At 44.0% G+C, this 122,016-nt stretch overlaps 6 protein-coding genes across 11 annotated transcripts; 3 read left to right on the top strand and 3 right to left on the bottom strand.

Annotated features, from left to right (window-relative positions):
• Positions 1-12,934: 12,934 nt before the first annotated feature.
• On the bottom strand, positions 12,935-19,775 carry dact2 (dishevelled-binding antagonist of beta-catenin 2). The gene is made up of 5 exons (XM_034552186.1): positions 19,745-19,775; positions 17,253-17,638; positions 15,705-15,837; positions 15,277-15,558; positions 12,935-15,123 (listed from the first exon to the last, which is right to left on the bottom strand). Exons 2-5 carry the CDS (start codon positions 17,523-17,525, stop codon positions 13,268-13,270), a joined length of 2,544 nt encoding a protein of 847 aa, XP_034408077.1. The 5' UTR covers positions 17,526-17,638; positions 19,745-19,775; the 3' UTR covers positions 12,935-13,267.
• A 26,157-nt stretch (positions 19,776-45,932) lies between these two features.
• smoc2 (SPARC related modular calcium binding 2) lies at positions 45,933-66,846 on the bottom strand. Its single transcript, XM_034552243.1, has 13 exons — positions 66,442-66,846; positions 61,059-61,221; positions 58,882-58,988; positions 58,584-58,683; positions 57,712-57,756; positions 55,634-55,681; positions 54,540-54,614; positions 52,755-52,941; positions 51,809-51,891; positions 47,632-47,731; positions 47,219-47,466; positions 46,660-46,697; positions 45,933-46,458 (listed from the first exon to the last, which is right to left on the bottom strand). The coding sequence occupies exons 1-13, from the start codon at positions 66,514-66,516 to the stop codon at positions 46,435-46,437; spliced, it is 1,293 nt and encodes a 430-aa protein (XP_034408134.1). The 5' UTR covers positions 66,517-66,846; the 3' UTR covers positions 45,933-46,434.
• Positions 66,847-68,309: 1,463 nt separating this feature from the next.
• On the top strand, positions 68,310-72,797 carry eif3s6ip (eukaryotic translation initiation factor 3, subunit 6 interacting protein). 2 transcript variants are annotated; one of them, XM_034551453.1, is made up of 15 exons: positions 68,310-68,464; positions 68,751-68,811; positions 68,895-69,105; positions 69,183-69,262; positions 69,464-69,525; positions 69,634-69,703; positions 69,804-69,877; positions 70,146-70,317; positions 70,552-70,706; positions 70,849-71,019; positions 71,149-71,282; positions 71,501-71,668; positions 71,793-71,982; positions 72,213-72,293; positions 72,575-72,796. In XM_034551453.1, the coding sequence occupies exons 1-15, from the start codon at positions 68,441-68,443 to the stop codon at positions 72,668-72,670; spliced, it is 1,749 nt and encodes a 582-aa protein (XP_034407344.1). In that variant the 5' UTR covers positions 68,310-68,440; the 3' UTR covers positions 72,671-72,796. The 2 variants fall into 2 exon arrangements, with proteins under 2 accessions (XP_034407344.1, XP_034407343.1); XM_034551452.1 differs by having other exon boundaries at positions 68,325-68,470; positions 72,575-72,797.
• A 35-nt stretch (positions 72,798-72,832) lies between these two features.
• On the bottom strand, positions 72,833-113,481 carry cdh23 (cadherin-related 23). Of its 4 annotated transcripts, XM_034551447.1 has the most exons (43): positions 113,295-113,481; positions 113,101-113,161; positions 112,489-112,637; positions 111,988-112,123; positions 111,005-111,393; positions 110,606-110,707; positions 110,455-110,457; positions 110,146-110,295; positions 109,052-109,180; positions 108,525-108,653; positions 108,142-108,369; positions 95,649-95,870; positions 95,440-95,559; positions 94,092-94,272; positions 93,866-93,999; positions 93,361-93,570; positions 92,817-92,924; positions 89,983-90,085; positions 89,567-89,692; positions 89,050-89,253; positions 88,350-88,808; positions 88,104-88,220; positions 87,794-88,018; positions 87,405-87,574; positions 81,669-81,806; positions 81,333-81,452; positions 80,646-80,823; positions 80,342-80,553; positions 79,411-79,605; positions 79,214-79,327; positions 78,953-79,082; positions 78,383-78,646; positions 78,140-78,301; positions 77,353-77,609; positions 77,156-77,253; positions 76,928-77,048; positions 76,756-76,835; positions 76,545-76,585; positions 76,346-76,406; positions 75,890-76,019; positions 75,551-75,670; positions 75,135-75,245; positions 72,861-74,631 (listed from the first exon to the last, which is right to left on the bottom strand). In XM_034551447.1, the coding sequence occupies exons 1-43, from the start codon at positions 113,295-113,297 to the stop codon at positions 74,290-74,292; spliced, it is 6,732 nt and encodes a 2,243-aa protein (XP_034407338.1). In that variant the 5' UTR covers positions 113,298-113,481; the 3' UTR covers positions 72,861-74,289. The 4 variants fall into 4 exon arrangements, with proteins under 4 accessions (XP_034407342.1, XP_034407341.1, XP_034407338.1 ...); XM_034551449.1 differs by lacking the exons at positions 111,988-112,123; positions 112,489-112,637; positions 113,101-113,161; positions 113,295-113,481 and adding an exon at positions 111,517-111,738; XM_034551450.1 differs by lacking the exons at positions 111,005-111,393; positions 111,988-112,123; positions 112,489-112,637; positions 113,101-113,161; positions 113,295-113,481 and having other exon boundaries at positions 72,860-74,631; positions 110,455-110,510; positions 110,606-110,708.
• On the top strand, positions 96,453-107,162 carry vsir (V-set immunoregulatory receptor). The gene is made up of 7 exons (XM_034551454.1): positions 96,453-96,698; positions 101,586-101,999; positions 102,205-102,255; positions 102,347-102,457; positions 102,694-102,721; positions 103,328-103,503; positions 105,145-107,162. The coding sequence occupies exons 1-7, from the start codon at positions 96,620-96,622 to the stop codon at positions 105,180-105,182; spliced, it is 897 nt and encodes a 298-aa protein (XP_034407345.1). The 5' UTR covers positions 96,453-96,619; the 3' UTR covers positions 105,183-107,162.
• A 695-nt stretch (positions 113,482-114,176) lies between the features above and the next one.
• LOC117743708 (uncharacterized protein C10orf105-like) lies at positions 114,177-116,506 on the top strand. Of its 2 annotated transcripts, none has more exons than XM_034551458.1 (2): positions 114,177-114,561; positions 115,840-116,506. In XM_034551458.1, exon 2 carries the CDS (start codon positions 115,853-115,855, stop codon positions 116,348-116,350), a length of 498 nt encoding a protein of 165 aa, XP_034407349.1. In that variant the 5' UTR covers positions 114,177-114,561; positions 115,840-115,852; the 3' UTR covers positions 116,351-116,506. The 2 variants fall into 2 exon arrangements, with proteins under 2 accessions (XP_034407349.1, XP_034407347.1); XM_034551456.1 differs by having other exon boundaries at positions 114,177-114,567.
• Positions 116,507-122,016: the final 5,510 nt, after the last annotated feature.

Below are 122,016 nucleotides of genomic sequence, written 5' to 3'. Positions count from 1 at the left end.
CAATTGTCATGCAGATATTTGTGTGTCTAAGTGTCTTTGTCTGGATCTGTGTCTTTGAAGGATTTTAAATGATTAGTATTATTTGACGTGGCAACCAATTAAAGGTCTATAATTCTTTATTTGCCAACATTTAGCATCCTCGGGCTCTTCTTCAGGGGTATGCTGGGCTTATTTGCCAATTGACATTTGGTGAAAGGGTGTTAACTGAAAAAAAGCACCTCACACCATGAGGTAGAAGCCTCACGCCAAAACCCATTTCAGACATGTTTTGTTTGTGTGTAAAGAGGACTTCGTTTCACCACTCCCGTCTCAGAGCACAACACCCTCTCTCTGAGATGTGTGTTGCAGCCCGTAACATTTTCTTAAAACCTTTATATGTAAGTGAATGGATCAATTTGCCTATATCAATTTGCCTATATCCTTCCACTTTGTTGTTATAATGGATGTAATTGCATGTTGATGTTTGGGACCTGTTATTTTATCATTATCATTAGAACAGAACCGGCTGATTACATTACTTACCCTGTAATTACTTTAGGGAGACTACGGGTGAAATTGGGCAGGTCAGGTTGCTTAAGTGTTGAACATGCTTACAAAGTATAAGAAATAGGTAATATATTTCAATAATACAATTCAATAAAAGATCAATAAAAGCTGATTTGAGGCATCGTCATTTTCTGAGCTCAGGTTTTCAATATTCTGCTTCAGAAATGACACTTTTTGGTGAAGTCCAATTCTGCTATCTGCCTATTTTCTACATATGATGTGGCAAACTTGCATGATAAATCTACTGTATGATGGAAAATATCCATTTCCTTTATTAGTTCATTTTGATGATAATATATTGAAACAAGGTCCTCCAATTCTTGCAAACTTACACTGACAGCAAATCATGTTAAATCAGAATTCAGCCAGTTCAGTGGCGTTATGATGTGGCCTGAGGCTAATAAAGTTCAATCTCCTCTTGCGTCACACTATGAAGACTCCACATTACTCAATTTATAATGACTAGGCACTTCTGAGAGTAAAGTGACTCCAATTTGAAGGGCTTGCTTTTCAGTCCACTTTGAACAGTGAAGTATAAAGAAGGCAAGAGCAGAAAGGCTGAACAACATGATGGGAACGACAGGCCCTGGACAGTGGTGAAGTAATGGGTCTGAATCTAAGCCCCTCATTAGACAACAGACTCATCCAGGGATGAACTCTGCAGGGGGCCGCAATGTCAGATTTGCTATGAGGAAATGGCAGAGCACTAGGAATGTGTAGTGAAGTAAAAGTCAGCTGACTTTCCTTGAACTACATTTTTTTTCTCTCCAGTTCAGACTCTTCTCTTTATTTTCCTCATCTGACTTAGCTTCTATTCTATCTAATTTGCATTGACATTTAGTTTCAATTCTGCATACCAATAAATACTCTGAGAATAGTAATGCATTGTGGAGGTTTCCACATATTATTTTCCTTCAGATGGAAAATGCCCTGCATTTCATGAGTTTCATTGAAACCTTTAAGTTTCTGCTGTCGAATACCACACAAAACAACACCCAGATACGTTTTCACTAATCTTATCTGTGATTGTGATGCCTTCAATTGTGTCTTGGATACATAATTCAATTTCAAATAAGAGTCAATACAGCCACGCTAGCTAAACGATTTGTGAGACTGTACTTAGGCCCAGTGGTGCCTGTAGCTAAAAGCTAACATCAGCATGATAAAATACTTACAAAGAATATACTAACATTTACATTACATTACATTACATGTCATTTAGCTGACGCTTTTATCCAAAGCGACTCAGAACAACAAGAATCAAGCAAGTACAATTTCTTCAATAACGTTAAACTACAGAGTACTATCCGTACGTGCCATTTAAGTGCTACTAAAGTGCTAAACAACAAAGTGCTATCGGTAAGGGACATTTAAGTGCTACTAGAGTGCTACTACGGCTCTACCTTCCCTATTCAAGGTATAGTCGAAAAAGATGTGTTTTTAGTTTGTGACGGAAGATGTAGAGACTTTCTGCTGTCCTGATGTCAATGGGAAGCTCGTTCCACCAATGAGGAGCCAGCACAGCAAACAGTCGTGATTTTGTTGAGTGTTTAGCTCGAAGTGAAGGAGCTACAAGCCGATTGGCAGAAGCCGAGCAAAGTAAACGAGCTGGGGTGTACGGTTTGACCATGTCCTGGATGTGGACCGGACCGGATCTGTTCGCAGCACGGTACGCAAGTACCAATGTTTTGAAGCGGATGCGGGCGGCCACCGGTAACCAGTGAAGGTCGCGGAGGAGCGGTGTAGTGTGGGTAAAAAAAAAAGAAAACATGCTGATGTTTAGCAGGTATAATGTTTATCGTTGATGCAAACAACACATCCCATAGGACATGAATGTCTAAACAACCAACAGGCATTGCCGTCCTTTGAACTACACTGCTAGCTTGGTTAGAATTGCTCCAAAATGTTAATTTGGGTTGGTCTTCCCAGCTCAAGCTCGTTCAGGTGTTAAAATGTTGATTGTGTAAACAGATGAAAATTCATGCCAGTGGAAAATATACCAGTGTAATACCAGTAATCTAAATTCAAATGACTTTTCCCACCCGGCTTTTACCTGAGAGAAGAATATTTTACTAAAATGGTAAAAATCATTATAAATCTTTGTATTTGAGAATTTATTGTGTTTTATTTACACAATAAAAGAGAAATTAATATCTTATCTATGATAATAATTTCTATATTGACTCGTTTTTCACCTAAATGCCATAAAGGTCTTTTCATCAACAAATGAGCAGACTTGGCCTTTAATTCCGCTAAAAACTACCAAACTTCACTTCTTCAATTGAGTTGACGTTATAGGTAAGTGATTAATGACAATTGTTCCCCCGCCACCACTCCAGCAAACTCAATAGTACATTAAAAATTTACAGTCGCCCATTACTGGTGAATATGTGTGCTTGGTAAGAAGGAACAATGTTTGGGAAGTTGATTTCACACCTGGAAAAGCCCCTTGAATCTCCAGTCCAGATAGCTGTTGGCTATATTAGCTGATGTCAGGCTAAAACAGGTCAGATTACTGTCCTCTCACAGATCCTTTTGTAAATACAGCCCGGTTTCCTGGTTTACAAATCCACTTATGGCATAGAGAGATGTCCTAACCTCTGTGTAAGAATGTGCCAACTGTTGAGTACCTACTGATGTGAGGAGGAGGAAGGGTAACAATGGAGAGCATTAGCATTCTAGCCAGTATGATGGAGAAGTGACATAACAGCCCAGTCCTTGCACACTATTGCCATCTAAGATTATCTTCCCTTCTCTGCCTATGTATGTTGTTCCTCCATGTAGGAACCAAAGACTTCACTGCTGCCATTGTGGAGACCAGCATCCTGTGCCTCACTGCAGGATTGCCCAAGACGCTTTGTAAACACAGGAAATACAAAGCCCCTAAATACATCCCTACTGTGTTTGGAGGACTGCCATGACAACACACAGTGGATCTCCTGGAGAGCCAGGGTGTTTGTTAGGTGGATACACACTGAGATATGCCCAAGCAGTGCCCTTCTGTGCAAGGGCGTGCAGCTTTAGCTTATGCACTGTCTGTCACACCACCAAAATAAGAAGCCTCTCGCTGCAGGAACACAGAATCCATGTGAGACATGAATCCACTCTTGGCTCGCACAGCATGCTTAATTCTGAAGGAATGTCAGGATAAAAATCTCAACTAAATGTAAATACCCTAATGTGCTCCACAGACCTTTACACTGTAGTCTTGAGATAAGGCTTGGAGGACTGCTCTGTGGTTTTTGCATGACCATGGAGGATCTCCAGACAGTTTAAGATTACCCCCTAACTCTCCAGAAACAACTGTCAAGACTAATCTGCTCTGCAAGCGCAGGTCATCTGGACGCCAGATCCACACAGAGCCAACATCAAAGCAGGGCCCTTTTCTGTCTCTACCTCATCCTTCTCTCTCTTTCCATCTCTTTTTATTTTGGCTTTAATAGCTTCAATGACCAGAGAGGAGGAAATCCACATCCATACTGTATGCCCATTCTGCAGCGGATGTCTTCGCTATCATCGATCTCACTGTGGGAGGATATGCTTTTGGTGCAGATTGTAAAGAGCAGTGAAAGAGCTTGGGCATTGATCCAACTAAAGCACTCCCAGCACCGATCAATAGAATAGATCCGCTGTGGAGCCATGGGTGTGATGGTGTCAAACTCTACCAAATGAGGGCCGACGGCTGCTGGAGAGCAGCCTGACAGGAGCCTCTGAGGCCTGTGTCACCCAGTCTGTCATCTTTTGTCTTGTTTATTTAATGATTATGGCATTTGTTAAGTGGCGCCATGAGGTTTTGTGACTGCATAATCCTCACTGAGACCATATTGTGCAGAGTTCCCACGGAAAGTACTTGTAATTGTTGGTTTGTACTGAGAACACTACCTTAGTATAAAGAGAACCACCAACCTATACTGATAAAAACTAGCACCTAGAAAAATAGAGCTGCTTTTAGTGGCAGTTTACTTAATATGTTCGAAATGCTGCTTTGATCAAAACTATTTTAATGGAAATGTAAGAGTTTCTATTAAAAACCCTGTCTTGTAGCCGCTGATTCTATCTATTAACCTGTGAAGATAGCCAAGGCCTATCATTGCCAAGTGAGCATATGCTTAACTAAAGTAAGATAAAAGTTTCAACAGTGCTTTGAAGTCAAAACTTGATCTCATCAGTATACGGGTAAAAACACACTCATATCTATTTTGCAAAAGAATCATCTTGTGATTTATGTGAACCTCATCTGTTTCTATTTTAATGTAAGACATGTGACAAAGAGAGAAAAAGGGGGGTCTCAGTTGCAGTCCGTTTCTGAGATCTCGAAATCCTCCGTCCTTCATGTGCAAATCCCTCAACAGACTGGGCTAGAGTGACACCCTGGGTTGTCCAGTTCAAAGGAACTCCGGGGTCAAAGCTGCCAGGTCATCCTCCCTCAAAGTGACGGAGTTTACCCCCAAACTAGCCCCCTTCTCTCTAAAAACACATGTGGCCCCAGATAGACTGTCATCCTTCCTTACCCTGCCGGCCTGTGGTGATTTACTGCCTCGGTACACGCCACATATAAACATGTCATCCACAGGCCATCATCCAGGCTTTCACAGAGCTGTGGTCCAGATTTTGAAGATTTATCTATTTCTCTGCTGGCTGTTAACATGATGAAATATTAGCCATGACCAGCTTGATTTCTTCAGAAGTCCCTTCATCTTTGCCACTGGAGCAAGATACTAATCTCGGTGTATCTTGGAGCACATTCACTGTCAGGTGTTAATGTTTATCTTAAGAGCCATAAAGGAAAGTTCAGTTGCCACCCTTTTAACATATTTATGCCAGGAAGCTATGGTGCTAACAGCCAGCAGCAGATAAAGGAAGGCATGCCATATGTTGCCTTTAGGAACCACTGTGAAAACACACTGTCCACCCTGTCTAAATCAACATAATGAAGAGAATAGTATAGCATTGCTCTTGACTGATAACTCTGATCTTTTTAGGTTTTATTGCAACACCAACAAATCAAAAGACAACACAACATGTTGCATTTTTAATGTTTAACCCAGATACTCCTCACATAAATCCTTTCTTAATAACTCTTACACCTACTCACAACCAGATACATTTCTTGTCTGTAAGCCTTCCCCTTCAACTTTCCCTAATATCCCAGTACAAAGGGTTAAAGCCTGCCCTCCCCCATCCGTTGCTTTTGTGTCATGTTTCAAAGACCCATTCATCAGTATAACATACACAAATGAAAATACCATGCATCATTTCAAACATTTGCCCTCTCAAGCTTGGCATTATTAAGTTTCATAGACATAGATCTCTAAACATTTTGGTGTAAAATCCCAAGTCCTTGCCAATATTCATTTATATGTGTCAAAGCATGCCTTATAAGCCATGCCTGCTTTTATACCAATTATGATGAACTAAACTGGTCCTGGTTAGTCTCACAGCGACAGCTGTTTAAACCTGTCTGTCGTCATTGTGATTCCTATGGGTACAGAGAATGATACTCCATGCAGGATCAGTCTGTTCCCCTCATGACCCCTAACCCCTGTGTAGAGATAAGGCCTCAGGGTGTCCCGCAATGTGCTTGTGGAGCCGGCTGAAATTACATTTGCCTGCGCTGCAGTTTCATGTTTGTTTGCTTTTTTTTTGCCTTGACATGCCAAAATAACAAAAAAACAACAGCTGTGAAACAGAGACTAAGATAACAAAACAGGATGGAAAGGAGATATACTGTGCTTCAATTCAAGGCAGGGTGTGTTGAGGAAAGAGCCTTATTATCTTCCACAATGTCTCACTGTTGGATCCTTTCCACAGCACCTGCGAGCTGGGACCTGTCTCAGATGGGGGAGCGCAAGCCAACCGCTAACTATACCTGGGAGACAAAGGCAAAAAAAACATACAGCAAACTACTGACCCCAAGGAAATGCTGCAGTTTGCCCCATAACAAGCTACGTCCCCCAGCTGAATACAATTTAATTGGACGGCCTACCATGCTTTGGAAAAAAGTGTGCATGTGATTTTTTTTTCAGCATTTCCACATTGATTATATATTTTGTCCACACATCACAATGAAGCAATTAAAGACGCTGTTTAAAAAAAACATGAAAGTGAAAGAGGAGGGAAAGGATCCATAAAACTGTGAGCCTGCCAAACTGTTTCGTGCTCATAAAATTAATAGAATATTGACCCTTTCACACGCCAGCTGAGCCCGTCTTTTAACTAGAGCACACGCAATAGAAATAAACTAGTAGGAGTCTTTGCCGAAAGTCTCAACCCCTTTTTATAGGGGTTAGACTAGAGTCCATTAGGCTTGGAGCGGTGGGAAGCCCCAGCCTTAAAGTGGTCATTGTGAACACACTCCCAACAGGTTTATGACATCTTGTAGAGGAGTGCAGTCACACATGAAGGGCAGACACATATTTTGGAGGTGATAAGTAGAGATAGCTAGAAAAGAAAGATAGAATGCTTGTGTGACTTTATGGGGGAAGACAATAGATACATGCTCTCAACTGAAGCAAATGCTGTTGATGCTGATGCTCAACTTTTAGGAGGCAAAAGGGAATCAAAATGCTGATTGGGTGGGGAGTTGTTAGTGGCCATATGGGAACAGCAAGTAGGGTGCTGCAGCAGGAGGGAGGTGCCTGTTGGGTCCCATGTTCTCCTGTCACTCTGATCTTATCAGGGGGCCCGACCAAGAGGAGGACCAGCTGTCACTCTCCACGCTCTTTTGATGTCCCCTTTCAGAGCTCACACCACTTCAGAGTCGAGGCTTGTTTTTGTTCATAATGAGGACTGGTGGCTTTGTTGGTGAGCCAGTTGACAAGCCCCACTGTAGAAAAAAAAAATCAAGATAAAGCAAGATAGTTACAGCTCTCAGTGAGGAAATGTGGGGCAGGGGCAGTTCGGTTTAGTAGTTTAGAGCCTGAGGCTTGACAAAAGAGAGGCAGTCCTCTGAGCCGACACAGGACATCCTGCTCATAAAACAACCAGGACGTCCTTACAGAGACACTGGGACTGATAAAAAGCGGAAACACCATGTATTCATCTGAAACTTCCTCACAAATGCTGTTCCTCGTGAGCTCCTTTGTAAATTGCACACTTTGGATAGAATCCCAATGAGCTTCAGCCCAAGCACGAAAGCTTGCTGTAAGAGACGGCAAGACTGTTTTTATACAATTTGAGGCTAAAGTAGCACCAACATGTTTCAGCCAATTATGAGTAAAATCCCACATTTTGAGGATTACCGGATTACTACTGTTGTTTTTTTCAGATCCCACTCATTTGTATAATCTTGTGGCTCAACTGTTTTAAGTTGTAAGAGCATTCTTTCCTCCTGTTTTCTGCTCTCCCTGCCGTCTTATTGGTGAGCACTCATAAACACCAGAGTAACTTTAAGATATGTATGCAATGCTTTAGGGAGGCAATATCTGTATGTCTGATGGATGGTCAGTTCAGTTCTGAAATATCTCAGCGTATTGGACAAATTGAGATGGTGTTTTGAACCGACATTCCCGCTCCCTAGAGGATACATCCTATCACTTAGGTGATCCATCGACATTGATCCTTTGATCCATATCAACTATTGAATGGATTGTGACAGACTTTGTACAAACATTAATTTCCCCCTCAGGATGGATTGTAATAACTGTAATAATATTGGTGATCCCCTGGAAATCAAAATTCCAACTTGGATAATACTTTGGTTTCAAACCAAATACCTGCAAAATTACTCACATGTGCGCCAGCTATGTTGTACTGCTAATAAGCCAATGTTAGCATGGTCACACACTGACATAAACTGGTCAACATAGAGAACATTATACCTACTGAACATCATCATTTTAGTGTCATTGTGAGCATGTTAGTATGCTAATTTGAGCATTTAGCTCAATTATACCGAGCCATATTAAATGATGTGGTGTTCAGAATGAGTAAGGATCAAGTTGCATCATTTATAATATGACATACAGCGTGTTGTTGTTAAACATGCAATGTTTTAAACGAATACCGCTTTCTTGTATTGGGTAACACAGGGTATGTTACAGTGCACTGTAGTCCAATTATCTGTCCCCAATTATTAGTTTGTTAATGCCAAAGAAAGTAACTGATGGTGGCCTCCCAAAGACTTCTTTGCATGCGCAGGGATTTCGCTCTGCCTCAGACAATTGCTTGGCAGGAGCGAACACAGTCACAATGCCCTGTGTCACTGTGAGTGCGCGCTTCCCATACACTGCGAACTTTTGAACCACCCCTTGACCACAGCTTGAAGAGGGGTGAGACAATGGTTAGTAAACACAGTAGAGTGAATGAAGGGATTAGGCATTAAATGACAGGATGTGCTTAAAGAGGGGCAGGTGGTGGTTGAGGAAGGGCCAGCTAAGCCTCGCAGGAGTAGACCATCGTGGGTCTCCCTGTGTCTCTTTCTCTCATTTTGCTCATCTTTCTCTCATCTCTGTCTCTATTGCTCTCAATCTTTCACACGTGTCGTCCGGTAGCTCATCTCTTCCTGCTCATTTCCTTCTCTTTCTATCGCATCTCGCTGCTCTCTATCTCTATTGTTCTCTTCTGCACAACCAGAGAAGCCTGCTCTTTAACTTAGGCCTCAGACAATTGACATTCATGAGTTTGGACATTCCGGTCCAGCTCCATTCATATGTACAGTAAGCAAAGGGACAAAAGCCAACTCACCCACTATAGAGCCCATCCCCCGTGCAAAGGGTTGCAGAGGAGCCGGGTGAATCTTAGTTGTTTCACTAGCCTAAGGTACTATATTGTTGGTGTAATTCAACACACTTTGCCATGTAGTTGACAGGCCACAAACATAGTGCCAATGACTGAATCTGTCTGTAACGTAACAAGCTACTTCTTGAGTAGATCTGATTTGGTGCAGATATTTAAGATGTCAAACTAAAGATAATCCTTCTTGCTTCAGAGGAACCTAGGAAAAAGCAGGACCTCCTCTGCATATGTTTCCAGGGGTGCATTGTGGGTAAGAGTGGAAAGCTTCTCTTATCGGGGTGGTAATGAGTTTCTGAGCTCCCACTTGTCAACATAGTAAATCCACATCTTACATCCGGGGCCCGACAGCATCCTCTCTCCAGTTTTCACATCAAGGAAGCAACACAGCCTCAAGAACAACCAGTGGGAAAATATTTATGACAGGGGTAAAGTTACACGGACAAGAAACTGTAAGACAACATCAAGATGAGCAGTGTTACCCTCAAAGTAAATAGAAACTAAAAGTCACCATCCAGTCAAGTTACAATTTAAATCCATGTCTGTACAAAATGTCATCACCTCATCCTTTTATCCTATAAAACACTTTAAATTAATTAATTTATGAGTAATGACCAAAAATAAGGTCAGTCAAAGGTCAGTACCTTTGACTGCTAGCTTATAACCAGTTCATCTTTGAGTCGAGATAGACGTTTGTGCAACATTTTAAGAAATTCACCCAAGGCGGTCCCAAGATATCAGTTTCAAGAGAATGGGACGGACGTGAGATACCAGTGACCTTGGCCATTGACCTCCAAAATCAAATCATCTCATGATTGACTCCAAGTAGACATTTGTGTGTAATTTGAAGAAATTCGCTCCAGGTGCTCCTAAGATATCGTGTTCACAAGGGTGGACCGGATGGACGGACAACCTGAAAACATAATGTCACAGCTGTCGCTGGTGCAGAGGCATAACATCAGAGTATTACATGCTGCTGAAGGCCGATCACGATGGAGAAACTCAGGCAGCTTGATGGGGTGTTATGTGTTTTGAGCAAGGAGACAGACTAAGAAGTGCTAGTACGTGTTGGGTTTTGGGATTACTTCATGCACACGCAAGAGGAGAGCCCCTCCTCCAACTGTGTACCAAGCCAAAGTTTAATTAACACCTGTCTGCGGCACACCCATTGTTATTTCAACTCCCTTTTCTGCTTTCTCTTTCGTTTGTTTGCAATGTTTTTCTTGTTTCACGGATGTCACATTGTCACAGAGTCGTTAAATCTACTTTGGTTTGTTGTCAGGGTACATTTTGATAATTCCTTTTCCAGATTACTTTAGATTTGGAGACCTGAAGGAAATGTTTGTCAATCAAAGAAGATGCGAGGCACTAGAGGAAAAGAGGAAAAAAGGAGCAGAGTCCAAAGCGGCTCAGAGGCATGCATTTGCTGCATTACATCACTGTTTACCTGTCCCGGTACTCAGAGTAGTTTGGCATGACACCTCCACCTAATTATATCTCACTGGACATTGACAAGCATGTATTGCTGCTGGCCGCTTTAGAGGGAACGTGTGAGGAAAGCTGGGTGTGAGTCAATAATCAGTTATTTTAAGTTTGCTGGTTGAACCACGGACTCTCAGTACCTTCATTGCATAGATACACCACATTTTAATTTTTCCTTCAAGACTATGGTGTAAAATGCATATAAAAGTATACAAAATAAATAAAATCGAACTGTATTCATGGAGCCAGATGAAAAAGACATCATGGCTCAGTCTTTGTTACGTTTGAAAGACCTCAGTTAAGATCTTTTATCAGCAGGTGTGGTGTCAGCTGAAATTGTATGATCTTGATTCGATGCGACTGCTTGTCCATGTGCTCTCCTGTATATGATGTCAAAGTGAAAGCACTTCTGTGTAATAAGATCCCTCGTGACATCTGTAGTCCTTTAGTAGGACTTGAAAGCCATCCATAGGGAGTGTTTTCAGTTACGCCTCTCTGCGCTCAACTTTATACCCTCTAAAGTATCATGACCAAATCTTTTTGCAGGTGTGCACTTGTACACCTGCTGTACACAGCTTGCTGCTTCCAATGCGACCCCCAGAGGTTTCATTCTCCAGCCGAATTAGCTTTAGTCATCATCCAATTACATTTTGTAGTTAAGGCATTGCTTCTGCAAAAAACATCCAATGTCTTTATTTAGCAAAAAAACAAACTTGAGCCGGGGCTTAGCAGTGGACAGGTGGACTCACCTGCTTATAACAAACTCAAACAATGAGTCTAAAGGAAGTAAATGACAGGCACGTTGAACACAAAAAGAGACAAGCCCCGAGACAGCGAGGGTACAAGCAGGCCCCTGACCTCTCTTTTGTGGGGAGATGTGCCCTCCAAGATGAGCCAGCTCTACAGCTGGACAGGTCAGCAAGCACACAAGATCAAGCCGACACGGTCCCGCCATACTCAACATGGAAGACAAGTCCAGCGCATTTCATGCTTCTTCTGAACCGGGTTGAAAACAGCAGCACTAATCCCACCGACAGCTCGCTGTCGCTCTCTCGGCAAGGACAGAGGTCAGCTGGATGTACAACATCCTAATGAGTTGATTCAATTGTAGCAACTCACCAAACTAAAAATTATCTCTTTGATGTGGGGCGTTTGTGACCTTTAGACCTGTCTTGTGATTGATGAATAGAGAAAAGAATGCTGCTGAATTAGTGAGCCTTTAGTGAGCTCTCAAAGAGTGATGCCTTTTCTTCTTCGATGACAAACTGAACATTTCTAGAGAAAGGAGAGAATGAATACATTAAGGAACCATACTGGTCTTCACTATGATTAAATCCACAGGGAGCAAAAGTTCAAAGTAAAATTTGATAAAATGTTGGTCGGCCCTCTAAGCTTCTTAGTTGGGAACTTTAAGGTCAGAGTGGCTTTCTAATGGGAGAACATTGTATTATGTATGACCACGGGGGAGAGTGTGCCGATTTGTGGAAGACCAGTCACTCCCCTGCTTACCTTCATGAGTGCCCTTTTGCTCACCTCGTCTTTGAAATAATTTTAATGGAAAGATACCGAGGCAGATTTTAGAAATTAGATTATTGGGCAACTCTGTGCAGCTGCCCACTGTTTAATCTCCTCATGACAGACCAGAAATGAAGAGCATCATTCCTTCTAAATCCTGTGCGCCCCCTGCCATACACACCAATTTAAAACCTCTGGTCTCTCCTCAAAAAACTTGAGCTTCTGCTGCCATCATCTAAATGTCTGTTTGTGAAAATGTAGGAGTGCGACTGTGTGTTTTAGTGCAAGTGTGTTAACTTACATTTAAATGACAGACTGATAAAGTCTCACACTCTAATTAAACACGACGGTCAGGGGTGATGAAGACGCAACTTATTAAGCCAACAGCTGGACAAGCCGTCTGATAAATTCTCACTAGAAGACGTTAAGAGATTAAAATGGTGAAGAAAAGTGCTAATAATACCAAAGCTAGTGCTTACCTCAGTAGGCTTATGGACAAAAATGCCATTAGCTGTCTAAAAAAGAAAAAAAAGTGAGGAATTCATAAACACTCAAACTATATCAAAAATATATTAAATCTGTTTATCCTAAGAAGAAACTATGAATGGTTTTACCCATGGGCAAAATTAAGAAATTTAGAGAAAACAAACAATTATTTGCAATAAGATATGTAAAAAGATTGGTTTTATTTCTTAGGTACATAGAATTATATAACAGAAATGTAAAATGCAGCCACATGATGACAAACCCTGATTACAGAATCAATATTTACAAATTAAGTGTAATTGTGTTTTATACAATTGCTTTTATACAGTGCAGTGTCTACAGTTTCATGTTCAATAATTGTAAATTATTTTAACATAATAATCAGCAAACAGTTAAATTGAAGCTTCTCAGTGATGATTCAGGGTGTTGAGGTCAAAGACCAGGTTTCCAAACCGTTTTGAAAGCATTTCCCAGAGTCCTCTGTGTCTGCCCAGGGGGAACTTTGCTACACTAGGGTCATGACCTTCAGGGAGGCCGGCTGGAACCGACGAATCTTCTTCTTCAGGGCTCGGGAAGCTTTGATGCGGCAGGCTGATGGCGCGGGGCGCGGGAGATGCTGGAGCCGCTGGAGCTGCTGGAGGGGTTGTCCAGCTGCGGTGGGCCCCAGAGCAGCCTCAGCCCACACCAGACCTCTCTCCTCCTGGCTGTCCACCTGGTCTTCCTCGTCCAGGGACAGGCTGCTGTCAGAGTCCGAGGACTGAACGCTCTGGCTCGACTCGCTATCTCCAAAGCGGTTGGTGGTTTTATCGCTCATCTCCCCCTCACTACTTTCAGCAATGGTGGAGTGAAACAGTGAGGCACATTCGGCAGAGTACTCTGACTCGCACCTGGGTGGGTAGTGGCTGGAGCTGTTGAAGGCTGCTGGAGGGTATCTGGCATTAAGATTGTGGAGGAAAGGGTTAGAGGACTGGAAGGAGCGAGGAGGTCCTATCCACTGTCCTGACTTGGCACTTATACTGCGGACCATCTGCATGCTCCCTGGTACCTGAACATGATGTTGAACACATGAGGCGTGGAACATCTCCACATCGGATGGCCATTTGGCAGCCCCCTGCCTCCTCTTTCTCTGCTCGACTGGCTGCTCGTACCCAAGACACTGCAGTCTGCGGCTTTTGCTGGACTTCACAACAGTAGGGATGGGATGTGGCTTAGGACGGACCTTGTGGGTGTACATGAAACCCGGGCTGCAGTGGCTGGAGTCGGAGCCTGAGCCCTGTCTGCGCTCCTCTGCGTGACTGGTGGTCAGTTTCTGGGTAGTTTGTCCTTTTCCTGATCTTCTCTGTTCCCCCTTGGTTCCACCACTGGCCTCTATGGTCCTTTCACCCGAGGAGTAGCCGTGTTGCTGCCTCATTGCTCTCGGCTTCTCATTGCTTTTTCTTCTCAGTTTCACGGCTTTGGTTTTACGGTCTGCCTGTCTCACCTTGACCCTCTGAGATCCAGCAGGCACAAATTCAGCATGGACAAACTCTGGGGAAGTTGTGTGACCGGCATAAACCTCAGAGCTCTGACTCTCCTCTGTGCTGGAGCTGTGGGCCATCCCCGATCTTTGTCTATAGACCTTTCTCTCTTGGGGCACGGACTCTGGATGGCCTCTCGCTACACAAGCATGGTCTCCTTGTGGTTTATCATTCTTTCTCAGAGATAAAGTGGTGACCTCATCTGCGTTGTAATCCCTCATGGCAGCAGGATAGGAGTATCGGTAGGAAACCTCCGGGGCTCTTACTGATTTATTGTGCTTTGCCTTATCAGCTGGCTCTTGGCTGAAGAATGTTGTACAGTGTATCTTCTGGTTGCTATCTAGTGGAGTGATGTCTGCGGCCGGGGCTGGAAGAGGCTGCAGCATTGACAAGTCTTTCTGAGACACTTCGGGAAACACAGTTAAAATCTCAGTGGGCCTCCTGTGATAGCCACCGCGTGTCAGCAGAGTCTCTGTGCCCATTTCACTCTGGATTTTGCTCAAGCTGCGCAGGAGGAGTTTGTCAATGTAACCAAGGTTCTTGGTCTCATAACCTATTTGTGCCCTTTGGAGGGTGTCAGAACCGCCCACTGCAAGGGGTCCTTGCCCCTCTATAAGTCCAGGTGTGGCTGGTTCTCCCCCGTGGGAAAAGATTGGGCTCTGGAGAGCGACAGCGTGCAGGGGGCTCGGGTAGCGGTACACTTCTGTCCCACTGCGGGACACCAGGTTGCTGTGAAATTTGGGGTCTACGGTGGAGGTCCTCAGGTTTGAGCACATTGATGGTTTCTTTGCATCCACAGATTTGTAGTAGCTTGGTCCTTGAGCAATCATCCTATCAAGATCCCCTAATGAACACAAAATACAGATGAACCTTTCAAATCACTGCCATTTTTATTATACAACCAAAAACATGTTGTATTGCTAAGTAACAGCAGTCGCATGGTTCTCATTAGGCCACGAGAGACTATCTTGAATTAAAGATTGAGAGATTTGGTTACCTGTTGACACAGGTCTTGGCCGAGCCTTTTCGGTGCTTAGTCGGATCCTGCTGCTGCCCAGATGGAGGCCGTTGGCCCGCGGAGGGTTGGTCTGGGTTGAGCTCTCATCGGCAGAGCGCCGGCGGATTACGTCTACTTGTGATGGCGGGCTGATGTGGGAATTAGCAGGACTCATGGGAGAGAGGAGAAGGCTCGTCTGGGAGGATGACAGACACTCGCTGTACACGGAGGTGCAGGAGTTGGACAACGAGCAAGAGCCGCCATCACTGAGCTCATAGAAACCTGGAGAGAGCAGGAACAATTATACACATGAGTGTTTTTCTTGGAATCCAGCAACATGTGATTGTAGCTTATAATAATAGCTTATGATAATTGAATACTGGCTAAACAACTGGAGGGTTTTTTGGTGCGATTGTTTGCCTACACACCTGAACTTGGCCGGCTGTCACTCTCCAGCTGATCTGTGGAGGCCTTGCTCACATCCAGCTTCAACTCACTGATCTGTTGGTCCAGCTGCTGCAAGTGACTCTTCAGGCCTACATCCTGTTTCCGAAGACGAGACTGTAAAACAGACAGAACATCACATTTTTAGCAAGGACAAGTCTTTTCTCAGGAAAAGAGATTATACACACACACACGCATGCATAGAGTTACACAAATTCTCTGTACAGGTGAAAATTACAAAGAAAAGTCACGATGGAGGTTGGCAGTGCATGCTTTAATTTCATTAAGACAAGGCCTGTTGTTCGGACAAAAGATGCTCTAATGTACAGCCATCAGAAAAACAAAGGCGACTCAGCTGTGGCTGATGATTAACCCCAGCAGGACAAGGAGGAGCATAAAAGAAGCAGTGGTGGGTAACTCATTTCTCCCCCACAGCGAGGGCCTGGCCATTGTGTAAACTAATAGAAGAGGAAAGCTTGGGGGTTGGGATGAAGGACTGTTTGCTTTGCAGCTCGGGCTCGGCATTTACTGTTACAGTGGTTCTGAAAATGAGGACGCCAGGTCACTGCTTGCAAAATGCACCGTTTAATTAAAGTCCTATTCTCATGTAAACGTCACGTTAGTTTGGTTGAGTTCTATTGAAACTGTGGCAAAAAAAGAAGAGTTCTTGGAAAGTGTTTCTGGACCATTAAGTCTACATGTAGATGTTGGTGTCTATTTAAATATGGGGTGTTGCTTGATTCTTGTTGTTCCGAGTTTGGGCTCATGGTTTAATGCACTTATTGTAAGTCGCTTTGGATAAAAGCCAGCTAAATGACATGTAATGTAATGAGTCTGCAGCATTTTGCGAGACTGTAAACCCTAATTTAAACCATCTGCTGTCGATGCACCATATACAGTGCATCGTTTCAAGCATTCGCCAATTCTACTAAAAGTCAAGCATGACACCTTAATCCCTGCCCTTCCTGTGAAGGCTTAGAACACTAGCCCACATGGAAAAAGCTGGTCATGGAAAAAACTCCACACAGCCAGTTGTCTGTAACACTCGAGGGCATCTCATGATCTGTCATTCACAGCAAATTAACCACTTTAAAAAAAAACACACCTCCATTTTTTTCTTATACTCCCTGGCATTAGGGTTTAATGATTGCGGTATGCACCCCCCCTGCAGTCTGCACACGCACTGTGTGCGCGCACGTAGACGACTCATCTTGGTGCTGCGGTGAACCTTGATTTATGACGCCTATCCTACTTCCTACCCCCAGCTGAGAGCATGAAAGTGTGTCTGCTAATAATTGAAGACGGAATGCACATGAGCGTCAGCTGACGGCAAGATTCAAACGAACGGTTGTATTCCCACGACAATAAAAAAGAAAAAGTAAACGAGGGTTTTAATCCCATCGTTATAAAGATGAACTATAATAAAAAAGGTCAAACAAATATTATGACTGACACCAAACTACCGCCTGCGCAGTGTGCCCCCGAGAGGTATTTTAATGATTGTATGGCTTCTGTGATGAATTGCTTCCTACCAGCTGTTGCTTCAGGGTTGTCAGGGTCGCCTCCAGCCGCTGTTCCTCGGCCCCCATCGTCCGGAGACTCTCCGGGTCTGCGAGGACAGCAGTGACCGGCTTCTCGCGGTCCATCCTCAACGCCCAGCTCACCATGTCGCTCTGTCGGTCCTTCAGCAGATGCAGCTCCTGCAGCCCGGCCAGTGCAGCCTGCAGCCTCTCCCCGACCCTGCTGCGGTCTACTCCGACCGCAGCGCCCATCATCCCCGCACAAGACCCCTTTCTGCTCAGCATGCTGGAGAGCGGCGTCCGGGCATATATCCTGAACTAAGACGCGGTGGTAGAAACGTCCTCGCTCAGACTTCGTTGGTGACTGTCTTCTTGTTGTTGCTGCTGCTGCTGTTGACCTGTTTGGTTTTTAAACTACCTGTTAAATCTTGAGCTCAGAGGAGCGACTGAGCTCCTCCCACAGACCAAACAGCCCTCCTCCCCATTGGCTGGCACTGAGTCCCAATGAACATCTGGTACTAATCCTCTCCATTCAAGTCCTCACTTGAGCTGCCCAGGCAAGTACTAATTAATCTGCATAATACCACATGGCATGATGAGCATAGTATTGTGCTATTTACAGTATTATTGTGTTATTATTCTCTCCAGTTTGTAACCAGCAATTTCAGGGAATACATAGGCTATATACATGTGCTCTCGGTATCACTCAACAAAACCAAAAACTATTCACCTGAAAAACATGCTTCTGAGCCATTATGAAGAAGGTATTCCACACCTTTTTTTTGTACAAGGATGAATTTGACTCTGAAGTCCAAAGTCTTTGCAAAACTCAAAGCTTGAAATCACATTTTAAATTTTTTTTGCATGGATGACCTATTACTCTTTATTTTGTTTAATAGAACATAGATTTAAAACTACTAATCTTGGTTTAACCAAACTCATTTCGTTGTAGATTTTCTATTTTCACTTGGGAATGGAGACTTGAGAAAGCTGAAAATGTAGAAGGTGGTGGCAGTATAGACTAGTTATAGATAAATGACGCCCCCTTGTGGTAATAAAGAATACTACACTTTAATGATCTGCACATGGACATGTATCCTAAGTTAACGGTTACATGTAATGTTTTAGGTGTACACAAAAGGGGAAGAAACAGCCAGTGTTACCTGAACAGCTCCCAAAACAAAGACTTAACACAATTACGTAAAATACGTTTCAAAACCTTTGGGATGAGATGATACGATAGTATTTCAATGTGGTATGAGCACAAATAATATACCCACATTCATTGAATGTCAGTATCTGACATAACAGATGATTTTAGAGAGAAAAGTGTGAATGACACCTGAATGTAATTGAGGAGACAATGAGGAAATATATACCCATAAAGACACCGATAATCATTGGAAATTTCTGATCGGATGTTGAAAATTAGGTTAATAGTGTCTGCTGGAGGAAGTGAATACTTTTTTTCACGGGATTCAGGAATACAGGGACACTGAACTGGCTTTATCTGAGGGGCACTTTTGCAAAATGACAGTAGTTATGTTAAGAAGCACAACAGTCAATGTTTTGGTTACCAAACTTCCTTTGTCTATTCTTCCCCCATGCAAGCTGAAAATGTAATTGCACTCAAAGTACAAAAGAAATTCCCATAGTGAGTCAATTTATTTGCATTGGGAATTATACTATTTTGGTGGGTCACAAGGCCTATACATTAAGATGTACGCCACTTACAGCTTTAGGATTCTGGCAGGACTTTAAAGTAAAAAGAATATATATAAATATATATACAGTATATACACACTACCGTTCAGAAGTTTGGGGTCACCCAGACAATTTCGTGTTTTCCATGAAAACTCAGACTTTTGTTTATCAAATGAGTTGCAAAATGAATAGAAAATATAGTCAAGACATTGACAAGGTTAGCAATAATGATTTTTATTTGAAATATTAATTTTGTCCTTCAAACTTTGCTTTCATCAAAGAATGCTCCATTTGCAGCAGTTTTATAGCTTCTCTCACCAGCATAACTGTTTTCAGCTGTGCTAACATAATTGCACAATGGATTTCAAGGGTTTTCTAATCATCCATTAGTCTTCTAAGAACACAATGTACCATTAGAATACTGGAGTGATAGTTGCTGGAAATGGGCCTCTATACACCTATGTAGATATTTCATAAAAAACCAGACATTTCCACCTAGAATAGTCATTTACCATATTAACAATGTATAGAGTTTATTTCTGATTAATTTAATGTTATCCTCATTGAAGAAAACAGTGACCCCAAACTTTTGAACGGTAGCATATATATATCAAATGAAATCTGATATCCAATTTATACTACATTCAAGGGGAATACCTGAAGGTGTAAATGACTGAGACCAAAGATATATTGTGCATATCTTTAGTGGTGCCAGTGTAATTTAACATACATTACAAAAGCAGGAAAGGTACTGTTAACATAAATGTACTAAGAGTCAAGAAACTCACACTTTTACTCACACAAACTATTGTGACCAGTAGGAAACCACTGCTGCAGGGAACGCGAAAGGGTTCTCACCTGCACTCAATCTTACTATACATGTTGTCATCAAGACAGGCCCCTCCCACTTCCTGCTCCTCCTCACACAGCTCCGCCCCCAGACCTGCTCCCCGCAACACCGACTGTAGCTGAGCTTGTATGCAAGTTTGCTCAATGTAATGAACGTCAGTGTCAACAGCTTTATCTCAGCTTCAAAGTGCCTCAAGTCCTTTGCAAAATGATTCATTGACTTGGCCGCGGGGCTGAGGTTCTGTAGTGATAAAGAGTCCGTGAAAAGTAGATTGTGAAGGTCTATTCATATAGTCATGAAGTAACTAACTACATGCATTTTTTAAACGGTGTCTGTGTTGTTCTCAAAACAACATGACTCCCAGGACAAGCACATTGCTCGTCTCATCTTCCCGCCTGAGCCGCGCCTCGTGCAGCTGAGATGAAGGAAGCTCTTGTTCTCGCTGCTAATAATCAGATAACAAATAAAGCGGGGAGTGCCGGAGCCCTCGTCACAGGTTAGGCAGCATGAGGTAAAGGCGGCTGCTCGCAGTGTCTCACAGGCGGGGAGGTTCTTTCATGCTGGTATCTGCAGCTATCTTGAAGCCAGAGTTCCAAGGAAATACCACAATGCCAGCAGGGGTGTACACCTGTGTGAGTATTTCTCACACGCACACGCGGCCTGATCAGAGATAAGGTTATTGAAGTATTTTAAATAGCTAAATCAACTGCTGGCCAATATGTGGGTTACACGCTATTTGAGTGGCATTTTATATCATACTATGAATTTAAAACCATTAACCCGAGACACTAGAGGGCAGTGTCACACTCCTTCTCAATCTTGTGAGATTAGCACAATCACTTTCCATATTGTTGGTGATAGTCTGTACATTTGTAAGGGGGACATTTGCAATTGAATAACCCTGGGAAGCAAGCTTCTTTATCCGTTAACCACGCAGCTAATCCACAGATTTGTTTCGGAGATATAGAATGAAATCACTTGTTTACCCAATCCCTGATTGCAAAATAACACATCCCCATCACTTTGATGGCAGGCCCTCTCATCAAGATGCTCACATTAGAGCGAGGATGCAGCGCATTGTGAAGCCCACTCCTCACAGGGATAGCGTCATATCCTTGTGATGCTGCTGGCATACAACGCTGCATTGTGATGCCTGGATGTCCCTCTGCCCCCATAAAGCAACCAAATGTTGATAACAAAACAAAAAGCACGGGCCGGCAATCCCTTTTATTGTGTCCACGCTACTACTTCTTCAGCTGCAGTGGAAAGAGCGTGATGAACCTGCTCTGGTCGATACGGACGGGAACAATGGACGTTTCCACAAACAAGATGCGTGAGATGGAAGTCAGAGGGTTAAACATGGGGTGTTGTCATATGTGGGCCTGAGCGAGTGTGTGTGTGTGTGTGTGTGTGTGTGTGTGTGTGTGTGTGAGAGGAAGCGCTGACCTGCTTGTCAGTTAAATAAACTAAACTGTAGGCATTATGAGCTTACGACTTCAAAGGAATCACATCTGATATCATACAGAAGACAATCGGATGCATGGTTGAAATGAAACAGGATTCCTGTGATGTGTTTGCTGATTTTTAGCTATATTTCCGTGGGTTTGTGTGTTGTCACATATTTCTGTGTGTGTGTGCGTGTTGTATTCTTGTTGCGTGTCAGGGGATTCCCATGCAGGCTCTCTTGATTGAAAATCGCTCTCGCAGGTATTCTGCCATCAACACGGGCAGACACAGGGAATTTCAGAGATCAAAGTGGCCTCTCGTGCCTGACAACAGAGCCTCTGTCGCTCTGCCCCCACTGATCACTGCAGCGCTACAACCAGCAACACAATTATCACACGCGGATGAATGAACCTCACGCTCTACTTTTTGACGACAACACATGTGGCCACTCACCAGTTCCTGAGTTAGTGAGGGAGATAATGAAATTAGATTTTAGGAGTGTTTTGCTTGCAATGGAATGCATCTGTTCATTATCTGCAGCTTCTTAAATAAATATATCCGTTTAGAAGAAACGCTTCCAGTGAATTCAACTCTGTGGTTTTGGGTGTTTTGAAACCGTAGACTTGCGTTTAATGCCCCAAATCATATCTAATCTAAAACACTCCGACTTCATGACAGGGATAGGCCGATTGGCAAGTCATGGGTCTTAAAGGACGGAAAACAGAGAGCAGAACATTCACATTTGTTGGTCGAAATTTATTACACTTGAAAGTCAGAGCTGTGTACAAGAACAAAGACGTGTCGCTGCTTATGACTGACTGATTTGTCACCAACAGATCCCTTTTACAAGGAATCTGAGATATGTTCTGCTCCATGATTGGTAGCGTCTCTACCGATACTGTCAAACCTGCCGGAGAGCACAATCCACCATGTCAGTTTCCAATTCATTGTCAGTGGAGCAGCTCCAGGATTTATCTCCTGATGAAATCCCAGATTAGAGGCTTGTGTCTGTGGGTTTTAGCTTTGATTGAGAGTTGCTCATGCCAAAGAAAGTTGAATGAACTATCTAATGTTGTTGGAATTTTCTTTACGGTTGCTTTACTTCATCCAATTGGGACATTTGATTGAATACCACAGTGGGACGTTCATTTGTTTATTAAAGAGGTCATAAAACTGGTTCCTTAAAGTATATTGTGAGACTCTTATAACGTACTCATGAGGATTTTCCCGTCCTGTAAGTTTTAATTTTAAAGTTACAAAGAGGATTTTCAACGATAGACTGTTATGTGGACACGTGGAGGCCTGTCCTCAACGGTGGACAGAGTCATCCATATCTCTCTCTGTCATCTTCCACCGTGTGCTGAACTACCTCCTCAGACTCCCATTGGATTTTCAGTACCCCGTGCACATGAGTGAGACCTTTATGCTGTATGCTCGCAAAATTATCTCCTCATCAAATTTTATTTGAGCTGAACACATTTTTGTTTATTCAGCAAGTGAGGGAGACTGGCTTTCATGCTGTACTCATGTAAATCATAAAGACATCAGTCTAAATTAAATGATTTAGCATTGCCTTACCTATGCATGCAGTGTGCTGCTTTCAGCCAAGATCCCATGGGGGGGGGGGGGGGTGTAAAGCTGTGGATAGTCTATACCTCTTGTGTGACAAGCTGGGGGAGCAAGCTGGAAAATGTTTTTCCCCCCTGAGTGTAGCCTCAAGGGGCACAGTGTGCCACGCACAATTGCCGTGAATGTAATGTAAGGATTTTTGTCATATTTATATGTTTACACCTGCTTCACCCACAAGTATTTTATAGAAGTTTGAGATAACTTATGTGTCTACAATACACGTGTCTGTTTGGGTCTTCAGAGGGAGAAAAACAGAATTAACTAGAAATTAGTCTGAAAAACATCATTTAAGTGTCAAAGTCCATACAAGAGCGACTTATCCTGGTGAGTCTCTAATGGCCTGTATCTTTTCAGAGGCGTGTCTGAGCTGTGTAATACTTGGACATCATACTGAGTCTTTCTGTGGAGCTCCGGACACCCACGCTACTCTGCAGCCTTGCTGGGAAGGGACTGAACTGAATTCTGCATCTGTAAAATACTTTTTGTTAAAGGATTGAGGGGAATCTACTGGCAGAAATAGAATATAATAATAAGAGGTCTGTTTTCTTTGGTGTATCATCAACTGATACTAAGAATCAATGTGTTTTCCTTTCCTTAGAATGAGCCTTTTATATCCACATACTGTTGTTCCACCATGTTCCTACAGTAGCCCAGAACGGACAAATCAAACACTGGCTAAAGAAAGGGACATTCGTGTTGCCATCGGACACGCTTGGCAGATGGAAGAAGTTTCAGTTGGTTTCAATCTGAAACCTCGCCGCTGGATGCCACTGAAACCTACACACTGGACTTTTGATGAGAGGAAGACTATTACTCCAGGGATTACCCAATATCGCAGCGTCTTGTGGTTTGCTAGTCTCTGCTCCCTGCCCAGAACAGACAGACCAATCACTTGGCTCTAGAGAGGCTCAGTTACCTGAAGGTCACTGTAGTTTTCTGATACATAAATACTACACACTGGTTCTTTAAGACAGAATAAAACCCGAATGAAAACCCAAATCATGTGTTAATAGTCTGCATCGACAGTCTCAAGAGTGGAACCGAACCTTTCAAGGCAAAAGGAATTTTAAATAAACAGTCCCTTGTCCACCCCCCGCTCACACACAAACTGATGCACACGTAGAGAGGAAGTCTGTTGTGCAACCCAGCATCTGAGAACACCATCAAGTGAAGGGAAGCTCTGCTGTCATGGACAACTACGACACAATGTCAGTTGTTTTGTCCTTTCCCCCTCCTGTTTGCACTGTTTACGTATGCTTATCAAGATGGTGGCAGAGACATAAAAGCCTGGTTTGGGCTGCAACAACGAAATCTTCTCTCCTCCTCTCGAAGGGCAGTGATTCTGACGGCGCAAGTTTCTTCTTGTAAGCAGGGACACCAGCAGACGTGGCTGGCCACTAAGCTATAGCAATGCAGTTGCAACACAGCCTCGGTAGAACCAAACTCTCTTGTCTAAACTTCCCTTCTCATGTCTGATCAGTATCTGATCCTTGCATCAAATCTTCATGGGATGAGATATTCAGTCTTGAGGTCTAGGTTCATAGGAACATTACCACAGGCTATACAGGCCCGGCGCAGGTGTGCACTTTTAAGAGGCCTCTTTATTTGCAGAATCACCTGAAGTTTTCCCACCTGTGTGGAGTGTGACAGACTTGCCCTCAGGGTGGTCTGTCCGCAAGGAATTGTTATTCATCAAATGTGCACACAACTGCCCCCCCGGCCCCTCTGCCCCTTTCTTTACTCAAAGTTGAGTAAAGCAAGACCTCACATCATTCCATTTCATTTTTTAGAAATAGAATGATGTGAGGTCTTGCTTTACTCAACTTTGCTACTGAACACTGATGACGACCCAATGTGCTGTGTGGTTCATGACCACAACACCCAACCCCCAACCCCCACCCCGCCCACCCCCCATCCGTCATCCCAGACCAAAACAACATGAAGCTCTCTCCTCGGTTGCACTAGACAAGATAATGCCAGACTCAGGTGATGCCGTGCCCTTCTGATGAGCACAATCCCCAGTGTGAGTAAATTACACTTGATAGGTTGAAGAACTGCGGGTCATGTCAGTTGTAAGCTAGTTCAATCAAAATAATACATCGGAGCACATTTAATTGTACTTGAGAGGAGATCAAATGTGTAACCCCGGGCTAACCTCTGAACACTTTCTCCTGAACCCTTCACCCCCTCCTCTGGTGTGCTAATCCTCCTGAGTCCCTCCATGGGAGCTCATGTGGCCCAGAGGAGATGGACCGGAGGAGAATGAGGCTGACAGTACCAACACAGCTGGCCTGTGGAGCAGAGAGATGCCTCACAGATGCGATGGTCCGCAATGAGGAGGAAAACCCACTTGCTCTTCCCCATGCTCGCCCCTTCTGTAAAACCTCATGCACGGTGAACATTGTGTGCTGGCCATTGATCTGATGGCTACGAGAGGCCTACGTTTCATTAGACACAGGACCACACAAGACTGTTGTTGGGTATTTATATAAACATTTGAAACAAAAGGCTACATCTATCAAAAGCACCAGATTTAAGTTTGATTTTGCACAAACAAAGACTCAGGGAGGCTTTCCCATAGAACAAAAGTCCAGTGAAAAATATACCTTTTTGGTTTCAGAGGTGTTTCACCACAACCTCTGCAACTTGCCTGTCATTAAAAAATACGAGCAGAGAGGGTCACTCAAGAGCATTTTCTTTCCCAAGACTTTTATTTGATTCCATTTTCAACACTCAAACCAAATCAACAAGTTTATCTACCTTTTTAAGGTACAATAAATCTGGCAAAAAGGGCTGGGCACAATAAGAGAAACAATTGCAATGAGTCTCTCCCTGAGGAGGAGCAATTATCTTTCCCCTCTATCAGGCAGAGAGTGAGGATTAGGAGTGTTTGTAAGATAATGTGTAGCAAATGTTTGCAAATTCCTCTGAGTGAAGCACTCCTCACATATTTGAAGAATGAGTGCCCTAAACTGTACTTGCAGTGCATGACCAGGACATGACACCTTATATAGAAGGAGCCAAAGGTCAAGCTTCGGAGCACATGGAGCCATTTACAAATTGTCAGAGTGGCTGTGGGAAAGTTGTATCTGTTGGCTACATCCCTGCTTGTTCTTTTTGCTTTGAAGGTTCAGCTTGCGTTATGTTTTAGGGAAGTTAGATAAAAGAAATCAAGGCCAATCTCGTGCAGCATGGACATGAGCGATATCATGTGCAGGGTTGGTAAGAAGACGCTGTTGCCTTTATTGGTCATATATTTCTCCTGACAAGGCCCACAAAGCCCTTATGTAAATCCTTCCAGTATCCCATATCAGTGCAGGTATTTGGGAAGGTACAGAGAGTGCCTCAGCGCTGAATTAATTGATGGCTGTGTTTGTATGGCAAATAGATTTTGATGGGGTGGCTGATAGCTCAGACGTGTTTCTGGACGTGACTGGGTAGTGAGTTTCCCAGCTGCTTGAGCCAAGAGTGCTTAGAAAGGGACATTTTGGGGTGAAATAAAAAAAATCCATTCCTGACATTTTCTTGTGGTGAAAAAGTTGTGAACTACAGGGGAGAAGCAGAGGCCAAGGCCCCATAATATAACCCTTCTCTCCAAGGCCAGGTCTGACGCAGGGAGCCTGACGCTCCACAGGCTGGACAGAGCAGGTCTGTGTGGTGAGCCAACCATAGAAACTCTGTCACCTCTCTGCGCTGCGTGAAAACCCCTGTAAACTGTCGCTAACAGCGTCCCACAACACAAGGTGACTGTTAATTTGTGAAGCTTCACCTGCGTTTTATTTTACACATAGAAATGTTTATAGACTATAACTGCTCTTGATTTAAGAAACTGTAAATAATGTTTCCATGTATGTCCTGCAAATTAACGCAGAGTGAAACAAAAAATATCATTACTCTAAATAGACCTGAGAAGAAGACTTAATACTAGAGATTGGGAACAAGGTGATGCAGATGATACTCAATTATATCTATCGATCAAACCAGAGGAGACCAACCAGCTCGCTAAAATTCAAGCATGTCTTAAAGACATAAAAACTTGGATGACCTGCAACTTCCTGATGTTTAAAAAGTTATTTTACTCGGCCCAGAACACCTCAGAGATCAATTATCTGGTGATGTGGTTTCTGTAGATGGCATTGCCCTGGCATCCAACACCACTGCAAATAATCTCTTTTTAATCTACGTAACATTTAAAAAAATCAGGCACATCTTGTCTCAAAAAGATGCAGAAAAACTGGTTGACACGTTTGTTACTTCTAGACTAGATTATTGCAATTCCTTATTATCAGGCTGCTCAAATAAATCTCTTAAGTCCCTCCAGTTGATCCAGAATGCTGCAGCTTGTGTACTCACAAAAACTAAGAAAAGAGATCACATTACTCCTGTATTAGCTGCTCTACACTGGCTCCCTGTAAAATCAAGAATCGCATTTAAAATTCTTCTCCTCACCTACAAAGCCTTGATTGGTGATGCACCATCATATCTTAAGGAGCTTGTAGTACCATATTTCCCCACTAGAGAGCTGCGCTCACTAAATGCGTGGCTACTCGTGGTTCCTAGCATCTTAAAAAGTAGGATGGGAACCAGAGCCTTCAGTTATCAAGCTCCTCTTTCAGTCCTGGGGGCAGACACAGTCATCTGATTTAAGAGACATCTGTCCTAAGACTTTTGTCTTTAACAGCGCGTATAGTTAGGGCTGGCTCAGGTTTGCCCTGGTCCAGCTGCTATAGGCTTATAGATTGCTGGGGTACGTTTTAGGATACTGAGCTCCTCTCTCCTCTTCTCGCTCTCCTTTACGTCTCTTCATTGCACATTAGCCTACTAACTCTACTTCTTCCCCGGAGTCTTTGTGCCTTCTCGCCTCATAGGGCCCATTGGACCTGGCTGTGTCTGAAGCTGGTCCTGGGACCTGACCCCTTGCCCCTGCTTCCTGCATCCAGCCCCTGGTCTGGACCTGGTCTCCTTCCCAATGGCCCTGCCTCCTTCTCTGTGCCTCCTGCCTCAAAGGCCTGACCTCATTGGTCTGGCCTCCTTCGCGTTGCCTCTTGCCTGGTGGGCCGGTCCCCTGCCGTGGCTGTGCTTTAGGTTTTGTGCTAGTTTGCAAATGTTAGCAGGCTAACAAATTGAACCTGCTAACATTGCAGATAAAGTAATACCTTATACACATCAGCATTATGAGCATGTTAGCATAATGACATTAGCATTTAGCTTAAAGCAACATATGGGCAACATTTGCCCATTTCCAAAAGCAATACAGCAATTTATATGCAATGTGTTCATTGTAATAAAACTGCACCATAAAAAGTTGTATGTGATAGAATCTATCCCGCATTCAGACAACATGGTGGAAATCCTGGGAGGTCCAGTTCAGGTCTGATCCCCCTGCCAGTTAAAACCGCCATTTACTGTTCCTATCAGTTCTCTGTGTGACGGGGATGTGCACAGTGAGGGTATCTCTTTGGGTATCTGGGTTTAAGTAAACTCACAGCTGTGGGTCAGGGCTCTGCACGAGGAGACAATGGCACAGCGAAAGAACGGTTTGGTCTGCGGGATGAGTCACCGATAGTGTCATCTCTGATATGAGGAGGAAAGTGCCAGGGTGCCGTGTCCTAATCATGGCTGCTCATCCATCACTCAACTGCAATATGATGCAAGAAAAGGTTGGCAAATATTCAGTGTAATCAAAATAATGGCTATTGATCACCATCTGTCTGTAATGCCATTCAAAATAAACACTGGATATTGCCACTGGCAGGAAAGTCCTGATCTTGTTACAACTTGTCAAAAATGATTTAACCTCCTTGCAAAATAAAAAGAAGGCTTGTTGATTGTGTTTCACTGGTCCTACTCCAAGTCTTCGACCCACCTCATACTTTGTGCCCTGTGGAACTGAATGGTTAAGTCACTGACTGGCTCTCAGAGACAAACGTTAGAGCATTTAAAAAATGTAAGTGAGTTTATGTGCATGGAAGAGATATCCACAACTACAATGGAGAGCCTGGAATATGGGCTTTGCATAGGGGAATAAGGGCTGGTGTTGCCTGTCAACAGACTTCACAAGGAAGGTCTCAGTAGGTTAAATGAAGAGTTAAATTTGGATGGACATGTCAGGATCTGTAGTGGATCTGTAGTGTTGTGTCGTGTTTCCTGTTTTATTTTGAAGTCCTTGTCTCTCGTGTCCTCTGTTTCTCTGCACTTCCTGTCCCTGTGATTGTCTGTCCTGTCCCTGATTGTTTCCTCCTGTGTCCAATCACCTGCACCAGCCCTCTGTATTTAAGTCCTGTTCACGTCATTCCCCTTTGTCGGTTCGTCTTGTCTAGATCATTGAAGATCATGTGTGTGAGCCTGTTTTGTTTGTTTTGAATCCTGTTGAGCAATAAAGTTGCCTTTTCCAGTGTTGACGGCGTTTGGGTCCAGTTACCTGCAGCTGCACATAACAGGACACATTTCAAAACTATTAATGATATGCAAAGAAAAATACCAGAATTGGAAGCTGGGTGGGGAGCCACACATAACTAAATCACATATACAAAGCCAATGAAAACTCTAGTCAAAATGAGGCATGACTGCTTTCTTGTGCCACCAATTATTAAATTATGCAAGTGATCCTTTCAATCAGCGATGGCTCGGAATTTGAGGAGGCACCGAAGGCCAAGTCGTGTCAAGCCTTCAACTCCTTTCGCCAGCTCGTCACTGTGCGTTCACCGCCGTTTGTGATTGATGAGCGTGGCTTGCACATGACCCGCACTGACCAACACTGAACACTACAGGGTTTTACTAAGCTTACATCATGGGAGGAAGAGCCTTGATGGTGCCCCATGTTTCTTGAACGTTGATAATTTCTCGATAGCAAAACAAGTATGCACCTTGATGATCTCGGGCCCAGCGTCCTGTCTGTAAGGACTCATTCAATTCACGTCTCGCACTGGATGGATTAAGAGGGGAGTTTGAACTGGAGCATGGAAAGATATACCTGGGTCGATACCTCTTTCACGGTTCTGATTCCAGACATTCATCAGTTGCTACTAGTGCTGGGTAAAAGATGAAAAAATGTAATCGATTAATCGCATGTTTTTCTGTGATTAACTGTGATTAATTGCATTATGCGCAAAATTCAAGAATTAATTAAAAACTAGTGTATTGCACGCTTTTATTTTAAAGTAATGTTATCAGAACAATATAACAGGTACTCTGGGAGCATCAACAAGTTAACATACAGAATATAAATCTGTTTAATTAAATTCTGAACAGGTCTATTCTGTTAAGCCTTTGAAAAAATAAAGCAATTACACAAACCCCGCCGCCATCTTTGTAGTTCGCTCCGTTTCATACAAATCGACGGAGCGTCTTGAGGCTCATACGCCGTCTTTCGTTGTGTTTCTAATGCTGCGTTCACACCACACGTTTGGTGAACGCAGCATAAGGACGCTCCTCAGACCGACATCTTCCTCTGCAGTAATCAGCCTGCAGTCCGCTGCTCTCCACTTGGCCGAGGCATGTGTTCATTGTTCCCGCGTTGGTTTATCCACAGTTCTCCCGCACGCTGCAGTAGTCTGACGAAGTTTCGCTCCACTGGTTGTTTCAATGCTGCGTAACGACTTTAAGACGCACTTCATGCGCTTAGTACTTCATGCCCGTAGTACTTCATGCTCGTAGTCCTCCGGTGAGAAGATAACTCCAGTTTGCAGTGGTTACAAATAGCTTTGCTTTTATTAACTACGCCGTCTGGTCGAGATTTAAAATGAAAATGTCCATTTAAAAGTGCATTTCTCCATCTTCTTGGTCAATGTGTGCAGCAGCATTCAAAAATAAATGCCGTTAACGCATGATGAAATTATTGTCGCCGTTAATGGATTGCTGCGTTAATAACGCGTTAATGTTCCCAGCCCTAGTTGCAACATAACCTACATTTCGATGTTTTCGTTAAGATAAGCCTTCGTTTTGCTGGGTTCAATCCCAGCATGGCAACATCACAACTCCATCTTCGGGCGCCAACTGTGAGCGTCACACCTGATTTTATTGACAACTGCGATGATTTCATTTCATACACTGTACAATCACAATATTGTCTCAAAGCCGGAGAAAACGGTGTGGTGCAGGATCTAAACAAAATACACTCACTCACACACAAGGATGGGGTTGTGGATGAAAATCCTGTTTGCTTACACTGCAAATGTTGGCTTTAATAATTTCCGTAGAAAGTGTCATGCAGTGTTTTTTCTGTTTTGGATCCTTCAGTTGGAATCGTGCTGACAAATCACTGGCAGAAGTTAGAGACGGAGACAGTGAGATAACAGAGAGGTACCGGGAGTGTGGGAAGGGAAGACAAAGTGAGAGAGAGCGGATTGTGCCGTTCTGTCTATCTGAGTGCATGTAGACCTTTTGTGCAGTAGGGGAAGTTTTGAGCTCTGAATTATCTACATTGTTTGAAATCCCCATCCCTCTTGTGTCTTGGCAGACGAGGCACAGGCCGGGGTGTCCATGAGGGTGACTGTAAATGAAACATTCCATGCTGAGTTCAGGACGGGGTTCTTCTTGACTCATCGTCCGTCACTGCATAAAGCTCGCTCTCTGCTAGTGAAACAGCCCATTCTTCTGTCCGTGGTGAGCCGCGCAGTAAATTCTCAGGGCGCTCATTGTTGAAAGCTCCATCACCTCCCTATCTCCTTCTACCTTCTTGTGAACATCTGCAGGGATGGGCCCGCAGTGCGCGACGCCCGGCCGTGGCTGAAGCGTTTGTGACCCAAGTTAATTATTTTTAGATACTATTAAAAAAAAGTAAACACCTGCATGAGTTTTGCCATTGTATCGGAACAAGTCTCGTTGTGCTCTGCTGAAACTGAAGACAAACTGGGACAAAAGTGGTTTGGATTCAGACGAGCAACTCCTTTTATTTATCTTACTAAATGTATTGCTGAGCATGCATGCTCATTTTCAGCAATTCCTTTCATCACATTTTATGTAATTACACATGGCAACTCCCCAGTAACAACAATACTGTTGGTAGCTCAGCAGATGTGCCTTGCTCAAGGGCACCGGAAAGAGGGAAGGGTGAGCGTTATCGAGAGATATTCGACTCCACGGCGAATCCAGAGGTGCCTCGGGCATTTAGGTGAAAGATAAACTTCTTTTGGAGGTTGTCTCGTGGTGTGCTACTCAGTCGGCCTCTTTATTTGCAGGTGTTTATTCGGCTAATTCTTCATAATGTATTTTGGAGAGGATTTAAAAGTTCTCCTTGGGGAGTGAACGGGCCCCGGTAGCCCTCACATCTGAAGAGCGGCCTGATGGGAAAGCAAACACAGTGATTACCAAGGCCCCTTTACAAGGAGCAGCCTGCAGTGAGAGTGGACTGCTTCACCTGAACAAGCATGTGTGTGTGTGTGTGTGTGTGTGTGTGCGTCTGCACATTCATGTTCATGTGGTGCATGTAGCTGACGGAATCTTAATACGTTTGTGCCTAGTTTCTTCATTTTGAAAATGAAAAGATAGTAAAGCCTATAAATTCCCCAATGACTTTGTGATGGCCTTCAGTTAGTAAACCTATACAGCAAAGTGCAACATAACTTGAAGTTAAATGTGTTAACAATGTGTTAAAAAATGTGTTAACGGTGCCCCATCCTGCACCATGTCGGTGCAAGATATGGGCATCTTTTAATGCATGTCTTCCCTCCTCTCTCGCCCCTTTTGTTTCGTCACCATAAAGTTATATATGTACGCATTATAAGAGACCCAGAGAGCCAAAAGAGTAAGTACACACTCGTATGCAGTTTATTTGCAAAAACATATATATATACATCCTGTCACTACATGTTTTTGTGGATATGATTAAACCAAAAGTAATGGAAATCCAGTATTTTATCTAGTTTTTGAGAAACTGTTCTATTGTGTGGATTAGTACATATTTGCAACATATGAATGTATATAAATATGTATAATCCTATTTACTTTACATTTACTATTTCATATTAATTATTTTAGTCTTTTTTAAATGATTCCCAGCACGGCAGCCTCGTGCTGTGGTGTGCCAGGACTCCTCAGGGAGTTGCATAGAGGGGCTTTCTCTGCAGCACACGGGCCCTCTTCACTCTGTGTTGACTTAGTAAATTACTTGGGATGTCAGGGCCCAACCACAGCTTATCCTCGGAGGGGAAGATTGGGGGAGGGACGCAATGTGGCTGTGAGAAAAAGAGGGAGTGTGAGAGAGGGAGAGAAATTATTGTCGAGGGCTGGAGCGCAAAACTGAAACACTGAAAGCTCCAGGTAGGAGTCAAAGTGTAGGTTTTGGAACCGAAGACCCGAGTCAAGGATAAAATAATAATGCGACACAGTGATGTCTTCTCCAGAGGAAAAGACGATTTGTATTGTCTTTACAACATATTAAAACAAATCTGTTGAAAGATTTGCTGCTACAAATAGAAAAACTGTTCTCTCTGACAACAGAACTTTGTGATGAAAAGCAAAAACAAAAAAAGCCAGGACCTGTGTGAGTGAGGGACTAAATAATTAAAAACATGCAAACCGGTAAACATTAATCCCTCCATTATATGTACGAGACAGAAACATCTAAATGCTAATGGAAACAGGCCCCTCACATTTTTTCTCTGTGTTGTAATGTGTCATTTTTAGAATGTGGCACCTCACAACAAAGGTTTTTTGTTTTTTTTCTTCCCCCTGTCGCTCGTGTGCAGCCGATCCAGGTGGATGGATGGAGGCCAGTCAGAGTCCTGCAGGGCTCGCGGCTGTATGGTATGCAGGCTGGGCTCAGGGCTGTCTTCAGTCAGCCGAGCAGACCGCACACCTGTGGCCCCTCAGCTTAGTCTTGTTTGCTTTGACACCTCGGATGCTGTCCCCTTCAACAACACGTCTTTCTCCTTGCCATCAACCTCATCAACCCCTTCCCCCAACCCCACTTTATTTTGTGTGGTTCTCCTTCTTAAATCTAGTAACTAAAAGTAGTAAAAAAAACACCATGTATCAGGTTTGTATTTAAAGTATGCAACCTCAAGTTAATGTGCAGCCACTCATTCTTTGACATTAGTTTTTTTTTCGTTTTTTCTCAGTACTCCAAATGTGTTGAATTATGGGGTGAAACCAGCTTTTTGTATTCATAATAGCCTGTTTCCATCAATGCTTGCACTCAGTGCTATTCTCAGTCCCCTTATACGTCATTGGCGTCTGACATTTCTTTCTTTACCTCATTTTTTTCCCATTTTCCCCTTTATCTGTCCTCAGATCACGCTAAGCCTTTGATAGGGATGGTGGTGGTGGAGGACCATGGGAGCGGTGGGGGTGGAGGGGATGTCTGATTGTGGGTCAGGGTGTCACTGGCTCCCCAGGACCTTCTCCTCTGAAAGGATGTGACTGGATCCCTGGCAAAGTGAAGAAAAAAAAGAGATCTCAAAGAATTGCTTTGTGTGCAATCATCAAGCCATGGTAGTTCCACAATAGCCTTGTCTAATTTGTCATAACATGCATTGTTGACATCCCTTGTTTTCACCACTTGGCCACGCCTCTGCCGGTCTTTGAATCTGACTGGTGGTGGCGGAGGTGGAAACCAGACATGAAAATGATCAACCTACTTCTTCATGTTTAAATCTCACCACAATTGAATAATATATCTAATATTTTTTAAAGAAATACTTTGGGATAAATGCCTCTTCGCTTTCTAGAATGGCGGGTCTTTGCTCTGATACAGACATTCAAAACTAATGTCTGACACTGGACATTCACATAACCTGGCTTCTAACGTTTTCCAGCCGGTGGAGAGGAGGAGATGGCGGGGGGCACACAAGAGCCTCTTTCAGGGCATTTCAGCGCGGATTACAGCGGCTGACTGCTCCCCGCGTTTGAACAATGTGACCACAAGGCCTTCATGATTTGTAGCTTTTGCTGGATTCGGCCGATCTAATAAATCATTAAAACACCTTATTCGCCACTAAAAAACAAGGGAGAAAGATTAGAGCAGCATGAGAACCATATGAAGAGATAGGAAGGAAGAATTAGGGGGCAGAGGTGGAGATATGTTCACTATCTTACTAATAAATATTGCATTCCGGATTCATGTGACAAGCTAGAATATAGATTTACGTTTTATGTAAGTAGAATTAGACTTCAGCCTAATAAAAGTGAAGCATTTATAAGGCAGTAGTCGTTTTAATGGAGGGCACCACACAGTAATTACAGATGCAAAGTACGCAGGATTGATGAAGGAAAGAATGATGAGATGTGTTAACTGTTGGCCTGTCCAGTTGCTTTCCCATCGCTTCTGGCTTGTTGTTGAGTGGTGTGATTTAGGGATCTAATAATCTACCTCTATGTTATTCTAGTGATGTGCAGTGAGCGACCGGAGGAGAGTTATGTGTCGGACTTGTTTAAAGCCGGAGCTCAGCAGTCAGACTCTTGAAGGGAAAGTACAAAGCCTTGCCTGGTGGTCTGCACACATGCCTGGGTGATCTGCCCAAAACAGCCTGGATAGTGTGGTGGCAGAGACACACCTGCTTTGTCAACACCATCTTCCTCACTACTGCGGCCAACTGAAAATCCAGCCTCTATAATTGCAAAGAATGTAAGGCACCACAGATTTGAAGTAGCCTCGGTTTAAAAAATCACTGAATTTGATCCAAGTGTGGAGATCATTTCCTGTTGTTTGCGACTTGAAGTTTAGGCATAACACTATTTGATACTGCAATATGAAATGTTACAATTAAATTCCTAATCGTGAAATACAATTTATTGTTGGAAATTAAGATAACAAATGTCTATTTTAATATATTAAAAATAAGAAAGCTAAAAGAATATACACAAACAGTAGACCTATTAGTAGTATGTACCATGTAAAAAGGCTAATGTTATGAGCGACAAAGCCATTATGATGGGAAAAGATAGTTGATCACAAAAAAATCGATAGCATTCATCATTTGGAAGCATGAAAGTATACAGTGTCATTGCAAAACGATAGAGACTCATCAAAGTCAGTGGGATTCATCCTCTGGGAACCATGTACAAAATGTAATGGCAATCCATCCAACAGTTGCAATAGAGATATTTCAGCCTGGCTCAAAGCGGTGGACCGACCAACATTTTTGCAAGTAAAAATCTTTTTCACCTCACCTGTGTTTTTTTTTTTTTTTTTCTGCTGCTGGTATCTTAGAAACCAGAAGCCCCTCCAGAACATCCACCTGGATAGCAAAATGACCCTGGCGTATCACCTTTGACCTCTGGAGACCGGAGTCCCACCACCTGAGCGATGTGTTGTCCCCTGGTGTTCACCTGATGTTTGGATAGACTACCCGCTTCTCAAAACAGAGGAGACGTGGCAGGGCAGGTCACCAAAGAGAGAGCAAAACAAAGAGTCAGATTTCACAGACCCTCTATCAATCAAACATCTTAGAAGCACAATCATGCTCACCTTCAGGAATCCCACTGGCTTCAAAGGGAAACATGTGAGGGACTTTTCCTCGCTTCTGAACATGGGATTGTTGTAGATCAGCGGCAGTGTTTATCGTCCTTTGTTGCTACTTGACACAACCCAAGGATGTTAGAAAGACATGCACTAATGTGGAATTAATTCAACGTGAAAATAATAGTGCAGAAAATGAATCCTTTGTCTTCCATTTCTACAAAGTAATACTTAAGACTGCTCAGCAAGCATGGGCAAGCTCTTGTACATTCCCAAACATAAATTATGGCAGGACAAATGAATTCACCTACTGTTCTTCGTGTTACCAAATGCTGCCATGTCTGCTTTGTATAAAGCACGCTGACTAAATGACTGGACTGAAATATACAGCCATTGTTCTGGTGTGAAGATTAACAGAGGTTTGCGTGTGTGGTAGATCTGTAACTTATTCAGCTTTTTTGTTCAGGGAGGCTTTGTGTGGAGTTTCACAGATCCGTGGCCTGTTTATGAATTGAATAAAACCTCCAGAGGTTTTTATTTATTTTATTGGGGAAGAGTCTTTCTTAAAATGTAAGGATAGATTCCTATTTTCAGGTGGTATAATCTCTCCACGCTATAGCTGAGGATGTTATACCAGTTTGCTTTGAAAAAAGCATATTTGGCCAAATTGTGGCTACGTTGGGAAGTCTGTTGTCCTCCTCACCACCTCAGCCACCCCATCTCTCTCACCCATCCACCCACCACCCGCCTCGTCTCAGCCGTGCACCTGTCTGTAGCAGGCAGCTGTGGGTGGGCGGGTCTTGGCTGTCAGTGTAACATTCCACAGGAGAAGTCACCCCGTTAATCCCTTGAGTTTAGGCCTGACAACCCCCTACCTTCTTCCCTACCTCCAATACCCGTGGTTGCTTCTCTCCCTCCTTCTCTCATCGTTGCCCCTTCCTCGCGGCTCTCCCTCTCAGCCCTGGTCAGGCTCAAATGGGATACTGCTATGTCAAAGGCAGACACTGTGAGAATGAGATTAAAGGACGAGTACCCCCCACATGCACCCCTACCCTCCAGCTCCCAGGCTCAGAGGTTTTAATCCCCCCAAATATTCAAGAATGAATGCAAATATTGTTATGTCCAGATCTGCAGCCTTGTTTTGGAGGGAAAAGGCTAGGTGGACACAGAAGAAGATTTGTGTTTGCTACGTTGTCTATTTACATTTTTCACACGATATTACTGTAACATCATTCTGACACGTTTTCAGAATGTTGCTTTCTAGTCTGTAATAGTGGGTTTTTGTAGGCGTGAAGGCCATGCACACACACACAACCCTGTCTTTTGTCTAGTGGAAATTTCACTCCCCTAATTGCCCATATCACTCTCTCAGTGTCACAGCTTTTTTTTCCTTCTCTCCGACTGTTTATTAACTGTGATTCAAACAAGAGTCTCTTTATCACCCCGAAGAAATTCTGATGCCGGGCCAGATCCCGAACTTGGCAGCCACCCCATTCAGCTGGAACACATAAATGAGAAAAGCTGCACAATTCGCCTTACGAGCACAGAAGATGGCATTCCCTTCGGTTTTCCATCAACACTGCAGATACTCTATCGTGAGCGTAACATTTTATCTTGCTTGTTTGGCTGTTTGGCAGGAACGACTAATGCCGTTTGAGTCCATCACAGGCAAAGAAGACTGATTTAAAACCCTGAAGAACACACGGTGACACAGTTGTTACAGACACTTTAAATATCCTGGAAAGTTCCTTACACAGTTGTATCCTTGATTTTACCTCTTGAGATCCATAAGTGACACATACTGAAAATCCGGGTGAGGTCATGTGACAGTGTCTGTCTAGCTGGTCAGCACATTTGACCAAACTAGTTCATTTCAAAAAGCTTGTTTTGTTTGTAAAAGGTAAGTTTCAACACATTAAACAATTATAATGCTTTGATATTTGATTTCCTCTTTTATTGAACCATCTTCCACTTTCAGTCCGAGAGGCAGACACAGTCACCTCATTTAAGAATAGACTTAAGACTTTCATGTTTGATAATTCTTATAGGAAGACGCCCTGACTTCCCTGAACGCATCGCTCTCTCTCTTCCGGTAAGCGTATTGCATAACTTCCGGTTGCCAGCTTAGCAGCTCGCGATGTTTTCCTCCTCTCCCCCTCCCGCTCGCTCAGAGTGTCTCATGTACTGCCTCCCTTAATGATAACGGTACATGCAACAAGTGTAGTTCATTTGCTAGGTTGGAGGCAGTTCTAAGTGGGTTAAATGCACGGCTCCGCACCATCGAAGCTCAGACAGATACGTTAGTTAGCTCGCCCCCTCACAGCCGGCGCGGAGCTACTAGCCGTAGGTTCCGCTAGCTGTTCCCCGGCAGCCCCCGAGTAGCCGGATGGCTCGTTGACTGTTCGAAGGAGTTTTAAGTCTAAACAGAAGCCCACTGAGCACCACCAACCTCTTCACTTTTCGAACCAGTTTTCCCCACTCAGTGACGCACCCGCACTCTGGTTATAGGTAGCTCCATAGTCAGAAACGTGAAGATAGCGAAGCCAGGGACCAAAGTCATATGCATCCCGGGGGCCAGAGCGGGCGACATTGAATCTTGTTTAAAACTGCTTGCTAAAGATGAGCATAGTTACAGTAAGATTATAATACACGCCGGTGGTAATGACTCCCGACTGCGGCGGTCGGAGGTCACTAAAATTAATGTGGAATCGGTGTATGCCAAGACACTGTCGGACACCATAGTTTTCTCTGGCCCTCTCCCCAATCTGATCAATGATGACATGTATAGCTGCTTGTCATCATTCAACCGCTGGTTGTCCAGGTGGTGCCCAGCAAACAATGTGGGCTACATAGATAACTGGCAGACTTTCTGAGGAAAGCCTGATCTGATGAGTCAAGACGGCATTCATCCCACTTGGGATGGAGCGCGTCTCATTTCTGCAAACATGGCGAAGTTGATTAGCGGACTTAATCCATGACCCAGAGTTCAGATCAGGAAGCAGAAGCAGAGTTGTAGTCTTCCACCCTTCTCTGCACTTCCATTTGAGCAGTTACCCACCCTTAACCTTAACTCTATAGAGACTGTCTGTCCCACGGCCACTTAAATTAATTAAATCAAAAGTAACCAGAAGAGGAGTCATACAAAATAACCTCATACAGGTTAACATCACTATTTCAAAAGTGCAACAAAACAAGAGAATTAAATGTGGACTCCTAAATATTAGATCTCTGTCATCTAAAGTTGTATTAGTAAATGATTTAATATCAGACAATCACATTGATTTATTGTGTCTTACTGAAACCTGGCTGAGCCATGAAGAATATGTCAGCCTAAATGAATCAACTCCTCCAAGTCATATTAATACTCACATTCCTGGAGGCACCGGCCGAGGAGGTGGAGTAGCAGCCATCTTTGACTCAAGCCTATTAATGAATCCTAAATCTAAACCAAACTACAACTCATTTGAAAGCCGTGTTCTTAGTCTTTCACATCCAACCTGGAAAACATTAGTCAATTATATTTGTTATACTGTACCGGCCACCAGGTCCATATTCAGAATTTATATCAGAATTATTTTCAGAGTTTCTATCAAGTTTAGTCCTTAAAACTGCAAGGTTATTATTGTAGGAGATTTTAATATTCATGTGGATGTTGATAATGATTGCCTTAGTGCTGCATTTATCTCATTATTGGACTCGATTGGCTTCTGTCAGAGAGTACAGAAACCCACTCACTGCTTTGGCCACACCCTCAACCTTGTTCTTGCATATGGCATTGACATTGAGCATTTGGAGGTCTTCCCACAGAACCCTCTTCTGTCAGACCATTACCTCATAAGTTTTGAGTTCATACTCCCGGATTGTACACCGTTAGTCAAAAGTTTCTACACCAGATGTCTAACTGACAGTGCTGTAGCTAAATTTAAAGAAGCAATTCTTTCTGCATTTGATTCAATACCACGTCTCAATGTGACGGAGGACTTCTGTGCTAACTTTAGTCCGTCCCAGATTTATCATATTGTCGATAGTGCTACAGGCTCCCTGAGTGACACTAGACTCGATAGCCCCACTGAAGAAAAAGACAGTGAGGCAAAGGAGGTTTGCTCCCTGGTATAACCCTCAGACCCGCAAACTAAAGCAAACTTCAAGAAAGCTCGAAAGCATATGGCGTTCCACCAATCTGGAAAAATCACGCTTAGTTTGGCGAGATAGTCCTAAAACATATAAAAAGGCTCTCCGTAATGACAGAGCAGCCTATTACTCATCAGTAATAGAGAAAAATAAGAACAACCCCATGTTTCTCTTTAGCACTATAGCCAGGCTGACAGCCTTGTATTCCAATAGACCTCAGTATTAATGACTTCATGAATTTCTTTAATAAAAAGATTTGAACTATTGGAGGCAAGATTGATGATCTCTTGCCCTCATCCAGTGCTGTTCTGTCATCAAGAGGAGTGGCCTTGGAAACGGCTGTATGCCCTGGTGTATATTTGGATGGCTTTTCTCCCATTAACCTAAACCAATTGTCCTCAACACTTTCTACTTCTAAACCGTACCTGTCTCTTGGACCTCATCCCAACGAGGCTGCTTAAAGACGTGTTGCCTTTAAATGGCACCTCTCTGTTGGATATTGTTAATGTGTCTTTGCTAACAGGGCATGTACCACATTCCTTCAAAGTAGCTGTAATTAAACCTCTCCTGAAAAAGGCCACTCTTAATCCAGAGGTGTTGGCTAACTACAGACCGATCTCTAAGCTTCCCTTCCTTTCTAAGATCCTTGAGAAAGTAGTCGCAAATCAGTTGTGTGACTTTCTATATCATAATAGTTTATTTGAGGAGTTTCAGTCAGGATTTAGAAAACACCACACCACAGAGACAGCACTGGTTAAAATTATAATTTACCTCCTAATTGCATCAGATTTATTAGACCTTAGTGCTGCGTTCGACACCATTGATCATGACATCCTATTACAGAGATTGGATCAGTCGATTGGCATTTCAGGTACCATACTAAGTTGGTTTAAATCCTATTTATCAGATCGATCTCAATTTGTATTTGTAAACAATGAAGCCTCAATGACCACCAACGTTAATCACGGAGTTCCACAAGGTTCTGTGCTTGGACCAATTTTATTTACCTTTTTATATATGCTTCCTTTGAGCAACATTATCAGGAAACACTCCATAAACTTTCATTGCTATGCAGATGATACTCAATTATATCTATCGATCAAACGAGAGGAGACCAACCAGCTCGCTAAAATTCAAGAATGTCTTAAAGACATAAAAACATGGATGACCTGCAACTTCCTGATGTTAAAGTCAGACAAAACTGAAGTTATTTTACTCGGCCCTGAACACCTCAGAGATCAATTATCTGGTGATGTGGTTTCTGTAGATGGCATTGCCCTGGCATCCAACACCACTGTAAAGAATCTCGGCGTTAAGCAAATCTCAAGGACTGCATTTTTTCATCTACGTAACATTTCAAAAATCAGGCACATCTTGTCCCAAAAAGACGTGTTTGTTACTTCCAGACTAGATTACTGCAACTCCTTATTATCAGGCTGCTTTAATAAGTCTCTTAAGTCCCTCCAGTTGATCCAGAATGCTGCAGCTTGTGTACTCACAAAAACTAAGAAAAAAGAGATCACATTACTCCATGCTCTGCACTGGCTCCCTGTAAAATCAAGAATCACATTTAAAATTATTCTCCTCACCTACAAAGCCTTGATTGGTGATGCACCATCATATCTTAAGGAGCTTGTAGTACCATATTTCCCCACTAGAGAGCTGCTCTCACTAAATGCAGGGCTACTCGTGGTTCGTGGAGTCCTAAAAAGTAGGATGGGAGCCAGAGCCTTGAGTTATCAAGCTCCTCTTTTATGGAACCAGCTTCCACTTTCAGTCCGGGAGGCAGACACACTCACCTCATTTAAGAACAGACTTAAGACTTTCCTCTTTAATAGTGCTTATAGTTAGGACTGAATCAGGTTTGCCCCGGTCGAGCTCCTAGATATGCTGCTATAGGCTTATAGGCTGCTGGGGGATGTTTTAGGATACACTGAGCACCTATCTTTTCTTCTCTCTCTACTTATGGATGAATTTACATCTCACCTTATTAACTCTGCTTCCTCCCTGGAGTCGTTGTGACTTCACATCTCATAGGGTCCATTGGACCTGGCGGTGTCTGATGCCTGGTGAGCCGGCCTCCCGCGTTGGCCCTGCTGGTGCGCCCCGCCCCCTCTTTACCTCCTTCTGTTTCATGGATTGGAGTTCCATTCATACATTGTCATATTCATGTAACATGTTTATGTAACTCTGTAATGCTGTTCATTCTGTACACGACATCTATTGCGTCTGTCCATCCGGGGAGAGGGATCCTCCTCTGTTGCTCTCCTGAAGGTTTCTTCCCTGTGAAAGGTTATTTTTGGGGAGTTTTTCCTGATCTGATGTGAGTTCCTGGGACAGGGATGTTGTATGTGTACAGATTGTAAAGCCCTCTGAGGCAAATTTGTAATTTGTGATATTGGGCTATACAAAATAAACTGAATTGAATTGAATAACATGTCCTAGATTACATCTAAACTGTCCTAAACCTATTTCTCAAACACATTTATATATAAAAATATTGTTGTGACAGGTATATCACATCTTATAATCTCAGAAAGACCAATGTGACCTATGTGTCACAAAAGTAATGAGCTGCTGAATTGATTTAGCTGATTCAATTATTTTTTAACTAGAAATAAAATTCTGTTGTTGAATTCAAAAGACATTTAAACAAATATAAATAATAATATTTGTGCATATCAAACGAAATGTAATGATCCTATTTTGGTTCTGATTATATGTATTTTTCAGTATGGATATGAATGCACAATACAGTGTTCAGGATGGTCTGAAGGTTCATCCTTCAGACCATCTTCTCCATGGAAGACAACATGTGGGTTGTGGGTTAAACCTAACCAGAAAAGTTATTATTTTGATGTGTTGTGAAAATACAAATATGCATATCTTCATAACTAATTAAACAAAAAGTTGATTGATTTTCAAGTGAGTAATACATATAAATGTAAATCCCATTGTGACATATATCTAACATTTACAATCTTTGGCTCTAAGGAGTAGTATTTAGAAAATATATTCAGAAATGTGTTCCATGTTGTCCATTTAGTCTGTTTTATATCCCCTATAATCTTCCTTAAAGGAAAAATGGGTTAGTGTTCTTAAGGGTTAAAAGATTGTAAAGCCCTCTGAGGCAAATTTGTAATTTGTGATATTGGGCTATACAAAATAAACTGAATTGAATTGAATTGAATTGAATTGAATTGAACTGTGCATGGGCGACTGTGGCTCAGTGGTGTGGGGGGGGGGGTCATCCTTCAATCAGAGGATCGGCGGTTCGATCACCGGCTCTGCAAACCCATGCAGATGTGTCCAAATTGCTCCTGTAGCTGTGCCTAAGGTGTATGAATGTTAGTTACTCCTGATGCACAGGTGGAACCTTAGCCCCTCCCATCGGTGTATAAATGGGTGAATGATGACAAGTAGTGTGAAAGCGCTTTGAGTGTTCGGAAGACTAGAAAAGCACTATACCATTTACCGGTAGCTGGATTGTGTCACCTTTAGCTGTTTGCAGTCTTTATGCTAAGCTAATCGTCAGATGGCTGGAGCCGTATATTTATTGTACTGACATGTCAGTGCTAACTGTCGACAGAAATGCAAAGATGGGTTTCTCTTAAAACATCAAACTATTGCTTACCCACAATAAATAAGGTAATTTAGATGCGGAATAGAGAAAAGGCTCCTTGTGTGAAGGCACCTACTCCCACGCAAACACTTAGCACCACATGTATTTTCTTTGCACGGTGTCCATTAAAAAGTCACACCTCCTCTAGCAATTAATTTTCTAGAGTGTAATGGCCGACGGTGTCCTGCCGCGCTGGCAGGACTGCTGGGGTGTTTGGGCCACACCAGGGGAAGCAGTAAGAGAGTGAGAGAGAGTCCCAGGGTGCAGGCCGTCCTCACACTGTATCACAGACCAGAGCCCCTCTGAGGGCCAGGGGGAAATGGCTGCTGGGCCAGAGGCTACGAAAGACCTGATGGCTTTTGACAGTAATTTCTTCATGAGTCCACAGCCCGCAAACCCTGCCAGTGGTCAGATCGGGTGCCTCCTCTTGCCCATTAAAGCACACAAACTGTGCCCACAAATCCCGGTCAATGGTATCTCTGTGCTCATGGAGTGTGTGCGTGTGCATGTGTAAGTGAGACAAGTGAGGACGCAGGACTGAAGAGCAATGGAGGCGGAGGCGGAGGCCTCTCCAATCGTGAGGCGGTCCCGGTTAATGCGGCAAAAGGTTTGGATGCTTTCCTTCAGCTACTCCATCAGTTCAGGCACGCGTCCAAGCCATCAGCAGAACGTATTCGGAAAACCATGCCTTGACAGCCAACCAAATCGTAAAAGGTGTTTACATGCATCACAGCCCAGGGGAAGAGAAATCACACATGACAAGGGTGAAGCATTGTGTCGGGCGCAGGTTGGAGCTTCAGCAACGGTCGAGGGGGTTGGCTAGAGGTTTACGTGGAGGTTGATGAGTTTGTTGGATATGGAGAGCATCAGTAAGGTGTAGCTTCTGCACTGCTACACCTGTAACCAGCACAGCCGCATGAACAGATTGCACGTTTGGGAAAAGCAAATGTTGTTCTGGGCACGGTGCTAACATCACTTCGGGGGGGGAATAATGTCGAAGGGACAATTAGGGACATTGCAAAGCTATTTTGTGAGTTTATAATTTGAAGACTTTGTTATAGCAAGCAAACACCAAATAATTTAGACACATAAACGGCTTAGACTTAAAAAACCTAAACATCCTTGCGGCAAACCTAAACATCCTTGCGGAAGCACTTGCTTCAGATTTAACTTTCCTTTGATGTGGATAAAGAAAGGGCTTAAGAAGGCCATAGGTTATCCATCTCTAATCCACCATTATAGAGCAGGCAGTCATAATCTCTGCTCTGTGTTCCCCTGGGGTGTTAAAACCAGACCAATCAGTCGCTCAGCACTATAGGGGACTTTCTGTGTGAAAAGCCACGGCTTACCACTTACTAGCCCCAACATAATCAGGCACGAACAATGTACAGTAGTGTAATGTGGCAAGGCTGCCCTGAGCCGAACGTCGTTCTTTAAGAAATAATCCGTTCAAACCTCACTGTTAAAGTGTACATTTACTGCGTGTATGTAAGTATACCTTATGCAAATACACATGTTCACATACACGCACTGGCTCATATAACGCCCTTTTAATAGGCGCTCATACTACACACAACCAAGATTGGTCCATTTATCTGTCTTCAGTCTAGGTGTAAAATCTGTGACGAGAACAGACACAAGTACCATTCGTTACCATTAAATGTGGCCTCAGGGAAATTGGCAAGTTGTCTGAAAATGGGATGATACACAACCTTTGCTATGTATGACTAATACTTGGCTCATAAAGACTGTGTCAACAAGGTGTTTTATGGAAGACACAGCAAGAAAACACTAAACGGCAAAGACATTAAAAGATTTATATAATGAGAAGAAAAACTAATTGGATTAAAGAGAAACAAAGGAATTTGCTGACGCAGTGAACCTTTGACACATTAAGACAGAACCACAGATAACCAAATGTATAAAAGAAGTCTTTATTTCTAATAAACATGGATACATGTGAGCATGTAGGATGTTTTTATGCCGCATGTTTAAAACATTCTTGTAAACTGCTGTACAATGCACAAGAATAAATGCTATAAGTCAGTACATGAGAGATGGTATGGTCTAAGTTATTGTAGCAAACTATCCATATATCCACTTTACCATCATCAACGTGAGGAGAAAAGTACAGTGGGGGAAGGGGCACAAAAAGCAACATCGAACATGAAAAGTATACTTTTTAGACACACAAAGGACACATACATTGTATGTGTTAAATAATTTGTGTTTGTCAGGACATAAAAGGCTAACTACATCATTCACAGATTCAGCAGTCTGTTTAAATACCTTATTTCTACAAAGTGAATTTACATTTTCTTTTAAAGTACAAAGTGCAAATACTATGGTTTCCGTTATTGCCGATTGTTGAGGGCAGATTCTCCAGGCAGGAGGGGAAATCTCAGATGCTGGCTTAGCCTTGCTTCCTTGAGGGATTCTGGAGAGAGCAAATGAAAGTGACATCAGTTCGACACATGCCCTTGATACTTTACAAATAGGCTGACAAGTTTGTATTAATGACTTTATATTGTCAGTATACTCAGTCACCACGAACAGAGATAACATATAACAGTCAAACTGTAGATGTGCCACCAGTTTTGAAGCCATTTCATCCGTATGCAAGGAGTGGTTTACTTACTAGTTTACTGGAAGATAACCCCTCTCCTGGTTTGGCCCCTGTGGTACAAAAAGATAGAAACCTCAACAACCATAATATGGGGAATACAGCAGTTCAGTTGAAGCGCCTAGCGGAATTCTTAGCAACTTTTGAAACAATTGGTCCTTGATTTCAAACACATGTAAACAAAAACAAGAACAGGCTTCCTGTTTCAATTTCGCAACCAACATGCATTTGATGGCTACATACACGTCTAGTGCTGCAATGACGCAAGAAGGACTGGCTACTGTTTAATCCATTACACATTGCTTTTGTATTTTTGGTTTTGAAAGGAAATACACAAGACTCCCTTCCAACTTGTATGAGGCGTACTAGAGCCTCATGTGCTCTGCTCCAGCATGTGTCCAAATCCCAAACCTCATTAATTAGTTTGATTGGACAGCGCACGGCCAACTATTAAAAATTATGGAGCTCTGATTCCAATTCACCCTCTGAGTGCCATGATCATTATATTTTATGCATCAATATGTGAGACTGGTTTGGTGCAAGAGAACACATTGCATTATGTTGTTCAGCTCACCTTCTTCTTTGGTCACCCCGAGGCAACCCATCAGCTCCTGCAGAGACAGCGCCTTGTCGTTGCTGATGTCGCAGTACTCCACAAACTTCTTCACGCACTTCTTTGGCTTGGATTTCTTGCGCAGGAAGCGTTTGAACGGCTTGATCTCCTTCTTTCCAATGTCTCCACTGGAGTTTTTGTCCAGCTGACTGAAATACCAGTGGACCACCCTCTCCTCCAGGGTGTGGCTGGGGTCGGGCTCGGCCATTCTAAACGACAGACATCAGTTCATGAGCGAATCATTTCCCCACCATCACTTCATTTAACTGTTAATATACATAATATCACTGCTGTGTCATCTTTTGGTATATGATTGAACCCACTGATATTCATCAATAATTGTAAGATGAGTAAATTCATTTAAAATGTCATACCTTCCGGCGGATGCTGGATCTGTGACGGCGTGCACCATGTCTGTCGACAGCGCGTCAAGAACACTTGTCAGGAACTCGGTTTTCTTTGCCCCAGGACAGCCTGGAAAATAAACCACAAATACCTGAATGAGTGTGTGTGAGCATGTATTAGGGTTCATATGGAAGTAAGTGTATGTGTTTTTTTATATATATATATATATATATATATATATATATATATATATATATATATATATATATACTGCCATCATAGGTGGCCTAATAAATGTTTGGGGAGGGACGTCATGTTGCAGGCTGCGTAGTTTTAACGTGAGCAGCCCATAAAGACAACAGAACAAGAATATAAACCCAAACATGACTCTCACAGTTGTCTTTTGCTCGTAAAGTGTCAGACCTCCCTTCATTTGGAGGAGGAAGAGGGGAACTCCCATTCATGCTGGAGGCCCCTGAATATTGTATGTATGGACAAGAGGCTCCATACAGCACCTGAGACTCACCTGAGACCAAATAAAGTCCTGACAGAACCACTGTTACTGAGGATTTTGCAGGGATGTCAGATTTAAAGGTATGCATCCAGAGCCACAACTCAACACTTGATCTTCAGTATGTGATGGAACTACCATTTAAAATGTCAACCAGAGAAGAGGCTGATTTAATTAGACAATAAACCTATTAGAAAAAGGGCAAAATCTATCATTAACTACCCAACTAAAACCAAGAGAGAAGCATTATAACATGGAGAATGAAAGGAAAAAAATTAAAATGGAGGGACAACTGGGGTGGAATGACCCTAATGATAGTAATTGTCTGTTTGGCCATATAGTTTTAGGAGTGAGGAGGACAAAGTTGCTCTGGAAGAGCTGAAGGCTACGCAGGCCTGAGAGATTTCTGGATTCCTCTCCCGACTCTTCCCTGCTTTCTCACAGTCCGGCTTCCCTCTCGCTATTCTGCCTGTGGAGAAGAAGAAATTCTACACACTGTGCTACACCTTTTATGACCCAGGCCTGCAGGGCCAGATTCTCCTGTGTTGGAGATAATAGGATGCTTTGCTCCTCTCTAACAGGTGGTGACCAGCATCGGCGTAAACACCCGGCACCCAGCCTCCACTCCACCTTTTCCCAAGTAGCAGCCTGTACCGGGCCAGGGGTTGACACATTCACATGTCCAAATAGTTTCCACAGCCTCCTTTACATGCTAAAACAGCACTCAAGTTTTAGTAGACCCTCCCTGGCCTTAGCCCAAAATATCTGACCCGCCTGTTAATAGCCAAACTGGTGCCTTGTGGAGCCTCTTGTGGTAATTTAGTCTAGACAGTCATACAATTGCACCCTCTGAAGGCAAAGTGTTTTTATCTGGCTTCTGGCTAAAGGGATATTGGTGGGATGCAGTTGGACTTGTTTGAGGCTTAGTGTTTTTCATGGCGAGCGCACGTCCTCGCCGTAATGCTGCAGGAATCTGAGCATGTCTGTGGTTCATTCAAATGAGAAGCCATCGGGTAAGGCCCCCGTCCCTTCCTCTGAGCAGCAGAGGTTTTCCTGGTGGGGGCGGGACAGATCAGCTTCTGTCTGTCTGGACAACATTCAGCTGAGGGCCAGGACACAAATGTTCCTGCTGTCATTCAAAGTAAATTGAGTCTGGCTTTTTTTCTGTTCAGTTTGTGGCTGCAGCAGTAAATGACTGCTGTCGTATTCTCTAATGATTAAAATCATGTGATGCCCAGTTTGACAGATGCAGGATGCAATCAAGTTGAGAAATTCTCAAATCGTAAAAGAATTTTCTTATTGAAAAGCTAAGATCTGCACCACTATTCATACACCTTCATATATCTGCTGGCAGTAAAACATTGGCCAGTAAGTGCATGTTTGCATGTGTGTGCCCATGTGCTACTGTCAATAAGACACTGCGTTCTATGGAGCCACATGGGGCAGAGCCCTGTCAGCACTCACAGCCGCAGCTCCCAATGGCTGCCCCGATGCTATCCCATGATACCGCTCTGGGGAGAAAGCTTGCCAAATACTTTGCTTTCCTCTCCTGCCCCTTTCAGGGCAAAGTTCTCCTTTCTCACATCTCGCCCCATAAACCTCTCAACACCAGCGCTTCAACAGCAAATGGGCTGCAGCAATGTGAAGGCAACGTTTATAATTATCCCTCGTTCATACAGTAACACAGTTTACAGCCGTTGACGCAATTTCTCATAAAGAAAACAAGATGCTGTGTATTTCATAATGGGAGACCTGGCTGATACGGCGCATGTTCTTTCTTTTGACACATATTGAAAGAAGTCTGTGTCCTCCTGTCTGTGTTTGCATGGCTGAATACGTATATTGTTTTCTGTCCTACCACTATGTGTTGAGGAGGTGTTTGGTTGGGGTTGAGCTCATTCTCATAGGATGGCTGTGGCGGTCCCCCCCCCCCCATCGCCACTTTCCGCAGTTACACACTGTTATTATTCCTGCTCAATAGCTTAGCAATAATGCACCCTCAGTGCCACTGGCAACGATGAGTAATGTGTTGGTCTCAGGAGCATTCATCTGTTACTGTCCATCCACTGTTTATGACACACGGTACAAGAGTCCTCCGCGGCAGAGCGGAGACGGAGCGCTGCTATGCTGCTAAATACAGCACCTGCGAGCAGAGAGCACAGCTCTGGCCCGGCACACTGTTACATAAACAGTTGTGGATGGGATGTGAACAGTGGCAGCTCTGTTCATTTGCTGGAGGATTATTAACATGTTTACCAAACAACCAAAAAACACAAACTTTACCAAGCACCATTCAGCTTTAAACTGTGATTTGGTTGTACGCAGCACCTGAAAGCCATACCTCTACTTTGCCTATGGTTGGTTTTAGGAGAGGGACAAGTCATGCATTGGAACTGTCTATGGTAAGTAGAATAGGTGAAGGTTAAAACTGGAAGCGGTTCAGAAAAATGAAGGACATCACTAATGGTTTGGAAAACAGTTACAACTTTTTTTCCCCGTTAAAGCGCTTAAGATAACTGCAATAAGGTAAACCTGTTAATAATTGGTTTAATCACTCGTGTTTGAGGTTAAATTGTAAAAGTGCCTATGATTCTGTATCTCGGCAATTAGGTCAGTAGGTGGAATGATGGATATAAAACAAGAAGTTGTATATCATACCATTTATATCCAGTTCCAAAAAAGTTAAAAAGCTATTTCCCTTAAAGGGCGCTAAAACGTTACACATCTAGAAACACATTTAAGACTCATTAACACATCAAAACATCTCCTAGTTCTATAGTTAGTAATAACAGATAACTTTGTTTCTTTGGGAAGGCTGGATTCCAGATTCCTAACTGTAAGAGCCATACCATCACCAACAAGTCCTTCAAATTAAACAACAAAATTGACCTCCAAAATGACAGGTTGGTGTTTTTTGATCTGAACCCCAATATTGGCAAGACAACATACCTTGTCAGTGCCTTCCGAAACCATCATTTGATATGATAGTACTATGGTTAAGGCTGGGTTAGGTATATGGAAAGGGTAAGGACAAGATGGTGGTTAAAATAAATACTTGGCTCAGGTTAGGGATTGATGTCATGTCAAAGTCTGTTTTGTTCACCCATCCAACCACCCCAACCCAACCTCCTCCTTTATCACCTGAATGTAAACATGTTTTTGAAGCATAATAATTATATCTGTTTTTAGTTTTTTGAGTTAAAGTGTTTTGAAGTGTCAAATTTGGATAAGCAAATAGTCACCCAACGCAGCAAACACAAGCTCACATGTACTTAAGCCCGCCCCATGACCACAAACCCCTCTCCCACTCACAATTTAGTTATCTATGCAGTTGTCAGTCTGTCTATCACTATCACTGGTATCCTATTATCTACTATCTCTACCTCTCCCGCCTGCTGTTTCTCCTCTGTGCTATCATCCCACTATCCTCCATCTCCCATGTCAGCTGAAGATTAATCCTCAACCCGATCTGTCTCTGTCTCCTTGCTTATTGACCATCGAGGGGTGGTTTCTGGCAATCCTCAACTCTTTATCAAGCATTTCCTTGACCAACAGTGCTAATGATGTCAACACACACACACACACACACACACACACTCGCACTGTTATCTCAACCTTGGAAGCGCGGCAACAGTTGCAGGCTGCTGAAGAACTTCACCATGTGGTCTGAACAGAGAGGAACAACAGAGACCTACCTTGGAGATGTCTGCTTCTATAATGGTCCTTAGGTTTAGTTGGGTGGGCCCTGGCATTCCCGTCACATTTTGGCTGTTCATACCTGTGACAAAGAATACGCAAAATGAGAAAAAAAGCCAATTCATTCAAGGTGAAATGGATAACAGGGGTTGTTGATACCAATACAACTATCCCAATTGTAAAATCAGAGAAGGATCCCATGTTTTCCAATTACCTGTGTACAGTTAAATCTCAGGGACTCAAATGATTGTTTTGTGGCAAACCATAGGCTGTGAGTCACATCTAACAAGAGGGGAAGGATTTGTGGCTGGTGTGAGGACATGGGGGGGAGGGAGAGTGAGAAAGAGAGATAGAGGGAGAGAGGCAGACAGGGAGCGTGGGACACAAGGAAGCTTTCACGGCCTCCCTTGGCGAACCGGCAGAGCCCCGATTGCTGCTGTGCGACTGGGCCAAAAGTTGATCTGGGACCAGGAGAGAGAAGGAGGGAAATCCACACTTCCATATGTGTACTAATGTGCTGTCTGGCACTCTGCCTGAAGCCTTATTAATCTGATCCCCAGACCTGCTGCTCAATAAGAGTGCACCAGTGCCCCACTCTGCCAGTTTGACTGACCCCTGACCTGCTGCTCAGCAGACCACTGAGTTACTCTGTGTCATCCTCAATGGAGATGTATATCTGTCCGCTTAGGTGGATTTTTGAGTCTCAAATAGAAAAGTTATTTTTAGTTGTTATATTTCTAAGAATTTCTTCTCAATAGATTATTGTGCCTGTACGGTTGTTAGACCTGCAGGGACAATAATCAATTGGCCACTCTGCTGTTTTAGGGTGGCAACTGATCACTTACCTGCTTTGTGTCACAACTGTCTTGTGCGATTGCCAAAAAAGAACCGAACAATAAATTCCAAGAATTAAGGTGAAAGTACCATAGGTGAGGTCTCTCCCACCTGGTGGAGGTCCCAGGTATGGGCCGTCCCGTGTCCACCAGCACACACCAGCAGTAACCGGTGGAAGGGTGGCATTGGACTGGCTTGTACAGTCCTCCTTGGGCACAGTCTGGTACAAATACGGCATCGTTCTTGTGCTGCCTCGCCTCCTCCTGGGCAGACTGCTGCTCCTGGTCACATGATGAGGCTGAAAAGAGGGTTCAGAGGTTATACAGGAACCGGTGGAGGCGTGGATTGGTCACATAAACACATGCCACCTACAAAGACAGCATTCACCTAGGTGGTCTAGGTTGTGGGACTCGGCAAATACACACCCCGGGCTAACACACACTTGACGTGAAAGAAGAGGGTTTGTTTAAAGTTTAAAATCACTCCTAATCAGATCTGGCACACATTTTGTATTTATACAACATGCAGTATGTTTTAATTAATTTATATTTAAAAGCTAAATGCACGCACTGCTCTCTCATTCCTCGCTAACACTTCCCTGAAGAAGAGGAGGAGGTTGAAGCACTGGAGAAGACAAAGGGGTGGAGGATGAGTGCTCAGAGACGGTGTATGTAGACTGTTATATCAGCCCCCCATGGCACTGTTTACGCACATTAACGGGCTAATGACTAAGTACAGCTCCCTATGCCCAAAGTTAAGTAAATATTTGGACACTCAACTGCCCTCTGTGGATGTGTGTGACAGACAGAGAAACAGACAAGACAAAAGCAGAACAGTGGTCATTCGGGCCTTCGCCTTCACACGCCCGCACACGCTGAAACACTACTGTAAAGAACCAGGGATCTGTATGTTTATATGCTTTAAATTTCAGGGGGGAAAAATGCAATGCTTTGTGATCCTTTCTTTTATCTATACACACAGAGAATTGAGCGGCTTCGATGGGGAAGAGGGGTTTTGCAGAGCCTCAGCAGGATCTAATCAGACTTGTTCCTGTGCAGCAGCCTCCTTCTCTGTCATGCAACTCTCCAATGGAGATTTGAGCATTAAACCAATGGATGAAAATAGAGCTCTTCTGGCCATGAGGGCTTTCAGCACCAATCTCTCCCTCTCTTCTCTACTCGCCTTAAGGCTCGGAAGCTACTGCGGGATTATGGATATCCCTTTTCTTTGTTTATTTTCATTAGAGATCTTCACCCACACAAAAGAGACCAAATGAAATGCCTCCCCGCTTTCTTAACTCTCTTCGCTCCAATTCCTCCTTATGGGCTCTCTTTGTTGGGGCGGGTGTGTTTTTTTTTCTTCTTCGCCCGAATACCCCAAAGAGCACATGGTAATCAAAACCATCAATGCTGCATTTCTCAGGCTTTTTTTATTGGCTGTAAATTATGATAATGTGATTCTCACTCAAATGTACACATGGACACAGGGTTCTCAACCCGAGGCAGGCCTCAGGATTGTATTGTTTGATGCAGAAAGCAACATATTTCCCCAAAGAGACAACTGATCTTTACAATAAAATAAACGTGCATGTGTGTAAGAGGAGCCCAGAACAGACCAGCCAGAAGAATAGGAGATTCTGTGTTTGCACCATGTGCTGATAATTACAGATATATACGCTGCAACGCAAAGAACCACAGAGAAGCAGATCCTCAAAGCCTGACGCACTCCAACAACAAGACATATTGGTTTCACAACCCACCATCTGTCCTCAAAAGACGGGAACAGCCTCAAACCATGATTGCTCACACAAGTAAAGAAAAACACAGAGCGTGCTTTTAGTTGAGGTTTGCAAACAGCCAATCGCAGTCATTAGAGATGAAGCGGTTTGAAACTCACATGGTGCTCTGGTTCTATTGTTCTGTCGGCTGCGAACCTGCTCCGTCCACAGAGTGGGGTACTGTGAAATGATGTCTGAAAGAAATCACCAAGACAGCTTTATTAGCTTCAATCGAAAACACGCACTCGTATATCATCTGTGCCAAACCCGGTGGTTCCAAAACTCACAGACCATAAAACGCACATCAAGGTTATCGTATCTCAAACTCCTGGAGTGGAGGTGGAAAGTGAATTGTATATGACAGCTGTGACCCGGAATATAGCAGCAAAATGGTAAGCTATAACTATGAGTCTCTCACTGTCTTACCAAATTCCATAAAACGTTAAATCATAAAACACTATTTCCTTTACAATGTAAAAAAGGGCAATAAAAGTGCTCAAAATACAACTTAGAAAAAATGTGGCTGTCTGCTTCCCATTCAGAGATGCATTCTCTTTATTGTTTAACAGTTGGATATTATACAATATCACATAAAAACACATTTAAAATATTATGCACTGATGGAAATAATTAAAATGATCAAAAGTAAAAGTAGTATTCAATATAGATTTACCCCATTCAGATGTTTATACTATTATGTGCCATTTTATTGGATTATTAGAAGCATGTTAACGTTGCAACTGGAGCTGACATTAACTACTTTATATGGGGTTAAGCAGCCACTAATTAGAGCTGTCCGATAATTTAGTTAACTAAACAGTACAATATTGACCTCCAAAATGTATTTGAAAAGTAAATTAGAATAAAAAGAATAACTAAAGTAAAGTACAATACCTCAACATGGTACTTTAGTATAGACTAAATGTACTTCTGAAAGAAGAAATAACACATTCATCTTATTCTACAAATGAAAAGGGAATTTATTCAGCAATGAAACACCATCTTGCTCAAATCAAAATTCAGGCACTTTGTTGTGAGATTACTTGATCTGGCATTACCACCTCATAGGTGCTTAAGAGCAAAAACACAACTCATGGTGAAATCGTTCTTTTAGTTTTCCTTCATATTTATGTGAAATATTATACATATTTAGAAACGTTTCACTATCCCATTTTCCTTAACAAACACTATCTACTAACATATGAAAGCTCACCTTCTTCATCGCCTGCAGGCTGTGGATCCACCACGAGGCCAGTCTCATCTGCATTTAGAATGGAGAATATTTGCAAGGAGACTACAATTACGAGAGTAAGCTAGATTATAGAACAACTTCACTATGTCAGATTTGCACGTTGCCCGGCTAAAGATGGTAAGAAGTAAGAGGTTAGGAGAGAGAGAGAGAGAGAGAGAGAGACAGAGACAGAGAGAGAGGTGTCTTACAGGAAGAGAGGAGGAAGAAACAGAAGTATAGTGGTCATTTATTCCCATGGCTTCACTTCATGTAACAGGGGAGGTCATAATGCGATGGAGAACAGACTGAGGTCAGTTAAAATGAACGAGGAGAAGACCAGTGGTCGCGGATGCTCTTCTCCATCCTTCCATTGCCTACATTTGAGTCTTGAGAGCTGCATCAAGGTGGGAGAGACACAAGAGGTGAAGAATGCAGTAGCCAAGTCTGAGACAAACCAGTTAACAGTGGGAAGAATCAAGCTCAGTGTTTGTTTGGACTGTGTTTGTTTGATTTGCGGTCGGGGAGGAGACGGGGATGGAGGTCTTGAGCCGCTTTGGGTAAAACCATGACTGTAGGTGTGGTTAACCTCAGTGGATAGGTCACTCATTCTGCTCAAAGAGCAGCTCTGGTAATGCATGAGTCCGGGCATCTCTAATGGGTGGCTCCACAAACAGGATTTAGCTTCAACTTCTTTTCTGTAACAATAAATTCTCCATTGCGAAATCATGATTTTACATTTAATGCACGTTTGTTATGGCAACCATTCATCTTCTCAAGCATGCTCGGTGGATAAAAATACATACAGTCAGTGTGACTGACTAAGGCAGACATGTTATTACTCTGCTCACTTACCGGATGGAAATGCCATTTCAAAAAGTGTATTTATGATTGGGATTTACGATAAACCACTAATGACCGATCTTTACTTTGCGGCCATTTACATGACTGTAACACCTCTTTTAGCATCTGCCAGGAAACCCCCGCGCTATTTGTGGTAATACGGCATTAGTTTAACTGCTGTTTGTCAGTTGTCAGCTGCACATGATTCCAGCATGTGAATGAATTTCTCAAGCACCAGAAATAGGTTTAGGGTAAAATATTTGGTGTTTAACATGACCAATATTCAGATAATAAAAGTGCAGAAATGGCTGCTGTGGATTGCTTAGGTAGTGATGGGCTTCTGCTGAATCACAATATTGATGCAATCCCTTCTATTTTCAGTGCTGGCACACCACAAATCTACAGTTTATTCTGCTTTTCACCACCCTGTTTATCCAACCAGTTCAGATTGAACCACAACCTCCCCTTCACCTCCTTTCCCCCTCTCACCATCCCGCCCCCTCAAATGTTGTATTACCACTTGATCTATGTGTAATGAGTTGGCCCGGCTCCTACAGACACTATACCCAAGACTCTTTACACACACACACACACACACACACACACACACACACACGATGAGATACACCGTGTCTGGAGTGGAGCCGAAGGGGAACTTAGTGGTTCTATATCTGGAAGAAGGTAGATGTTGATGAGAGACAAGAGAGAGAAAGTAAGGTGGATGATGAAGAGTGAACATTTCCTTGTATATTATGACACCGTTGCTGAAAAAGAAGCAAGACTGAGCGAGATCAAGTCAGAGAAGCGAATGATGAGTCTGTTTTCCGTCATTCTGGCTGCTCTGTGGCCGTTTGGCTGCCTGGTTAAGTGCAGCAGGCGTTTATAGGCACTGTAGCTGCTGGTGGTGTGCATTGAAGCTCCCCACAGCCGCTCTCCTTAGACTCGTTACTCAGTGACAGACTGCTGTTTTATCAGGCTTCAGGCTGCTCGCACTCTCTCAAATTGACAAAATATTAGAAAGGCAAGCCTTAACAGGAGACCCATCCTGCACATCTCCAACATAGAAGCAGGCAAACAGACAGACACAAATGAAAACACACTTGCATGTACATGCATGCTTTGATAGGTACACACATGGATAAACATAAACGCGTGCATGCACACATAAAGGAGTCAATGTGCCTCTGAGATTTGTTTTTCTTCTTGAATTAAAGTCTCACCTGCTTTACCTGGCTCTCTTGTAGTAGCTCTCTCTTGTTTTGAACCTGAAAAGCAATATCTTCAAATTAGAAAAGAGAAATTCACTACCACACACCATTTTCATGTTATACTTAATTATGAAAAATGTGTAAATCTTTAGCATACTCTAAGCATAACTTAGGCCTGATTCACCACCAGACGTGAATAAGGGGTCTTTTCCACCTTTTTATTATCAAATGATAATCTTTTATTTAAAGCATGTTGATGAAGATGTATTTTACAACATTTATGGACATCAGCCATGTTTAAGTAGCTGGCAGTTACAATACAACTGCTGCCGCTACTTCTGGATCTTTCTCACTGCTGAGACAGCAGCAACTTCTGCGGCAACCCCAGGAGACACACAGGGAGGACATGTGGCATTGGTTATTTGATTGTTTGGCAGACGCTAGCCTCTGAGAACACTGACATTCCTTACAGTTTAACTTTGTTGCCCAACTCTGCAGTAGGGATTTTCTACAAGGCTTATTTACACACGCAGCCCAAAGCCTTGAGCAACGCTCAGTCCTGCTGTGGTACTCAGACCCCGTGGCCGTCAGTCAAGTCCCTGACGACTTTCCCACAGGACTGAATATTGCACCCCCCACAAACAGAGAATGTCATGCTTTGCTGTGTTGAATTTGATTTATCGTCATTGCTTCACAAATTTACAGAAACCGCATTCTTGTACAAATCACCCTGTCTATTTTTATTTTTTGTTTATCGTATATCAGACTCATTACAAAACGAGATGCCTGCTCTAAGTACACTGAACTGCAAATAAAGTATGCAGAACTGTATGAATCATCCTTAGCTGCCCTTTTATAAGACACATTGATGGGGTTTTACCCACCTTGGCATCTAGGTTTTTTATTGGCCACTGCTGAGCCGCTGATGGGTCGACCATTTGGGGTGACACACCAACAGTATCCAGTGTAGCTGTGGCACTGAACCTGTAATCAAAGCAGCATGTAAACACAAAGTCAGCACAAGCTAAAAAAAACAGGTCTGGCTTCTGAAATGTGAAGGAACAGTGTTAAAAAACCTGTTGATTAAATTCATGCAGCAGAAAAGAGGAGTGAGGAGTTACTCCTTTCTACTCGGGCCTTCCTAGCCCTCATATTAAAAAGCAGTATCATTTATGTTGTTACCTCACTATATGTGCCATCAGGGTTGCATACAGGCACAAAGACCTGTGGGAAGAGCTTCTTCGCCTGCTGCTCCGTGTACTTCTTCTCTGCTACACATCTGGATGTATCTGAGGAGCACCACAAATCACCAGAATCACGACACATCACAGAGACCCCGTGGTCTAACCCACAGCTCCACGATTTTCTTTTGCTGCACAACTATGAAACCAACATGCTTAAAAAAATAAAAAGTTAGCAAAAGATGTTGAATCTCACAGATGATGAAGAATGAAAGAAAAAAGCAGAGAACGTGCAGCCACAGAGGGGAAACACTTCAAAACATCTCGGAAGCGACAGATACTTGTGTGGCTGGGAATAGAACCAACACCCCCGGTCTTATTAGGAGCAGGCCTGCACAGTGCCTGGTGGTAAAGCCATTACCGAACGAGGCAGCTCGTGCTGCTCCTAGAACATTCCAGTCACCCAAGAAAAGGGCTGATACACAGGAAAAACCTAACCCTTTCTAATGTCTCAGAGTCTGTCTCACTCTCCTCGAAAACCTTGATCGTCTCCTCAGTTCAGCCCAAGATGTCCTCTAACTATTTGTTGATATAAATGTGGGTCAGCAACTTTTCACCTACGTGCACCACACATCTTTTCACATCTCTCTGTCGGAGCGACGGCTCATCCTGTCATTCCAGAGCTGCTTCATCTCACCTGGCCGACGGCACCAGCTGTGCAAACTCTCAGGAAGTGTTGGGCAGCGATGGGTTTGATGGTAATTTGGTGTGACACGTTAGCTGCCGTGCAGCGCCTGACTGCCTGGCAGGTTCAAATCCCATAAAAGTAATGACTCGTGCTAAATTGAAAAACGTTCACCAGATTGTTCAGGAGGCTGCATGTTGCTGGCATGGCTGGCAGTAGATTGTCCATTAGACACATGCAGGGATTCTCTCAGTCTAGAGAGAGCGAGAGAGTGTGTGTGTCACTGTCACTGGTGAGGAGAGGGGGCAAGACGCTGGAAAGCAGCTCTAAAATTAGCTCCAGTGGAAAAACCCCAAACCGTCGTCCTTCTTCAGGGGGCTCCGACCAAAAAGCTGACTGGAAAAAATGACAGGACACTTGAATCATCAGAGCACAGAGATAGACATTTAAAAGTGGAGCCAGTCTCACCATCCTTAAACACAATCCCATCTCTGTGCTTTTAGGCCAGAGCGGCCCTCTGGTTTATTTTGGCTGCTGCCGCTGTGTCTTTCTAACTGGGCTGTCCAGAAGCAGAGGGGGGTCCGAACTCTCACAGACCCAATGTTATTGACGTATACAATTCAAATTTCATGAACTCTTGTCCCTTTCAGCTTCCTAGCTGGAATGCTCTATTCTGTGTCTCGGCGCTGTCCGCCACATCTATATGTCCGCTTAGAGACGTTGCCATAGAGAACCAGAACGGGCATAAGATCGTGGAATGCTTTTCCATCATATGAGACTTCTTTTTAAGCAAACCCTTTTTGCTCACACTCCCTGCATTAGTGATTTAATATTGTAATGTGTAAGAATGAGGCATTGTCCCCAGTATGTAGAGCCATGAACTAGCGGTATAGAGTTAGTAGGTTGGGTGGGGTAAGAGGGTTTGGGGCTGCAGCATCGGGGTGTATGGGTGCTTTACTTCCAATGACGACGAACAATGAGGGAGTCTGTGAGCCGCCTGACCCCATTGGCTCTCCTGCCCCTTTTGCTTTTCATCTCGGTCACATACATACAGCTTTACTTCTAATATGGTGAACATGAGACCATTAATTTTTGTCAAGAACTTCATTCAAAAGCCCTCGCCTCTGCATAATGATTTGATTTCAGAAAGCCAAAGCAATTTCTTATCACTTAGGAAGTTGTTGGTCCCATGATGCCGTTACATATATTTATGCTGTACCAGAGCAGAAGTAAATAAACAAAAATAATTTCCACAAAAAACTAATCAATTTAGGATTTTTACAGATTAACGTACATTTTCTTTTAAAATGGTGTGAAATTATGAAACCAGCCACTCGCCCCCACCCACTCTCACTGTGTCAACCCCACTCGCCCTCCCAGTACTCAAAGAATCAATTATGCTGAAATGAATTTAACCCACAAGTTTTTTACTGTGACCCCTTCTGCGTATTCAAGAGCACCAGGCGGCGCTGAAGCGTGACTCATGACCTGACCTTTGCATGGCCCTCGAATGACCTCCAGCTGGGGGTCGCGGCACTTGGCTCGGAGGAACTCGCAGCGAGATGTGAAGGTCCTGCCGTCGGAGGCGCACAGGGGCTTGCGAGGAGCTCCGCTGCACTCCATGTTGCACTCCTTATCCTGATCCACCCGCAGGAACTACAAAAGTGAGAAAGCAGGAGACAAGCGGAAAAACATTTTCAAAATGTTCAACATTTTTGGGGGGGGAATCAATTAGCTCTGCAACAAAACATTGTATTCTCCACACCAGCAGGTGGACTTCTGGAGGGATCTTTGAAGAAAAGGGGTTGGAGTCTGTGTTACAAGCTACGACACCCATTACCAAAGACATACAAATGGTTACTGTTTCGAAATGTTAATCAAGAGGTTCATAAGCAAATTGCTTTCATGAACAGACTGGAAAGCGCTGATAAACTGGAGAACACACAAGGATGAGTCAGTGTCACTACAAGCCTGTCAGGGTGCAGCCATGCTTTGTCTTTGTCTCCAGGGCTGGAGAAGACTTGACTGACTGTGCCAGCAGCTGCACGGGTATTCACCTGGAATCGCTCCTGAGGATGTTTTACTCAGCCATGAAAAGAGAAACAAGGACAGAGACTCCTGGCTGAACGCATCGGATCACCTGTGTCAATGCCACCATTGTGTCGGTCGCTGTGTGTATGAAACCCCCTCGCCAGGCCACACAATGGGAAGGCGGCGGTGGTGAGGGGGTGGAATCAAGCTGTGACTGCTTCAATGAATGAAAAGACAAGTGAATGATAGAGTGGCTGAATATACTGGATGTCAGGGCGCTTTGTGTTGCTACAGTGCGAGTGTTGGGTTTTCATAACGTTTGCATGATTCATTCAGTTCGGTGGAATAATGACTTGGGTTTAGTGGACAAAAACTAACTCCACATCCATGCCTATGCAGGTGCTGTTTTCAGTCGGTCATATACAAATACCTCTCCAAAATCTTTTTGTCTTGTCTTATAATGAAAGTATTTGCACATATGAAACGCTGTCATTCTTCTTTTAGTTTTACTCGTTTGTTTTGTGACATTATTGTTCAGTTTTCAGTGTATGCACAAATCTCCAAAATCTGTCTGAATGTCCTGTCCGTCAACTATTGACAGCAGACTCTTTCCCTCTTTCTAACAAACACACGCACACACAGACACACACACACACACACACACACTTATCAATCTGCAGCACAAAGCAGAATCTAAGCCCTCAATTAAAGGTAAGCCATAAAAATCCGTTACCAGTTATCAAAAGAAAGGGCATGGCAAGATAAAGAGCAAGAAGGGAAAAAACAAACCACAGGCACAAAGAGGGCAGGGCGATCACCAATAAAATTAATTTGTTGTGTCTGACATCTTACAAATGATGTGAGAGATGAGCTTTGGTGGCAACCCTCTGCATTCAGAGGAGAAGAGCTGTGGGGCTAAATGCACCTGGAAGAGGGTTGGCAGGGAGTCGCCCTGGGCGGTGGGGGTGGGTGGGGGAGGGGGGTACCGCCCACTCTGTCAACCCTACTCATAAATCTTCCCGGGGGGGATCAGAAAGAAGAGGCCCTTTCAAGCACATCGGAAGAAAAGCCGCGAAGGAGGGAAGATGAGTCTTTTGGGTTGAATTAAATTTAAAAGAAGAAAAAAAATAGAAACCATACAAGCTCTTTCTTCCCAGGCTTTTAAAAAGTATGTGTTGTCATGAGAAGAACTAAAAACAGATCGTGACACTACAGAGCTTACAAGAACAGCCTCTGTCCAAGTCTCAACACTCATCGTTCATCTTTCTAGACAGAAATATGGAGAGTAATCCCTCTTCCTCCTTGGGGAATAACAGAATATGACTAGTGTGGGCTGTTTTCCACTGGTTAAAGGGAGCTAATGAAGTATTATATTTATTCTGGGCAGAGCAATACTTACAGTGTCATCTCTAACAGTGAACTAAATATTTATCCCGATAATAAATATCCCTTTGGGTGTTTTGAACTCCCCAAAAGGTCCCAAGATAAGTCTGAGGGGTCACAAGCCAAAGAGGTCCATTTTATGTTTGCTCTGTTCGCTTGTTATTTAATTCCTGAAGAAACTGCCAACAAGAGGGCACCTGTTGCTTGATGGGGTCTTGAGAATAATTACTGTTATACTTTGTTATGAATTGCTAATATATAATATTTACAGAACAGTAATCTAGTTCTCTCTCTGCGGCTACTTATTTCATTGTCCATTTATGAACTGGGGGCCCCTCCTCGTTACTGCCCCCAAGTTTCTTGGATTGTTTGCATCATTGCATCTGACTGACCGTCTCCTGTCAGTACTCTCCCTCCTTCTCCCTTTGTCCTCCCTCACCAGTTAGGACATCCCTGTGCAGCGATGACCTCCTCTCACCCTCCACTCTGTTGCTCACAGCTCACCCCTTCACATAAAGTCCAGCAGGCGTGACGGGTTTTTGCAACCTCCCAAAGCCAGTAACTGCTCCAATAGTGTCTGAGTGCGTCCAGCCATGCTTGGTGGTGGACCGCCAGCCTTCGCCACAGCTCACGCTGGCCAGCCCACTGCTCACACTACACCGGCATTATAAGCATCAACCCTTGCAAGCCAGCAGACTGACAACCCAAACTGAGTCATTCAGCAGCCCAGCAGCCCGCTTGATGTCCACTATACAGCAATGCGCCAAAGTGCCTGCAAATTTTCGATAGAGCTCCAAGAACACGGTGTGGAAAAACACAGTTAGCCGTGAAATCAGCCACCCGTGAAATCCGCCACCCAGATTCACCATCAGACAACCAAGTGTTTATTTCAAAGTCACAGTTGCCCACGCTGAGGGAGGAGAACAAATAAGATGTGACAGCCATTGAGAGGAGGAAGCGTTAGACTGATGGTGTGTTGAGGACCTCTTCGTCCTGTGTACTCCTAATGGTAGTTAGCTGTCGGCTGCGGATCTCTGCGCGTTTGGCCTGTGGTGATGGATGGGCGAAGCCGAGGCAGAGTTCTGACATTCCCCTGATGTCTCATTCCAGGCCTTTCAAGCCGGCACCATCATCATGCACAGCCATGCGGTGGAGAGTGATGGATGGCCTCCACCTCATCTACATGCAGCACAAGCTTTGTCATAAAAACACACAGAACACACTTATTGTGATTCAAATAATTGTTTTGCTCAAGCTCTTTTCTTGTCTACTTCCAGCAGCATGGCTAACACTATCTGTTTTTCCTTTCTCTTTATTTTGCTCTTTCCTTTCATGATTTATGTTTTCTTTGCGTGATCTCTCTTGGAAGATGCTTTCTGCATCTGCTCAAATAATACAAGAGCAAGAGACAGACGAGAGAGGGCGAGACTGGCACAGTGTAAGGGAAACTTATTTTTTTATTCCGAGACCAACCAGCATACAAATCAAATCCAATTACCTCCCCCTGGCTCTGCAGTATTTTGGGATTGAATGGAGTACGCAGGAGGCAAGCCTCCAGCAGAGAACACATTGTAGGTTGATAAGGGCCTTCTGGGCTGGGAGGCCCCCATTTCCAGTGCCCCAAGAGGCCCCTCACACCACGGCCCCGCGAGGTCAATGGGGGCCCCAGCTGAGAGCCGTGGCAAACGTGTTAAATGGCTGGAGTTTCCTGCGTGGATGCTAGGATGCAAAGGGGATCATTAGTTTCCAGCATGGTGGAAAGGGAACAAAGTGACAGCCTTTAACCAGGCTACTAACTCAATCAAAGGAAAAGGCATTTAATTGCTGTGAAAGATGTAAAAAACAAAGAGAGGTGGTGTTAAAGGCCACTGAAGAAGACAAAAGAAATCTTTCTGAGCAGGTGCACAATTTTATGAAAGCATAGGGGGCAAAGGAGTCCATATGTTATACTAAAATTGGCAGCCAACGTTCTTTGCTCCCTCATCTTTTCACACATGATTTCATACTTGCATAAACCATGGAAAACGTCTGCCTCATGAATAAGCTGGGCAAATATCCCATATTCAGCTGCCTGTCCAACCTCAATTTGCACAAAATATCACATGGAGACTTGAAACCCAAATGAACCTCTGTCATTAACACAATGAGCCATGAGTCACATAAAAAGTCCTGCTAAATGACAAGTGATCCATGTGCTATTTCAATAAAGAATGTCTCATGAGACTCAGACAGTTTCCACTGAAACAGAAATAGAGACGTTTGCCATTCTCACATGTCCAGAGCACAGTGGATGCTGTGTCATATATAACACAAACACCAAGTTGCATCTGTGTAACCGTTTCATCAACCGCTGGGTAAATTTACTACCAAAGACATCTCAATAAAGAAACCTTTAAGAAACACATACTCTGTGTGTACATGTGTGTGCATCATGGTGAAAATAAGGGGGAGCATCTGCTTCGTGCAACACTTCCTCCCACATTCCAGGACTCCATAGTGCCGTCAGGGAGAAAGGATCTCCGAACCTTCACCTGTCGGTTAACAACTCATGGCCATTTCTTTCCAATTGGATATTAAGGCTTCTCTCACCCAGACCATAAATAACGGCGCATGGAGAGCAGCTGCCACGTCAATACTCTAAATCAAGGGGTGAAGGCTTTGACAGTGCACATTCCGCTCTGTATTGTCCCTCCTTCAGCGCGTGGTACCTGCACTTAACCGCGGACATGAAATCCCCATCATCTGTCTTTAAAGATGCAGTTTAAGGTCAAAGGACAGGATACACTACTCTGCTGCTGTTGTCAACAAAGCCATGTGCTTTGGAGCAGCAGACTGAGTAGCCTCTACACAACACAAGGAGGGAACAGGACCGAGAGGCAGACATGTAATGGCAATAAAAGCAAACGGCAATGCTGCTGCTAACAGACCAGTGAACTCCTCGCAGGCAAGCCAGCAGCTCTGCCATCTAAGACCCACTGTGAGGAGACCCCCTGAAACACAGGGACATGGAGTTCACACAACCCATGGAGAACACAGAGACCTCTTTTTCCCACATGCAATCTTCTATATGACGTTTTTAAAATCTATCTTAAATTCGGCCTGAATTTATACCAGATATGAAACATATTCACACAATAAAAGCCTCTTCATTTAGAGAGAGTATCTAAAAAACCTTGTGTAAGTTAGTTAGGCCATAATGATGCTAAAATTGATGTACAATGCATCACTATGTTCATTCATTGTTTTCAATATAAGTGTTTCTGATTATTAGAGGTGAATATAACAAGGAATACTGACTTTAAAAAGAGCTGCTTCATATGTGACAGACGTACAATAATTAATTTGCTGTGTGCCTTTTACTCAAATATGACACACTTCATCCTTCACTTTCAACCTTTCCTTTTTTGTAACGATATGATATGGATGAGACATATTCTGGAAGTTATAAATGTCTCTTCCTACCGTGAGAGCAGAGAACTTTTGAGCGCGCCCAGCGCACAGCAGACAGAGGAAAACCAGCAGCGGACAGACGCGCATCCTGACGCAGAGTGCAATAAACTCTCCAAATTACGCACGGTCCAAAAATCACTCTGTGTTGCCGGGATTTCACCAAAACACGACTTGGAAGAAGTCGAAAGCCGAAGTAGTCCTAGCGGGGGGAAAAGTCAGTGTTGGGGAAACGGGTTGTTGGTTTATTTCACTTCGTCTCCTTGGTATCGTCTGCCAAACCGTTGGCGTAGACACTCTCCTTATTTCTGGCAGTGCGATGAACCCCCCCCCGTGTCCCTGACCTTTTCCCCTCCCTCGTTGTTTCCTCTCCCCTTTTCCCCTCTTTCCAATACGACTTCTTTCTTCACACTCCCTCCCTCTACACTTGATTTGGTCGACTAGATCCCTTATCGGATGCAGGCAGTTCCCTAGCCGGTAGGTCGGTATACGTTTAGAGGGACTCCGTCTGCTGCTGGTAGCTGAGGCAAACACGCCAGGTATTCTTTTTCAAAAGGGTTCACCCTTTTTCTTTTTCTTCTCCTTTAAAGCCACAACAAGAACTCCGGTTTCCCCAGAGGACCTTGAGATGATATTCAATTGGCAAAGAAAGGAGGGGATAAGAAGGACTACTGTCTGATGGGAGGGTCAGCAAGAACAAGAAACACAGACTGTGCTCCAACTCTCCTACTGAAGGACTCCCCCCCACACACACACGCACGCACACATGCACTTCAATATACAATTTGGACAACAAAATGATCTCTTAGTTTAAAATACCATTCTCAAAATAAAGTTACACAAAGTTCTTTAAGACAACAGAATACGTTTAAATCTGGCAGCTACGATTTCGCAATATTCCCATTATAGTGGTATAAATCACATATTGTACTGAAAGTAGTGGATGACAAACTCTTCTTAGTTAATATTAAATGAGCGGGCTATAATCAACATTACGGCCTGATCTGGAAGGACGTGGTCTAACTAGCGGTTTATTCTTGATGCTCTCCTCGACTTCACTTGTATCAAGTTCGTGGCCATCTGAGCCTTCTTGATTATGGAGAGCGGGACCTCGCGACATTACCGCCACCTAACGGGGTTCACGTGTAGTTACAAGCGCTCACCATGTTGATCCGTTACGTCACCCATTTTCACTTTGACTTCATACTCGGCAAGCGGCACTTTATCACGAGTTAAATTTGTTTATGTTTTTAAATATGAGCTTCATATATCAAAGGATTACAATATATGTGTAGGATTTTTTTAAATACTAAAAGGTATAGTCAAACCAAACAACGACGTTGCTTCATAAATATCCTAAACAATACGTCTGTGGCGCTTGTTTGTTTGACAACAGTTGTTCCCCCATAACTTGGGTCATTTTGCGTCGTTAAGCACAGGTGTAACTAATAGCATCACTAATTAATACATTGCATCGCAATCATTGTTTGACGCAAATAGGAACGGAGCCCCGTGGATGTTATTAGTGGCAACCGCTGCGACAGGTTAACATGACGTCTGTCAATAATGATGCAGAGCGCCGTTCATTCAGGTTACAAGTATTCAGAGAGCAGAACATGGACTGTACAGACAGAAGAGAAACAACTCGTCAAGCAACTAAGTTACATCAACCAATTGATAAATATAATGAGACATAACGTCCGGCCTCGCGCGCCTTGCACTCGTTGCAGCTTTTTTGTGGTAGTTTGGAGAAACTGTATCTTGAGTTTTTCATTTGCACAGCATAAATTAACTAAGAAATGTTCATGAAAATAAATGTCATGTTCTCCAACAAGGGTTTTAGTAAAGGCACTCTATTTCCCACAATGCTCCATGCTGTCGTTGTTTCACGTGCATCACAGCTTCTTCTTTCCGTTTCCGGTCTTCTCTCCGTCGCTAGCTGCGTGGTTTAGCTGCGTTAGCTAACTCATCGTTTTTCCCTCCGGCGTGTGAGCTTGGGATAATAACTAGCATCATGTCATACCAGGAAGAGGAAGAAGTAAGTGTACGTTTGTTTTCCTTCAAGGTGCTTTGACGCTCTCGTGTTACTAACAATTGCACGCTTGGTAGTGTTAGCCGCTTAGCTAGCTAGCGTAAAGCCACCGGCATAACTGTAACGTGAGCTTTCGATGAGCCAGCATGACGGTGGCGAGTGTCGTAGCCTTGTTTCCACAGATAACGAACCATAACATCACCGTCCCTGTGATGTAGTTTGTGTGAGGTAGAAGATAACGGTTTAGATAAATGATGACATATTAACTCTGCGTCGATCACTCTTCTTTCAGTCCTCTGTTCCGGCACAGTATGACCCGTACGCCTACCCAAACGACTGCGACCTGCACACCGGTTAGTATACACCCCACTATTTATCTAAATGTAAATGAGATCACCTTTCAGAGTCTACTCCTTAACTTCCAATCTCCTCGCAGGTGACCCTAAAGCAGACCTGGCCTATGAGAGGCAGTATGAGCAGCAGACCTACACCGTCATCCCCGAGGTGATCAAGAACTTCCTGCAATATTTCCATAAAACCACCTCTGACTTGATCGACCAGAAGGTTTACGAGCTGCAGTCCAACGGAGTTTCCAGTGAGAGCATCGAACAGAAGATCTACGAGATCCAAGACGTCTATGAAAATAGGTAAAGTTGACTAAGTGTAAATTACCTCTTAACAGATACAGTGTATGTCTCACCTTTCCTATTGTGTTCCTTCTCAGCTGGAACAAGTTGACCGACCGTTTCTTCAAGAACTCTCCTTGGCCAGAGGCTGAGGCCATTGCAGCACTCGTTGGCGCTGGTGAGTTTATAATCAGTCTTCTGTACGTTTTGTTTTTTTGCCTTTGCACAGACGCCATCATTTAATATTTTTTTGATTTCTGTATTAGTTCTTAAACTGATGAAATAAATGCTCATGCCAATCGTTTTCCATTGATATGAGCTAATTTGCGTCCATGTCATTGTTTTATGCAGTTTTCTTTTATCCCGTTATCTCCCATAGATGCTGTGTTCATCATCCTCTATAAGGAACTGTACTACAGACACATTTACGCGAAAGTCAGCGTGAGTCACTGCTCAATATAAACACTTATCAATCTCGATTACTCTGCAAAATGTGTGGAAATGTCTTGAGTATTTTGTTCTAAATAGTTTTTAAATTTTTTTTATCAGGGTGGACCAACTTTGGACCAGAGGTTTGAGTCGTACTACAATTACTGCAATCTCTTCAATTACATTCTCAGTAAGTTACCAGAATACAATTTCAACTCACCTGTAGTAATCAGTGTAACATATCTCCTAATAAGTCAAGTCATATGAGAATATTTGTGATTTCTAAACAGATGCCGATGGCCCTGCCCCCTTGGAGCTGCCAAACCAGTGGCTCTGGGACATCATCGATGAGTTCATCTACCAGGTACAGTGCATTATATTCTGCATGAGTAAGTGTCTTATGAAATATACACCAGAGAGTGTATTTCTAGAGCTGTATTAATCTACAAGGAGTACCAGACGAGTGGCGTATTAAACGTAGCTTTCCCATACTTGTCTATGGTTATTATTTAGTGCATGTTGATGTGGCCCATGTGGTTTAATGTCTTTTATCTCCATCTAATCTAATAACGAGTAAACTAGGTTTAAATTCTGTTAACACTGATATATTTATTTCACTCTTTCCTCTCCAGTTCCAGTCCTTCAGTCAGTACCGCTGTAAGACGGCCAAAAAGTCAGAGGAGGAGATTGAATTCCTGAGGAACAACCCAAAGATCTGGAACGTCCACAGTGTCCTCAACGTACTCCACTCCCTGGTGGACAAGAGCAACATTAACCGCCAGCTTGAGATCTACACCAGTGGAGGTATAGAATGTTTTGGAGGGGAGGGGAGGGGGGGGGGAGGTAAAATATTGACCTGGACCATGTTCAAGTGACTAAAATAAGGTGCAGTTTAGGTTCTCAGGAAATTTATAGTCCTGTAAAACATTAGTTTGAGTAGTTTTCTGGGGATAAAGTAACCTCAACATGGAGACAGCAGTGTATTCAGTTTACGTGTAAGAAGAGGCAGCTAACATGTTATTTGTTGGTGTGTTGCAGGAGACCCAGAGAGTGTGGCTGGAGAATACGGGCGTCACTCCCTGTACAAGATGTTGGGTTACTTCAGCTTGGTGGGGCTCCTGAGGCTTCACTCTCTGCTCGGTGATTATTACCAGGCCATCAAAGTCCTGGAGAACATTGAGCTCAACAAGAAGGTAAACCACCAAATGTAGAGAGCTTCACCACCAATACTACTACTAATGATGAACACAATATGCCAAACTCTGTGTTTATGTTGTCTTTTCCTTGTTGACGTAGTCCACAGCCATGAATCTATTTTGTTTCTTTTCTTTTCAGAGTATGTATTCCCGTGTCCCTGAGTGCCAGATCACTACATATTACTATGTGGGTTTTGCCTACCTGATGATGAGGCGCTACCAGGATGCTATTAGAGTCTTTGCCAACATCCTGCTCTACATCCAGAGGACGAGAAACATGTTCCAGAGGTCGACGTATAAATATGAGATGGTCAGTGAGAGTAGTGCTTGCTAAATGCACAAACAATAAACATCTGGTGTTTTCATTCATGCCTTTTTTGAGATGATCAAATGGTATTATAGTTGAAACGGGTCTTAATACTTGTATATGTTTTTTTAGGTTAACAAACAAAATGAGCAGATGCATGGCCTGCTGGCCATCGCACTTACTATGTACCCGATGCGCATCGATGAGAGCATCCACACCCAGCTGAGGGAGAAGTACGGAGACAAGATGCTGCGAATGCAGAAAGGGTAAGAAGAAACTCATCACATTGTGTTGAAACAATTGTTTACGGGTTCAATGTTTCTCAGTGTTTTAATACTCAACTGTTGCGCAACGTCACTGTAATGTCCAGTGAAATGCATGTATCTCTTTGCTTGTGGGTCTGAGCACTGGGCTTTGAAATGTAGTATTTGTATTTAAACAAACAATGACTTAATTGACACAAATGTTCCCGTTTGCATCTCAGCGACCTGCAGGTGTTTGAGGAGCTTTATAGCTTCGCCTGTCCCAAGTTCCTGTCGCCTGTGGTGCCAAATTACGACAACCCCAACTACCACAAAGAGCCTTTCCAGCAGCAGCTGAAGGTCTTTGCAGAAGAGGTGCAGCAGCAGGCCCAGCTCTCCACCATTCGCAGGTAGAGCATAACAACTTTGACAGTGGTCAACATGTGAGCTTTTGTTGTTGTACCGGTATGGATCTTGCATCTTGGATGCAGTTTTTTTCATACATGTAATCTAAGTCACGGTGTATCTTTGCAGCTTCCTGAAGCTGTACACCACCATGCCAGTAGCCAAGCTTGCAGGATTCCTGGACATGACCGAGCAGGAGTTCCGTATTCAGCTGCTCGTCTTCAAACACAAAATGAAGAACCTGGTGTGGACCAGTGGCGTTTCAGCTCTGGACGGAGAGTTCCAGTCAGCTTCTGAGGTCGACTTTTACATCGATAAGGTGTGTTAAATTAAAGGGATGCCTTTGTTCGACATCATGAACAGTTTAAATAGTATGGCAGATAGACCCTGATGGAACCTATTAGTTGTTACAGCAGGTCAATATTGATGCGCACACTATATAAAAGAAATGTGAAAGTAATTTTTTTGCGGTGATATTGTTCACTGTTGGGACATCTTTTTAAAGCAGCGCTGTACTTTTAATGAGCTTTTTCTTTAACACTTCCACAGGACATGATCCACATCGCTGACACTAAAGTTGCTCGTCGCTATGGAGACTTTTTCATCAGACAGATCCACAAGTTTGAGGAGGTGAGTAGTGATCCATCATGCCTTTGGGAAGGAATGGAAAAAGTACACAAACCATTATTTAATTGCAGTATTAACTTATTTATTAGTGGCGTTTGTTTCCCTTTCATTTCCTTTTGTTGTTGGAGCCAAATTGAAAGTATTGTCACCAATACTGATGTAAAAAAAAAGTTCACAAACATACTCGGGACTGATTCTATAGATAGCCTTTTCCTGAACAGATTTGTTTTAAACATAGGACTTCCAGTTTTATCTTATGTAAAAATCCCTCTGTCTTTCTACAGTTGAACAAGACCATGAAAAAGGTGCCGGCCATCAGTACCGCGGCGGCAGTGTCGGCAACCACCACAGCAACAAGTGCAGTAGCTCGAGCAGTCTGACAGCAGCTGTAGAGATGACAGTGACCCAGTTCGCTGCCCCCTCAGTCTTTTGACAAATACTATTGATAACAACTTTTCTATGTAACCTGGCATCAATAAACTGATGGAGAGGTGGGCTAAACTCTTGCTTTGTCTATCTGTCAAGTGTTTTCTGTAACCACCAGATGGCAGTATTTACCAATCAGTAACTGCCTCAGGTAGTTTAGGGAAGTCCTACATAAAAAGATGCACAGGTGCAATATCTACATTTAGGTTTGTCTTGAATAGAAGTCAAGCCTTTGTTCAACCTGAATGAGAGGACGGTCATTAATTAAGGTTATCAATCTCAATGAATTTAATATTAATTCTGTTGCATTAGGTTCTCCAATGATCCACTGGCCGAGGTCACGGGCTGTTGCATATTTATTTTATTATCACAGATCACCCAACACAGATCTCAGGAATGGTGACAATGACAAAGAAAGAAAAATGTACAAAATGGATATTTATATATACATAAACACCACTCAAACAGCGTCTGTTGTCAAAGGAAACAAGAACGTCATGTCCACCATAGCACAATATACACACTCCAAACATCCAAAATGATTCCCTACCTAATTTGGTAAGCCAGCAATTTTCTTTAAAAATATTTTAATTCCATCACATTTTCTATAAAATAAAGCAAACATTGCTCATTTTGAGCATGACTCAAGTCCCTCGGGTGGCAGTGTAAAGTCTGTGCGCAATGCCATCTTTAGGTTTATAAAATCGGATAATTCACTTTTTTATTATTTAAGTCCTTGCCATGGTTTTCTTTTGACTGCCTTTTTATATTAAATTCATCCACAATTCAAAGTATTTTTAGTGGTCTTTGCGTGGCTCCAGTCTTGTACAATGTTTGATCCTCCTTTCACCATCATCGATTTTGGAATCTTTCAGTCATTAGTGAAGCGTCTCCTTGTACATGACCGACTCCACGCTAAAGATGAAGTGCAGGGTCAACATTCACTGCCGTCCAGCAGACTTGAGTGTTTTGTCTTTTTCCCCATGGATCCCCCAAAAAATACTTTTTTCAAACTACTCTAGTACTGAAACGATTGCAGAATGGTCAAGGCCCCTCTTGATTTTGGTGATAGGTGAAACTCCACTGTGAGCATCACTGGGGGGAAATATTTGAAGTGCTCTTGTCTGCATTAAATGTCCATCTATAATTTCCCAACAATAAAATGTACCTAATATCTGAAAGAGAAAAGTTGTACTGTCCTATCCTCACTCAAACACTGATAGCATTGTATTGCAAAAAGAAAAAAATTCAGCGCACGAAAACCGGAATTAGGTTGTTTTCTCAATGTCCCATCGATGTCCAGCCACTGGTCTGAGTGTTTCAAGCTTAATTTTTTTGGAATGTGTGTATTTGTGTGAGTATGCAGTCCAGGTTCAACTGCAAAAGGGTTACTGAGAATGAGGTGATGGTTCAACAAGCTTCTCCCACAGGGAGGCTTAGTCTCTCTTCTCCACTTAGCTCTTTAGATGAAAGTCGATGAAGAAACGTGCCTTGCTTAAGATGTTCCATTTCCTACGGGCATTTGAATGAACCTTTGCCGCGCTCACGCTCAGACCAGCGAGGCCTCGGCTAGTCATAACTCTGTGATCTCCAGGGGACTCTCCGACAGGGTGTCCCCGTTCTTGTGGCGGTGCATCGGGGTGGACTTGGCCGACTCAGTGCGGGAGTTGCGCTCAGAATAGAGGCACCCGTCAGCGTTCAGGGCCTCCAGAGAACGTGCGAGGGCCCGCTGGTCGTCCTCTGGCAGGCTGTTGAGGTCAGAGGTCAGGAGGGTACCTGTGCTGCCGTGGACTACGTGCACACCCTCGGGACCCTTCAACTCCACAGGAAGCTTGTGCTTAAAGCGCAGTGTGCCGCGACCTCCGCCCATGACCAGATGCTCGTCCTCATCATCGTCCTTATCACTCTGGATCAGCTGTCGAAGGAGGACACAAGAGGAGAGGGAGAGTTAAACCTACTGATTGCAAATGGATCAGGTTGACAACAAGCAAAATGTTTGAGAGGTAGACCAGTGGAAGGGAGAAGTTTCAGTGGAGAAATCAGTAGATCACTTGCATTAACAACTTGGAAAAGTAGTGAAACAATAGAACAGTGGAGAAAAAATACATTTCATTCCAGACCTGGGTTAAATAAACAATTCTTAGCAGTTAGTCTGAGAAGACTGCATGGGTGAGGTTTCCACATCAGAGCCATTCAGAAGTTTCGGTAAGTGGTCCATATCCGGTGACAGTCTCAACTTTCTGGCAATTTCTGTGTGGTAAGATGGACTTTTGAAGTACTTTATTTGACCCAAAGTCTGGCGGCAAGATAGCAAAGACAGCAGAAGTAGTGAGTAGGTGCTAAAGGTCAAAATGGGAAATGACAGGAATGCAAGATCACTCTCCGGCGGTGTTAGACCATCAGTTTGTCCTAGCCCACCTCAGTGACTGACGAGTGATCTCCCTGACTGGTGGACACTGTGACGAGTCGAGCTGCAAAGAGCTTTTTCAGCCTCAGGTAGTCGTCCAGGACCACATTGAGCAGGGAACCCTGACAGAACGGCAGTTGGGATCAAACACAGTCTATAACACCATCCTCCTTACACACCCTCACTGTCACAGAAGTCATAAATGAGAAGAATCCACAGCAGGACCATCGTTGAGTCCATGGCGTCTCTCTCTCTCTCTCTCTTTGTTTTGTTCTCAGGACATTCTGGAGGAAGTCCTAGATCCTCTCCTCTGACCTTGTCCCCTCAATGATTTTTGGGAAGGACCAGCACAAAAGAGGCTTTTTGAGATGTGGACGTCTTCATGTGACTGTGTCTAACTGGATAATCTGACATACAGGTGTTTTACCTTGATAGGCCCTTCCCTCATAATCTGGCCCAGTTTAGCAATGTTGTCGTACTCCTGAATGGCTGCCCTCAAGTAACGATCATCCTCAGGCTTCGCTTGAGGCTCTCGACCAAACGTGCCCTGTGGGAATTACACACACACACACACACACACGTGCTTAAAAACGGTTGTGAAAGCTATACAATGGGGTTACCTCAGATGACAATGCCTTGGTAAAAGGCACTTGTGTGATGTTGAGAATGATGACCTTACTCTCCACCTTCTCAGCATCACAATAAAATACAACTTCTTTAGCTCCTAAAACTATATAAATTAACTCAGACAGATGTTGGTACTGACATGAGTGCGTGCAGGGCTGTTCCACAGGTCAGTTATCTCACTCAGGTTCTCCGGCAGGTCGTCCTCGTGGTCAGCCTGAGCAGCGAGCTCCAGGTTGCGACAGAATGGGTCCAGCCACACTGGATTAGCTCTGCACAGGCAAACAGCATTGCAAACATTATCATGCAAGAGGAGGTATGACAAGCTACAAACACCACTCAACCTAAAGGAATACTGTGACATTTTGGGAAACATGCTTATTTGATTTCTTGCCGAGACTTAGATGAGAAGATGCTAAGTATGGCTTGGCTTAGCATAAATAATGTGAACAGTTAGTCTGGCGAAAGAAAAGTGTGTCCTTGATCTTTATAAATAACTCAGAACTACTGAAAAAAATACAGTGGGAACATTTTTTTTAGTTGTGTGATAACAACACAAAGTGATTCCTTTAAGCAATTCGAGAATCGTTGATCTCACCCCTCAAAAGAGTACTTGTTAGTGTTGGGCATGTCGAGGATATCCATTAGACCCTGGTTCCCTGGGTGGTAGAGGACAGATCATTTTAAGAAAAACAGTTGTAAACTAAACCGACATTTACAACTGTTAACAGCCATAACAGCCACATCCTGAAGTTAACAGCTGGTGGGACCGTCCCCTCAACGAAGCTTCTTCTTACCTGTTGATCCTGCAACAATGGCTTTCAGCTTCCTCTGGTGTCTGCAACACAGGAAGAAGCACGTGTCATGAGACGGTAAACATGTTGATGCCGCCGCTCAGGCTGACAGCATGGAAACAGGGTCCATGACTGAGCAGATCGCAAATGACTCAGTCTACGCGAGATTCCACATAAATCCAGGTCAATGCAAAATTGCTGAAAGGGTTCTTACACTCTGTGATAATGCCAGTTCATTGTGACAAACAGAATTCCTGCCAAGCACAGCAGCACAGCCAGGATAATGATGACTAGCTGCGAGAGGGGGAAAAAGAAAGTTAAAGGCACAAAGAGACAAAACATCTGCAACAGCCTGTGGGGTTTCTGGAGGTCCCAGCCTCGCAGACCTGTAGTGTGGTGATGTCGTCCGGCAGTTTGTCACTGACAGCAGGCTGAACATCCACGACGGTGTATTTCCTGAACAGGTTCCTCAGCTGCTCCTTGTTCTCATCTATCATCTGAATTACCCTGCAAAGTACAAAACACCAGGACACAGCAGGTAAACTCCTGCTGTTACTCATACAGGAAGTGTTAAACATCGCTACCTTGCAGCAGTGGAGTGGAAGATGGTGTACCTTGCAACATCAAGGATGGTGTTGCTCTGATTGTTGACCACGTGGATGAGCATGTCTGTCTGACCATAACTGACCCTGCCCTTCTTGTCCACGTGGAACTGCATAAAAAGGAGAGTGAGACAAAGGTTTTGAATATTTATACACACAGCACAAAAAAATAAAATCACATAAGTCCATTACCATAAAGAATGCCCCACCTGTATATCATCTAAGTTGACAATGGCTCCAGTAATGTTGGAAAGCAGGTTGACGAAATCTTCTTGGTTTTCGCGGACCAAATCAGGGATCTCATTGAAGACTATCTTGACCCTCTGGTCACCCCGGAGAATGTAGATGTTCACGTTGGTTGTTGTACTGTGACCAACCAAATCGCAAGCCAAAATCTCAAGCTGGAAGTAGCCAGGGCTGTAGGCGGTGAAGAGGTCATATGTTCGGATGATACCATCCGTCAAACCTGTGGAGATAATGGGATAGAAGGTTATTCTGAATAAAGAAACCAGCACTGATATACGGAACAGTCCCCATCTCAGAGATTGTGAACAGTATGTACGAGAAGATAAGAACTGGCTGCAGGAAGCAGATACACAACTACTAGTCAATTTTTGTTCAAGTCATTTTAATTCTATATTGGCATCAAACAAGATGTATTCAATTCTGATTCAAACACAGTTCATAATATTGATCATGAAATAAGATAAGTCTGGTCATATTGGATATTTTTCACTCACAAAACCACAATTACTTTATCCTACTAACAAGTATTCCCTGATATAACTTATTCCTCAAAGTATTGAGACCGTATTGTTGATTTTGGGCCTTTCATGGGATTTAGTGCCTTGTGTATATTTCAGATCCCCAAAATACAGACCTTGTTGTAAACTCAATGCATGTAATTAGAGGTTAGATCTTGGCAACATGTTGAACTAAACAGGCATGAAAAAAGTGTGTGTCAATATTTAAAACCGCCTGAATGAGGAAGCTCACCGATGATGAAGATGCTGCCAACGTCCTCACTGCCATTGCTCTGTGACTGGAAATAGCGGATTGTAACAATATGGTATTGAACCAAGCTGTTGTTGCCGATGTCGTTATCTATAGCCACGACCTTGATTAGCTCCGAGCCCACTTTGGCATTTGCTGCAACTCCTGAAAGCAGAGAGGGACAGTGATGGTGGCTCTACATAGATCAGCACACACATTCAGTACGAGTACCAGAAGGCAGGCTACCTGCAGTGTACTCCGCCTTAGTGAAGCGGGGTTTCTGGTCATTGATGTCTTCCAATACAATGCGGACTTCCAGCAGGCTGGGGTCACTGGCAGGGTCCAAGGCTTTGGCCCGTGCTGCCTTCTGACCCCTGGAAAGAGTCCAGCTCCTGTTGCTGGAAGCCTTGATGATAATTGAGTAGACCGGGATCTCCTCACGGTCCAGATCCTTAAGCAACTTCAGCTCTCCATCTAGACCCAAGCCGAAGTTTCCATCACTGTTTCCTCCTGCAGGAAGAGATGGAAAGTATTTGTGTTCAGTCACCTAAAGCCTGAAAGGAATCAGCTTGAAATAGAAAAGAAAGATGGATGGGTCAGTACACACGTCCTCATTATTCCTGGGCTTTTGAAGTAAGAGGTCTTTCATCTGAACACACAAGAGAAACTCCTTATGCGCTACTGTAGCTTGATCTGTATCAAGTAGGCAGGTCAACCTAAATAATTCCACTCATGGGGGAAATTTTTGTATTACAGTTTTAACATGAACAGCTAAATCAAACATGCTGCTGCTGTGTCTGTAGGACACCTCATTACCTGCAATGAAGTAGTAGACAATGGCATTGGAGCCCTCGTCCGCGTCCACCGCTCTGGTTACATTCCCCACCACAGTACCGGGTCGGGAGTGCTCTGGCACTGCCATCCTCTGGTAAGGCAAGCTGCCACGCTGAGGTGCACACACACACACACACACACACAGACCAAAAGGGAAACACGTTGGCAAACCGTTACATGGCAGCTCTATTACAGGTGCACATGTACAGACGTCAGGACGTACGCAGAGAGCTTCACACTCACCGGTGGTTTAAGGAAGACGGGTTCATTGTCGTCAATGTCCAACAACGCCACCTGCAGAGGCTGTGTGGTCTCGTAAGGCACTGGCTGGCCCATGTCGCGGGCCACGATGATTAGCTGATAAACGTTTGTGCTCAGTTAGAAACAAACACACCAAGAAACACACAAGTACATCAACTGCACACACACAGTTGACTCACGCTGTGGAGGGCCTGTTTTTCTCGGTCCAGTTTCACAGTAGTGGTGATGACTCCGGACATGGCGTCGATGTGAAAGTTCTCCCAGTCTCTGTTGCCCGCTCCAGTCTGCAGGAAGCCATAGCGGACCTCTCCATTCACCCCCTCGTCGGAGTCTGTCGCGTGCACCTCATACACCGGCAGGCCCGGGGGCTGCTCCTACAGGGAGGGCGAACACTGTCAGTATATGCGCGTGTGAACCTCTCAACTTGCATCTTAAAGGTTGACTGTTGCAGAACGGCTAACAGATGGTCTCTTGGAAACTTGGACAGTTTGATCCTCAGACATTTGACATGTCATAACAGAAGCAGCCGAGGTGTAGTTAGGAACATGAAACCTGGAATAAGTGATTTTATGGCCACCTGGGGGCAGCGGAAACCAGCTGTAAACAACACTGAAACCTGAACCCCTATTTGAGTTTAGTGTACACATCAAGTGTACCACCTGCATGGTGCACAAACATGGCCGCATAGATATGCGGCTATGTTTGTGTCCAATGCTCCTCTCAGCACCTAAAGGCTCCACAATGTTCACCAGCTGATCACTAACTCACTACAATATCTCATCCAATATGCCAGTAGGGCCCTGATACTGACTTTATAAAGCTGAGTGAATATTGGCCACATTAAATACATCAACTTCCAACTAATCAGTGAGCCACTGACTCATTTTCTTAGCACCGCCGCACCCCTTGGTGTTACATGTTTTGCAATGAGTCACACATAGTGAGGCAGATGTTGTGCATATTGGGAACTTTGTAAATTAGAGCAACAGTATCCGATCAGTACTGCGTATCAACAGTTTATGTATCAGGAGAAAATAATTTGACCAAGAAATCAGACTTAGAAAAGAAGAAGACAACAGTACATGCATTGGGACAAATGAATACAGATACCTCAGAGATATGAATGATGGTTCCATTGGCGGGCCTGACAAACAGCGGCCTGTTGTCATTGACATCTATGACTGTAATGATCAGGTCTGCAGTGCTCCACAGGGGAGGACGCCCCTGGTCTGTAGCCACCACAGTCAGGTTGAAATTTTCAGAGGACTGAAGCAGGCGGCGAGAACGCACCAGCCCTGTGTTTGGATCCAGGGAGAACGCATCTAAAAAGACCAAGTATAGATATATGAACAATTATACTTTCAATCAGAATATTTAGGAAAGTGACATGAGGCTTTTATTAGCATATCCATACCCGAATGGAGTCCCAGTATTCTGTAGAGTACCGCTCCATTTTCTCCTTCATCCAGGTCGTTGGCCTTCACTGTGATCACAGACGTTCCACTGGGCTCATTCTCAAACACGCTGGTGCTGAACACTCGCTCCGTAAAGCGGGGTCGATAATCGTTGACATCAAGGACGGTCACCAGAACCTGACAAGCACCGTCAGGCAGATGTTAAGAATATTGCCGATACAAGGTTGAATTCTGGGTCACGTAAAGCCCGACTCGTACATCGGCACATAAATATGTATATGTTTAATGGTCATCTAGAAACACTTTCAACGTATGTCTAGAGTGCACTGACAACATTATATTTTCCCAAATACAACAAAATAACCAAATTAAAGGATTCCTAAAAATCCCATTTTAATCAAAGAAAAATTGGCAGGTTTATAAGAATGTCAAAAATCTGCCTCAAAAACGGATTATTGTTGGGCCCTTTAAATCACTTCCTGAGTAAGTATTTGCTTGAATAAATGAATAATCCAAATATACTTGATTGTATTGCTGCAACACAACTTAAGATGACTGAAATTTGAACTATGCCATGTTCTATGTGTCATATTATGACACATACGATTCTCATATGTGTTAATATAGATGGTATGTGGTGTTTATACGTGCTAACTTTTTGTGTCATTAGAGCCAGTGGTATCTACCTGGATAGAGTTCTCTCGTCTGTTGTTGGAGCTGCCACCAGGGTTGTCACGGGCAACAGCGGTTAAAGTGTAGTGATCCTTTGTCTCCCTGTCCAGAGGAGAAAGGATGTAGATCTCTCCCTGACACAGGGGAGAGGGAATGATTAGGAAGGAAGTACAGGCTGACTGGGAGTGGTGGTTGAATCAAGACTCTCATCATCCATCTTTAGCACGCTTTGTTTACAACTTTTACTTGCAACAGGATGACGTTCAATGTGAACACACAGCTCTGAATGTGAGGAGGGCGTTGCTCTGGCGGCTGAGGAAGTGGATGTGCTAGCGTACAGGTTAACTCACAGTGGATGGTTTGATGCCAAACTTGCCCTCCCCGTCCACCAGGCTGTACTCAATGACAGCAAAGAGGCCAGAGTCAGCATCTGTAGCCTTAACACGAACTATGATGGTGCCCAGGTCCACGTTCTCGAACACGGGCTCCTACAAACGCAGGTAAGGACACAGACCACTGATATCTAGTTTGGAGTGGTGCAGTTTAAATATATCAACTCACAGCATAACAATATTTTACATTAAAAAAATCTAAACAATATATACGAAAATGAACTCGCAAAAGTAAGTGAATGCCACAGAAACAATAGGCATGGTCAACAATAATAAAACAAGCAGATATATACATTATATCATATATACATTATGTTTTGGTGAACTGAAGTTAATTTCATTTGGACTGTTCCAACACAGGTGTAAGTAATTGATCACACTGGCATTCATGTGGTCATCATCAATGTTATTACACCTGTGATTTTCCTGCAAAGATAGGCACAAAATGTGAGCTGTGATTAAACACCTCTTTTAAAATAACATATGTGAAGTTAAAGAAGTAGCCACTTAAAAATACTAAATACTAAATTGATATTGTTCGACACCATTGATCATGACATCCTATTACAGAGACTGGATCAGTCGATTGGCATTTCAGGTACCGCACTAAGTTGGTTTAAATCCTATTTATCAGATCGATCTCAATTTGTATTTGTAAACGATGAAGCCTCAATGACCACCAACGTTAATCACGGAGTTCCACAAGGTTCTGTGCTTGGACCAATTTTATTTACCTTATATATGCTTCCTTTGGGCAATATTATCAGGAAACACTGCATAAACTTTCATTGCTATGCAGACGATACTCAATTATATCTATCGATCAAACCAGAGGAGACCAACCAGCTTGCTAAAATTCAAGAATGTCTTCCATCCATCCATCCATTATCACCCGCTTATCCGGGGTCGGGTCGCGGTGGCAGCAGGTTCAGCAGGCCGACCCAGGCTTCCCTCTCACCCGCAGCACTTTCCAGCTCATTCTGGGGGATCCCGAGGCGTTCCAAGGCCAGCCGGGATATATAATCCCTCCAGCGTGTCCTCGGTCTTCCCCGGGGCCTCCTACCAGTTGGACGTGCCCGGAAAACCTCTAATGGGAGGCGTCCAGGAGGCATCCTAACTAGATGCCCGAACCACCTCAGCTGACTCCTTTCGACACGAAGGAGCAGCGACTCGACTCCAAGCTCCCCCCTGATGTCCGAGCTCCTTACCCTATCTCTAAGGCTGAGCCCGGCCACCCTACGGAGGAAGCTCATTTCGGCCGCTTGTATCCGAGATCTCGTTCTTTCGGTCACGACCCAGAGTTCGTGACCATAGGTGAGGGTTGGAACGTAGACCGACCAGTAAATGGAGAGCTTTGCCTTCCGGCTCAGCTCCCTCTTCACTAAGACGGACCGGTACAGCGCCTGTTTTACTGCTGCAGCCGCACCGATCCGCCTATCGATCTCCCGCTCCACCTTACCCTCACTCGTGAACAAGACCCCGAGATACTTGAACTCCTTCGCTTGGGGTAGGCAGTTTGCCCCCACCTGGAGGGAGCAATCCGCCGGTTTCTGGCAGAGCACCATGGCCTCAGATTTGGAGGTGCTAACTCTCATCCCTGCCGCTTCGCACTCGGCTGCAAAACGCCCCAGTGAATGCTGGAGGTCACGGTCCGAGGAGGCAAACAGGACCACATCATCCGCAAACAGCAGAGAGGCGATCCCGAGACTCCCGAACCGGATCCTCTCCGCCCCCTGGCTGCGCCTAGATATCCTGTCCATGAAGGTCACGAACAGGACCGGTGATAAAGGGCAGCCCTGGCGGAGGCCAACACCCACCGGGAACGTGTCTGACTTACTACCGAGGAGACGAACACAGCTCCTACTGCAGGCATACAGAGACCGGATGGCCCGTGCCAACGGGTCCGGCACCCCATACTCCCGCAGCACCCCCCACAAAAACCCCCGAGGGACCCGGTCGAAAGCCTTCTCCAGGTCTACAAAGCACATGTAAACTGGTTGGGCAAACTCCCAGGACCCCTCCAGTAATCTTGCGAGGGTAAAGAGCTGGTCCACTGTTCCACGACCGGGACGGAATCCGCACTGTTCGTCCTGAATCTGAGGTTCGACAAGCGGTCGGAGCCTCCTCTCCAGCACCCTGGCATAAGCTTTTCCCGGGAGGCTGAGCAGTGTGATACCACGATAGTTCGAGCACACTCTCCGGTCCCCCTTCTTGAAGATGGGAACCACCACCCCGGTCTGCCAGTCCATGGGCACTGTTCCCGACCCCCATGCGACACTGAAAAGGCGTGTCAACCAAGACAGCCCAACAATGTCCAGCGCTTTCAGCATCTCAGGGCGGATCTCATCCACCCCTGGCGCCTTGCCACCAAGGAGCTTTTTGACTACCTTAGCGACCTCTGCCAGGGATATGGGTGAATCCACCCCAAAGTCTTCCGGCGCTGCCCCCTCTCCGGGGGACATGTTGGCCGGGTTTAGGAGCTCCTCAAAGTGCTCTTTCCACCGCCCGACGATGTCCCCAGTCCGGGTCAGCAGTTCCCCCCCCCCTGCTGAGAACAGCCTGGGGTAGACCCTGCTTTCCCTTCCTGAGCCGTCGGATGGTTTGCCAGAACTTCCTTGAGGCCAACCGAAAGTCCTTCTCCATGGCCTCCCCGAACTCCTCCCATGCCCGAGTTTTAGCCTCCGCGACCATCGTCGCTGCAGCCCTTTTGGCCCGCCGGTACCCGTCAGCTGCTTCAGGAGACCCCTGGGCCAACCAGGCCCGAAAGGCCTCCTTCTTCAGTTTGACGGCTACCCTCACCCCCGGTGTCCACCACCGGGTTCTAGGGTTGCCGCCACGACAGGCACCGATGACCTTCCGGCCACAGCCCCGAGCAGCCGCGTCCACAATAGAGGCTTTGAACAAGGTCCACTCGGATTCCATGTCCCCAGCCTCCCTCGGGATTTGTGAGAAGTTCTTCCGGAGGTGGGAGTTGAAGACCTCCCGGACAGGATCCTCTGCCAGACGTTCCCAGTTCACCCTCACTACACGTTTGGGCTTGCCAGGTCTCTCTAGCCGAGTCCCCCGCCATCTGATCCAACTCACCACCAGGTGGTGATCAGTTGACAGCTCTGCTCCTCTCTTCACCCGAGTGTCCAAGACATACGGCCGCAGATCAGATGATATGATTACAAAGTCGATCATTGATCTCCGGCCTAAGGTGTTCTGGTACCAGGTACACTTATGAGCCACCTTATGTTCGAACATGGTGTTTGTTATGGACAAACTGTGGCTAGCACAGAAGTCCAACAACAAAACACCATTCGGGTTCAGATCGGGCAAGCCGTTCCTCCCAATCACGCCCCGCCAGGTTTCTCTGTCATTGCCCACGTGAGCGTTGAAGTCTCCCAGGAGAACTATGGAGTCGGCAGGCGGCGCCCTTTCCAGGACCCCTCCCACCGACTCCAAGAAGGCCGGATACTCCGAAATGCTGTTCGGTGCATAAGCACAAACAACAGTCAGAGCCTTACTCCCCGCAACCCGTAGGCGCAGGGAGGCGACCCTCTCGTTCCCCGGGGAAAACTCCAACACAGCGGCGCTCAGCCGGGGGCTCGTGAGTATCCCCACTCCCGCCCGGCGCCTCTCACCCTGGGCAACTCCAGAAAAGGACAAAGTCCAACCCTTCTCCAGGAGCTTGGTTCCAGAGCCCATGCTGTGCGTGGAGGTGAGCCCAACTATATCTAGCTGGTACCGCTCCACCTCCTGCACCAGCTCCGGCTCTTTCCCCGCTAGTGAGGTGACGTTCCACGTCCCTAGAGCTAGTCTATGCTGCCGGCGATCGGCCCGCCCACGTCTCCCGCCTGGCTCGCCGCCCGGTCTACATAGCACCCGACCCCGATAATTCTCCCTGCGGGTGGTGGGTCCACAGGGTGACAGCTGCTCCATGTTGTTCTTTCGGGCTGAGCCCGACCGGGCCCCATGGGCGAAAGCCCGGCCACCAGACGCTCGCCGACGAGCTCCCCTCCTGGGTCTGGCTCCGGGAGGGTGCCCCGGTTTCCCTTGTCCGGGCAAGGTGGCTACAATCCGTGGGCTGCTTATCATCAGGGTTTGTTGAACCGCTCTTAGTCTGGGCTCTCCCCCGAGACCTGTTTGCCTTGGGAGACCCTACCAGGGGCTGACGCCCCGGACAACATAGCTCCCAGGATCACTGAGCCACTCAAACTCCTCCACCACGTTAAGGTGGCGATTCATAGGAGGACAAGAATGTCTTAAAGACATAAAAACATGTATGACCTGCAACTTCCTGATGTTAAACTCAGACAAAACTGAAGTTATTTTACTGGGCCCTGAACACCTCAGAGATCAATTATCTGGTGATGTGGTTTCTGTAGATGGCATTTCCCTGGCATCCAACACCGCTGTAAAGAATCTCGGCGTTATCTTTGACCGAGACTTGTCCTTTAACTCCCACGGTAAGCAAATCTCAAGGATTGCATTTTTTCATCTACGTAACATTTCAAAAATCAGGCATATCTTGTCTCAAAAAGATGCAGAAAAGCTGGTTCACGCGTTTGTTACTTCCAGACTAGATTACTGCAACTCCTTATTATCAGGCTGCTCTAATAAGTCTCTTAAATCCCTCCAGTTGATCCAGAATGCTGCAACTCACAAAAACTAAGAAAAGAGATCACATTACTCCTGTATTAGCTGCTCTGCACTGGCTCCCTGTAAAATCAAGAATCACATTTAAAATTCTTCTCCTCACCTACAAAGCCTTGATTGGTGATGCACCATCATATCTTAAGGAGCTTGTAGTACCATATTGCCCCACTAGAGAACTGCGCTCACTAAATGCGGGGCTACTTGTGGTTCCTAGAGTCCTAAAAAGTAGGATGGGAGCAAGAGCCTTCAGTTATCAAGCTCCTCTTTTATGGAACCAGCTTCCACTTTCAGTCCGGGAGGCAGACACAGTCACCTCATTCAAGAATAGACTTAAGACTTTCCTGTTTGATAGTGCTTATAGTTAGGGCTGAATCAGGTTTGCCCTGGTCGAGCCCCTTGATATGCTGCTATAGGCTTATAGGCTGCTGGGGGATGTTTTAGGATACACTGAGCACCTATCTCATCTTCTCTTTCTCCTTATGGATGAATTTACATCTTTCCATTGCACCTTATTAACTCTGCTTCCTCCCCGGAGTCGTTGTGACTTCACGTCTCATAGGGTCCATTGGACCTGGAGGTGTCTGATGCCTGGTGAGCCGGCCTCCCGCGTTGGCCCTGCTGATGCCCCGCCCCCTCCTCTCTACCTCCTTCTGTTTCATGGATTGGAGTTCCATTCATACATTGTCATATTCATGTAATGTATTTATGTAACTTTGTAAATGCTGTTCATTCTGTACACATGACATCTATTGCTTCTGTCCATCCGGGGAGAGGGATCCTCCTCTGTTGCTCTCCTGAAGGTTTCTTCCCTTTTTTCCCTGTCAAAGGTTATTTTGGGGGAGTTTTTCCTGATTCAATGTGAGGTCCTGGGACAGGGATGTTGTATGTGTACAGATTGTAAAGCCCACTGAGGCAAATTTGTAATTTGTGATATTGGGCTATACAAAATAAACTGAATTGAATTGAATATATCCTTTTTAAATAATTTTTTTTTTTTAAAGCATTCTTCAATTTTGCTTTGGTGGATGCAATGTTTCTTATTCGGTTTAGTACCTGGTATGAGGGTTGTAGGAAGACTGGGTTGTTGTCATTCACGTCCACTATCCGCAGATAAACTGGCAGCTCAGCTATTCTGGGAGGAGAGCCATGGTCCTGCGCCCGAATCGTGAAATTCAGCCACTGCACCTGCTCGAAATCCACCGTCTGGTTGGCTACAATCTTACCTGCGACATTTGTCACACATGGTGGTTACAGTTAGGATTCATCCGGCCAATACTAATATTCTAAATGTACACGACAACAAGCCAGGAATGACATGATAAGTAAACATTTGGAAAAAAGATAATTTAACATAGATTGACCTTACATTTACAGGGTTGGTGAATTTCAACCTTTGCTAACTGCTGTTGATGTGTTAGCCTCCTTCAGCTTGCTGGTCTTACCAGTGGAAGGGTCCTCCAATCTAACGTATCCCCCCCGGGGCAGGTGGAGCAGCTGGTAGATGACCTGGCCGTTGGGACCCTTATCGGGGTCTACAGCTGATACTGATAGCAGTGTTGTGCCTGGCCGAGCTCCTTCTAAAATCTTCTCTGTGAAGTTGGACACTCCGAAGGGCCGGAAACGAGGGGCATTGTCATTTACGTCCAACACGTTTATGGTTAGTCTCGCTGTCGAGGAGAAGTCATAATGATGAGGGAAGATAACTTACTGAATGTATACAACTAAAGATAGGCTGTTAGAAAATGGACTTACCGTTGGGAACACTTCCTGACTTGTCAATAACTTCACTGGCGTTGTCATGGACGGACACAATGATCTCAAATGTAGCGACCAGCTCCCTGTTGAGCGGGTTGTGTACAAACACGGCACCTGAAAAACCACAGGAACATATCTAATTATTTCCCCAAATGTTTTCAGGATATTGGCTATTTATCATTATCCGTCAAAATTAAGCTTTGCAGATCAAGAAACTGAATTTGGTTGAGATCCATGTCTCACCTGTGTGTAGATCAATGCCAAAGGACTCCTGCATCCCATCCACTGGGTTGTTCCCATCATCCTTTGCCTCCACTGAGATGATGTAATACTCCAGCCGGGGATGCAGATCAGGGTCCTCGGCGGTCAGCGTGGCCACCACCACACCCGGTGGGGTGGACTCGTTGACATTTATCATGGTGACTGGCTCTATAAAACGGGGCCGTGAGTCGTTGACGTCATCCAGAATGACTGTCAGGGTGGCTGTGCCCGACATGGGGGGTGTGCCACGATCAGTCGCCATGACGACCAGGTGGTAGGACCCGCGCTCTTCTCTATCAAGGGTGGTGTTGCCCACCAGGACCGCGCCGGAGAGCGGGTCGACCACGAAGCGGTCCTGAGCGCCGCTAACCAGCCGATACATCAGCCAGCCATTAGAGCCAGAGTCAGCGTCGGTGGCGGACAGCTGAGTCACCACCACACCTGAAAGAGACACACGCACACACACACACACACACGCACACACATTTGTATTCTTGTGACCAGTCATTGCCTTTCCCAACATGTAAACCCTTAACCTTCACACAGGGGAGTGTAAGTACGTAATTGCTGGCGAAAACCTTAATTTGTCGATTCAATATACTATTCTAAAGCTGGTGAATGTGGAGGACATGCACGTCCTCCAAGCCCACTCAGACACACACAGACAAGTCAATCTACACACCGGAGGGGCTGTTCTCAGGGAGTCGCACGCTGAAGCTGGAAGGGCTGAAGACAGGAGGGTTGTCATTCTGGTCCAGGATGGTAACTGTGAGAGGGACACTGCTGTTTAATCTTCCTATGTCCTCCCCAACCAGGAACAGCTCAACCCGAGGCTCCTGAAACGCCTCGCGGTCCAACTTCGCCCCCTGACGCACACGTATCACACCTAGAGGGAGATGCAGAGACTTTATGCATTGCAGCTTTTGCATTTCTTTGTCTGTCTACTTCTTAAAAAACATTTTATCAGACTGGCTTTATGGTATGTCGTTGCTTTACTGCTTTATTTTTTATTGTTGATTTTACTAAATTATTATATTTTATTCATTTATTGTTGATTTTATAGTTTCATCTATTGTACTATTTTATCAGGGTTTAACTCGTACCGTAGTTGTCTTGCTTCATCTGTTTTTAAAGGTGCTATATAAATAAAGTTATTATTCATAATTATCAATACATAATCATTATTATTATAACGTTACCAGAATTGGCGTCCACAGTAAAGAGGTCCACCCTGGCTCCCAGCAGGCGGTACTTCACCACAGCATTGGGTCCAATGTCTTTATCCTCAGCCAGAACAGGCCCATTTAACACTGTTACAGTAGCACCTAAGAGACAAGGAGAGGGACAGTTGGAGAAGTAAAATGATCAGTCAGGTTGGAGTATGTACACTACATCAACAAGCCTGTCTGACTTCGATAATAGCCAAGAGGTGTTCAAATGTGACTATAAAGTTGTTAGCCCTTCTATCTCAACACAAAAAAGAAAATCATCACTGAATATGAGCTGTATGTAAACAAAGTCAGGAAGTGGGGGAGACAGTGTTACAGACAATGTTTTGGCATGATGCCCTGTGCTGCAGTTACAGATTTCCCCCACTCAAGGGCTAGAGTGCTACCTGCTTCAGAGTTCTCTGTGATCTCTGCCCTGTAGCTGGTCCTGGTGAATATCGGCCGGTTGTCGTTCTCATCCAGAATGGTGATCACTAAGAGGTCTGAATCCTGGTGGTGTGGGACAAACAAGGGAGAAAGAAACAATTACAAGAGCAGAGTGAGTCTGTGGTAAAGACGAGAACAAGAGGGAGGAGGAGAGAAACACAAGTTGATCAGCATTCAAAGAGGCACATTGCTAAAAAGCACTCCAACGTTGTCGTGTAGTCAGTATAGAAAGGTGTTGCAGTTGTTGTTCTAACTCAGAGCTGCAGGTGGTTGCAGCTCTGAGTTAGAACAGTTTCTCACCTCTGCCAAAGAGGCATAATTAGGGTCCGAGCGACTGACGAAGTCAGTCCGAGAGGACCCTATTGAAATTGTTAGGGTTCTTATTATTCCGGCTTTTTATTTTTGAACATTTTTGGGGTGCGTAGACATTTTTAAAACTAACCAAATTTGGCAGGCTTGTCAGGCTTGGTGAAAATAGCCATCTGATCAAGGAGTCAAATTTTTGAATTTCGTAGTTGCTCTCTAGCGCCCCATCAAATTTTGACCGGCGACGCCCCTCACCCACAATGTCCGATTGACTTGAAATTTTTCACACATGTTCACTTACACCAAAAAAGCCTCTCAGACCCCTAAGGCCCGCCTACTTAGATTTGCCGCCATTTTGAATTTTGTGAAAAACACCTAATTGACTTTCTTAACTACATGCTTGGTCCAAATCAACAAAACCTGATATCAATCAAATTTATTGAAGCCAGATGACCTAGAATATGTCAACCGTTTTCTTATATCTCATTGTGGTAAGGATCTGTGGCCCAATGAACATCTTAGGGGCGTGTCTTGTTTTTCAATGCTCATAGTGTCAACACTATTGGGACTAATCACTCGAAAACATTTTTCCTAAGTGCACATGGCATGCCTTAACTTGCAAAACAAATCTTGTGCGATTTGAACACTAGCGGGCGCTACAATAATTCGCCGAAGTTGCCCGTTTTAGGCACTTTTTGCCGTTATACATTTAACGTTATCTCCCACAAAAAAGATCAGATCGACTTCAATCTTCTTTCCAGGATGATCAGAAGGCCTTGAGCAAGATTATTCATGAAACGTCGTTTTCACCCACTCACTTGTCGTTAAAATAATTCCAATAAAATCCCACTTTCTGTTTTTTGTTATGCTAGAGACTGTTGCTTTAACTAAACCAATCTTTCCAAAAATAATCACGCATGATGCCAGTCAAGCCCTGAACACATTTCCAAGAAGAAACATTCAAAATTGTCATTGGAACACCTACTAAAAAAATAAAATGACAAGTTTTAGACACTAATATTTTCTAGCTATATGAGTTTCGATCAAATTTTTTCCAGCAAACCAGTGGTGCAGTGAGATAAAACACATGACTTGAGTGTGTGAGTCGTGTGTTCAAATCCAAGCTAGGTCAAATTTTTTCATCACTTTTTCTTTTTACCTTTAATTTACATTACGTGGTCTAGACTTCACGTAGAGACACATGATGCATGTATCTGTTCACATTCTCAAAGCGCCCCTACTGGCCAAAACAAATAAGCCTAAAAATCAGATTCACATGAAAATTACACAACATGGTCTACACTTCACGTAGAGACACATGGTGCATGTATCTGTTCACATTCTCAAAGCGCCCCTACTGGCCAAAACAAATAAGCCTAAAAATCAGATTCACATGAAAATTACACAACATGGTCTACACTTCACGTAGAGACACATGGTGCACATTCTCATTGCGCCACTTACTGGCTCAACTATACTTGCTCGAATCTGCCCCAAACTTGTCATGCTTGTTACAAGTCACGGCCTGAGGATATCGACAAGCTTATTTTCACTCGCAGTCGACGCGCCACCTACTGGTGAAAGAATATTGGGGTTACGCGACAAACAGTAAAACGTACGACCGGCGGCCCCGCGTTCTCGGCCGAGCGGGTCGGCGTCCCACCGGCGCCCCAGACTGCCGCGGGTGAGCGAGGACCCGTTCATTGCTGCTCGCAGCTTTAATTCGTTGTTGTTTTTCTAGTAAAACCTTACAACTGCAGATTGGGTGTTATTCATGTTCTTAAGTAATTAATGTGCAAGAGATTCTTATTATAAACCAGATACAGGACATGTGACTCATAAAGTCTAACCAAAAATTACAATAGTTCTTAAAAGCAGGACAGGCCTGCATAAAGAAACATGTCCTATCAGGATCTAATTTTCTGAAATTAGCATTACTTTTTAACATTACTTTTATTACAGTAGTGCAATGAGTGCTGTGTATTGCTCGACGAAATCAATGTCACGTGGAGTGTCTGCATCTTATTCACATTATGGTAAAATCTTTAGTGGAATTAAGGTCTTTAAATCAAAATTGTTACACCACCGAGCACCTTTTACATTACATTACATGTCATTTAGCTGACGCTTTTATCCAAAGCGACTTACAGTAAGTGCATTAAACCATGAGTCCAAACTCAGAACAACAAGAATCAAGCAAGCACAATTTTTTCAATAAAGTTAAACTACAAAGTGCTATCAGTAAGAGCCATTTAAGTGCTACCAAAGTGCTAATACGGCGCTACCTTCCCTATTCAAGGTATAGTCGAAAAAGTTCAGGATTGCCCTTTATATGTTTATTCCTCCGAAGCCGACTTTAAAAAATACAGGGTCTTTACGTCAGCGGCAGTGGTTTATTATGATCGTTTCAGTGGTCTCTCTGTGAAAATGGCAATGTGGAAACATGTGTAGACACTCGCAGTATGTGTGCACAGGCGAGTGGGATTACCCTGCGAGCGATGCGGGGGTTCTCAGGGTTGTCTTTGACGGTGATGGTGAGTGTGTACTCAGCCACTCGCTCTCTGTCCAGCGGTCTGTTCACCTGCACCACACCTGTCTGACGGACACAGAGAGGAAGAGGTAAGCAGCGAGTGTGTTCAGGCATTCTCTCTTGATACAACGGTGTAATGTATATTACATATTCCATCGCTCTGCTACCAGTATATGACTTTTTAACGGCCCTCCTCGAAAGGTCATGTATGTGTATACTCTGTGATATATACTTATATACTATATAAACATCTGCTGATTTGTAAATATGTCTGTAGCACCTGATGCGATCAAATCAGGGAGCAGCTAGTCACAAGACTCACACTGCTTCCCTTTCCCATCACCTGCTCCACTTTCACCACTTCAGTGAGTCAGATGTGTCAACTCAAAGAGTAACTTAATAGCGGACTGACACTTTAGTGTTTCGCTGCCACCTCTGGTCGAAAGAGTCCATCCCGTTTTACGTGTGACCACGTCCAGACCGCACATACTCCTTATCTCACCGTGTCGTTGATGTAGAAGGCTCCGTCCTGGTTGCCGGCGGTGATGTTGTACGTTAGCAGGGCGTTGCGTCCGCTGTCTGCATCTCGTGCTCGGACCCTGGCCACAGAGGTGTGTATGCTGGCGCCTTCACTCACGCTGGTGTTGTAAGGTAGGTTCAGGAGGACTGGGTCGTTGTCGTTGATGTCTCGGACGTTGACCCCCACCACCACCTGAAGAACACACGCCAAGACAAAAGTTAAACTTTTAACTCACTGTGCCACACACCTCCTCTGAAACCCATCAACAATGTTCACTAAGCAGCTTTTATGACATGTTTTTAAAACAGTTGCTTATATTTTAACCTGCCCCAAACATTTAATGTCACAGCATGTACTGACCGAAGGGTCTTTTACAGATGTATGTTGAACTGGCTCAATGACCGACATGTTGAGAGCTGGTCATCTGTGCTTCTCAGTAAAGCTATGAGCTTTGTGTGTGTGTGTGTTATTGTATCAAGAGGCCCACCGAGCTGTTGCGAGATGGGCTGCCCAGGTCTCTGGCTGTGACAGTGATGTTGTAGAAGCCTGTTGTTTCTCTGTCCAGCTCGACGTCCTTCCTCACCCGCAGCTCGCCCTCCACTGGAGAAACCATGAACTCATCTGACAGAGAGACAGGGACAAAAGGCTCAGAGACCCAAAGTGAGGATATTTAACAGCAGATGACTTTCTCGACAGAACAATCCGGTACTAACTCTGGAGATCTCCACTGGTGATACTGTACTCCACTTTGCCGTTAAGCCCAGAGTCTTCATCACTGGCTCTGAGAGTCCAGACCCGAGGTCCTGGCTGGCCCTCAGTCACTTCGAAGGGTCCCTCAAAGGCTCTGGGAAAAGTGGGTGTTACATCGTTCACATCAAGGACATTTACCAGCACCTAAAGGAAGGAGGGAGAGGGATTTTAAAATCCGTTATGAGATAGGTGGCTATGACATGTACACTGTGAATGGCAGAAATGATGAACATCAAAAAGTAGCCAACTTCACAGACTTGTGAATTTCCTTGTGCAGACTTCACTCGCATGGCTACCTCTACAGCTACTGTATATCCCCACATCGATACAATTGTTGAAGGTAACAGAAGGATTTCCACACTTAAAGCTACTACAAGGAACTTTCACTTTGTGTTCATTTTGAGGAAGGTGCTGTTGTTTAGTCCCTTTAGAAGACAATAACCAGCAATATGTCCCGGCTCTCCAGCAGCATGGTGTCGGCTCTCAGGTCTCTCACTGGAGTCTGAGCGGAAGCAGTTTCTGGTGAACTGAGTCAGACTGGTTGCACAGATGAAAAGCACTAAGAACGAGACAATCGTCTTGCTGTTGGTCTCGTTTAGTTATGTAGCTCAAAGAGGCATCGGTATTACATTGAGATTTCATAACCATGTAAAAGTTCCTCACAGTAACTTTAAGTTGGACATACATTATGAACTTTTGTGTCTTGATATTCAGAAGCAAATCTTCATCATACAGTTTTAATCTGCATGTGAAGTAGTCACAATGGGATGTAGAAACATCAACACAATTGATGTGAAAGTTTAAGAATGTTTTTGATTTAAGTTTCTGCATTTCATCTTTATCTATTTTATGTTTTTAAAATCCCAAAAATTCTAGGACTTCTCCTGCAAACTGTTTATGTACAGATTAGAACAAATGTATTAAGGTTGCAACTGAGAATTATTGTTTTCAAATCTTTCCCTTTTCCCTCAATAAATCCCTTGACTGCTTAGTTTATAAATGACTATTAAACGTTTCCAAAAACCAGGTTGATGTCTTTGAACAGCTCGTCTTGCCTGGGCAACAGTCCAAAGGTCGAAATGATTTAAAATTATATGAAACAGATAAAAACAGCAACTCTTCACATTGGAGGAGATGGACGCAGCAAATATTTAGCTTTTTTTGCTTCATATCTGAATAATTGGTGAACTATCAAAATTGAGAATTGGTTTTCTGTTGACCGACTACTTGATTAGTCAATTCATTGTTTCACTCTAAATTGTTTAATGTTAGTTGTCAGAGTCAAAGAGTGTGGTGCATTTGCATAATTACAGTTGTGCTGGATGTCAAGCGAAGAGCAGGCTGAGGACTCTGGTCCGTAGCAGTGACGACCAGCGCATAGTTTCCTTTGCTGATCTCGTAGTCCAGCTCCTTCACAGCTGTAATTCTCCCCTAAAAGCACGGACACATCATACGCAGGTTATTGTGTGTGTGTATTATGCAGAGGCAACGCAACAGTGAAACATGTTTCATAGTCTCACCGTGAAGCTGTTGATATGAAAGGTCTGGATCAGGTTTCCTTGAGTGATGGCGTATCGCAGGGTGCCGTTTAGACCCTCATCTGGGTCGATGGCTGTTACTGTGGCGATGGTGGCACCCACTGTGTCTGGTCCCTCGCTCAACACCGTGACATACTCCTCCTCGGGAAACTCTGGGGCGTTGTCGTTCTCATCCACGATGTGAACGTAGATGGTGGTTGAGGTCTGCGCGGCAAAGAGAGGGAAACTGTCAGCCATTCCAGTAAGGCTTAATGGAATAAACTCCACTGACAATGTGCGTTTCTCTTTGTCGTGGTTTGGTATTTTGAGAGGCCCCCAGAACCCTTCTTAAGATAAGATGGAAACCTTTGAGAGGTCTGCACCACAGGTTGCACCTTGTTTTGTCTCCTCCCCGATGACGTGGGATACACAGTGCAAGGCTGGCTGGAGGTTATTGGTTAATCTCACATGCCGTGCCAAAAGCTTCTCTGATCAGCTTGTGATCAACAACATATTCAAGTGAGGACAACTGGGGCTCATCAAGTCATTTATGTATTCCTCTGTAAGAAGATTGACGTGAAGTACAAGTTTCTACACCACTTTCCCAGCGTAAGGTCAGCAGGACCTGAAGTGAGTGTTAATTTGGATTTTGTAGTCCGGTCATTATGTGAAAAAATCCCATGGGGATGTATCCTCGTTTTAGAGAGCAACAGGCCATGCTATCCTCATGGGGGTGGGCAGAGAAAGAGAGAGAGAGAGAGAGAGCGAGAGAGAGAGAGAGACTGACAGCAGGGGGAGGAGTGTGTTGTCACGTTGCTCTCGCATACAAAGACTGGACTCCAGAAGGTGAACTGGGAGAGGAGACTGTCAAGCCCTCTGCGTTTAGAGAACGTTCAACAGTTAGTTGATGAGAACTTGACTCCAACACCAGCTGCTACTCTTGTCCTATTTTCTTTGCTGAACATCAGACAGCCATGGAGCCAGGACGACCCTCCGTGTGGAGAAAGAAGAGCCTGTTTTGGTTATGCTCCGTTCTGTGTTCGGCATCTGGAGGTAAGCACGAGGACAGCAGCCTCCTCCGGGACTGTCGCTGCTCGGCGCGTGTGAACTTGTTATAACAACTCAATTCAACGATGCGGAACGATACTTGTGTTTAAGCTCGCGACGAAAAGTCAATCGAAACGCACGAGAAACCAGAAGAAACAGCTAAAGTCACGTTGAGTGTAAAGTATACATGTAAAGCCAGCCATTGACTTTCAATAGCAACGTGATGCGTCTGAGGGGCTCGAGGTTCATCTGCAGTTGTTCCTTTTGGTCCCGTTGCTATGTGAAGAATAGAAGAATTAGTCACGTTCACATTGCTGGAGCGTGACGCTTTCCAGTCTCCATTCGCTGCTGCTGTTGTTGTTTGGAGACGGAACATCTGGCCGGAGCTGCTTAAAGCCCCACCCAAGGAACGCTGAGTGGGGCGTAAAGCCACTTTATAGCCGGCTCTTTTAGCCTTTAAAAAATAGCCGCAAATTGCACGGAACCGGGGACGTTTTTAGACCGACGAGTCTTAAAATGGCCAGCAATGCAAACAACTCTGCGCACATAAAGTTAACCAGGGGAACTTTCCTAAAGCTGCGTGCGCCTGCATGTGCGGGGACATGTTGGTGACCTCTACATTCAATAACTAAACCCCCAAATGTAAAGAAAAAAACAAGTTAAAGCCATTTTCATGTTATCGAGGGGTCTGTAATCAAATGCAGGATCTTTCCGCCTCGGGTCTTTGGCATTGCTTGACGTTTAGGAGGAGACGGGAGCAGCAGCTGTTGCCTCCGGGGCGCAGGGTGCTTCTCTTCAAACGCCCCGGAAACCTCGCACAGGTTATCGCGTTTCGTTCACGCGATAAGTCCGTCAAAGGCCACTTTGAGATGTTTTATGAACTTTTAGGCGGACCCATCCTGGACAAAAAAATATTATTTTATTTTCATTTATTATTCAAAACATGTTTAGAATTTAAAATGTTGTTTTTAAAGTATATCGTGTTTTGAAATATTTATGCAGGAGTTTAAAAGTCAGCGGCTCCAGTAAAAGACCTGCTTGGCCGGTCTAACTTCAGGATGGCACAATATCCTCCCTCCCAGCCCTGTTGTGTATTTTTTGTTTTGAAGTTTCCTTCCTCCTTCCTCCACTGCCAATAATGTGTTTCTCCTCCACAAAACTCGACTTGGGCTAAACAGAGCGATAATCAGGGCATCAGTCCTTTCCTCTCAGTCTAGATAAGCATTTAGCTCCCCATGGAGGACAATCTCTGACTTTCTGTGGCGTCACCTTTTTAATGGTCTGACAAACATTTTTAGCTGAGATCTTGGCATCGGATGTTTGATATGCAGCATGTATGACAAGTAAAGAGTGCCTTAAACGCCAGTGGCCTTCATTTCATCCAAGGATGTGTCTCCCACACTGATTCTCTCAACAGCCCCAGGACACAGCATTGACCTTCACTTATAGAGCATTCACTCTGCTTCTACACACAATAAACAGCAATTTATGTGTAGAGATCTGAACTATAATAGAAACACTTTTGAAAATATCCTTAAAGTATGTAAAGCATGAATTGACCCAAAGAGGAAGGACGCAGGAAACCTAGATAATAATAATGTCATACATTTTTTATTTCATCTGCATTGTTCTGCAGCTAAGTGAAGAAATGATGTTGTAATCGTGTTTATGAAGCTGTCGTTTCACCACCATTTAGTTACGTGGCTCAATGTATGAAGTACATTTAGAGGAAGAGGACGGTTGAGACTGGGACTGAGAGTATCCTTTATTTAAACAACACCTACACAAACAAGTTTATCCCTGATTGGCTCACAAGGGAAAAGACACAGTAAATTACTGTAATAAAATGTCATGGATCCCCGAGCATGACCTTCCTCACTGACCTTGAACCACATCCCTGTAGGACTTGGTTGGGTCTGAAGTGCCACATTTTAATACTTCCTGTTGCTGAAAAGATGCTTTATGCACCTTGTCGCTAGAAGCTTCAACTGAAACTCCAACACTTTCTTAGTGGGTGGGGGTGTGTGTGTGTGTGTGTGTGTGTGTGTGTTTGTGTTTGTGGAAGGACTAATCTGGGATCCTCCTGCTGGTTTCATTAACACCCTGTAATGGGCTGGATAATCATTACCATTACAGTAGGTGTGAAAGAGGGGGATTCTTGTGTGTGTGTGTGTGTGTGTGTGTGTGTGTGTGTGTGTGTGTGTGTGTGTGTGTGTGTGTGTGTGTGTGTGTGTGTGTGTGTGCGTGCGTGCAGCACTTGTACAAACACAGGTTGAGAACTTGCAAGTGAAAGGATACCAGATTTTCCAGTAGGGTATGTTCAATAGTCCGTGTTGTATTCACACCTCTTCAAAACACAAGAAGAATTAGATATCTTGCAGAAAAGTAGTTCAAATTGTTAAACTCTACGAAGGCATGTTTAATTAAATCACAATCGCTCGACTGTATGTCTGAATGTAAGAAAGCTGTCAGATGCAACATATCCTTAACAGGTGGCATTCAGGCTTAAAACAAAGGAGGGCCTGTTTCTGGGCCCTGAGGGGCTATCAGGATCAGAGAAGGAATCGTAGATCCATAATGGAGCCAAAACACAGATGTCTGGTGTAAAGTGAAAGAAGTCCCGTCTGTTCCAGACACGGGGCCGAGCTTGCTATCAGTTTTTACCTGGTTGCAGGCACATCAAATAGGGCTCAGAGAGTGCTGACACTGTGGTAACCCCACCCAATTGATACAGAATATGCCGGAAATCCATCTCCACTAGTGTAAATAAGGCTAGAGAAACCAGCAAAGAGGTCAGGGAGGCAGGCGGGGTGGGTGTGAAACAGGAGAGGAGAAGGGCTTCCCCTCCTATTGTCCTACCTTGCGGGCCGGAACAGCCGTGGGGGGGGGCAGTTTCACTTTAATCACCCTTGCTGGTTTTCCTATTGCTACCGAGTTCAGTCTTGCACACACAGGAACGTGGCATACCCTGCACTCTGTGGCATACACAGGATGCACACATGCCGAGTAGACAAACACGCACAGCTAATCAAATGGCAGCGACTGTATTTCCCATCCGGCAGCGTGTAAACCAACTACTATCATGCCGATATTGACATTCACACTAAAACTATTTATGTGCTTCCTCATTTATGTTCTGGCTGATCCAAAAAATGCTATTGCATGATCTATATGCTGCCTTCCCAGGAACATAGTGGTTGAGCAAAAAAACAAACATATTAAGTTAATTGTTGAATAAATGGTGAATCACACAAAACTGCTGCTCTCCACGGGTTTAAACGTTCAGTCCAAGCTGTGACGGCCAGATGGAACACACCTGCAGTGACACATTACTGATTGGGGTATGGGTAGAGATGCAACCTGTTTCGAATGATCAGCCCTTAAAGAGCCATACAGCAGCAGCTGTGGCCCTTCATGTTCAGCTTTAGGCAGTGAGGAGCCAGAGAGGAGGAGGAGGAGGAGTGGGAGCCATGTTCCCGTAGCAGGACAACTTAGGAAGGAAGTCCACTCCTCAAACCCTGGCACCCACCATTTATCCTCCAAAGAAACACACAGATTTGACTGCAATATGATACACACTTGCATGCGTACCTCTCTTCCACTGCAGTCCACCCCCTCCACATACTACACTCACTAACCCGTGGCCTTCCTGTCTTCTTCACAGCGCTGAGCACTCTTGGATGCTGAAACACAATCTGTTACAGACAACGGATGGTAGGGATCTATTTAGGCAGACAAAGCCAGAGTTGTCCTGTTGTATTACATGCTGGGTAGATGGAGAGCATTCATTATGCGTGCTGATGCCGCTGTGTAGTTTCTGCATTGTTTGTTTGCTTTTTTTGTAGGCATTAGAGAGTGGATCAGCCTGAGGATATGATTGTTTTGTTATGTTATGGCAATGAGATAATCATTCAGTCCACACATTAAATAGTCCCTCTATTGGTGCATTCTACCAATGTACTAAGCAGTACATTGGTAGATGTGGTTTGCTGTGTGAGTATGCATTATGTAAAGTTATATCCCATAGCTGTCTTTTTCATTTTGTCGAACAGCCATTTCACTGCAGTCACCGGGTAACGATACCACACGATAGTCAGTGTCCTGTATTTTGCAGAGATTGATCATAGCGACACAATGGTCAGATTTCTACACTTTCACTAGTTTGATGTCACGTAAGATCCTGTATACATTGCATTGTATCTCGCTCTGTAACTGTCTGAGAGGAACAGGCAATTAAACTCCCACAGGAGGTTAGTATAATTTGACTTTAGCCAGCAGACTATGTGCTATCTTTAACCACAGTACGGATAAATACAGAACAGGAAACAAACTGTGCTGACCCAAAACGCACAAAAACTAAAGACGCATATAGTGTGCAGAAAAAGGCCATGGTAAATCTTCTGGCTCGTCTGGCTATGAGTTGTTTTTACACTCCGGTTGTTTGTGCTTCGACCACAAACAACCGAAAATCCCACACTCATCTGGGATTTTCCAAGACAATATCCTGTTTGATGTGTCATGCAGTTTCTGATTATTACTCTATTGGATTTTGTACCCTCAGAAAGACTTGCTGCCACTGCCATCAAACTAAACATGTGACTTGTTTTATTTTTGACTAAATACACTCACCTCTTTCCTCTGGCTCATCTTTAGGGATTTTTGTTCCCTGGGGTTGAGCTTCTTAAACACTTTCTGTAATTTCTACTGCATACAAATCCCACCTCCTTTACTCTGATAGGCAGGCAATACTTTATCATCTCTAACCTACAGCCTTTGGCTTGCGGTGGTCCATAACCAGGAAGGAAGGCCTGTCTGAAGGTCTAACCCAGGAAACATAGGCTGATAAGTTATATTTGTTACTTACTCTCTACCATACTTGTTTACTCTCTCTAGGTAAAGGCGACATGTCCCACGCGCACTTCACTCTGGGTGTTTCGGCCCCCCACCTGTACTACACCTGTCCCGAGGGTGCAACCGTCAAACTGGTGTGTAGCCAGAGAGGTGCCACCTTGCACCCCACCGATGTCCTGAGGCGTAGCTGGCTTTTCACGCCCCACAGCGATCAGCGCTGCATGGGACGGACAGGCCCACGCCATACTACCGTTGGTCATTCACATGGCAACCACAGCTCGCCGTCAGGGTTGCAATTTGGATCGGCACAGCATAACTTCTGGGTGGTTCTGCAGAACGTGACCCACTCTGACCAGGGTCGGTACTGCTGCATGCTCCTCGACTTCCAGCTGGAACACAAACACGGCGCCCTCGTGCAGAAGCCCCACAGCCACGTCATTCTCCAAGTTACACCACGTAAGTACATCAAACATGTGGGCGTGAATGTGTGTTAGGTTGTGTATCAGGCTCTCCTCCTGGGCCCTTGATCGTATGTAATGTGGTCGACAACATCGGGCATAAATGTCATACACTGAGGTGAATGGTAACAGGCAGAAACCCAAACCAATGTTACATTGTGATATACTGCATGTGAGAAACCGTGCCTTCGTTCTCTTTCCAGGGAGAAATGGGTCTCAAGACTGCACTGTCTGGGATTCAGCACCAGCTGGAGGTATGTCCCCATATTCAGGCCTTCAAAGCCAATGAATGAGTAGCCAGTTATTCCGTTTATTTACCTTGCAGTCTCTCTGTTGCTTCCCCAGGCTCTGTGCCAGTGGCCTTGGCCATAGCAGCCTGCATCTTGGCCCTGCTTTCTCTGCCTCTTATTCTGGTGCTGGTGTACAAACAGAGGCAGAGCGCCCAGTCGAGCAGACGTACGTACTACCGATACACACAAACAGGCAAACACACACATTCATTTCCACGTCCAATGCTGCATACTTGTCTCACACTGGGTCCCCAATAGTTTTTTTTCTGACACATATTTCCTGTCTTTGAGGAGGATTAACTGTATTTCACACAGTAGGAAGCGCATTCACACTTGATCTATAGTGTTCCGCTCTGTTTCAATTCATTCACAATGGCCCATTTCCCGCTTCCTCTCTCCCAGGTGCACAAGAGCTGGTGAGGATGGACAGGTACGTTTTCCCACAGTCCGCCTGGCAGCTGGTTTTATAAGCCAGCTTCAAAACACAGCTGGTCTTTAGAATAATAATACTGTTTACATGGATATCCCACCATGAAGTGGCCAAAACATTTGATACACAATAGATAGTTTCAGCCACAAAACCTGACTAGACCAAAGCGGTTCGGCGGATAATTTCCATGAACTAAAGATCTACAAATAGCTTCAAAACATCAATGAACCATTACTACATTAATTTGGGGGCATACTCTTAATTACTGTTCAACAAAAAGGACTTCAGCCCAGAATATTGTCTGTCTTAACACTACATGTTATGTTGTGTGCCACTGGAATACTTTATAGCACACAGGGAAACAGATTTATCGCTCACAACAGGGACACTTCCTTAATTCATGTGTATATACCATTTTGGTGCAGTATTATCCGTGCATTTGAGTATTGAAACCCTGATTACTGTTAGAATACAGAAAGTGACGCATATAAACATTCTAAATGTCTTGAGCAACAGGTGAATGTTGAAACTGTTTCTTGGGTCATACCGGCAATATCTTACTCATCAGTCTGCTTCCCTTTCTTGTGTGTGCGTACGTGTTTTCAGTGAGGCTCAAGGCCATGAGAACCCTGTGTTCCTTGGGGGATCGCCGCAGATTAAGACCCGCACGGTTTCTCAGATCATGGCCAGGCAATCATCGGAGACAGGACGCCACCTGTTGTCTGAGCCAGGAACCCCCCTTTCTCCTCCCGCACACGGGGATGTATTCTTTCCAATAGAAGGTGGGACACACACACACACCCACACCCACACCCACACCCACACACACACACACACACACACACACACACACACACACACACACACACACACACACACACACACACACACACACACACACACACACACACACACATCCTGACAACAGCAACTCAAACTACAGGGAACACAATATTCCGGCCATGACAGAGAAATTGATGCAGGCTTATTCAATTCAATTTCAATTCAGTTTATTTTGTATAGCCCAATATCACAAATTACAAATTTGCCTCAGAGGGATTATGTATTGCACAAGGACATAGCTCTGGAAGTAGCGATTTCAAAATGTAAGGCTAGTATGGTAAAATACTTTGATGAAATCAAAGAACAACCATGGCTGTGTATTTCTGCTGAAACATCCTGTGTGCGGTCAGTGAGGGAAACATTCTGACATTCTTGTGCAAAATTGCATCCTCACACTCAAAACAGCTGGGTTGAGTCTGATGTGACTAGAACATTTTCTGTGTGGGGAGTTTAGATTCTCCCCCAAACACCAGTGAAACAACTCCTTATGCTGTTACCCTCTGAATTCTTTTCTTTCCTCCCTCGCAAGTCATTCACAACCCATCGGCACTCCCATTTAACAGTAATGGCTCCTTCAGCCGTTCTCTGATTCGACTTGAAATAATACTGAAACATTAGTTACGGTGAAGAGGTTCAACCCTGAGTGTTTTTCTACCTGTGCAGACATTCCAAGTATACTGAGGTGGATTTCCCAGTTTCCTGGCACGACGGCCTATGACAATCCAGGGGAACGGTCAGAACTGAACCCTTCTACTGAAACCCCAAACCATCACATATGTTATTCCTATGACCCATGGAAAAGTCTCAGAAACACTTACTGGTGCTCGTTCATTGACAATATACTGCATGTAAGACCTCACTAGCATAAACAGAAAGTAAAACTCAGCCACACTCGGTGAGTCCTATGAGCTATGCTGCAGTTGTGCCCAAATATAATTCTGGTAATGTCACTAGTGGGAAAACCTCTGTTGATAACTGACAAATTGAATATGCATTTTAGATTACAGCCCTGTTCCTCCTCTAGAGAGTGCCACGAATATTGATAAAAACCACCTCCAACCCCGATACTTTGTACACTTGTCACAGTGGATTTTCCTGTCAGAGCTCATTTCCTTCAGTAGTCTATGAAATACGCGGCCCGGTTTCTTGTTGGAGGTTCCGTGTTACATGGATGAAAGGCACACTTCAGCTTCCTTGTTCATCTTTTTCGGACCGCTGACCTTTAGCTGAGAGGAATTTAACCAGCAGCAGTTCCCTGTTATCTTCAACATGTTGCAACTCGGGCTTGAGGCCTCTTTGTTCTGCTTTTTAATGGGTTTACAGCAAAACACATTTTATTCTGAGAAATATATCAGTCTCTCCGTGTGCTTGTTCTAATCTATAGAGTGGGAGGTCTGGAAAAAGAAAGGCTGTCACGTCTTCCGTCTGCTTTCTTTGGGCAGGAAGTTCAATTAACTCTTTGATGTCTGAATTTGAGTGTCTGCACACAGACATGAAATGTGCAGTTGTGCTGGTTAATTCATGGATTACCTGCCATCTTTTCTATGCTCTCAATAAACTTGCACTGTTCTCTATTTCAGACACCATCCTTGAGTCTCCAGACTTCCTGCAGGTTTAATGGGGTTGGAACCTCGTTCTTTGCTTGAACTGCTGACCTGGAAATAGTCCTGCAACTCCTTTCCTCTTCTTTCTGCCTCCAGAGTGACGTTGCCCTTATCAGCTGTCTCACAATAACGTCTGCTGGGATTGTCGTCTGTACATTGTCCGGACTGCAGGAGGGAACGGACTGCCTTTTTTAATTCAAAAATGTTTCACCTGCAACAACAGCTGGAGGCCAAAAGCAAACTTTTGCTTGTGTGCACTTGTGTGTTGTGGCGGGGTTAGGGTTGGTGTGTGATGTTCCATCTGCACACTGACAACGACTCCTGGACCAACAGGTGCCAACTGCTTGAGGTGAATCCAAAGGGCTGAGCGTGGGGGTCCCACCATTTAATGTGGTGGTATGTTAAGAATGATTAAACAGTTTCTGTGGACTCAAGGGCTGTTTTCACACTGAATTTATTTTGTGCAGTTCAAATAAACTAGGGAGCTTAGTTTGGTTAATTTGGGCTGATGTGCACTTTGTAGTTCAAACCAAAGACCTGCATTCTTGCTCTGGTTCGGTTGGTTTGTGGTGTGAATGCAAAGCAGACCATCAAAATCGTCATGTGAAAGAAAGTGTACGGCAATCATTAAAAAACCTAACTGTTAAAGTTACATTTATGATCCAATGATACATTTGCTTATGGTTGTAACCGTCATGGAAACAATCTCCCATATTATGACATTACACCATGGAAGCATTGTTGATAAATATTTTTTATCGTAAACTTGTTTTTTCCCTGTAGTTCTGATAATGAAGGAGTTTCTAGTCCTTGTGACATCATGTGAACACGTCTCACATCAGTTGTATTACGACAGTGGGAACACAAAGTGGGCTGCAACCAAAAGAACCGAACCACCGTAATGAAGTGCTTGTCAGAGAAGTCTCAATATCCTTGTTCACGTTGAGTCATTTGTTTTCATGGCATTACACTGTTCCACCGAATCAAATCCACTTGGCCTCCGCTTCTTTTCTCTTCCCTCTTTGCTACCTCAGTTACTGTCAGCTCTGCTGCTCTAAATACTCTCCTTCCTTCCTGTACTCTCAGTGGCCTTAAATATATATGCACAGGAGTTTGTGGAAGTATTTACAATTCAAAGTTAATTCAGAATAATATGTTTATTATTTACTCTTGAATGTATCCTTACAGATTCTTGTTTAAAACAACAATCCTTTTTGCTCTGGTATCATCTGTCTGGTTTAAATTCATAGGATGTGTATATTACTGTTCATTTCTAAAAATGTTGTGTGTGCAATTTTTGTGCGTGCAATGTTAAAAAGTAAATACTATTCAGCACGTGTGGAGGAATGGCATTGGAATGTTAACCAAATCGTATCAAGGTCGACTGAGACAAAATGAGAAGTGATGGAAATAGTGTTAATAATTATCATCAATAATTATAAATTAGGCTGTGTGTGACTGAGAGGTCACTGGTGTTTTTTTTTTCATATTGAGGTTAAATGTGAAATCATTTCCAAATGATATGTAGCAGGTATATAGACAGGGTATCATGTATGTTTATTGAGATTGAAATACTTTGATAAGCAGTCAACCTCACATGTCTTATGTTTGAGTATTTGTGTTTTCAAATGTGCCTGTATGTATGTATATATATATATATATATATATATATATATATATATATATATATATATATATATGTATGTGTGTGTGTGTGTGTGTGTGTGTACGTGTGTGGTTGTGTGTGCGCATGCCTGTGTGTGTGTTCTCAAATTTCGGGTTACAGTGTCAAGAATAGCTTTACGGTCTGGTTTAAATGTGTGTTTGTATACTTGCATGCCATTCTGCATCGGCATGTAATTGTGTGTTTTGTACTGTAAAAAGCTTCTATTAGACAAATACACAGAGCAAAGCTGCAAAAGCATATTGTTTCTGTTTATTGCATTGCAATTGGTTGTAGCTTGTATATTAAAGTGGAGCTCTTAAACCTTAAAGCTGTGTGTCTAGTCTTTGAAATCATTGTTCCTTACAGCTGGCAGGTCTCCAAAACTATCACCACACTAGGACGTGAGGTACTTGCTGCCGAGGGAGCCATTACAGATGGAACAAGGTTGTTCCACTTGTTTGCCTCTAAGATGGTGGACACCAGAGGGAGACTGGCATTGAGGGGAGAAAATGATAAAACAATTGTAGTATTTTGTTTTAGTAGAGGAGACAGAGAGCTAGATGGGAGGAGGTTATGCCTGGTGCAGGCCGTCTCCTCTCGTCAGTGCTTTTTTCCACAGTCTGACATTAGCTATGAATATCTTGTATTTACAGGAACTGCATTATAATAGGTTTGTTACCACCCATATTTCACTGTGACCTAGACAAGCTCAGTTCAAAATAAATAAAATACAGGCCACATACAGTACAACAACTGACTGCCAGTTGACAAGTCATCCAAGTGTGACACATAGTACATAACCCCTTCTAGCTGTGCACAAAAGCAACAGCACACTTCTTCCTCTTTTTGGAAATATGACTTGTGGCTTTCCTGTTTACCAACGAAGGTGTTTCCTGTACCTTCAGAGCTTAACAGAAGATCAACCAACCATGTCTTTAAATTTGCTGTGCGGGCTATGAGCAGACATGAGGTCTTACAATGTTGAATATCTAACTTGTACTTTATCTTGGCTTGAGGCCGGGAGACAAAGAGGCAGTAAACACACATCTGATAATGATTGTTTGTAGTTTCAAAAGAGGGCTCGGTAAGAAGATGTGATGCTGAATCCCCCAAAAGACCAACTTCAGTTACCCTTTTGTAGAGGCATCTCACTGCATGAAGAAGGGTGTTTAAATATAAATATATATATACATATACACGCACATTCTTTTATATTATTGCAGTATGAAGCATTGACATAATAAAGTATCATGTAGTTTATCTGGTATGTGTTGCACTCGTTTCTGCTGCTGTGCCTTGTTTCTTACCGACAGAGGCGGTGTGCCGTCATCTTCCACAGTGACAGTGAGTTGATACTCCTGCTGGCGCTCTCGGTCGGGAGGGGCGGGCCGTGTCACCATCTCTCCTGTCACGCGGTCCATGCGGAAGGTCAGGTCCTGGTTTCCAGCAGTGATGTAGTAGAACAGCATGGCGTTGGGACCGATGTCTTCGTCGGTCGCTATTACGCGGAGGACAGACGTACCTCCTCCGACATTCTACAATTTACAACACAAAAGAGGGCTTATTATTGACTACCGATGGTAGAATAAAAGGCACAACTCTGACTGAATAGGTAACATCGCAAATTATACCAGTATGCTGTTCAGCTTATGTTCATGAACTATGCATACAAAATGGTCCTTGTGCCTACCTCACTTATGCTGACGTTGTAGCCCCTCTGGCTTTCAATAACAGGTGCGTTGTCATTGACATCCAGGATGTTGATGGTGAGGGAGTGGTCTGTGTATCTGGGAGGTGAGCCATTGTCAATGGCACGCACCTGTAACAACAGACACATGCATTGTATACTAGTTTGCATCTGGACATAAACACACACGGGGCACAAAGAGATCAGGCGTCTTCCTCGGTGCTTCTACATTCAGTCTCGGTGCTTTTGTGAAAATATCTTGTGTTGGGAGGCAAGATGCCATGAGCTTTCCTGTGAAAATACTGAGTATGAATATGTGATCAGAAAAACACACGTTATTTGTATGGACCAAAACTCACACTATTATACATTATATTGTGTCAAAGTAAGTCGGTTAATTTTTTTTTGTTGATGAAACACATGAAGTGTGACACAGGACTATTCATTTTAGGCTGAGGTTTAAAAAGTAGTCAGGGCTGGGTGTATGTGTACATATCTATCTAGATATGTGGTAATAGATGCTGACTGACCTTCAGTAGGTAGCGGTCTACTGACTCTCTGTTCAGAGCAGCATTGACAAAAACATCCCCGTAGGTGTGGTTCACTGTCTTGATCTTGAACACATCCTCCATGTTGCCTGCTACCAGAGTGAAATTGATCTGAGGGAGAGTAATGAGTCAGAAGGAGGCAACGAAAAAGGGGGAGAAAAAGACGGCCAGTGAAAGAAGAAAGAAAAAGTGACATTATAATAACAGCTTGGGTTCAGTCAGAAACTCTAATCAGCTGCCCATAATTTAAAAAATAGTTTCATAATTGTAATTGTCTGTGTAGGTTAACTCTTGAATAATCACAGCACAAGCTACAGAATGAATACGCAGCTCAACTAAAACCTCGGGGAGTAACAGAACCAATAGCACACAAAAAGGCAAGAAATGCCACTGAATATACCATCAAGAAAGAAATGAAGCAATTATAACTGACAAAAGAAGGCTGTGTCGGTGGAGAGAATAATCTATACAAGGAGGTTGTAAGTTAAAGTTTAAACGCTCATCATGCTGTTAACAACAACGTGTTGTAGTCTTCAGCGTGTAAAGTCGGTTGTATAAAATAGTCAAACATGTGGTGCTGGTCTGGCTTCCTGAAGATAGTTCTTGGAATTGTGTGTGTACCAGAGCAACAACTAACCACGGTAAAAGTTTTAATATGTGCAAACATACATGGCCAACAGCTGATTCATTCATCATATGTTATTGAAATATTTTTGAAATATAGCATGATTTTACTGGAGGAACATTTTTTGTGCTGTAAAGTAACGTTGTTTAGTGGTATAACGGTTAATGTGCTATTATTTAATGTCATGATAATAATAATAGCAACAGCAATAACAATACTAATACCACCACTACTACTAATATTTTTTTTATAGAGCCTATTTATGCATAAAATGAAACACAAAGTGCTTAATGTTAAGTTACCTGTAATGTTAAGGCAACATGTTGTAAAAGCTTGTCTTCTTGGCAATAGTCTTTTGTAAAAAGAATCCGTCAAATGATTGTTATAATGTTCTGTTAAAAAGATGACGAGAGATTTGTTTATTCTAACTGTCTCGATCCTTTATTCTCACCAGTCCGTTTAATCCAGCATCTTTGTCCCTTGCCAGCACCATTGCCACTTTTTTCCCCATGGGTGTGTTCTCCAGGACGTCAACTGAAGTATCTGATGTGATGTCAAACTCTGGACTGTTGTCATTTTCATCCAGAATGGTGATTGAAACCTGTCAAGATCAATATACAAGCTCAATAACTTGCAACTCAACGAAATACTTACCTTTGAAATTAATCAAATCCCAAAAATCCGATATACTGCAGATTAATACATTTCATGTTGCCTTTCATACTCTAAATCATCTTAAAAAAAAAACAGGAAGTCTTACCTTCTGCACTTCCAATGAGAGATGCAATGAATAAAAGAGGAATGCCATTAAGTTTTCTACAGCAGACAAGACACAACACATGCAGTAATAAATAGAATGCTGTCCACGACAAGAAGAAAGATAAAATAACACAATTCAGGATGAGGCCTACCACGGTGGAGTCTTTTTTAGGTCCTCCATCATCAGCTACAACAGTCAAGGTGTACATATCCCCCTTCTCTCTGTCCAGCTGGCCTGTCACAGTGATGCGGCCCTGAAGCATAACACACATCAGCATATATCTCTCTGACAGACAGTGAGCAAGGACATAGACTAACAGCTATCATAAAAAAATGTAATGAAATCCCCATTTCTCATCTTTCAAAGGAATAAAATGGCTTCAAAGCAAGCAAGCTCTTTGATCAGCTTACAGTCATGCAAGCTTAAATCACAGGGAAAGAGGTGTTATTGAATCAATCTGCGGCTGATGGATGCATCTTATTAGACAGAAGGCGGGTATAGTCTGTGCTCATATGGTCGTTGACCTCTCCTCCCTTGCCCCTCCACTCACCGTGATGCTGTCTATCTTGAAGAGGGCCAGAGCTGCAGGCGACGTGTCAGGGTCGAAGCGGTAAGTCAACTGATTCAAGTTGTCGGCTGACTGGGCCTGCACCTGGACTACCTCTGTCCCTGTGGCGACGTTCTCGCGAAGCAAAGCCTCGTAACCGGCGGAGAAGAAGGCCACGGCCTCGTCCAGCTCATTGAGCAGCGTGACATAGACCGTGCAGAAACCTTGGTGGAACGGGGGTGCCTGGTCAGTAGCCGAGACATTCATCAAATAGGTGGTCTTGGTCTCGTAGTCCAGGTAGTCCACAGTGGTGACCAGGCCAGTGCTCACGTCCACAACAAACTTGCGGTCCGAGCCGGACACGAGGGCGTAAGCAACAGCTCCACCATCACCTGAGCAGGAAGAAGGGAGCTGGTTGGTACGAAAAAGTCTAAAACAATAACTTTAAAAACAAACCAATACAGTTTCAAATCTTGTAACATTGTTACACTGACGCCATAGTGCAACGTGCAAACCTCCATTCGGTGTTATATAAAACTGTTCTGTTGCCTGTGTTATTGTTATTTCAGTTTCAGGCCAGATCTAATGTTTTGGAAAATGTATGTCACAGCACCAAATGCATCAGAAGGTGTCTCAGAAACACTTAACACCACAGGAAGTGGATAGAGGAAGTCTGCACTGTGGAGCAGAAGTAGCGATTTAAATGGCAGTTACAGTGAATGTTTTTCTTGTGCGTGCACATGTGATGTACACGATACACATGTTGTGGTTTAGAGGACTGATAGTCCTCTTTGCTGTGGCCCACGCTGGTGTCAGGATTGGTGAAGCGGTAAACAACGACCTCGTGCAAGTAGGACGTTTAAAGCCACGGTCAGCAAAATGTCTCTTTCTGTTTTAAGGTACGAGGATACAACCTGATACATGAACTGACACCCAAGTCAGCCCCCTGTGCTCCCCTCTCCTGACGGATCTGAGACTGGACTCACCAGTGTCAGGGTCTGTGGCACGCACCACAATCACGGAGGTGCCAATGCCAGCGGTCTCCCTCAGGCCCAGACGGTTGTATTGTTGCTGGGTAAACACTGGCATCTCGTCATTGGCATCGTCCACATATATGATCACCTGCAGGGGGAGACATTTGCGGCACATCAACTACAATGTACTTTTTGAGAAATACTTGTACTCTTTGAGAAAAGGGCTCGTCGTTTTAACTGTTAGGTAGTGAGTCATAAATAATATAAATCTGAGTCCCACTGAAGAGTCTGGATCCTCTGATGTCCACATTTGAAGACAAAATCTATCAGAATGGGGTCAAAAAAGCCAGCCACATTTATTTTCCATTTCTGTTTATAAATCTTCCTGCTCTGTTATAGACAGGACCAAACTACTGTTAAATAAGTTATGCTGCACATTTCACACAAGGCATGAGGATGTAACTAGCACAGGTTACAGCATCATCCCCCTCAAGCTACCCTCCTCTTCCTCACCCTCACGGAGCTCCTCATGCTGCCCTCATCACTGTTGTAGGCCACCACTTCCAGCACATGGGAGCTGCTGGTTTCTCTGTCCAGTGCCCTGAAGCCTCTGGTCACCAGTCCAGTCTGATTGTCTATGCTGAACAGATTGTTGCTGTTCCCTACACACACACACACACACACACACACACACACACACACACGCGTGCACACACGCGCACACACACACACGGCAAAGTGAGACAAAGCAAGGGATGTCTACAAAAACACCCATTTTAGCAAAACATTTTAATCTAGTCTCTGCCAATTGGATGAGACAATTTAAGTTGCCTCCAATGCGAATTAACTTTGTCATTACTGGTATGTTCTAGACTGCATCTAGACAAGAGAAATTGCCGTGGAAACAAGAGTAATTGTCATACCTGCCCTCAGGCAGAAAAGCTTGAATCACTAACATTTAAAAAAAAGTTTTCATCCAATTTGAACAACTGGATTAACAAAATAAATATAATGATTAAATATAGTGCATCTTGGGAGCCTGTTCTTTCGATGCATTTGTTTGAGAGAAAGGAGACCGCGTGCAAAGGCCTTTTGGGAGGGAAATCACAGTGCTGCAGCACTTACCGGTGAGGATCCTGTACAGAACTCGGCCGTTCTCCCCCTGGTCGGCATCCGTAGCTTGAACCTGCACAGACAAACACAAGCATTCAGCCTGTAGAAAACAACTTCACAGGGACACCAAGCTTAAACAGCGTGTTAAGAAAAAACACCCGGCTGTTTACAAGGTACCACAAAAGGGAATGCTAAAATATGCAAACCATTATGAGAGAACAGAGAAGTTGGGTTTGGTAACCAGGGAGCCCATTGCTCAGCTATCTGAGCTCTGTCGCGTGTTCATTCCTATGAAGTCACAGGGCAGAAAGTACATTTCATGCACATTTTTATTTAATCAATGGTTTCTACAAACAGATGGGTAAAAGAATCCCTATTTTGTTTCTCATTCACCACACATCCACTGGTGCCCAGTGTCTTGCCACAACAACCTCAACATGGCTTGGCAGTAAGGCTATGATGGCCAGAAGCAGCCCAAAAACTGAAACCCAGGACAGACAGCACGGCTCCGCAGTGCACAAGATAAATAGTGGAGCATGCTGGGCTGCTGCTGAATGGGCCATGTCATAAGACTGACTTCTGAATCCAGAAAGGCGCAGAGCCGCTGGCGCTGGATGAGGCTCACTTCATGTCACACCCCGCTCCTCTGTGGCTGTCAAAGCCCTCTGGAGGTGCCCACAAAGTGCATATTCAATCACATACAGAGACACACACTCAGGCGCACACACACACACACACACACACACACACACACACACACACACACACACACACACACACACACACACACACACACACACACACACACACACACACACACACACACACACACACACACACACACACACACACACACACACACACACACACACACACACACACACACACACACACACACACATTCTCTCTCTCCCTGCCCTGTCTGTTCTCCTGTGTGCTCTCTCTCTCTTGCTCTCCCTCTGAAGAGGGGCCCAACTTCAGTCTCATTAGCTTTATAAAGAGATGTGGAGAGAAGAGGAGAAAAAGGAGGAGAGGGGAGGGGGAGACGGGAGAAAAAATAAGGCTGGGGGGTCAAATTGGGGAGTGATGAATAGGGTATTACACAGCGGACTGCACCACTTGAGCCTAAAAGGGGGTGTATAAAGTATAACACTACATTGCAGAGCCAGATGTTGTAAGTGTAAGCATGTGGAGAGTAATCACAGAGAGATTGCTCACTCAGCTTCTGCACGGCTCGGGAAACTCACCATTGTCTTTGGCTCCCGAGGATTAAAACAGCAGGGAGATATTTCTCTCGTAATGCTGTCACCCACATTCCCCCCCCTTGTTGCCCTTTTCCTCCCCAGAGTTTCCCCCTCCGTCTCTGGGAAAGCAGCAGTTTAAGGGGGGAAAACAAGTGTGTGAAGCCAAGAAACAGGTCTGACCTCAGTTACTGGAACTAAGCAAGGTGCTGTTTTAAAGAGTCTCTAAAGTGTGGGTGTGAGTATACATTTTTTATGGGTTTTAGTAAAAAATGACTAAAGTCAGTCTGAAGAAGAAATGTTAATTGCTTTGCACCTTAGTTAGTAAACATAATTAAATATTTTCAAATCTTAAGATCCTAAGATTGCCTACCATCTCATGAATGTCTCTTACAATCTATATTTTATGTCTGTCTTTTGGAATGAAACTCCAAAAATCCAGAGCTGGACATGTGAGCTGCTTGACATGTGCTTGAGTAACTTCACGTTGTCTGTATGTGGAGACTGTTTTACATTTGGTTTAGTATTATTAAGGCTTATCTGGAACGTAGATTTAAATATTAGCAAACAGAGGCTGCACACCTATGATCTGTTACTGCATTCCCTGAGTCATATTTGTATTCCACAAAGTACACAATACAAAGAACATATGGTGTAAAATACCAATCAATAAACATCTAATATGCATTTTGCAATTATGCTATTAATACATGAACTTTACAGACACATGGGAATAGATTGGACAAATTGTGCTGGTAAGGAAGTTAAGACATCACTGTTTTAAAACTAGCTGAGCAGTCAGATCTAAAGGAGCAACAATGTGGAGAGGAGAGTACCTTACAGCTAAGCTGCCAAGCTTAGGAGCAGCATGCCTAATCACCAATATGTGCAGCACAGTCTACAGTCTGTGTTGCTGAGAAAGAAAGTTTGTGTTTCAATAGCTGTGTGTGTGTGTGTGTGTGTGTGTGCACATGTGGCATATGTGCTTGGAGGCGCTGACTAATGAACTGACTCTCTAACGAGCCATCCTGCTCCACTGGCCTTTTCACAGCTTTCCTGGCATTTGGTCTTAAAAATAATTTCACGTCCCAATGTGTTTCCCTTAAACCGATAAGCCATGCTTTGTCTCCGCTGAATTAAGGACGATGACATTTACAAATGTTACTATGGTGAAGATGGGGGCGCACAGAATGGGGATAGGGGTATAATTGGAGACCAGGCTAGAAGAGGTGGGTGCATTGCATTTTACAAGGGGTATTTTAATAAACCCAATTTGTTTCACACTGAAGAAAGACTGTCAAGCATTGACTGTTTTGTAGTCCTTGATTTAATAGCTATATAAATGCCGCAAATACCAAACACATCTCCATGTGCATGTAGGCGTTTCCATGTATATTTGTGCACAAGTGCGCTTAAGTTTGTGTTCATTTATCATAAGCACTTGAGTGTATGATCCCATAAAGCTTGGTTACACACACACACACACACTAATGTTGTTTTCTCCATCCAGAGCCAAAGACAACATGAATGCCACTGAACCAGATTCCAACTTCACCTCGACACTGTACACAGAAAATGTCACTCTGTCCAGCCTGACGGCTACCACCGTCTCTCCCACCAGCCCACTGCCTCCCTCCAATTCTTCAGACGTCCTCGACCCAGAATTCACCATCATGGTGGTGCTGGGCTTATCGCTGCTGCTGGCAGGGTTAGCCGCCTTCCTGGCAGTGTGCCGGCCTTCGGAACAGGACGGTGACTCTGAGGCGAGCTGCAGCCCTGGCGAGAGCTTGACCCGTGGGGGTAGTCGGTCCAGCGAGCCCCAGCTCAAGGTGTGGAAGAGGCTGGGTTCATACCGCCGTTCATTCAACATCTCCTTCAGACGACTGCCCCATCGTAGGCCGTACGAGCGTGAGAGTGCACACGCATCCCAGCCTCCAGCCCTACAGACGCCGCGGCCAGAAACCAGCGCGGAGCCCTCCCTCACTATGCCTTGTCTATTCGACTATGTCACGGAAATCTGACTCGAGGACAGGCTGAGGGCGGACTGACTGCTTCCCAAAGCAAGTGATACACTGTATATCTTCGGCTGGTGCTACGGACATTATTGATAACTGTTTGTAGTTTGTTGTAACATACTTTGAATGTTTGGTGGGTGAAGTTTGCAATAAAACATGTGACTGATCATTTTCCCATTATATATATATATATATATATATATATATATATATATATATATATCTATATATATATATAGATATATATATATATCTATATATATAGATATATGGAGTCAAAACATTATTTCATCCAGCAACGACTCAATTTGATTAAAATTCTCTTTGATGCATCATCAAATTCACTTTCTGCACAAAAATAAATCCCTTTGATTTAATTACATTCACATTTTTTTCCAAGCAGAATAACTGCACAGATATAATGCACAGGAATTGTACAAAAGTTCAGGCACTAGTTCAAACAATGACTTCTATTTTCGGGGGCAAATTCAAGAACTATCATTTCTCTGCTTCACACTGATAATTGTGCTGATGCAGAAAACTGCATCGTGGAGTAATTAATGTGCATTAAGACGATTTGTGTTATAAAACACAATGGGTTACCAATACAGTCAAGACAAATGCATCCTGAGCCAAAAAGACATCTCTCTGTGACTGATTCTTTGTGTTTTGTGATTATTGCTCTCAGAAATAAAGTGACTTTTGAGTTTAGACAGATGAGACTACAGTTACCAGATGTGTTTGGCAGTGATTGGGGTTTTCTACCTGGAGGATGCTGGTTCTTTGGGGCACGCTCTCCAGTACGCTGGTCTCGTAGCTGTTTTGTAGGAAGATGGGCCTGTTGTCGTTGACATCCTGCACCTCAACAAATACAGTAGCTGTGCCCGTCCTCCGGCTGCCCGCTGGACCGTTGTCTATGTGCAGAAGCAGACACATTCACAAACACATCAGTTGCGATCATTCAGGTTAATGCGAAATTTAAGGGGTGACACCCGGACAACTAAAAATACTTGCTTTCATTTCATGGCTGTGCATCTCACAGGCTAAGGCCATAAACATATTATTACGACTCATTACAAACTGGTATTGGATTAATATGTTACTTTAAACAACCGAAACCAAAGATAGCTTGTTATAAAGACGTACAACAGGGACGTTGGCTCACTAAAACGTGGGTAATTTTCAGCTGCTTATGAATTAGAACAATACTGTATGTGTAATTCTGTTCTCGGGCACAGGTTTACATTATCTCTGCCTCTTCTCACCCTCAGCAGATAAGCCACCCTGACTCAATGGTTTCCAAAACAGGACAAAAGTTTTTGTTCTTTCTTTTTAAACGGGAACAAAAGCAGTTGAGCAATAGTCTGAAATCACTGCAGATGTGCAGGCAACACATAAAATACAAACATGGACTGTGTACAAATGAGGTAAAGATTTCCTATCATTATAAAAATGACACACCGATAGCTTCTACGACCAGCGTGTATGCTGCCTGGGTCTCTCTGTCTAGGCCGACCACAGTCCGAACAACTCCGTCTCTGAAGCCCACGCTGAATTTACCGTCCTGATTACCACCTAAAAATACAAAACACAAACACATTTCCAAATATGTTACCAGCCCATTAGTAAAACATTGCATATACATACAGTACAGCTATGCTACTAAAAGAAGCATGCGAGAGGAGCTTGCCTCATACACAAACTCACACAGAGACGGATGGTTGGACAAAAGATACTGCACGTGCACTAGTCCACATAACTGTACAATACTGTAGCCCACAGACACAAAACAACTATTACATACAACTCCCACTGTGACCTCTGACCTGTGATGAAGTAGCTAAGTTCGGCGTTGAGGCCAGCATCGTTGTCAGAGCAGCTGAGGCGCTCTACAATGTGGTCTCTAGGGAAACTCTCCTTCAGGGAAACATTGTACACGCGAGGGTTGAAGGTGGGCGTCTCATCATTTACATCCAGAACTGACCCACGTATACAAACACACAGACAGAGAGACATGAGGACACACAGATAGATGTACATGAGGACAAACAAGGCAGCAAGGTGGTGCAGTGAGTTAAACAGACTATTGGTAAATCAGAGGATTCAAAGTTTCTTTTGTAGCTGGGTTGTGCTGGTCCTGACTCCCCCTGTGAAATTAAGAGATGTGAAACAGATCTCTACCAAACAGTCGATAATATGTTGATACTTCTGACTCATTTGAAATCCTTACTCAGTTTTTCCATTCTTTTTTCACCATGCAGCAACCAGACTATTTTGCCAAGCTTTTTTCACGTCCCACCAGCAGGTGGTAGCATCATTCTCAGCAGATTACTGAGAAGTCAGTGCTTATCTGCATTAATGAGGTTACTCTTCCCGCCATGCAGAATCGAATCATACCACGGCTTTGCAGTTTCATATGAAGGGTAATTTCAGAGAAAGGGAATTCAAATCTAGTTTATCATCATCATCATCATCATCACCACATTAGCAGACTCTTACCTGTGACTGTGAGGGTTGAAGTGGAGGTGCGAGGGAACTTCCCCGCATCGTATGCAATAATTCTCAAATGGTACTGTCCAATCTGCTCACGATCCAGGATTGCCGTGGAGGTGAGGACACCAGTGGAGGTGTTCAGGTAGAAGTCGAGACGAGGCATCCCCATCTGTAACGCCATTGTAATCAATCCATTCTTGTCCTCGTCTGGGTCCTCCACCTGGACCTAGAGCAGAAAGAGAGCAAAAACATGAACACTGGAGATTACTGAAAGGCTAAATCATATTGGATGGTAAAAAGAGAGATGATAGGAACTCTAATACTTTGTTTAAATGCCATAATACATTAATATAGTCTCATATTTACCCTAAAAACTGAGGATCCAATGGGCAGTCCCTCCGGAACTTCAGCCACAAAGGGCAGGTTGAGGAAGGTTGGGTCATTGTCATTGAGATCCAGCAGGTTGACGAAGACCGTGGTGCTCGCTGATGCATGCAGTGGAGGTTTGCCATCTAAAGAGGGCGCCAGAGAACATGTAAAGACACACGCAAACACACACACACACACACAGCTCGGTCAAAGGGGTTTATTAGCCACAGTAAAAAGTTTCATGGTCAACATAAAACTTGAGGAATGCGGTTTGAAGAAAGTGGCTAAACGGTCAGAGTGGAAAGCTCTCTGCTGAGGATGATATAGAGCTATTTAGGCTCGTTTACAGATGGTTTGTGGTGTTTAATGAATCCGGCATATGTACACAGTGAAAGGCAAATACAAGTGCAAACTGGCATCCCACTGCACACATACACACTACTCACTGTCAACAGCTGAGATGATAATGGTCCTCATGAGTTCTGTGTCCCTGGGGTTGGAGCTTTCCCTGTCCAGAGTTACCCCACTAGTGCGGATCTTTCCCGTGCTGCTGCTGATGGTGTAGAAGGGGTTTTCCGGACTGATACTGTACATCACGGTCCCATTTTCCCCGTTGTCAGGGTCAAATGCCAACACCTGCACAGGGGAGAGACAGGGAAAAAAAAACTTTCTGAAACTCTTAACCATGTCCTATGTCTACAAAGAATCATCTAACTAGATGATTCTTAGTAAACATACTGGTTAACGGAGTGTGTTCAAGAGGAGAACTTTAAGATATCTGGAGAGGAAGGATTTAAGAGTAAAGGAATGAGGAAATGATTCAGAGAGGGAAAGATAATTACAGTAATGGTAATAGTAATAAGAACACCCCAGCGCATCTTCACAGACAACCCCTCCCACCTGTTCGAACTCAGCTAAAAGAAAAATGGTCACGTCTCTTTTCTGACACAAAGTGGTGATGGGTGATGAATGCATGAAGCAAGGAGTCCGGCTAAAACACTGGCTGATTCTTAAAGAGCTGATCAATTATTAAGTGCATTGACTAAAAACTCTGGAAACTGGTTAATTGGTCATTAGAGGAACAAAGGTTTTTGCAGGTATTTAATAATTAAGGGGACATGGTAGGCAGGCTTCTCAGAGGCCCATTGATTAGCAACTGCACAGTCAAAGGTAGGTGATATAAGATGCGGGACAGTGTCTACCCGGGACCAGTTCAAATAATCAATTTTGGCCTGAGCAGAGATATATTAGCTTTGTCTATTGAACTGTAGACCTGGTCGGGCTGCAGAGTGGCAGAAAAGAAAATACTGCATTGAAAGGAGTTATTAGAGGAGGCTCACTGTGTAGGCGCTGGATGTAAAAGGCTGCAGCAGTGATGGTGGGGTGCTCGGAGATTTAAGTGGGATGATCCTTGCACTGGGCACAGCGACCAAATTCATCGGCTCACTGGACCCCTCCAGGAGGACTTAGCAGGTGGCCTCTTGTCACCATGGAAACACTGGTTGGGCTGGGGCTACATTTGGGCCAGATACAGGACTGCGACCCCGGGTGGTCCGACTTATTGAAAAATGGCCAGACGGGTGGTAGTGAGCACTGAGTGCTGGATGCACCATCAATGAACCCAACTGAGGTACAGCTACACAAGAGCGGGAATACGTGGAAAAGGTATCAGCATTTTAGCACCACGGCACTTGTATCTTTCACTTCACTTTCCTGATCATTTCTCCAATCCACTCTTGCTCTGCAAGTCGGGTCCTCGCTTCCTTTTCTGTCTCGGAGCTGAATAATTTGCGATGCATATGACTGTATTCTAATTAGCAATTGGACTCCCTTAATTACACTCACTGTCGACTCTTTAATTAATGGACAATCAGGGCTTAATTAACAACAACACATTGCTAAAGACACTAGGACGATGAGACTTTGGGGTAATATCAGTGTTTACTTAGCGATGACCTACGCAGTAATGGTAATTCGTCCATCAATAGAGGAGGACATACAGATGCATCCTTCAACATGGACCGTTTTTCATCTGCAGTATGCCGCCCTGTGAAGACTGTTTTAATACAACATGAATTATCCTTCCTGTGTGTTCATTTGTTGTTCCCATTACTATTACCATTCAGTTGACCATCAGCTCGTCAACCATCTACGTTTACCAGGTCGGTTAGGTGTACTCACAGAGATAACATCAGTGTCCATCGGACTCATCTCCACTACGTTGGTTTGGTATGGCTCGTCTCTCCACACAGGGACATTGTCGTTGATGTCCAGGATGGTGATGTTCACCTAAACAAAGTGGGAGTGAGGGAATTAAGGGAAACGGAAAATTTGCTATTTTAGATGTCAGTTGAGGGAGAGACCTTTCATCGAAGTACATCAAAGTGCAATGTATATGTACAATAGAATATCATTTTATCCCAAAGGAATATTGATTAAACAGTGGAGAGGAAACTGGTTTGTTCTGTGAGCTGTGGTAAGATGATGGCTCTAAAGTAGTTACCGTGGCAATGCCAGTCTTTTGCTGAGGTCCCACCCCTCCATCCACAGCTCGGACTATCAGGATGTACTCTGATTTCAGCTCTCGGTCCAGCAGGGCCGTGGTGGTGATCTCTCCTAAAACACACATGGTATCAGATCAAAATGATTTAAAAAAAGCAAGATACAGGACTCTCATGGCAGGATATTGCAGACACAGATCTAAACCACGTTCAGGCCAAGTATCTCAAGGAAGTCAAGTAATCTCAAGAAATTCAAATTTGAAATGAAAAATGGAATCAGATCTAAAGAAATGTGTCTTAATTACAAGT

Source organism: Cyclopterus lumpus, chromosome 15, assembly GCF_009769545.1.
Source record: "Cyclopterus lumpus isolate fCycLum1 chromosome 15, fCycLum1.pri, whole genome shotgun sequence".
In the NCBI taxonomy this organism is placed as follows: domain Eukaryota; kingdom Metazoa; phylum Chordata; class Actinopteri; order Perciformes; family Cyclopteridae; genus Cyclopterus; species Cyclopterus lumpus.
The sequence above is the reverse complement of the archived record's forward strand: the minus strand, read 5'-3'. Positions and strand labels throughout refer to the sequence as shown.

What these genes read in the sequence shown, in the direction of transcription:
- vsir (XM_034551454.1), top strand. Translation starts at nt 96,620, where the DNA reads ATGGAGCCAGGACGACCCTCCGTGTGGAGAAAGAAGAGCCTGTTTTGG. An exon ending in GAGCGCCCAGTCGAGCAGAC is followed by an intron (nt 102,458 to 102,693) that starts GTACGTACTACC and finishes CCTCTCTCCCAG; the next exon opens with GTGCACAAGAGCTGGTGAGG. An exon ending in GAGCTGGTGAGGATGGACAG is followed by an intron (nt 102,722 to 103,327) that starts GTACGTTTTCCC and finishes ACGTGTTTTCAG; the next exon opens with TGAGGCTCAAGGCCATGAGA.
- dact2 (XM_034552186.1), bottom strand. Translation starts at nt 17,525, where the DNA reads ATGCTGAGCAGAAAGGGGTCTTGTGCGGGGATGATGGGCGCTGCGGTC. An exon ending in CAACCCTGAAGCAACAGCTG is followed by an intron (nt 15,838 to 17,252) that starts GTAGGAAGCAAT and finishes TCTGTTTTACAG; the next exon opens with TCTCGTCTTCGGAAACAGGA. An exon ending in TGACAGCCGGCCAAGTTCAG is followed by an intron (nt 15,559 to 15,704) that starts GTGTGTAGGCAA and finishes TGCTCTCTCCAG; the next exon opens with GTTTCTATGAGCTCAGTGAT.
- LOC117743708 (XM_034551458.1), top strand. Translation starts at nt 115,853, where the DNA reads ATGAATGCCACTGAACCAGATTCCAACTTCACCTCGACACTGTACACA.
- eif3s6ip (XM_034551452.1), top strand. Translation starts at nt 68,441, where the DNA reads ATGTCATACCAGGAAGAGGAAGAAGTAAGT. An exon ending in CGACTGCGACCTGCACACCG is followed by an intron (nt 68,812 to 68,894) that starts GTTAGTATACAC and finishes ATCTCCTCGCAG; the next exon opens with GTGACCCTAAAGCAGACCTG. An exon ending in TCGACTTTTACATCGATAAG is followed by an intron (nt 71,983 to 72,212) that starts GTGTGTTAAATT and finishes ACACTTCCACAG; the next exon opens with GACATGATCCACATCGCTGA.
- cdh23 (XM_034551447.1), bottom strand. An exon ending in ACAACGTCAGCATAAGTGAG is followed by an intron (nt 108,370 to 108,524) that starts GTAGGCACAAGG and finishes TGTAAATTGTAG; the next exon opens with AATGTCGGAGGAGGTACGTC. An exon ending in AACAAGTACTCTTTTGAGGG is followed by an intron (nt 76,020 to 76,345) that starts GTGAGATCAACG and finishes TTGCCTGTGCAG; the next exon opens with AGCTAATCCAGTGTGGCTGG.
- smoc2 (XM_034552243.1), bottom strand. Translation starts at nt 66,516, where the DNA reads ATGCGCGTCTGTCCGCTGCTGGTTTTCCTCTGTCTGCTGTGCGCTGGG. An exon ending in CATTCGAGGGCCATGCAAAG is followed by an intron (nt 58,989 to 61,058) that starts GTCAGGTCATGA and finishes GGTGCTCCTCAG; the next exon opens with ATACATCCAGATGTGTAGCA. An exon ending in CTGATGGCACATATAGTGAG is followed by an intron (nt 58,684 to 58,881) that starts GTAACAACATAA and finishes CTTTGATTACAG; the next exon opens with GTTCAGTGCCACAGCTACAC.